The sequence below is a fragment of the Trachypithecus francoisi genome, unplaced genomic scaffold, assembly GCF_009764315.1.
Source record: "Trachypithecus francoisi isolate TF-2019V2 unplaced genomic scaffold, Tfra_2.0 Lachesis_group5, whole genome shotgun sequence".
Taxonomy (NCBI): Eukaryota; Metazoa; Chordata; class Mammalia; order Primates; family Cercopithecidae; genus Trachypithecus; species Trachypithecus francoisi.
Window position 1 is genome coordinate 149,435,200 of NW_022681470.1, and position 137,559 is coordinate 149,572,758.

The window sequence follows — 137,559 nt, forward strand, 5'->3', positions numbered from 1 at the left end:
CGGCCTCCCAAAGTGCTGGGATTACAGGCTTGAGCCACCGCACCCGGCGTGTTTTTATTTTTTATTTTATTTTTGAGATGGAGTCTTGCTCTGTCACCCGGGCTGGAGTGCAGTGGCTCCATCTCGGCTCACTGCATCCTTTGCTTCCCGGGTTCAAGCGATTCTCCTGCCTCAGCCTCCTGAGTAGCTGGGACTACAGGCGCCCGCCACCACGCCCGGCTAATTTTGTGTATTTTTTTTTTTTTTGAGACAGAGTCTCGCTCTGTCGCCTAGGCTGGGGTGCAGTGGCACGATCTCCGCTCACTGCAAGCTCCGCTGCCTCCCAGGTTCACGCCGTTCTCCTGCCTCAGCCTCCTGAGTAGCTGGGACTACAGGCGCCCACCACCACGCCCGGCTAATTTTTTGTATTTTTAGTGGAGATGGAGTTTCACTGTGTTAGCCAGGATGGTCTCAATCTCCTGACCTTGTGATCCGCCTGCCTCGGCCTCCCAAAGTGCTGGGATTATAGGCGTGAGCCACCGCGCCCGGCCAGTTTGTGTATTTTTACTAGAGATGTTAGCCAGGATGGTCTTGATCTCCTGACCTCATAATCTGCCAACCTCGGCCTCCCAAAGTGCTGGGATTACAGGCGTGAGCCACCGCGCCTGGCCTTATTTATTTTTGAGGCAGAGCTTTGCTCTGTTGCCCGGGCTGGAGTGCAGTGGTGTGATCTTGGCTCACCACAACCTCCGCCTCCCGGGTTCAAGCAATTCTCCTGCCTCAGCCTCCTGAGTAGCTGGGATTACAGGCACCCACCACCACACCCGGCTAATTTTTGCATTTTTAGTAGAGACAGGGTTTCACCACGTTGGCCAGGCTGGTCTCAAACTTCTGACCTCAGGTGATCCTCCCACCTCAGCCTCCAAAAGTGCTGGGAGTACAGGCGTGAGCCACTGCGCTGGGCCCGAGTTTCAGTTTTTTAATCCGAAAGTGGGTTAGATACCGTGGTTGTGTAAAGCTCTTCCTGTGGAGCCCAAGATGTCACCGAGACACTTACAGGATGGCGTCTTGCTGCTCTCATGCCTTGTTGGGAAGACAGACATGACTTCAGAAGGCAGAGGGCTGCGTGTGGGGGGATATGGTCCTCAGGAGAGAGGGACATGGAGCCAGGACGCGCGCGCACGCACACACACACACACACACACACACACAATGTTTCTTAAGCAGCCAGGTGTGATGGTGCACATCTGTGGTCCCAGCTACTTGGGAGGCTGAGGCAGGAGGATTGCCTGAGCCCAGGAGTTAGGGGCTGCAGTGAGCTATGATTTTGCCACTGCACTCCAGCCCGAGCAACAGAGCGAGACCCTGTCTGAAAAATAAATAAATAAATAAAGGAAAAACGCAAAAGGCTGTGGGGCCCGTGTGCTTCCAGATGCATCAGAACCGGCTTCCAGGTCAGCTTTCGCTGTGCAGTCCAGGGCCAGTTCCTCACTGTGGAAGAGCGAATAAGGCCCCCAAGATGTCCACATCCTGATCCCCAGAAGCTCACAAGGGACTCTGCAGGTGTGATAAGTACCCCGAGACGGCAAAGCATCCGGGGTGATCGGGGGCCGTGTCCTCACAGGGTCCTTTTAAGAGGGCGGTGGGGGGTGGGGGCTGAGAGTCAGAGACGGGAAGAGCTTGTGTTCCTGGAGGTGAAGGGGGAGGAAGGGCCTGGAGCTGAGGGATGCGGGCGCCTCTAGACACTGGGAAAGGAGGAAACAGGTTCTCCCTGGAGCCCCCAGGAGGCACCAGCCCTGCCCATGCCTTGATCTTAGAAGTTCTGCCTTCCAGAGCTGTGAGATGATAACGTTCATTATAGGTTACTAAATTTGTTACCGCAGTAACAGGGATTAACACACCCACCTCAACGACTTCCAGCTTCTTCCTCTGGAAAATTGCTTCCTTCTTTCCCTCCCTCCCTCCCTCCTTTCTCTCCCCTCCCCTCCCCCTCTTGTTCCCTTCCTTCCCTCCCCTCTCCCCTCCCCCTCTCCTCCCCCCTCCTCCTTTCCCCTCCCTTCCCCTCCCCTCCGCTCCCCTCTCCTGCCCCCTCCTCCTTTCCCCTCCCTTCCCCTCCCCTCCGCTCCCCTCTCCTGCCCCCTCCTCCTTTCCCCTCCCTTCCCCTCCCCTCCGCTCCCCTCTCCTCCGCTCCCCTCCTGTCCCCTTCCATTCCCTTCCCCTTCCCTTGCCATCCTTCCGTCTCTCCTTCTCTTCCTTCCCTTCCATGTGCAAATCTAGGTTCTGGGGATTCAGCAGTGAACAAAAGAAGCAAACTTCTTGCCCTTGGGTTCATAGGGAAAGAGGCCACCAACCAGCAGATAAAGACATAAATAAGCAGTTTCTAAAGAATACCAGGGCCTAGAGAGCCACTGGGATGGGGTAGGAGGGCATCTCGGACTCAGGAGGCGACATTTGAGCAGAGACCAGGTGGAGTGGGGAAGCAGCAGGCAGGGCTGCGGGAACGGTGCTGCAGGGAGCGGGAACAGCATGTCCAGCGCCCTGAGGTGGGGACAGCGTGACTGGCTAGAGGCCCAGGGTCTGGGTGGTGAGTGGGGGACAGAGGTGAGGAGAAGCTGGGGAGCCTCCTGCTCAGCTGTCCTGAGTGCCGACTTTATTCCCAGACATGGCAGCAGTGACGGCCAGAGAGTCCGGCCCATCCACCCAACCCAGCCGCCCAGCACTGCGCTCCCAGAAGCAGCTCCCGGGCTGCATCTGACTGGCCAGCTGGGTTTCTCTGAACCCATCGCTGAGGCCAGGGGAGGGAATGGTCTGACTGGCTAATGGGGGATGGGGGTCTGGGTGGGCGAGAGTGTTGGCTGGACCAGCCGGGAGCGGTGAACGGAGGGCAGGCAGGGTGCTCAGGATGCTGTCCACAGGTGCGGCGAGGGCCACTGTGGAGCCCGGGAAGGGTCTTGCCGTGGCCTCAGTGCTCAGATGGATCGGGTGAGGCGTCCACAGAGACCAGAATCTCTGAAGGAGCTCAGGGTCCAGGGAGCTGGCCAGAAGCTCCACCTTGGATGTGTCAGGCCTGGGATGTCCTCAAAGAGATGCCCAAGGGGCGGCTTTTGGGCTGGGGCAGATCAGCGCTGGGGACCCAGATGCGAATTTGAGAATCCTTGGCCACCAGGCCGGAACTGAAGCCTGGTGAGCCGGGGGGGAGGACCCTCGGGAGGAGGGGAGGCCATGGACGGAGCCACCAGAAGAGCTGGAGAGAGAGAGGAAGCCTCCAAGGGGGCTGCGGGGTGGGGCAGGAGCCTGTGGGTGCTGCCAGAGGGGGTTGCTGCGCTCTACGCTGCTGACAGGCCAGGGAGGACGGCTCAGCTTCCCGTCTGCGCTGGCGAGGGTCACGCCAGGATCAGGAAAGACCCGGCCCGCGGGCCCTGAGGGCAGGCGCAACAGGCGGCACAGGGCCAGGGATCAGGGAGGACCGGGGGAGCTGGGAAGGGCAGGGGAGGTGGGCTTTGGTTAGCCTTGGCCTGAAGGGACCGGGGTGGAGTGTGAGCTGCACCCTGGGGCCAGCTTTGGTGTCCTCTAATTGATTACTCCTGGAGGCCTCCGTGTCCTGCATCCCTGTCCCGGTATCCAGGATTTAAGCCGACCTCAGCCTGCCTGGCTGTGGGCTTCGGAGGACAGGAGCCTCTCCTGTGTTTTGTGTCCTGCTGCTCAGCCCCCAGCCCATGCTCACCCAAAATGCTCAGGCGTATGACCTGTAAGGGGCTCTTGTCACAGCCTAACAGCAGCTATGGATGGAGTGGGCACCTTTCATTAATATCTGTTGCCCATTGCTGCATAACATGTCACCCCGAGTTTAGTAGCCCTACAACCACAACTGTCATTTATTCGGCTCCTGAGTCTGCACAGCAGGAGCCTGTCAGCGCAGGCACCACAGCTGGTGCCCCGTCCAGAGGGTGAGCATCCTGCTGTGACCCAGCCTTGTAAGGAGCTCCAGTCCCAGAGGGGATGCGGGTTCCACCTCTCCATCTGCCTCTGGAGCGGGGAGTGGAAACATTACTGTGGGCTGGGCGCGGTGGCTCACGCCTGTAACCCCAGCACTTTGGGAGGCTGACGCAGGCGGATCACCCAAGGTTGGGAGCTTGAGACCAGCCTGGCTAACATGGTGAAACCCCATCTCTACTCAAAATACAAAGGTTAGCGGGTGTGATGGCAGGCGCCTGTAATCCCAGCTACTCGGGAGGCTTGAATCCGGGAGGCAGAGGTTGCAGTGAGCTGAGATCGTGCCACTGCACTCCAGCCTGGGCGGCAGAGCAAGACTCTCTCAAAAACAAACAAGCAAACAAACAAACAAAACCCCACAAAACCCTAGAGAAGTGGGTTCTCGGGAGCTTCCAAGAGCTGAACACGTGGAGATGCCTGGAAGCTCCGAGATGGCGCCGTACGCATACCTCCCTGTGTGTCCCTTCCTCTGTTATCTTTTGCCACATCCTTTATAGTAAACCACGAAACACAAGTGTTTCCGAATTCCGTGAGCTGCTCCAGCAAATCAAATCCAAAGGGGTGGTGGGAACCTGATTGAACCCGGTCAGCCAGAAGTCCTAGAAGCCCAGATGGGCAACGGGTGTCTGAGGAGGGAGCAGGCTTGGGGACTGAGCCCTCGACCTGTGGGATCTGACGCTATCTTTGGGTAGAAGGTGTTGGAGATGAATCAAGAGGACACCCAGCTGGCGTCCGTCACTCCCACGTGCGGTCACGTCTTTCCTGTGTGGACGACTGTGACGTGGTGGTGAGAGCAGGGGAGAAACACAGCTTGAGTGTTCCCTACGTCCGGTGGGACCCCCTCCCATTTAACAGGAGAGACTGAGGCCAAGGGAGCGAAGTCACCTGCCAGCAACCGTTCCGATTCCAGATTCACTTTTTTTTTTTTTTTTTTTGAGACAGAGTCTTGCTCTATCGCCCAGGCTGGAGTGCAGTGGCGGGATCTCCGCTCACTGCAAGCTCCGCCTCCCGGGTTCACGTCATTCTCCTGCCTCAGCCTCCTGAGTAGCTGGGACTACAGGCGCCGCCACCTCGCCTGGCTAATTGTTTTCTTTCTTTTTTTTTTTTTTTTAGTAGAGACGGGGTTTCACCGTGTTAGCCAAGATGGTCTCAATCTCCTGACCTCGTGATCCTCCCACCTCGGCCTCCCAAAGTGCCGGGACTAAAGGCGTGAGCCACTGTGCCTGGCCGGTTTTTCTTTTTTTAAGACAGGGTCTCATTCTGTTGCCCAGGTTGGACTGCAGCGGTTCAATCTTGGCTCACTGCAACTTCTGCCTCCTGGGTTCAAGTTATTCTCCTGCCTCAGCCTCCTGAGCAGCTGGGATTACAGGCGCCCACCACCACAGCCAGCCTTTTTTTTTTTTTTTTTTGTATTTTTAGTAGAGACGGGGTTTCACCATGTTGGCCAGGCTGGTCTCGAACTCCTGACCTCAAGTGATCCGCCGCCTTAGCCTCATAAAGTGCTGGGGTTACAGGCGTGAGCCACTGCGCCTGGCTGGATTCACTTTTTCAGTCTGAGAAGTGATTCTGGTTGTTGGTGGGGGTGGGGCACTGGGGGGCACCGGTGTCTAGTGGGAGGCCCTGTGCGTTCTGGAGCAGACCTGGGCGCAGATCCCAGCTGAGCCCTTGCTGAGGGTGGGCCTGGGAATCAATTCCATGAGGCATGTCAGTTGCTGGGAAGTGTTGGGGCTGTTACCTCACCAATGTCGCTACCATCTGCCCAGCTGGCCTCTTCGTTTGACATCTGGGGAGACTGAGGCCCAGGGAGGATACCTGGGGCAGGCGGGGCTGGAGGGCCTGGGCCCTGCGTTCCAGAAGAGCCACCTGCCCTCCGGCCTCAGGCTCCGCAGGGCCCCGTAGGGCATCTCCCCCCGCTGCTCCCACCAGGCCGGGTCCAGGGGTCCCGGCGTTTCCGGCCTCGAATCCAGCCTCCAGCCGCCGCGGTTCCGGAGCCGTGGGGGGCCCGCTGGGGAAAAGCGTCTTCTGCGGGCACCAGGGCTGGGAAGTGGGCACCGGGGCTGGGAGATGGGCACCGGGGCTGGCAGGTGGGCGCGCACACACCAGCGTCAGCCTCGCAAAGGATTTTATTAGCGCAGGGCAGGGGCTCCCGCAGGGGTGGAGGGGCGGCCGCGAAGGTGTTTGGGGAGGGGGCGTCCGCTTCCTGGGAGCCCCGGCCTCCTCCGCAGGGTTGGGCGCCTGGTTGCAGGCCCTCCGCCCTGCACGCGGAGACCCCCCAGTGCAGATCCCGGATCCGCGCGGCGCACGCGGCTCAGCCCACCGGCTTGACCTTGGCGATGAAGAGCGCGGCGGCCCTCTCCAGGAACTCCTCGCGGGTCATGGGCGCGCTGGGCCGCCGACCCCCGACGGCGCGGTCCAGCGCCAGCGCCAGGCTGTCGGGCCCCAGGCGCGAGCCGGCCTCCAGGAAGCGCGCGGGCGCGGCGGCGTCGCTGGCCTGCAGCGCGCCCTCCAGGGTGTCCAGCACGGCCTGGCCCACGCGGCGGTCGGCCACGGCGGCGACCGGGTCCTCCAGCAGCTGGAAGAGCGCGCCGGCGCGCGCCACGAACTCCAGCAGCACGAAGCAGGTGAGCGTGCCCGCGCGGAAGACGCTCAGCGGCACCGCCTCGTGGTCACGGCACTGCACCTTGCGCAGCAGCGGCGCCACCACCTCCTCCGGGGCCTGGCCGTCCCGGCAGATGCGCCTGAGCAGCTCGCTGTAGGTGCGTCCGTCCAGCCCTGGCCTCTTCCTGCGCCCGCCGGCGCTCAGGCACTCGTAGGCCACGCTCACGTTGTTGTTGAAGGCGGCCCTGCGGGGACGGGGACGTGGACGTTGGGGGTCTGGCAGAGCCCTCGTGCCCATCCAGACCCAGCCTCCCCTCCCAGCCAGGCCCATGCCCCAGCCTCCCCAAACCCCTAGCCAGCCCCAGACTCCCCTCCTCCTTACCCTCTGTCCCTGCAGCTCTCCTCTTGAGCCCCGGCCTCCCTCCTCCCAGCCCCTTCCCAACTTGGGCCTCTCCTCCCTTCGGCATCCCTAGCCCAGGCCTCCCTCCTCCCAGCCCCCACCCAGCCTGGCCTCCCTCCTCCCAGCCCCCACCCAGCCTGGCCTCCCTCCTCCCAGCACACCTCCCCGCCCCGCCCCGCCGAGGGCTCCCTCCTCCCAGCCCCCACCCAGCCCGGGCCTCCCCTCCCCACCAGCACCCCCAGCCTGGGCCTCCTCCCTCCTCCCACCACCTACCCAGCCTGGCCTCCCTCCTCCCAGCACCCCCAGCCCAGGGCTCCCTCCTCCAGCCCCTACCCAGCTTGGCCTCCCTCCTCCCAGCCTCCTCCCAGCCTCCACCCAGCTCAGGCCTCTCCTCCCCACAGCTCCCATCCAGCCTTGGCTTCCCAGCTCCAACCACGGACCGGCCTCAGGACCTCTGCAAGGGCAGTGACACTGCCTTCCCCCAGCTCTCCCTCACCTCCTCCCTGGTCTCCTCCAGGTCTCCCCTCAAACGTCACCTCCCCTGACCCTAACTCTGTTCTTCCTGTTTTCTTCCTCATGGTCATGCTGTGTCACTCCCTGCCCCACATCCCTGTGAGCTTCACATCTCCCACCAGAGCATGAGCACCTGCCCTCCAGGGCGGGAAGTTTGTCTTGGTTACAGCCCTGGTGCCTGGAACACTGCCCTGCACACAGTAGGCGCTCAGTAAATGTCTGTTCAATCAACCAAAAGGTGTCTGTCTGGGGCATGTGGCCCCTGTGAGGAAGGAATTAATGAAGTCAACTCTAACCTAATAGTAGTAGTAATAGAAATTTTAGCCGGGCGCAGTGGCTCACGCCTGTAATCCCAGCACTTTGGGAGGCCGAGGTGGGCGGATCACGAGGTCAGGAGATCGAGACCATCCTGGCTAACACGGTGAAACCCCATCTCTACCAAAAATACAAAAAATTAGCTGGGCGTGGTGGTGGGCGCCTGTAGTCCCAGCTCCTCGGAGGCTGAGGCAGGAGAATGGCGTGAACCCGGGAGGCGGAGCTTGCAGTGAGCCGAGATGGTGCCACTGTACTCCAGCCTGGGCGACAAAGCAAGACTCCGTCTCAAAAAAAAAAAAAAAGAAATTTTAAAATCCTCTTAAACTAGCTGCAAAGTGTGACCGCCCCTTACACTCAAGTTAAAAGAGAATATTAACAGTCTGTTTTCTCTCTGTAGTCAGTGGACCTTATCTATACTCTCCAACTCCACATTCCTCAAAGTTTATTACAGGCCCAGCGAGTTCCTGCTTACCTCCCTAGCACGGCTGCAGGGTCACAAGACTGATAAGTTTAGGTTGTAAGACATGTTTTTCTCAAGATGTAAGAAATGTTAGCCAGGCGTGATGGCTCACGCCTGTAATCCAGCACTTTGGGGGGCCGAGGTGGGCGGATCACGAGGTCAAGTGATTGAGACCATCCTGGCCAACATGGTGAAACCCTCTCTCTACTAAAAATATAAAAATTAGCTGGGCGTGGTGGTGCATGTCTGTAGTCCCAGCTACTCGGGAGTCTGAGGCAGGAGAATCGCTTGAACCCGGGAGGCAGAGGCTGCAGTGAGCCAGGATCGTGCCCCTGCACTGTAGCCTGGTGACAGAGCGAGACTCCATCTCAAAAAAAAAAAAAAAAAAAAAGAAATGCTGTAGTACTTGATGACCTGCTTTCGTTTCTCGCTTCTGTGACTTGCTTCCCACCTCACGTAGTTCCTGCCTTAAGCTGTTTTAAAAGTAGGAAAAGCCCCTTTGTTCGGGGCTCAGACTTTCTGGACGTCTGTCCGGCTGAGCCGGTGATCAGCTTCGTAAACTCTCCTGAACCTTCTTTGGTCTCTCCAGTCTTCGTCCAGCAACACCAGGACCCTCTGGTCTCCCTCCCTGCAGCAGCAGCGCCTGCTTACACTTGACCAAATACTGTGCTCAACATTTAACACAGCTAGCATTTTTCTTCTTTCCTTTTTTTTTTTTTTTGAGGCGGAGTCTCACTCTGTCATCAGGCTGGAGTGCAATGGCACGATCTCGGCTCACTGCAACCTCCACCTTCCGGGTTCAAGCGATTCTCCTGCCTCAGCCTCCTGAGTAGCTGTGATTACAGGCGCCCGCCACCACGCCCGGCTAATTTTTGTATTTTTAGTAGAGATGGGGTTTCACCATGTTGGCCGGGATGGTCCGGATCTCTTGACCTTGTGATCTGCCCGCCTCAGCCTCCCAAGGTGCGGGGATTCCAGGCGTGAGCCACCGCGCCCGGCCTGTGCTGAACATTTAACACAGCTGACATTTCATTTTTCCACTTTTTTTTTTTTTTTTTTGAGACAGGGTCTCACTGTGTTGTCCAGGCTGGAGTGCAGTGATGCAATCAGGGTTCACAGCAGCCTCCACCTCCTGGGCTCAAGCGATCCTCCTGCCTCAGCCTCCCAAACTGCTGGGATTACAAGTGAGAGCTGCTACACGGAGTCAACGGGTAGATATCTCGCTCCCCACAATCTCACAGGCAAGGCCCCACAGTCAGCCTGAGGGTCAAATCCGACCCGCTGCCTGCTTTTGTAAATAAACCTTTATCGGGCCGGGCGCGGTGGCTCACGCCTGTAATCCCAGCACTTTGGAAGGCTGAGGCGGGCGGATCACCTGAGGTCGGGAGTTCAAGACCAGCCTGACCAACATGGAGAAACCCCGTCTCTACTAAAAATACAAAATTAGGCCGGGCGCGGTGGCTCAAGCCTGTAATCCCAGCACTTTGGGAGGCCGAGGCGGGTGGATCACGAGGTCAGGAGATCGAGACCCTCCTGGCTAACACGGTGAAACCCCGTCTCTACTAAAAATACAAAAAAAAAAACTAGCCGGGCGAGGTGGCGGGCGCCTGTAGTCCCAGCTACTCGGAGGCTGAGGCGGGAGAATGGCGGAAACCCAGGAGGCGGAGCTTGCAGTGAGCCGAGATCGCGCCACTGCACTCCAGCCTGGGCGACACAGCGAAACTCCGTCTCAAAAAAAAAAAAAAAAAAAAAAAAAAAACAAAATTAGCCAGGCGTAGTGATGCATGCCTGTAATCCCAGCTACTCGGGAGGCTGAGGCAGGAGAATTGCTTGAACCTGGGAGGTGGAGGTTGCAGTGAGCCGAGATCGCACCATTGCACTCCAGCCTGGGCAAAAAGAGCAAAACTCCATCTCAAAAAAAACAAGAAATAAATAAATAAATAATAAACCTTTATCGAAACGTAACCACGTCAGTCCACTGACGTGTGGCCTGTGGCAGCTTCAGACCGGAACCATAGAGCTGAATGTCAGGATGGAGTCTGCCATGCAAAGCTGAATCACTATCTGACCCCTTATGGAAGAAGGCTGTCAGCCCTGCGGCCGCCTCTGGGGTGGGTTTGATTCCTTGCCTCAGGGAGGAACCCGAGGACTTACTGCAGGCCACTTGTGTGCCGCTAGTGTGACTCGGACGCTCCTGTGGAGGGCACCAGGGAATGGCCAGGGAGCACTGTGGCCAGCGTAGGGGCCACTGCAGGACCCTGGGTGGGCTGCGAACCCCTGGGCCTCACTCCCCCATCAGTCCCAGGCAGGCCTTATGCTAGTGGCCTGTTACTTCCTCTGGGACATATAGGGAAACTGAGGCTCAGGGCAGCCCCATGGTCTGGCCAAGGGTCCCAGAGAGGAAGTGGCCAACCTCAGGACTTATGCTTGTTCCTTCTGGGAGCTCAGCTTCATGGTGAGAAGGGCAGGTTTACATCAAGGCTCCAGCCTCCCTCTGGCGTGACCTGGGCACATGGTTTCACCTTTCTGTGGGCCACCTGTGGTAGATGCATGTGAGCCAGCATGCAGTAGGTGTTCAGTAAATGCAGGGTTGGTGTGCAGTAGGTGCTCAGTAATGCAGGGCTGGTGCACAATAGGTGCTCGGTGATGCTGGGCCAGCATGCAATAGGTGCTCAGTAAACGTGGGGTTGGTGTGCAGTGAGTGCTCAGTAATACAGGGCTGGTGTACAGTAGGTGCTCAGTGAATGCAGGGCCGGTACACAGTAGGTGCTCAGTAATGCTGGGGTGGTGTGCAGTGAGTGCTTAGTAAATGCTGGGCCAGCATGCAATAGGTGCTCAGTAAATGTGGGGCCGGTATGCAGTAGGTGCTCAGTAATGTAGGGCTAGTGCATAGTAGGTGCTCAGTAATGCTGAGGCGATGTGCAGTGGGTGCTCAGTAAATGCTGGGCCAGCATGCAATAGGTGCTCAGTAAATGTGGGGCCGGTATGCAGTAGGTGCTCAGTAATGCAGGGTTAGTGCACAGTAGGTAGTCAGTAATGCTGGGGTGGTATGTAGTGGGTGCCCAGTAAATGCAGGGCCAGCATGCAATAGGTGCTCAGTAAATCTGGGGCTGGTGTGCAGTAGATATTCAGTAATACAGGATCGGCGTGCAATAGGTGCTCAGTAATGCAGGACTGGTACACAGTAGGTGCTCAGTAATGCAGGGCCAGTACACAGTAGGTGCTCAGTAATGCCGGGCCGGCGTGCAATAGGTGCTCAGTAATGCAGGGCTGGTACACAGTAGGTGCTCAGTAATGCAGGGCCAGTACACAGTAGGTGCTCAGTAATGCTGGGCTGGTGTGCAGTAGGTGCTCAGTAATACAGGACCAGCATGCAATAGGTGCTCAGTAATGCAGGGCTGGTATACAGTAGGTGCTCAGTAATGCAGGGCTGGTACACAGTAGGTGCTCAGTAATGCAGGGCTGGTACACAGTAGGTGCTCAGTAATGCAGGGCCGGTACATGGTAGGTGCTCAGTAATGCAGGGCCGGTACTCCATAGGTGCTCAGTAATGCTGGGCCGGTGCATGGTGGGTGCTCAGTAATGCAGGGCCAGTACGCAGTAGGTGTTCAGTAATGCTAGGCTGGCGTGCAATAGGTGCTCAATAATGCTGGGCCGGTATACGGTAGGTGCTCAGTAATGCTGGGCTGGCGTGCAATAGGTGCTCAGTAATACTGGGCTGGTACACGGTAGGTGCTCAGTAATACAGGGCCGGTACACGGTAGGTGCTCAGTAATGCTGGGCTGGTGCATGGTGGGTGCTCAGGAATGTAGGGCCAGTACACAGTAGGTGCTCAGTAATGCTGGGCTGGTGTGAAATAGGTGCTCAGTAATACAGGGCTGCTCCACGATAGGTGCTCAGTAATGCAGGGCCAGTACACCGTAGGTGCTCAGTAATGCTGGGCTGGTGCATGGTGGGTGCTCAGTAATGCAGGGCCAGTACACAGTAGGTGCTCAGTAATGCCAGGCTGGCATGCAATAGGTGCTCAGTAATGCTGGGCCAGTACACAGTGGGTGCTCAGTAATGCAAGGCCGGTACACAGTGGGTGTTCGGGAATGCAGGGCCAGTACACGGTGGGTGCTCGGGAATGCTGGGCTGGTACACGGTGGGTGCTCGGGAATGCTGGGCTGGTACACGGTGGGTGCTCGGGAATGCTGGGCTGGTACACGGTGGGTGCTCAGTAATGCAAGGCCGGTACACAGTGGGTGCCCAGGAATGCTGGGCTGGTACACGGTGGGTGCTCAGTAATGCTGGGCCGGTACTCGGTGAGTGCTCCGGAATGCTGGGCCGGTACACGGTGGGTGCTCAGTAACGCCGGGCTGGCGTGCAATAGGTGCTCAGTAATGCAGGGCCAGTACACGGTGGGTGCTCGGGAATGCTGGGCCGGTACACGGTGGGTGCTCAGTAATGCAAGGCCTGTACACAGTGGGTGCCCAGGAATGCTGGGCCGGTACACGGTGGGTGCTCAGGAATGCTGGGCCGGTACACGGTGGGTGCTCAGTAATGCTGGGCCGGTACACGGTGAGTGCTCCGGAATGCTGGACCGGTACACGGTGGGTGCTCAGTAATGCCGGGCTGGCGTGCAATAGGTGCTCAGTAATGCTGGGCCGGTACACGGTGGGTGCTCGGGACTGCAGTGCTGGTACACAGTGGGTGCTCATTAATGCTAGGCTGGTGGATGGTGCGTGCTTGGTGAACACGAGCCTCCCTGGTCATCACTGCTGCTCAGTTCAGGGCTTAGGGATGGATGTGCCATGCCAGCGAGCTCGAGGGTCAAAGCCCTGCTATGGAGGAGGAAACTGAGGCCCAGAGTCTGGAGGGCAGCGACCTGCAATTCAACTCTAGGCGCCTCTGGCTATAGGCTCCTTTTCCCTCCCAAGTAGTAAAGGCCCCACTTGTTGGCCCTTAGAATCTGCTGAGTGCTTTTACCATCCATGAGGTCATCCCCAAAATGCAGCACAGCGGCCCGCGCTCCCATCACGCCTGACTGCACCACCGCGAGCCCGGCTGACACCTCCGCATGACACATCTCATCAGGACCCGCTGTGAGGTCGGGCAGGCTGCCGCCGCCTCCCAATCACACTCCAAACCTAGCGTCCTAAAAACAACAAGCATGTACTATTGTTACAGTGTCTCGGCGGTGGCCTTGCTGCGAGGCTCTGGCTTGGCGTCTCTCATGAGGTGGCCGTGGCCACAGTCCCCCCGGGCTGGACGCGAGGCGGCCCCCGCGCGGCTCTTGGCCGCAGCTGCAGGTGCTCCCTGGGAGCTGCGCGAGCGACCCCACTGCATGGCGGCTGCCCGGCCGAGCCAGCCACCCACCCAGGAGGGAGGGGGACACCACGATGTCCTTCGTGACCCGCCTCGGAAGGCCACACTCCGTCCGTTGCTTCAGCAGTCCCGTTCCGGCTGTGCAGGGGGAGGGGGCGGCACCAGGGCGTGAAACCTGGGAGCTGAGGCTCGCAGGGGCATCTCGAAGGGTTGCGAAGGTAGCGCTGCTCCGCGGATCCCTCTGCCACTTCTCCACCCCACCGAGGGTGAGCCTCTGGGACTGAAATGCGCAAGGGGCGTGTCCCACTTTCAGCGGGAATTTCAAGAGCCATCATGCTACTTCCCAGTCCACTTCTCTGTTGTCATGATTGCAGGTACATGTCAAGATCAGACAAGCCCTTGGTCGGGGGGTGCAGTGGCTCATGCTTGTGAGCCCAGCACTTTGGGAGGCCGAGGCGGGAGGACTGCTTGAGCCCAGGAGTTCGAAACCAGCCTGGGCAACATAGTGAGATCCCGTCTCTACACAAATTTAAAAATCAGCCAGGTGTGCGTCTGTCCCGGGTACGTGGGAGGCTGAGGTGGGAGGATCCCTTGAGCCCACGAGGTCGAGGCTGCAGTGAGCTGGGATTACACCAATGCACTGCAGCCTGGGTGACAGAGCAAGACCCCAGCTCATAAAACTGGGCCAGGCGCGGTGGCTCATGCCTGTAATCCCAGCACTTTCGGAGGCCAAGGTAGGTGGATCACTTGAGGTCAGGAGTTCAAGACCAGCCTGGCCAACATGGTGAAACCCCGTCTCTACTAAAAATACAAAAAAATTAGCCGGCATGGTGGCGGGCGCCTGCAATCCCAGCTACTCAGGAGGCTGAGGCAGGAGAATCGCTTGAACCCGGGAGGCGAAGGTTGCAGTGAGCCGAGATCACACCATTGCACTCCAGGCTGGGCGACAGAGCCAGACTCCATCTCAAAAAAATAAAAAACAAAAACCCAACCACTGGCCGTCCCCTGCAGAGGAAGCGAGAAGAGTTTTGGTTGTGTTGAAGCCACTGAGGTTTGGGGTTGTTGGTTCCTGTGGTGCCTGCAGCTTCTCCTGACTGACAGGTCTGTGGGCCAGGATTAGCCAGCTCCATCCACCACCACTTCTGCACGAATTCTCTCCTCTCTGGGGGCGGCAGCCCTTGTCCGGCTCCCCAGGCATCCACGCGGCCCCTCGGTGCGCAGGGCTCTGTGCCTGGCCCAGACCTGCCTCGGGTGTTCGTCTGCCCCTCCCAGCTGTGTGCGCTCTGCTTTTCTGCGCCTGACCTTGTGCATCTACGGAGTGGGGGTTCTTATGAGGACAGGAGAACAGGGCTGGAGCCAGGTGCTCAGGACGTGTGGGAGGCCCCACCTGCGCTTATTTCGGGCTGTAATTAGGGCTGCAGCTCTGCCACAGCTGCCTCCAGGAGCAGGAAGACACTCAAAAAGGTAATTACATCCTGGTGAGATCACAGCCATGATGACGGCAAGAGACAGGAAGGTGACAGCTGACTTCAAGGCAGCCGCACACCCGCCCCTCCTGGGCTCCCGGGCGGCTCCCAGCAGAATCACTGGGTGACGGAGGAGGAGGAGGAGGAGGAAGGCAGCAAGCTCTGGGCTGGGAGGAGGCCGGGGCTGGAATGTCAGCTCTGCCTGTGACAGTGGCCTCTGGGCCTTGGTTTCCCTGATTACAAAATGGAGAGTGGGAGCCCAGCCAGGGCTCTGTCTCTGTCGGCTCCTACACAGAGTGGTTTGTAAGGCATGTGAGCATTTGTTAATACAGGAAAGATCCTATTTATGGAAAGTCTCCAGAAAGCCACACAGGAGCCCCTCCGCACTTTCGACTTCTGCTTCCCACTCTTGCCCCCAGCAGACGCCGGGCGGTGACTGGGACATCTGTGGTTGTCACGACTCGGGGAGCTGCTGGCGAGGAGTGGGTGGAGGCCAGGGACGCTGCTCAGGGCCCTGCAGTGCCCAGGACGGGCCCCCAGAGAACCAGTCGGGGGAACCCTGGCCCAGATCCGCCGGGGCTGTTTTCGTGCACGTTTTCCCGGCCGTGACCTGCAGGGGGCAGTGCAGTCCTTGCTGCTACGATGAGCAACGTGGTGGCTCAGGAGGCCTCCGGGGCTGCACTCTGCGGCTTCTGACCCCAGCTCTGCCCGTGGTGGCCGTGTGGCCCTCAGCAAGTCATGTAACGTCTGTGTTTGTGCTCCAGGGGGCCTTGGAGACGACCGGGAAGGTGGCAGGAGGGGGGCGCTGTGGCCCCATCACCAGCCCTGGTGGCCGGAGCTGGCCATTTCTCACAAGAAGGTGGCAGAGAGGACGTGGGGTGACTTCTCCCCCAGTCTACCGTGGTGATGCTCTCAGGAGCCTTTGGGGGCCCACACGCTGGACTGAGGGAGACAAATCTGCCAAGCTCTGGGCTTCTCTTCCTGACCGGCCAGGTGACCTCAGGGGTTCCTGACAGTCCAAGGACGGAGGGGCAGCTCGGGGAGGACGGGAGCAGGCCTGGCTCTGCGAGCGCAGAATCAGATGCTGCCCAGGCCTGCGCACCTGTCTTCCACATTCACCACTGGCTGTGTCTCTGGGGAGCCCAGGCGAGCCCAGGGCCGGGATGCATCTGCACCACCCTTGCCCTGGGTCCCTGCTATGAGAACTCTTCCAGACAACGGCTCCACTCCTGTCCTGGGGTGACTGGTGCCCGCCAAGCTCACGCCCATCCAGAACCTCAGACCGAGAGCTTATTTGGGACAGCAGATGTAGATGGTCAAGGTCATACTGAAGTAGGGTGGGGCCTAGTGGTGACATTATGAGGGAATACAGGACAGAGACACGGAGGAGGCCACGTGACGACAGAGGTAGAGACTGCACCGATGCGGCCACAAGCCAAAGCCTGATGGCTGCCACTGGAAGCTGGGGAGGCAAGGAAAGCTCCTTCCCTGGAGCCTCCAGAGGGAGTGTGGGCCTCCTGACACCTCAATTTCAGACTTCTGCCTTCCAGAACTCTGAGAGAATAAACTTCTGTTGTTTTAAGCCACTAAATTGGAGGTAATTTGTTCCAGCAGCCCTCGGAAATTAATATAAATATCCTCATCTGCAGTGTCTATGGGGTGAGTGGTTTGTGCAGTAATCAACCTGAACAACCATATATGGTGGGCCTGCTGTTGACCCCTTTTCCTCCTTGGGAGATTCTCTTCCAGATGTCCGGGGAGGCCATCTTCCTCCTGCTCCCCCTTCACCTCTGGTCTCGCCTTCCCACCCTTTCTTGTGGGTTCTGTGGGCTGGGTGCCCTCAGAGTGTGGTTCTGAGCTCTTCTCATCTCTCCTGAAGTCTGCAGGACCCCTCCCAGTCCAGTCTCCTGTCCTGGCCCCATGTCTCAGTTGCAGACACTTCTGTCCACCTTCCCGTTTCTAGGCTCCTTCCAGCCTCTAACTTAATCCACAAGTGACTCTGGCAGCTTCTTCAAACCAGGGGCCTTCCATTGCAGTAAACGGCTCCACTGACCCTCTGGGCCTGCCGTTGCCTGCTCCCCTCCCACCTGGCCCCAGCAAATCCTCGGGCGGTGCCTTCAGAGCCACTGGGCCACTGGAGCAAGTCTGCTCCTTGTCCAGGTCCCCAACACCCTGCCACCCTTATCTGAGTATGATCTTGTACACCTGTGCACTGTGACCATGGTGGGAGGGGACCCTTCCCGTCTTTCTTCTCCCCACGAACTTCTCTGGGACTCTGGCGAGGGCTGCCATGGTGGGCGCTTATGCCCTGGTTATAAGGCTGAAAGGGCACCTTTGCTTGGCACCCTTCCTTGCCTGCTCTTCCCACCCCCTTCCTGGGTTCTCTTGGGTGCACTCCCTTATAAAATCACCAGTACACAAAATGCCTACCTCAGGCTCCGCTTCTGGGGACCCCCTCCAACAAAAAAGAAAGCAGCCCATCCATACCCAACGTTAACACATAGTCCTCAACCACCTTCCTGGGCTCAGAACTGGCCCCAGCCAGGGGACACCGCGCATAGGCACCTGCAGCCCCGCATGCTTCCGCCAGACTCCGCTGCCTTCCCGCCTCCCATGTGTCCCACACTCCGGCTCTAAATTTGCACCTGCTGGGCCTGTTCCCTGCAACCCCCCCCCGCCCTGCGCATCGCCAGGCTCTTCCAGGAATCCCCACTTGCCTGCTGGGAGCCTGTCCCCTAAGGTGGGGGCCCTGGGTGACTGGGCTGCTCTCTGTAAATAGCATGATTTTGAAAATCATGAACTGCAAGGTGAAACTCAGCACCTGCAAAAAGGCATCACAGACGCGAAGCCGGCCAGAAGGACTCGCGCCGCATGCAGCGCGCTGCCCAGCGCCGGACCCAAGCCCGGACCGTCCAGCCCACCTTGTCCGGTCCATCCCGCCCAAAAAGGCACCTCAGACTACAACTCCCAGCACGCCCCGGGCCCCGAGCCGGCGCTGCGGGTAAGGAGCCACGCGGGGCATGCTGGGAATTGAAGTCCGCCTCCGCCCCACCCGCCCAAGCCGGTCCGCTGCGCACCTCTGGGAGTGGTGGGCCAGGCGAAGGTGCCACAGTGCGCGGCCCAGGCGCTGCTGCTGCAGCAGGAGCTGGCCCGGGGGCTCCCCGGCGCCGCCATTTACAGGCGAGCGCAGGCCCATGTTCTCGAAGTAGTGGGCCAGGAAGGCGATCGGTTCCTCGGGCCGCGCCTCCAGCACCTTCAGCAGGGCCGCCCGTAGCATCTCCGTCACGCCGACCTGCCGCAGGAAGTCCTCCTCGCTCTCGGCCGCCCCCGCCGCCCGGGATACCGACTGGCGGCCGCTGTCCGTTAAACCAGCCGGTGGTGCTACCGCTGGCCGCCGCTTCTCCACTGCCGCCATCTTCGCTGAGGGCATCGGGACCGGAAGCGCCGCCATATTCCACCGTGCGCTAGAGCCCCCCCAAGGCGGCCATCTTGATTAAGGGCAGAGGGCACCGGGATCCCGCTGGGAGACTTTGGGAAATGACAAGGGCACGCTGCCCGTTTCCCTGTGTCCTTATCGGTATTCTCTTTTCTCTTCCCTGTTTGTGTATGTTGATTGGCTCTCCTGTCTTTGGTCTGGGTCCTTAATTTTGCCAGACTCCAAAATGGCTGCCTCGGAAGTGCTCCGTTTCTGGCACGAAGCCGGATTGCTTGCCATTTAGGTAGTGAGCGAGTCCTCTAGTAGCCCGGTCTCCTAGCAACCAGTCTCCCTGGTTACCAGAGGCCTGACGGAGCATGCGCGGGGATGGACCTGCCTAGGACTGCTGGACCCAGCTCCGCGCCCGGCCCCCAGACCCTTTTCTCATGTTCGTTTTTGAGCCTTGGGGCTGGGGGTCGAGCTCCACCGGGACTTCCGCCTGACCCAGTCTCCGTCTGAGTGCGCAGCTCCCCGCGTGGGAGAAGCCCCCTCCCCAGCTCCGCTGCAGCCGCGCTGAGCCCCTAGTGGCGGCCACCCGGGCGAGCATCCCAGGCTGTTACCCTCCTGACCGCCAGAGGGAGCGTTCTGACACCGCCGCCTCCAGAGCTCTAAACTCTCCCATGGCTCCCCAGTACTCCTAGGCTGTCACCTCCAGCCCTGGCTGACCCCGCTTCCAGCCGCCCTCCCGCCCCTCCCAACCCTCCTCAGCCCCCGGTCACCTCAAAACACAGCCTCCTGCATCAGCTGCCTTTCCGTGTGTTTCCCCAGGCGACCTCTATATATCTTCCCTCACTTCTCCCACTGCTTTCAGGGAGTCCTGGTTAAGCTTCTCGCCAGGGAGACCACTAAGCCCTCGCATTTTCCCACCCCCAGAGAGCTTGCTGGGTGCTGTCCCTGTCCCTCAGGGCCGTTGCCCTGGGCAGGGGGTAATGAGAGCTGTTTGGGGAGGGGGGAGCGTTCCACCATTCTCCGACCACAGGAGTCTCTGGCGGGCAGACCAAATGCCCTTTGTCAAACGTAAAGTAGAGGTTCCTCTTCATACTATACTTTCCTCCCCATCTAATTAGGAATAAATAGTAACTTCTCTTGGAAGCAAAATGTATTCAAAGATCTGTGCTAACATTCTTCACTATCTGCTGGCTGTACTAAATCAATGTATTTTATGTTCTCAGTTGCCACAATGTAGCCTAAATATCTGCCCTGGCATGCTTATCCTGGTCCGAGCGGGCATTAGGTCACAGCCTGTTCCTCTTCCTTATATGAAGGTGTTTTTACCTTTCTCAGCATTCCACAAGTGACTTCTTCCTTCCTTTGTTCTCCTCTGCCTTTGCCTCTTTTACAAAGTTCTTTTTTTTTTTTTTTGAGACGGAGTCTCGCTCTGTCGCCCAGGCTGGAGTGCAGTGGCCGGATCTCAGCTCACTACAAGCTCCGCCTCCCGGGTTTACGCCATTCTCCTGCCTCAGCCTCCCGAGTAGCTGGGACTACAGGCGCCCGCCATCTCGCCCGGCTAGTTTTTTGTATTTTTTAGTAGAGATGGGGTTTCACCGTCTTAGCCAGGGTGGTCTCGATCTCCTGACCTTGTGATCCGCCCGTCTCGGCTTCCCAAAGTGCTGGGATTACAGGCTTGAGCCACCGCGCCCGGCCTCTTTTACAAAGTTCTAAGTCGCTGGCCAATCGGAACAAATATGGAAGGTGAGGTTCTGTTCCAGCCAACAGAAACTGGACACAGAAGTAGGGTGGACGCGTCAGGTTAGAAATGACCCTGTCCCCTTTGTTCGGTGTACTCTCGTGGCAAAACTGCTGGTGAGTGCACCCTTTCTGCAGAAAGTAAAAGAATGGCCTTGCTGAGGAAATTAAATTTATGTTCAAGTGCTATTTCTTTACGGCACTGGGAACAAGCATTCCTGACACTTTATTCTCCAGCCCTGGACTGTGGGATGAGGGAGATGGAGCCGTCAGGGTGGGGCCCACAGTCAGCCCTCCTGCTGTCCGGAGCCCTCAGATCTCTCCTCTCCACGGAGTGGGTGTCAACTGAGAAAAATGACAAGTTTCTATCCTTTTAGGAGGTTTATTTGCCAAAGCCTCAGGAGGTCCTGATGACAGGGGCCCAGACAGGGGCCCAGGGTGGTCGGGGCACAGCTGGTTTTACGCATTTTAGGGAGACATGAGACATGAATCAATATATACAGGAAGTACGTTGGTTCCATCCAGAAAGTCGGGGGTCACTCAAGCCGGGGGGGGGGGGGGCTTCCAGGTCACGGGTAGGTGAGACAAACGGTCACCTTCTTTTGAGTTTCTGATGAGCCTTTCCAAAGGAGACGATCAGAATGTGCGTCCCTCTCTGCGAGCAGAGGGATGACTCTGAACAGAATGGGAGGCAGGTTGGCCCCGACCAGTTCTCAGCTTGAAGGGGTCCAAGCTGTTTTCCCTTCACAGGGGGAAGGGCCGGCCACTCAGGAGGGGCTACCCCCGACCTGGTCAGTCCCCCTTAATCCAGCCCAGGTCGACACCTGGGGCAGGAGCCTCAGAGAAGCTGGTGGGTGGGCGTCGTCCTCAGCCAGGTGCTGGCAGCGTTTCCAGAGGTGATAGGTGGACAAAGCCAGGAGCAGCAGTCCCAGCACCGCACTGCTGGCCCACAGAGCCGCGGGCAGCCGGTCACCCGCAGGTTTGGACGCTGGTGAGAGCAGGAGACGCCGGTCAGAGTCCTCCAGGGCTCTGCAGGCTTGGGAAGGGGAGTCCCTCAGAGGCTACAGGAGCTTCCAAAGTTACCACATTCCCTGAGATTTCACAAAGGACTTTACCGTGACCTTTTCAAAACGCGCATAGCACCTTAGAGTTCAGAAATGGGCAGTCCAGGCTGGGCGTGGTGGCTCAAGCCTGTAATCCCAGCACTTTGGGAGGCTGAGACGGGCGGATCACGAGGTCGGGAGATCAAGACCATCCTGGCTAACATGGTGAAACCCCGTCTCTACTAAAAAATACAAAAAACTAGCCGGGCGACGTGGTGGGTGCCTGTAGTCCCAGCTACTTGGGAGGCTGAGGCAGGAGAATGGCGTGAACCCGGGAGGCGGAGCTTGTAGTGAGCTGAGATCTGGCCACTGCACTCCAGCCTGGGCGACAGAGCGAGACTCCGTCTCAAAAAAAAAAAAAAAAAAAGAAATGGGCAGTCCAGGCCGGTGCAGAGGCTCATGCCTGAAATCCTAGCACTTTGGGAGGCCGAAGCGGGCGCATCATGAGGTCAGGAGTTCGAGACCAGCCTGACCATGGTGAAACCCTGCACCTCCTAAAAATATAAAAATTAGCCGGGCATGGTGACAGGTGCCTGTAATCCCCGCTACTCAGGAGGCCGAGGCAGGAGAATCACTTGAACCCGGGAAGCGGAGGTTGCAGTGAGCCGAGATCGCGCCACCGCACTCCAGCCTGGGCGACAGAGTGAGACTCTGTCACACACACACACACAAAAGGGCAGTCCAGAGAGAGGACGGCTCATCACCATGGAGGGTGCTGAGCCTGCAATCTGCACTTTGAAGACTTACTTCGGGGAAAAAGGAGGAGTGTAATATATCTCCTTCATACCATTTTATACTGATTACCTGTTGAAATGATATACTTGGCCGGGCGTGGTGGCTCAAGCCTGTAATCCCAGCGCTTTGGGAGGCTGAGACGGGTGGATCACGAGGTTAGGAGATCGAGACCATCCTGGCTAACACAGTGAAACCCCGTCTCTACTAAAAAAATACAAAAAAAAAACTAGCCGGGCGAGGTGGCGGACGCCTATAGTCCCAGCTATTCGGGAGGCTGAGGCAGGAGAATGGCGTGAACCCGGGAGGCGGAGCTTGCAGTGAGCTGAGATCTGGCCACTGCACTCCAGCCTGGGCGACAGAGCGAGACTCCGTCTCAAAAAAAAAAAAAAGAAATGATAATACTTGGGATATATTGGGCTCCATGAAATGTATGACCACACTTTTATTTTTTTGAAGTGGAATCTCGCTCTGTTCCCCAGGCTGGAGTGCAGTGGTGCGATCTTGGCTCACTGCAAGCTCCTCCTCTTTGGTTCAAGTGATTGTCCTGCCTCAGCCTCCTGAGTAGCTGGGACTACAGGCGCCCGTCACCACACCTGGCTAATTTTTGTATTTTTAGTAGAAATGAGGTTTCACCATGTTGGCCAGGCTGGTCTCGAACTCCTGACCTCAGGTGATCTTCCTCCTCAGTCTCCCGAAGTGCTGGGATTACAGGCGTGAGCCACCATGTCTGGCCAACACTTTTTTTTTTTTGCGACTGGGTCTTGCTCTGTCACCCAGGTGTGATCTCAGCTCACTGCAGCCTCAACCTCCTGGGCTCAAGTGATCCTCCAACCTCAGCCTCCCAAGTGGCTGGGACCACAAGTATACAGCACCATTCCTGGCTAATGTTTAAAGTTTTTGGTGTGGAAATGGGGGTCTCACTATGTTGCCCAGAATGGTCTTGAACTCCTGGGCTCAAGTGATCCTCCTGCCTCTGCCTCCCAAAGTGCTGGGATTACAGGCATGAGCCACTGTGCTTGGCCTGACCACACTTATTTTTACTTTTTTTTTTTGAGACGGAATCTCGCTCACCACCACCACGCCTGGCTAATTTCTAATTTTTTTTTTTTTTTTTTTTTTTTGAGACGGAGTCTCGCTCTGTCGCCCAGGCTAGAGTGCAGTGGCCAGATCTCAGCTCACTGCAAGCTCCACCTCCCAGGTTTACGCCATTCTCCGGCCTCAGCCTCCCGAGTAGCTGGGACTACAGGCGCCCACCACCTCGCCCGGCTAGTTTTTTGTATTTTTTAGTAGAGACGGGGTTTCACCGTGTTAGCCAGGATGGTCTCGATCTCCTGACCTCGTGATCCGCCCGTCTCGGCCTCCCAAAGTGCTGGGATTACAGGCTTGAGCCACCGCGCCCGGCCATTTTTTATATTTTTAGTAGAGACAGGGTTTCACCGTGTTAGCCAAGTTGGTCTCCATCTCCTGACCTCGCGATCTGCCCGCCTCGGCCTCCCAAAGTGCTGGGATTACAGGCGTGAGTCACCGCTCCTGGCCTTTACTTTTAAATTTGAAATTACCTGTAGAAGGTAGAAAAGTTCCTCTTCAAAGCTCGTCTTGGTTTAAAAATAAAATAATAGACACTAGAAATAATAGCTTCTTACTCTAAAGCCTCCTGTCAGCTATTATTTCTTACACTTTAGCCCAGTTAGTTGCTTGGGCTTACCCAGACGTGTCTGGACAGTCCCAGGCAAGTCTTAGCTCATAGCTTATGCCCCTTCCTTATTTGGAAATGTTATCGCTTCCTTAAATCTTTCGTAAGCAACTTCCTCTCCTTTGTCCTCCTTTGCACTTACCTATGTAGGAAAGTTTTAGGTTGTTAGCAAACGGGGTATCAGTTTAAGACTGTGATGTCCCACTCCAGCCAGTGGATACAGGACACAGCAGTAAGGAAGACCCAGCCGGGTGCGGTGGCTCACGCCTGTAATCTCAGCACTTTGGGTGGCCGAGGCGGGTGGATCACGAGGTCAGGAGATTGAGACTATGCTGGCTAACACGGTGAAACCCCGTCTCTACTAAAAACACAAAAAATTAGCCGGGCGTGGTGGTGGGTGCCTGTAGTCCCAGCTACTCGGGAGGCTGAGGCAGGAGAATGGCATGAACCCATGAGGTAGAGCTTGCAGTGAGCTGAGATCGCGCCACTGAACTCTAGCCTGGCAACGGAGCAAGACTCCATCTCAAAAAAAAAAAAAAAAAAAAGGACGACCAAATGCATAAGGATAAAATTGTCTGCTTTCCCTTTGTTCAGGTGTGTTCTCGCCATTGTTCCATCTGCAATGGGCACCCTTTCTGCAGAAAGTAAAAATGGCCTTACTGAGAGAATTACATTTGAGTGCTATTTATTTGTGGCACCGGGGAACAAGCATTTCTGACATTACCTATGTGGCCGGGCGCGGTGGCTCACGCCTGTCATCCCAGCACTTTGGGAGGCTGAGGCGGGTGGATCACCTCAGGTCAGCTCGAGAACAGCCTAGTCAGCATAGTGAAACCCTGTCTCTACCCAAAATACAAAAATTAGCCAGGCATGGTGATGGGTGCCTGTAATCCCAGCAACTCAGGAGAGTGAGGCAGGAGAATCGCTTGAACCCGGGACGCGGAGGTTGCAATGAGCTGAGATTGCACCACTGCACTCCAGCCTGGGGGACAAAGCGAGACTCTGTCTCAAAAAAAAAAAAAAAAAAAAAAAAAAGGAAAAAAATCACCTATGTGACCACATTCTCTTTCTGCTTCTGTTCCAAAGATTGTTCTAGTCTATGAGGCTGAGAATTTACAAAGTGCCTTGAATCTGCACAGTCTCTGACGTTTACAAAAAGGACCCACAAGAGAAGCCCACTGGACAGACGGGGAAACAGAGACTGGACGGATGGGGAAACTGAGGCTGGACAGATGGGGAAACCGAGGCAGAACGGACGGGGAAACCGAAGCTGGACAGACAGGGAAACTGAGGCTGGACAGATGGGGAAACCGAGGCAGAATGGAAACCAAGGCTGGATGGACAGGGAAACCGAGGCAGAACGGACGGGGAAACCAAAGCTGGACAGATGGGCAAACGGAAGCTGGACAGGGCAATTTCTTGTCTAAAGTCTTCATCCAAGGAACCTCTCGCTCTCAGCCCTTCCCACCCTCCCTGCCCCCAGGGACCAGCACTCACAACCTGTTGGGATCACTTCTCCCTGCGTGGGCCCAGCCTGGGAGATCTCAGGGCGGCAAGTCCTGGTGGAGCCCGGGCTCCTGGGGCTGTGTGTGGAGCCCTGCTGGGGGGTGGTCTCCGGGGAGGTCGTGGCCTGTGGTTCCGGGGACGTCGTGTCGGGGGGCTCCCGGGAGGTCGGGCTGTGCAGGACTAGAAACAGAGTGAGGGTTGTTTTTCTCTCTGCTGCCCCAGCCCTGCCTCTCCCACCTCAGTCTCTGCATGTGGACAAGGGCTGGGACCAGAACTTCTCCAAACCCCTTTCCTGGACCCCTCTGGTGGGCCCATTTCCATTTCTTCTTCTTCTTCTTCTTCTTCTTTTTTTTTTGAGGCAGAATTTCGCTCTTGTTGCCCAGGCTGGAGTGCAATGGCACGATCTCGGCTCACTGCAACCTCCGCCTCCCAGGTTCAAGCGATTCTCCTGCCTCAGCCTCCCAAGTAGCTGGGACTACAGGCACCTGCCACCACGCCTGGCTAATTTTGTATTTTTAGTAGAGACGGGGTTTCTCCATGTTGGTCAGGCTGGCCTTGAACTCCTGACCTGAGGTGATCCACCCGCCTCGGCCTCCCAGAGTGTTGGGATTACAGGCATGAGACACCATGCCTGGCCAATTTTTTTTTTTTTTTTTGAGACAGAGTCTCGCTCCGTCACCCAGGCTGGAGTGCAGTGGCGTGATCTCGGCTCACTGCAAGCTCTGCCTCCCGGGTTCCCGCCATTCTCCTGCCTCAGCCTCCCGAGTAGCTGGGACTACAGGCGCCCGCCACCTCCCCCGGCTAGTTTTTTGTATTTTTTAGTAGAGACAGGGTTTCACCGTGTTAGCCAGGATGGTCTCGATCTCCTGACCTCGTGATCCGCCCGTCTCGGCCTCCCAAAGTGCTGGGATTACAGGCTTGAGCCACCGTGCCCGGCCATTTTTTTTTTTTTTTTTTTTTAGAGATGGAGTCTCACTCTGTCATGCAGGCTGGAGTGCAGTGTTGCAATCATGGCACACTGCAGCCTTAACCTCCCAGACTCAAACCATCCTCCTCACTTAGCCTCCTGAGTAGCTGGGACCACAGGTGTGCAATACCATGCCCAGCTAATTTTTAAATTTATTTGTAGAGATGGGAGGTCTCGCTATGTGGCCCGGGCTGGTCTGGAACTCCTGCGCTCAAGTGATCCTCCCACCTTGGCCTCCCACACCCAGCCCATGTTTTTGTTTCTATTTGGCATGCTGTTCTAGTTGATAAAGCCTAGAATTTGTCATTGTTGTTGTTGAAACAGAGTCTCGCTCTGTCGCCCAGGCTGGAGTGCAATGGCGCCATCTCGGCTCACTGCAAGCTCGAACTCCCGGGTTCAAGAGATTCTCTGGCCTCAGCCTCCTGCGTAGCTGGGACTACAGGCGTGCACCACCACACCTGGCTAATTTTTGTATTTTTAGTAGAGATGGGGTTTCACTGTGTTGGTCAGGCTGGTCTTGAACTCCTGACCTCAGGTGATCCACCCACCTCAGCCTCCCAAAGTGCTGGGATTAGAGGCGTGAACCCAGCCTAAAACCTAGAATTTATAAAGTGCTTTGAAAGCTACATGGTCCCTGAAATTTACAAAGGACCCACAGTCAGGGAAGTCTACTGGACAGATGGGGAAACTGAGGCACCACCGTGGGCAGGGTGGGAGTCCGGGCATTCCAGGGTCCCCACTCACTGGCAACATCACCCCAGCAGACTCCTTAATCTCCACGTGCCTCAGTTTCCTCAACTGTCAAAGGGGTGAGAGTCACCTTTGGGTTGCCGTGATAGTGAGTGGGGTCCCGCGTTTATTATGATGGGCTGTGGACGGAGGAGAGTTGGGAGGAGGCTGGCGTGGAGAGAGGAGGTGCTTGGGGGCTTCCTGCTCTGGCTTTGTGCTCCATCCCCTGTGGGACTGATGAGGAGACTGAGGCCCGAGAGGACACATGTTCTGTGAAATATCCCTCAAATCCAGCCTCCTCTCTGCCCACTCCAGTCCCACCCCCACCACCAAGACCTCCCGGGTCTCCCAGCTTCTGCTCCATCCCCGGGAGCCCTTTGCTTGAAACTCATGACCCCACACGCATTAACATGGATATCAGGGTGCCCTGTGGGAGGACAGATCCCTCTCTTTTCAGTGGGAGAAGCCGGCAGCGGCTTCGGGACTGGACAGGGCATGAAGCCAGTACTCCCTGGGCACCGGCCCACGTTAAATGTCTTCATCCAAGCATTCAGCAAGGGTTTATTGAGCACCTGCCCTGTTCTAGCTTCTGTGGACACAGCCGTGCGCAAGACACAAGATTCCCACCTTGGGAGCCACAGTGGGAGAAGGTCGTGGAAAAGACAGAGAAGGTACGTGATTGGGGGATATCAGATATTATCCAAGGTGTCAAGAAACAAAACAGAAGGGAAAGAGGACTCACACGGACGCGCGTGTTTATACGCGCGTGTGTATGTGCGCCTGTTTGTACACGTGTGCGTCTGTGCTGTGTTTGTACACGTGTGTGCGTCTGCGCCTGTGTTTGTACACGTGTGCGCGTGCGCCTGTGTTTGTACACGTGTGCGCGTCTGCGCCTGTGTTTGTACACGTGTGCGCGTGCGCCTGTGTTTGTACACGTGTGCGCGTCTGCGCCTGTGTTTGTACACGTGTGCGCGTGCGCCTGTGTTTGTACACGTGTGTGCGTCTGTGCCTGTTTGTACACGTGTGTGCGTCTGTGCCTGTGTTTATACACGCGTGTGCGCGTGCGCTGTCTGTTTTGTACACGTGTGTCTGCGTCGTTGCGCTTCTGCGCCTGTGTTGGTACACCTGTGCGCGTGCTCCTGTGTTGGTACACGTGTGCGCGCTGCGCCTTGTTTGTACACGTTGCGCGGCCCTGTGTTTTGTACACGTGTGCGCGTCTGCGCTGTGTTGTATCACTGTGCTCCGTGTGTTTGTACACGGTGCTTCTGCGCCTGTGTTGTACACGTGTGCTGTGCGCCTGTTTGTACACTGTGCGCCTGTTTGTACACTGTGCGCTTCGCCTGTGTTTGTACCACGTGTGCGCTCTGGCGCCTGTGGTTGTACACGTGTGCGTGCCTGTGTTTGTACACTGCGTGTGTTTGTACACGTGTGTGCGTCTGTGCCTGTGTTGGTACACGTGTGCGCGTCTGCGCCTGTTGTACGGTGCGCGTGCCTGTGTTTGTACACGTGTGGCGTCTGTGGCTGTGTTTGTACACGTGTGGTGCGCGTCTCTGCGCCTTTTTGTACACTGTGGTCGTCTGTGCCTGTTTGTACACGTGTGCGCGTCTGTGCCTGTGTTTGTACACGTGTGCGCGTCTGCGCCTGTTTGTACACGTGTGCGTCTGTGCCTGTGTTTGTACACGTGTGCGCGTCTGTGCCTGTGTTTGTACACGTGTGCGCGTCTGCGCCTGTTTGTACACGTGTGTGCGTCTGCGCCTGTGTTTGTACACGTGTGTGCGTCTGCGCCTGTGTTTGTACACGTGTGCGTCTGTGCCTGTGTTTGTACACGTGTGTGCGTCTGTGCCTGTGTTTGTACACGTGTGCGCGTGCGCCTGTGTTTGTACACGTTGGGGGTCGAGGGTTGACCTTTTAAACGGGAATCCAGGGAAGCCTCATGGAGGAGGCAACACTCACGCAGAGGCCTGAGGGGGAGGAGGAGAGAGCCCTGGAAAGATCCAGAAGAAGCGTATTCCAGGCAGAGGGCACAGCCATGCAAAGGCCCCAGGACAGGATCATGCCCGGCGTGTTGGAGGAACAAGAAGGAGGCCTGTGTGGCTGGAGCAGAATGAGGAGGTGGAGAGAGGGTGGAGGGAGGGCAGGAAGGGGACAGGGCAGGTGGTGCAGGTTCCTGTGGGTCCCGGGGAGGACTTGGGCTTTGACCCCAAGGCAGGAGCCGTGGAGCGCTGTGGGCAGGGAAGCGGTGGGACCTGTGCTGGGGGCCGGGTGCTCAGTAAATACATGTTGAGTTAATGAATGTCGCTTTGGCCGCGTGGGGGAATCCAATCCTCCCAGCGCCCCACAGCACAGGTGCTGCCCCCGTTCCCCCCGTCCGAAGTGCTTGTCAAGGCTGGCGAGCGGTTGGGTCTCCAGGGGACCCTGCGGACTCACCCGGGATGGCCTGGCGGTGGCTGAGCTCCAAGCCAGGCAGCCTCATCGTGGCCTGGCAGTAGAGCGCGGGCAGGACAGGGGCTGCCAGGGTCGGCAGCCGCCAGCGCTCTGTCACCCTGAACAGCACGTCCTCCTCCTCCTGGGGCTCCTCCTCCTCCTCCACCTCCGGGCCCAGAGCCTGGGCCCCCTCCAGTTCCTGGTCCCCCAGGAGCAGGGAGAAGGAGAGCGCGTTGGGGTCCACAGGCGTGACCTTGTGGGCCGTACAGGCCACCTCCGGGTCACCAGGCACCAGGGCTGCCGGGGAGACGGTCAGCTGGTCCGGGAAGGCTGTCATGGAGGGTCAGGGGTCAGGGCTGAGCCCAGAGTCAGGGCTGGACGGGATGGAGGAGCTGGAGCCCGGAGGGGGCTTGGAGCTGGGGCCAAGGATGTGTGGGGGTTGCTGATGCACCGGCAGTGGGGACGGCCTGTGCGCAGGCCCCACCCTGGGATGCTGGAATAGACTGAAGGATGGGCCAGGGCCCGCCCTGGGAGGGTTGGGGTGAGCTGGGGGAAAGCGAAGGCTGGGGACCTGGGTTCGGGGAGCTGTGCATGGAGCTGGGACCGGGCCTGCAACCCGGGAGACTTCCAGGAAGAGGTGGCGTAGGGAAGGGGCCGTGAGTCCAAGGGTCAGAGAGAGGCAGGGCGCGGGGCGGGGGACGCCTCACCGTACACGAGGAGCCGCACGGTGTGCTGGAAGGTGCGGCCCCCGCAGGAGCCCACGCACACACGGGTCCCGGCCGCCGACAGCGAGGCGTTGCGCACGGTGAGGACGCTGCGGCCCGCGTCCGACTGCACCGCGCCCAGGCTGGTGTCCAGGCCCCGCCACTGCACCGTGGCCCCGCGGTCCGCGCAGGCCAGGAGGCAGGTGAGCTGGCGAGAGGCGCCCAGGGCCACGGCCACCACCGGCTCCGGGGGCTCCACCTGCAGGGACTGGCCTGAGGCGACCGCGGCTCTCGCTCAGCCCCGCGGAGTCTCGGACCCCGCCCCGAATCCCTGCCCTGCGCCCCGCCCCGCTCCCGGACCCCCACCCTGCCTCTGCCCGGTTCCCGGACCCTCCCCTGCACCCCCGGATCACCACCCCGTCCCCGCCCCGCTCCCGGACCCTCCGCCCCGCCTCTGCCGGGTTCCCTGACCCTCCGCCCCACTCCTGGTCCTTGCCTCCCCGCTACCCGGATTCCCAGGCTCGGTCCCTGAACCCCGCCCCGACCGCCGCCTCAGCCCCAGTCCCCCGAACCCCCTCTGCCTGGAGCTGGTTTCGCTGCGGGTCAGAGGACCGCGCGGAGCCCCCAACTTCCTCTCTCAGTCCCTGCCTCTTCCGAGCCCCCTCCTCTGGCAGGATCACCAATCACTTCGCACCCCTCCTCTCTCCTGCGCCCCCTCCCCTCTCTGCGCCCCCTCCCCTCTCCTGCACCCCTTCCTCTGTCCTGCGTCCCCTCCCCTCTCCTGCGCCCCTCCCCTGAGCGCCCTCCCCTCTCCTGCGCCCCCTCCCCTCTCCTGCCCCTCCCCTCTCTGCGCCCCCTCCCCTCTCCTGCACCCCTTCCTCTGTCTTGCGCCCCCTCCCCTCTCCTGCGCCCCTCCCTCTCCTGCGCCCCTTCCTGTCCTGCATCCCCTCCCCTCTCCTGCGCCCTCCCGAGCGCCCTCCCCTCTCCTGCGCCCCCTCCCCTCTCCTGCACCCCTTCCTCTGTCCTGCGTCCCCTCCCCTCTCTGCGCCCCTCCTTCTCCTGCGCCCCCTCCCCTCTCCTGCGCCCCCTCCCCTCTCCTGCGCCCCCTCTCCTCTTCTGAGCCCCCTCCTCTGTCCTGAGCCCCCTCCCCTCTCCTGAGCTCCCTCCCCTCCTGCGCCCCCTCCCCTCTCCTGCACCCCTCCTCTGTCCTGCGTCCCCTCCCCTCTCCTGCGCTCCTCCCTTGAGCGCCCTCCCCTCTCCTGCGCCCCCTCCCCTCTTCTGAGCCCCCTCCTCTGTCCTGAGTCCCCTCCCCTCTCCTGAGCTTCCTCCCCTCTCCTGCGCCCCCTCCCCTCTCCTGCACCCCTTCCTCTGTCCTGCGTCCCCCCCCTCTCCTGCGCCCCCTCCCCTCTCCTGCGCCCCCTCCCCTCTTCTGAGCCCCCTCCTCTGTCCTGAGCCCCCCCCCTCTCTGCGCCCCCTCCCCTCTCCTGCGCCCCTCCTCTGTCCTGCGCCCCTCCTCTACTGAGCCCCCTCCCCTCTCCTGAGCCCCCTCCTCTGTCCTGCTCCCCTCCTCTCTGAGCCCCTTCTCCTCCCCTGAGCCCCCTCCCCTCTCCTGCGCCCCCTCCCCTCCGCACCCCCTCCCCTCCGCACCCCCTCCTCGCTCCTGATCCCCTCTTCTCTCCCGCGCCCCCCCTCCCCTGCTCACCGCAGCCCGGCTGGAGGAGCCCCAGAAGCCCCGCCAGCAGGAGGGCCAGGCCCCAATCCATGCTCCGTCCCCTCTGTCCCCGAGGCCTCGGGGAAGCCGCTTAAATAGCGGCGCCCGCTCCTTCCCGCCGCCCGCGATCCCGCTCCAGCTGCTCCCCAGGGGCTTCCCAAGGGGCTTTCCCGGCCTGACCCCCGACCCTGGAGGCGGCAGAGAGGCAGGGGCTGGGGGCCAAAGATGGGGCGGGGGCCCCCGGGGCCAGTGAGGACGGGCGGGCAGGAAGGTCTGGGTCCGTTCCAGGCCTCATTTTCAGATACACGGGAAGATCGCAGACGGAGGCCGGAGGTTCGAGGTCAAGTGCATGGAAGTGGGACAGAGGCCGGGCAGCGCTGCCCCGCCCCGACGGCGGGTCCCCTGCGCTTTTTCTCTATTTATTTTTCTGAGACGGAGTTTCACTCTTGTTGCCCAGGCTGGAGTGCACGGGCATGATCTCAGCTCACCGCAACCTCTGCCTCCCGGGTTCAAGCGATTCTCCTGCCTCAGTTTCCCGAGTAGCTGGGAGTACAGGCATGCGTCACCACGCCCGGCTAATTTTGTATCTTTAGTAGAGACGGGGTTTCTCCATGTTGGTGAGGCTGGCCTCGAACTCACGACCTCAGGTGATCCGCCCACCTCCGACCACAGGCCTGAACCACCGCTCCCGGCCCGCCTGCACTTTCCCGGGCAGCCGCATAGGGGCGGTGGAGAGCAGCCTCACCCTGCTCGGGCGCTGCGGGCCACATCTTGTGGGCTGGGGTCCCCTGGGGGCAGGTGAAGGTCGCTGGGGATGGAAGCCCCCTGGGCTAGGGTCTCCTGGCCGTCGTGGAGCTGTGCGACCCTCCTGGACCTGGGACAAGTCACCCAATCCCTGAGCCTGGCTTCCTTCTATCACACAGGCAGAGGCCGCCTACCTAGCAGGCCTGGCTGGAGCCTGGGAACCCAAGTGGGAGCTACCTCTGTTCCTTGGTCTATACTGAGACCTGGATCTTGGTCCACAAGAGGGATCTGGAAGGAATGCTGGCTGGGCCCCCACTCACAGCTGCCGTCAGCGAGTCGTGGGAACCTCACCTTGCAAACGCGCTGGAATCCACCCATCTGTTCCTCCAAGCCCCCAACTCTGGTTCTGTTTCCCCTTGTGGTTTGTTTACCCCTCTGGGCACACTGACACCCCTTAGGCTCCCGGCCTGGGAAGCCCTGCACCACCGGGACCCTCCCACGGCCTCTGGGCCTCTGCACGGCTGCTCCTCACCTTAACCAGGTTCTGCCCATTCCTCCCCCTCCCCCTCCTCTGCTGTGGTTCCCAGAGCGCTCTCCTCCAAGCTCAATGAGGGCCTGTGGTGGCAGTCATGATGGCTGGCTCCCCTCCACCTGGGGGCCTGTCCCTGTGACCCTGGAACCCACATACTGCAGGCACGCAGGAATAAAATGATGGAAGATTCCTGCTGACTTCAGGGTCTGTGCCTCAGTTTCCCTGGCCATGGAATAAAAAGCAGCAGCCAGTCCATGGGGTTCCAAGCATTGCCAATCGGCTTGCCTGTCAGAGGAGGGAAACTGAGGCCCAGAGGAGGGGCTGGGATCAGAGGAGGGAAACTGAGGCCCGGGTGGGGAAACAGGTCCCTGGGAGGTGAGGGCCCAGGTGTGTTAGCTCACAGCCCTGTCTCCCTGGGTCCCATCCCCCTCCTGCCCAGGCTGGTGCCGGGAAAGGCCTCACCGGAAGGCAGACTCCAAGGAGAGGCCCTCCCCAGGCCGGAGGTGCAGGCCCTTCCCGGGAAGCTGGGCCCTTAACCCGGGCGGGGGGCAGCAGGCCTGGTGAATAGGCTGCTTCCCAGCCCCTGACCCCACTTCCTGCAGGTGGGGAGGGGCCGCTGGGCGCTAGGAGGGCTGAGGCCCCTTGCAGGGTGTGCCCAGCTCTCCAGGACCCTGTCCTGCGCCCGCCCGCTGGGTCACACGTGGTGGTCATGCTGCTCATACTCCCTGCGTGCCGAGCCCTCACATCCACAGGCTTGCGGGGCGGGGACAAGACAAAGCTGGGGTGCCCCCCAGGACAGGGCGGGTGGGATGGACACAGGAAGGAGGAGGAGGGATCCCAGAGGCGGAGGGACCCGCAGGTTTAAAGGGTCAGAGGTGGGGAAGGTGGGGGTGAGGGAGACACAGAGACAGAGAGAGAAACAGAGACAGAGAGACAGAGACCGAGTGAGGAAGAGAGACAAGGCAGAGAGACACTGGGAGACAGAGGCACAGAGAGGCAGAAGCAGAGGGATGGAGAGACCGAGGTGGGCCACAGGCCTGCGGCCGGGGAGGACCCCGAGACCCCTGTGTCTGAGTCCTAGTCCCACAGCAAGGCACTGCACGGTATCTTCTTCCACTGGCAATGAGGACCTCCCTTTTGTCCTCAGGAGACTCGACCCCACCTCCAACATCGATCCCCTTCCCAGCATTGTCCTCAGCAGCCTCCGGCAGGAAGCCCCCTTCCCATGGAGGGTCCCAGCTGTCCCACCAGTCCCAGACCCCACATCCTGGCCTCCCTGTCCACAGTCGCCGGGGGAGTGTTCCAGATGACTGTGTTGCTGAGGGGAAGGGGCTGTGGGCGTGCCAGTGTCCAGGAGCTGAGCACGCCTCCAGGCCCTGACAGACCCTTCTTGACCCAGCTGGGCCAGCTGTCCTGGCTCCCACCCACTGGTCAGTTTTGGGGTCCTCATGGCTTTTTCTCTGGAGTGAGGACCCCCATCAAGGCAGGGCCTCCTTGTTGGGCTTGAACCCAGTCCACGGACCCCAGGCCTGAGGGTCTCAAGGACAGTGGGGGCAGGATGAGATTGATGGAGGCTGCAGGAGGGGGTTGAATAAGTAGCCATGTGCATGCATGTGTGCGTGTGTACGTGTGGAGTTTTAGCCATGAAGCCCACACCAGGGGTGGGTCTGGCACCCACATCAGGTTTGAGGAGGAAGGATCTTTGTGGCCAACCTGGCACAGGTCCCTGAAGGAGTCGAGCCACTCCCTGCAGGCCGGTCGAGCTGACCATGTCACTGAGCCCACGCAGGGCCGCTGGGCCTCCCCGGGGTCAGTGACCACCTGGTGAGGGGCTGGGGCAGTGCTCAGTCCCAGCAGCTCCCGGGAAGTTGAACATGGAGCCTCAGGTGATGATGCTGGTGTGGTCTCCACGGCAGCCCCACCTGACCTGATCAGGAGGGGTCTGCGTGGATGGGGATCTATGGGGCAGGAGGCACACTATGGTGAGAGCTGGCTTGGGGCTGGCTCTGCCCAGGGGAGAGGCGGGGCTGGGGGCCCTCGTCAGCTGCTCTGACGCCTCGGTGCTCCCAAGGCCATCTCCAGGCTCACCCCAGCTTCCACGGCCCCGTCTCACGGATTAAAGGGCCACTCAAGAGCTGCTTTGAAGACGGGGGCCCAGCCAGGAGCCGCACAGGCCTCCCCCTTGGGGCTAGGAGGCCAGAAGGGCGCAAGCCACACGCACGTCAGTAGAGAGACACTGAAATTATCTATGAATTGCCCTCGCGGGGTTTGAGACTAGAGAGCTGGTGTTTGCACGATGTTGCAAACACCATAAAAGCCACTGAACTGTTTCTTTAAAAGCCCTCGGTTTTTTGAGACGGAGTCTCACTCTGTCGCCCAGGCTGGAGTGCAGTGGTGCGATCTTGGCTCACTGCAACCTCTGCCGCCTGGGTTCAAGCGATTCTCCCGCCTCAGCCTCCTGAGTAGCTGGGATTATAGGCACATGCCACTAAAAATTTTTGTATTTTTAGACCTTTTTTTTTTGGGGGGAGACGGAGTCTTGCTCTATCGCCCAGGCTGGAGTGCACTGGCACGATCTCATCTCACTGCAACCTCCGCCTCCTGGGTTTAAGCAATTCTCCTGTCTCAGCCTCCGGAGTAGCCCACATCCCGGGCGCGCTTTCCATCCATCCCTGGGGTTCCTTAGGGTCAGGACGGTGGTTCTTCCCGGCCGCAACCCCGCCCCCAGGAGGCACTAACCCTCGCCTGGCATCCGGGGCCATCTGTGGTTGTCACGACCGGGAAGGGGGAGATCCTGGCCTGAGGCTGGGGGGAGGCCAGGGACGCTGCCGGCTCCACCCCGAGGAGGGCCTGGGCCGGTGCCAGGCGTGTCGGGACCCGGGTTGTGGGAAACCGCGGGCGGAGGGGACGGGAGGACGGGCATGGCTGTAAGAGGGGAGCGCAGGGGCCGGGCACGGTCAGCCCCAGCCCCGACAGCCCCCGGGAGCCTGTTTCGGGCGCAGGACACCCGGGCTGGCTCGAGCCCGGTCGGGAGGATGCGGGGCTGGACCAAGGTCCTCGGCTCCGCAGGGAGGGCGGGGAGCGGGTCCGGGGGGTCCGGGCAGGAAGGGGGGGCCAGGGCTCTGCGTCCACGGCCGGGCCGATGGGCCGCGGGCTGCGAGAACGGGTCGGAGGTCGAGGGTCGGACTGCGACGGCGGGTCAGAGGTCGGGACCGCGGGCTGCGACGGCGGGTCGGGGGTCGAGGGTCGGGCTGCGACGGCGGGTCAGAGGTCGGGACCGCGGGCTGCAAGGGCGGGTCAGAGGTCGGGGCCGCGGGCTGCGATGGCGCGTCGGGGGTTCCGGTCGGGGCCGCGCTCAGCACTCAAAGCGCCGGCGTCTTGCTGACAACCTTCTCGACCCGCGGGGCGCAACAGACCTGCAGCTCCTCCTCCTTTTCGCGGGTGCAGCTCTCCGGCCCTGCCGCTACGCGCGCACCCGCCCCGCCCACAGCTCCCGGCAGCCCCTGCGTCGTTCCCGCAGCTGGACCACAACTTCCGCCATGCCGCGGGGCGCAGGGCCTCGGGGCGTGTGGCCCACAAGGCTTTGCGCGCCGGCGGGGCCGCTCTAGCCCGCGGTCCTCCGAGCTCGCGGCGGGTTGAGGCGGGCTCGGGGTGGGCGGCGGGGAGGCCTTGGCGGCTGTAGCGCCCCGTGGTCGGTGTCCTCGCGTTCCCACTGCGGGGCGCCCCGGCTGCCCTTGCCTGGGGCCGGGCATGGGGCGGCCGAGGGGGCGTCCCCGCCGCGAGTCCCCCGGCGCGCTGGTCCCTGGAGGCCTGGCGGTTCGCCGAGGGAACTGGGCGTGTCGCGCTCCCGGGCGGAGACTGGGAAGCGCTGGTCTCGCTGCGGGGGTCGGGGCCGCACGGCCAGGCCGGGGGATCCGGGTTCGGGGACGCGGATTCTGCATTAGGGGCTGCGGGGCTTCGGGCCAGGGCCGCCGGGAGGCCGTGGTCGTGTTGGGGGCGCCCGGACGTCAGTCCCAGCAGCGCGAGGGACGAGCGCGCTCGTTGGTTCCACATAGATTTACTTATTCTCGTTATTGATTTATTTGAGACGGAATCTGAGCCCTGTCGCCAGGCTGCAGTGCAGGGGCGCGACCTCCGCTCGCCGCAACCTCCGCCTCCCGGGTTCAAGCGCTTCTCCTGCCTCAGCCTCCCGAGTAGCTGGGATTGCAGGCGTGAGCCACCAAGCGCGGCCTTTTTTTGTATTTTCAGTAGAGGTAGAGTTTCACCATGTTGGCCAGCCTGGTCTCGAACCTGACTTCAGCTGATCCCCCTGCCTCATGCTTGTTGTTATTTTGACACAGGGTCTCACTGTGTGGGCCAGGCTGGACTGCGATGGCGCGATCTCCACTCACTGCAGTTTCTGCCTCCCGAGCTCAAGCGATTCTCCCTCCTCGGCCTCCCAAAGTGTTGGGACCACAGGCACACGTCATGCACCCGGCCAGCAAATCTTTATTGAGTGCCTGCCAAGGGTTGTTTTAAGTGCTGTGAAGACAGCAGAGTGCAAGGTGGGCTGACCTCGGCCGAAGGAGCTTGCATTCTCGTGAGCAGCGGGGAAGAGAGACCATGAGCTGGGACCCAGGCATCATACGGAGGCAGTGCTGTGCGGAGAAACGAACAACTGGCTCTCCAAGGCAAAAGGCCCTCACTTGCAGCGCACGCCGCCCCCGTGTTGTAAATACTCGCATGGTGGCTGCCAACGTGAGCCAACCAGCTCACAGATCCCTGCGAAGTTCACAGTGGGCTCAGGAACTGGCATGATCCTCTCCAGCTGCTGCTGCAATAGTTGAGACGTGGAAAGTGCTGCCGGGAAGAAGGAAAAGGCAGGGCAGGGGGCAGGCAGCATGACGGTGGGCAGGCTGTAGGATCAAATCTGTGGTCCTGATAGGCTGGGCACGGCGGCTCACGCCTGTAATCCCAGCACTTTGGGAGGCTGAGGCGGGCGGATCACTTGAGGTCAGGATTTCGAGACCAGCCTGGGCAACATGGTGAAACCCCCATCTCTAGTACAAATACAAAAGTTAGCCGGGCGTGGTGACGGGCGCCTGTAATCCCAGCTACTCGGGAGGCTGAGGCAGGAGAATCTCCTGAACCCGCGAGGCAGAGGTTGCAGTGAGCCAAGATCGCGCCGCTGCACTCCAGCCTGGGTGACAGAGCAAGACTCCATCTCAGAAAAACAAAAAACAAAAATCAATCATTCAGTGGTCCAAGGAAGACCCTGGAGATGGAGAGATTTGAGCAAGGCCTTCCAGGAGGGGAAGGGAGTTGGACCAGGTGTACCAGGCAGAAGGTACGATGAGTGCAGAGACTTGAGTCCGGAGGGACCTGGGTGTGTAGGACCTTGCAGGCTACAGCAGAGCCCACCAGAACCCCTTTCCAGGCCCCGGAATCCTCAGAATACAAGCCCTTCCTTCCTCTGAACTGTGGTGTCCTCGTCTGTAACATGGGGACTTGCCAGGCATGGGCTGGTGCCTGGCAGAGCCTGAGAGCTGGTCCTGTCCTCACCGTCCCATGGGGACAGCGGGCCCTCTCTGGATGAGGAGGGAGGGGAGCTGGCAGGTTCTCTGTGTCCTCTCGGGAAGAACAAGCCTTCCTTGTTAGAGTCTCCTGGGAACAAAGGGGCGGGCAGCGGCCGAGCGCATGAGTCTGAGTCAGGGGGCTGGCCGCTGGACAAGGGACAGCAGTGAGCGGCCTCAGGAAAGTGGGAGTGGCAGATGACGGAGGCCGGGAGCGTGAGCTGACCCTGGACGGGCTGGCGGCAGCACCTGCAAACACCCGGCCTCCCCCTCTCCTGCTGCACCGTGTGCCAGGGACACAGAAACAGCAGGTCGTCGGAGGAACCCGGCCTGGGAGCTGCCTCCCAGCTGCTGCGGCCTCACCTGCAGCCCCAGGATGGGTTTTAGGAAAGGATGGCGGGAACTTGGGGCTGGCACCGTGCCTCACACCTGCCTTCCCGGTGCTGTAGGGGCAGGAGGTTGAGGCTGCCTCATTCCCATCATCCTCTGAGCATCCTCCTCCATCGTCACTGAGCTGTGATCGCGCCACCGCACTCCAGCCTGGATGGCGGAGTGAGACCTCGTCTCTGGAGAAGAGAACGGTGGGACTTGCATCAGCAGCAGCCACAGCAGTGACGTCCGTCATCTGGACTGTTGTGGAGCTTCATTCCGCTCACTGGCTCGGCGGGTGCTCATTGTGCACCTGTTCAGTGCAGGCGGTGGTTGGGATGTCTAGGGCGCCACGGGGCGCGGGCACGCCCGGCTCCTGCCTCTTGGTGTTCCTGTGTGCGCACACGTGTGTGTGCTCACCTGCCGGTGTGCTGTGTGGGTGTGTGTGTGCCTCATCTGCGTGTGCACCCACGTGGCCTAAACGTGCACGTGTGTGGACGTGTGTTACATGGTAGAGCACAGCAGAGATCCCCCGTAAACAACTAAGCAGGTCAGCGGGTCCTTCTCTAGGTTGAGGTCGCATCTGCCCTTCCAGGACCCTCTGTGCGTCTCACTCCCCTTCACCCCACAGTGTCTGAGAAAATCTTGTGAGTTCTGCCTCCAAGACAGGCCCAGAACCCACCCGCCTCTGACCATCCCATGGCAGCCCCCAGCCCAGGCCCCGTGGTGCCCACCTGGGCCAGTGTGGGTTGCCTCCCCTGGGCTTCCCTACCCCCACCTTCCTACTCTCAGTTGATTCCTTCAAACCCAAGTCAGGCCCTGCCCTCGTCTGCTCCAGCAGAGGCCACCTCTGTGGCTCCCACCTTGCTCAGCGTAAAATCCTGTGTCCTCTCAACTCCTCGGGGCCCTGCACGACGTGCTGGGTCAGCCCCTCCCTCCCTCCTCCTGCTGTCCTCTTCTCACCCTGCGGCACCCACCCTGGCCTCCTTGCTGTTCCTCCACCTCGCCAGGTGCAGTCCTGCCCCACGGCCTTTGCGCAGCGGTGCCCTCCCCAGACATCCCGTAGATGTCTGCACAGCTGGGCATCCTTTAGAGGTCCTCACGTTCTTCAGGCCTTTGCTAACGTTTCGCCTCTTCAGGGGGCCTTCCTGGCCACCGTATGTGAAGTCCCAAGTCTGCCCTGAGGTTTCATTTCTGTGATCACGTCACTGCACTCCAACCTGAGCACAGAATGAGACCCTGTGTCAAAAATAAAACCAGGCCAGGTGCGGTGGCTTGCCTGTAATCCCAGCACTTTGGGAGGCCAAGGCGGGCAGATCACCTGAAGTCGGGAGATCGAGACCAGCCTGACCAACATGGAGAAACCCCATCTCTACTAAAAATACAAAAATTAGTTGGGCGTGATGGTGCCTGCCTGTAATCCCAGCTAATCAGGAGCCTGAGGCAGGAGAATCGCTTGAGCCTGGGAGGCAGAGATTGTGGTGAGCCGAGATCACGCCACTGCACTCCAGCCTGGGCAACAAGAATGAAACTGTCTCAAAAAAGAAAAAAGAAAAGAAAAAATAAATGAAACGAGAGATGTGTGTTCACAGCATTATCTGCAGGTATCCGAGCTGGAAGCAGCCTAGAAGCTCTGAGTCAATCGTGGCATCTTTATGGGATGGAACGTTGCCCAGCAACAGAAGTGAGTGATGGACAGCTGTCACCAACACCAGGACCAATCTCACAGGCAGGGTGGGGGGCCTCATGAGTGCACTGTCCCCTTCCTGTGCTGCACAAAAGAGGCAAAGCGGGGTCTGGCTTTAGAGGCAGGAGTGCGGTTGACGGGCGGAGGGAAGGAAGATGGCTGCAGGGGCTCCGAGGGCTTCCTGGGGGCTAGAGACACAGTGTTGATCCCAGAACCGGCCCACTGTGGGTGATTGATCCCAGAGCTTCCAGGAGCCGTGAGATGAAGAGCTGATGGCTGTCTACTGTAGGGTCTTCTGCAGGCCCTGTGGACATCCCGGGTGGGGCGGTCCTGGCCACTGCAGGGTGCCTAGCAGCATCCCTGCCCCAACTCACTCCATGCCAGGAGCTCCCCCAGTCATGACAACCACAGATGTCCTTGGACACTGCCCAGTGTCCCGGGGGGCCAGTCACCTGGGTTGGGAACCCCTGGTCTGTTGATTTCAACCCACCGTGATCTCATACTCCGTGTCACTGGAACGAGGGTGAGCCTGCGTGCCCGGGGGAGTGGCGAGGGGACTCAGGCAGGTGGAGGTCTGTTGGGGAGGAGCCTGTGCTAGACACAGTGGGAGCCGGGACGGGCGTCTGTGTAGGGCTCCCCAAAGAGCTGGCTCTGGCTCACATAGATCCCCAAGGAGGCGGGGGTGGGTGTGGAGGGAGGATGGGGTCCTGGACTGGACCGTGGCTGTGGGTTGGAGAGCAGCGGCTAGATGCTGGGTGGGCTTTGGATCCAGGAAGCTGACCCAGGGGTTTGGGTCCAAGTCAGCACGGGTCTGGAGGAGGTACCATTGGCTGGAGTGGGGGAAGGCTGGAAGAGGATGTTTGAATGATAAGGGGCCGGATGCCCTTGCCTTCAGAGCGACCCTGTAGAGTCAGGCTGACATATGCCTGTTTTTCAGAGGAGGAGACGGATGCACAGCGGTGCGGTGACTTTTCAGGGACCGCACAGCATCTAATCCAGAAACCCTGGTTCATGGGCGGAGGAGGTCTGCCTGGGAAATTCACTGCAGGAAATCGTAAAGGAGCAAAAGTGGGAACAGCCTCGGTGCCCGTCAAGGGGCGGGGCTGGGGCAGTCGTATGAAGGCGGCCAGGGTGGGTGACACAGATTGGCAGGCGTGAGTAGGCAGGACTGTGCATGGGCCAAGAACATTCTGGACTTGAGTCCTGGCTCCACCGCCTGCTGGCTTTGCAACCTCCGCCTCTGTCAATGGTGACAGTCATGGAACAGCTCGTGGGCTGGCGCCTGTGGGCACGACGCCAGCAGCAGAGCCGTTCTGCAGGAGTGTCATCTGCTGTATGCCAAGGACGCCCTGCCGATCTCACCCTGTACACAGCGGGCGATTAATCCGTGCCCATCCACTAAGGCAGCATTGCTCCATCTTGACACCATGGACATTTGGGGGTCTTCTCTTGGGAAGAACAGCATTGTAGGTCTCCAGCCACTAGATGCCATCAGCACCCCTGGTCCTGGCAGCCAAGAATGTCTCCAGACATAGCCAAGTGTCCCCCAGGGGCAGCAGCATCCATGGCTGAGCACTGCTGGCCCACGGGATCCATTCTAGGCTCCACTCCCTAGACCTGGGCAGCCCAACACGGCATCCACAGGGCCACAGGTGACGCTGGAGCCCTGGAACCGTGGACGCTCCACGCTGCGGGCAGCAAGCGCAAAACATGCCAGGCTGGGGAGACAGCATGAAAAAAAGAAGGTGAAATATCTCACCTGTAATATTTGTGTGCAGAAATGATATTATTTTAGATATGGGGTGAATAAGATATATTATTAAAATTAATTGCCAGGCGCAGTGGCTCACATCTGTAATCCCAGCACTTTGGGAGGCTGAGGCGGGTGGATCACCTGAGGTTGGGAGTTCAAGACCAGCCTGAGCAACATGGAGAAACCCTGTCTCTACTAAAAATACAAAATTAGCCAGGCGTGGTGGCACGCGCCTGTTGGCGCCTTCTCCCAGCTACTCGGGAGGCTGAGGCAGGAGAATCGCCTGAACCTGGGAGGCAGAAGTTGTGCTTAGCCGAGATCATGCCATTGCACTCCAGCCTGGGCAACAAGAGCAAAACTTCATCTCAAAAATGAAATAAAATAAATAAAATAAAAGTAATTTCACGTGTTTCTCTTTTTTTGATAGAACTACTAGAAAATTTAAAAATGGCCAAGCGTGGTGGTTCATGCCTGTAAACTCAGTGCTTTGGGAGGCTTGAGGCCAGGCGTTAAAGACCAGCCTGGGCAACATAGCAAGACCCCATCTCCACACACAATAAAGAAGAAATTAGCCAGGCGTGGTGGCACATGCGTACAGTCCTAGCTACTCTGAAGGCTGAGGTGGCAAGATCACTTCAGCCCAGAAGTTGGAGGCTACAGTGAGCTATGATTGCACCACTGCACTCCAGCCTGGGTGACAGCAACACACTGTCTCAAAAAAAAAAAAAAAGTGGGAAGTTCTCATTCTGTTTCTGGTGGGCAGTGCTGCTGTGGATGATCAACTTTCTGGCAGGACCATGAGCTTGAAGAAGATGAGTTTATCTTGGTTGCCATCATCCTTCCCATCATCCTCTGATCATCCTTCTCCATCATCCATTCCTTCATCCTTCCCATCATCTGTCATCATCCTTCCCCATCATTCTTCCCATCGTCCTTCTCCATCATCCTTCTCCATCATACTTCCTGTCATCCTTCCCGTCTTCTTTCCTGTCATCCTTCCCATCATCCTTCTCCATCATTCTTCCCATCGTCCTTCCCATCGTCCTTCTCCATCATCCTTCTCCATCATACTTCCTGTCATCCTTCCCGTCTTCCTTCCCGTCATCCTTCCCATCATCCTTCTCCATCATCCTTCCTGTCATCATTCTCTGTCATCCTTCCCACCATCCTTCTCCATCATCCTTCCCATCATCCTTCCCATCATACTTCTCCATCATTCTTCCCGTCGTCCTTCCCATCGTCCTTCTCCATCATCCTTCTCCATCATACTTCCTGTCATCCTTCCCGTCTTCCTTCCCGTCATCCTTCCCATCATTCTTCTCCATCATCCTTCTCCATCATCCTTCCTGTCGTCATTCTCCATCATCCTTCCCACCATCCTTCTCCATCATCCTTCCCACCATCCTTCCCATCATCCTTCCCGTCATCCTTGCCATCATTCTTCCCACCATCCTTCTCCATCATCCTTCTCCATCATCCTTCTCCATCATCCTTCCCATCATCCTTCTCCATCATCCTTTTCCATTATCCTTCCCATCATCCTTCCCATCATCCTTCTCCATTATCCTTCCCGTCATCCTTCCCATCATCCTTCCCGTCATCCTTCTCCATCATCCTTCCTGTCGTCATTCTTTGTCATCCTTCCCACCATCTGTCCTGTCATCCTTCCCACCATACTTCCCACTATCCTTCCCGTCATCCTTCTCCATCATCCTTCTCCATCATCCTTCCCATCATCCTTCCCACCATCCTTCCAACCATCCTTCTCCATCATCCTTCCTGTCACCTTTCCCATGACCCTTCCCACCATCCTTCTCCATCATCCTCCATCATCCTTCCCACCATCCTTTCCGTCATCCTTCCCATCATCCTTCTCCATCATCCTTCCCACCATCCTTCCCATCATCCTTCCCACCATCCTTCTCCATCATGCTTCCTGTCATCTTTCCCATCATCCTTCCCACCATCCTTCCCGTAATCCTTCCCATCATCCTTCTCCATCATCCTTCCTACCATCTGTCCCGTCATCCTTCCTGTCATCCTTCCCGTCATCCTTCCCACCATCCTCCTCCATCATCCTTCCCGTCATCCTTCTCCGTCATCCTTCTCCATCATCCTTCCCATCATCCTTCTCCACCATCCTTCTCCATCATCTTTCCTGTCATCATTCTCTGTCATCCTTCCCACCATCCTTCCCATCATCCTTCCCGTCATCCTTCTTGTCATCCTTCCCACCATCCTTCCCGTAATCCTTCCCATCATCCTTCTCCATCATCCTTCCTACCATCTGTCCCGTCATCCTTCCTGTCATCCTTCCCATCATCCTTCCCACCATCCTTCTCCATCATCCTTCCCACCATCCTTCTCCATCATCTTTCCCATCATCCTTCCCATCATCCTTCCCGTCATCCTTCCCCATCATCGTTCCCATCGTCCTTCCCATCATCCTTCCCTTCATCCTTCCCGTCATCCTTCCCCATTACCCTTCTCCATCATCCTTCCCATCATCCTTCCCACCATCTTTCCCACCATCCTTCCCTATCATCCTTCCTTCCAGTTATCCTTTCTGTCAACCATCCCCATCATCCTTCCCAGCATGTGACGCCCTCTCCCGGCACCGCCCACGTTTTGCTCTCCCGTATGTCACCAGAGGGCGCCTGTGAGCTCTGATTGGGACGCGTCCCTGCCCACAGCTTTCACGTGGCCCAAGTCCCAGCAGTTACTCCTGTTACTGCCCCAGACCACTGTTACTGCAGTTACTACTGTTACTGCTTGAGACAGTCATAAGACTGAAGGAAGGGATGAAGTTGAAAATGATAACAAGAAACAAAAGAAACTTTTAAATAGAAATGAAAACTTAAGACAAAAGAAACTTTTAAAGGAAGGGCAAGATGGGAAAGAAGAAAAGAGAAGAAAAGAGAGAAGGGGCCGGGTGCTATGGCTCACGCCTGTGATCCCACCACTTTGGGAGGCCGAGGCGGGAGGATCACGAGGTCGGGAGATCGAGACCAGTCTGAGAAACATGGAGAAACCCTGTCTCTACTAAAAATAGAAAATTCGCCAGGTGTGGTGGCACATGCCTCTAATCCCAGCTACTCGGGAGGCTGAGGCAGGAGGATCCCTTGAACCCGGGAGGCGGAGGTTGTGGTGAGCCGAGATCGCACCACTGCACTCCAGCCTGGGCGACAGGAGTGAAACTGCATCAAAAAAAAAAAAAAAGGAAGAAGAAGAGAAAAGGGTTGCCTGATCTTAACGAGCAAAGGCTGCTTCTTGAGCTTCTACAGCCCTTTGTATTTATTGGGTAGCAAGAGCAGGGAGGAGGAGGTAAGGATTGATCAGCTGTTTAACTGATCACAGGTTCATGTTGTTACTGGCAGGCTCAGTTATGTCTAATCATAAGAAATCTTGTGCCTGGGTGGTGACGCCCTTGGCAGCCCTTCTGTGCAGCAGACGCAGTTTGTCAGTTTGCCAACATTCTGCGTTTGTGAGAACAGTTTGCTGTTTACTCCTATAGCCCCCAGTGCTGTACTGAGTTGATCACGGCCCTCATTCTTTCGGCCTCTAACACGCCCCTTCTCCCACATTTTCTCCATAGTGACGTGCCCTCTGCACTCACCTAAGTTTCACTTACCTGCCTGCCTGTCTGTCTCAAGGGAAAGGGAGGACGAGGAACTTGTGTGTTCTGTCCCCTCCTGTTTTCCCAGCACCTGAGCAGGGCCTGGCCCCAAATAAACACTGGCTGAATTCCTAATTACAGCGAGAACTAGAGTGTCGGGAGCACCTACAGCGTCACCTCTCAGGACACCGAGGCCGGGCAGTGACGTCCCTCCCCTGCAGCCAGCAGCTGGGCAGGTGGACGTGGGACCGGCGCCCGGCCTCTCATCCAGTCCAGCCTCCCTTATTTTCACTGTTGGGATTTAGTGTCTTCTGTCGAACAGACAGGATTAAAATCAGGGCTCCTCTGCATGTGCATTGAATTCATTTGCATCTCATTTGCAAGCTCTTTGCTTGGCAGTTGAGACAAGCTCGGAGTGGAAGACAGAGGTGATAGAATCTGGTGCGATCGGATCAGAAGGGGACTGGAGGCTGGAGGGGTCCCAGCTCGGTCCAGTGAGGCTGCCGGCCCTCAGCGTCCTCACAGCAACACGCTGTTGGCTTGGCCGGATTCCTGTCCTGTCCTCCCTGTGCTAGCTTTTGGTTCCATCCCACGTAAAATGGGGAGACGGAGGCAGGTGGGGCCAGTCCTGGCTGGAACCTGGTTGTAGGGGTCTGACAGCCCATGTCACAGAGGGGAAACTGAGTCAATTGGGGCTGAGTCCCGGCTGGAACCAAGGTCTCTGGCTGTCTGCCCTTCGTGGCTGTCTGGTGTGGCCTGGACCTGGTGACACGGATGTGAGGAGGGATGGAGTTGGGGGAAGAACTTCTAGGCCCTCGTCTCCTCTGTCTCTCTAGCCCTGGGAGCCCTGACCCTGCACTTCTGGCTGAGCGGCGTTGACTGGCCGAGGGATTTGGGGTCTTACTCCTCTCTCCTTCCTCAGCACCCCTTCCTGCTGTGTCTCCGGAGTTTGTGCTGCCTCTGGAAACAAGCAAATGGTGTGTCCAGGGTTGGGCAGTGACAGGGCCTGTGGGCTGGGGGCCCTCGTGACTGAGGAAGGAGCCAGCGAGGGTTGGTTTGCTGGCAGAGGCATCTCAGGTAGAGAGAGCTCAGGCAGAGGCCAAGGTGGGGACCGTCTTAGGGGCTCGAGGGAGAGCCAGCAGGCCCGGATGGCCAGAGTAGAGCAGAAAAGGGGACAGGAACAGGATGAGATGACAGGGGGAGGTGGGGACAAAGCCACGGAGGGCCTGTGTGCCACGGTGAGCATTTGGGTCTTATACTGAGGGCTGCAGGGATCCACACAATAATTCTAAGTGTTTCCAGAAAGTTGCTCTGGGATGAGAACCCAGAAGCACTTAGCCCGAAGTTTTGATATTAAATCTGAGTTCGAGAACCCTGGGTTCAAGTCCTGGATCCCCTGATGAGTTACTGAGGGACTCAATGCATGTTACTGTCTCCCAGAGCCTCAGTTTCCCCATCTGTAACAACAGATTAGGGTTTGTGGCAGTGCCTTCCTCACCGAGATGCTGTGATAACGAGACAAGAAGATGCCTGCAGGGCGGGGGGTGCTGGTTCACGCCTGTAATCCCAGCACTCTGGGAGGCTGAGGCAGTGGATTATCTGAGGTCAGAAGTTCGAGACCAGCCCAGCCAACCAAACTGACTCTACTAAAAATACACAAATTAGCCTGGCGTGGTGGCACATGCCTGTAGTCCCAGCTATTCGGGGCAGGTTGAGGCACAAGAATTGCTTGAGCCCGGGAGGCACAGGTTGCAGTGAGCTGAGATCGTGCCACGGCACTCCAGCCTGGGCAACAGAGTGAGACTCCATCTCAAAAAAACAAAACAAAACAAAAACAAAAGCAAAAGATGCCCCAGAGTGCCTGAGAGCTGAGATGTGGTAACACGGAATAAGGAGAAACTTGGGAAACGATTCCTCATTCATGCAAGAGGGATGGGAACTTTCCTCTGTGGCTTCATGACAGTGAGTCGTCCTTCCACGTGTGTGGGTCCTGGAGCGATGTCCTTTCCTCGTGTGTGTGTGGGGTCTGGAGCGATGCCCCTTCCCCGTGTGCGGGGTCTGGAGCGATGCCCCTTCCCCGTGTGTGGGGCCTGGAGCGATGCCCCTTCCTCGTGTGTGGGGTCTGGAGCGATGTCCTTTTCACTCTGACACTGGTGATGTGTGTTCTTCCTCATTTCTTTCTTGATCAGTCTAAAGATTCATCACATTCATTTAAGCTTTTCAAGAACCAGCTTTTTTTGGGCTGGGAAGGGGCGTTCTTTTTTTCTTTTATCTTTTTTTTTTGTCTGAGACGGAGTCTCGCTCTGTCGCCCAGGCTGGAGTGCAGTGGTGCGATCTCGGCTCACTGCAAGCTCCGCCTCCCGGGTTCACGCAATTCTCCTGCCTCAGCCTCCCGAGTAGCTGGGACTACAGGCGTCCGCCACCTCGCCCGGCTAATTTTTTTGTATTTTTAGTAGAGACGGGGTTTCACCGTGTTAGCCAGGACGGTCTCCATCCCTGACCTCGTGATCCACCTGCCTCGGCCTCCCAAAGTGCTGGTATTACAGGCGTGAGCTACTGCGCTGGGCCTGTTCAGGCTTTAAAAACGTTTTAAAATATTGTGCAGTGCATTAAAATTACCATATTGTAGGGTATGTGAATTATATCAATAAAACTGTTAGAAAATTACACTGCAGGCCAGGCGTGGTGGCTCATGCCTGTAATCCCAGCACTTTGGGAGGCTGAGGCAGGTGGATCATCTGAGGTCAGGAGTTCGAGACCAGCCTGGCCAACATGGTGAAACGCTGTCTCTACTAAAAATACAAAAATTAGCCAGGCATGGTGGCGGGTGCCTGTAATCTCAGCTACTCAGGAGGCTGAGGCAGGAGAATCGCTTGAACCCGGGAGGCAGAGGTTGCAGTGAGCCAAGATCGCGCCACTGTACTCCAGCCTGTGCAACAGAGAGAAATTCTGTCTCAAAAAAAAATTACTTTGCCAGGTGCAGTGGCTCACGCCTGTAATCCCAGCACTTTGGGAGGCCGAGGCGGGCGGATCACGAGGTCAGGAGATCGAGACCATCCTGGCTAACACGGTGAAACCCCGTCTCTACTAAAAATACAAAAAATTGGCCGGGCGCGGTGGCTCAAGCCTGTAATCCCAGCACTTTGGGAGGCCGAGACGGGCGGATCACAAGGTCAGGAGATCGAGACCATCCTGGCTAACACGGTGAAACCCCGTCTCTACTAAAAATACAAAAAACTAGCCGGGCGAGGTGGCGGTGCCTGTAGTCCCAGCTACTCGGGAGGCTGAGGCAGGAGAATGGCGTGAACCCGGGAGGCGGAGCTTGCAGTGAGCTGAGATCTGGCCACTGCACTCCAGCCTGGGTGACAGAGCGAGACTCCGTCTCAAAGAAAAAAAAAAATACAAAAAATTAACCGGGCGTGGTGGCGGCACCTGTAGTCCCAGCTACTCGGGAGGCTGAGGGAGGAGACTGGCTTGAACCCGGGAAGCAGAAGTTGCAGCCAGCTGAGATCACACCACTACAATCCAGCCTGGGCAACAGCAGTCTCAATAAAAATAAATAGGCCAGGTGCGGTGGCTCACGCCTATAACGCCGGCACTGTGGAAGGCCGGGGCAGGTGGATCACGAGGTCAGGAGATCGAGACCATCCTGGCCAACATGGTGAAACAGAGCGAGACTCTATCTCAAAAAAAAAAAAAAAAAAATTACACTGCAAAAGGATCCAAAAAATACAGAAACGAACAAGGAAGAGACAGGAACGTGCCTCTCATTTGGCAGTTTTCTGAGCCTCTTCTTGGAGCCTCACGCAGTGGTCGCCTTCAGTGAATCAAAATCCATTGCGGTTTAAATCCCGCAGACTTCTGGAGGCAGTGAGGACGGCTCTCACCTGCCCTCTGTCCTCGCCGCTGCCCCAGGGCCTGTGCACAGGTGTCCCTCACGCTGACGTACGCTCCTCACAGGTCTCTGCATGCTGCCTCCTCACCTGCTTCGGGACTGTTCGGTTTTACCATCTCCGCGGGGCTCGCCTGCACCCACACTGCCACCCTGAACCCCAAACCCGTCTGCGTTTTCAATCACACTCAGTGTCTCCTCATAACCAGACTGTGTTCACTTATCACATTTACTGACGACTGTCTCTCTCCCATCCTGAGAACATCGTTCTCACCACCCCAAACAGAGACTGGTACACAGTCGGTGCCCAGTACGTGCTTATGGGAGGAATGAGTGACAGGATGGGGCAGCGAATGCTTCTTGGCTCCGAGTTGCAACTCCCAGAGTTGTGAACTTGCTGTATGACCTTGGGCTGTGCCTCAGTTTCCCCAGGTGTAGAAATGGGGGCACACCGCCCACGACCCCGCCAGTCTCTCCTGCTGTGAGGCTGTAGGTGTCATGTTTGCAGGTCTAGTTCCCTGGGGCCGGCCCTGGCCCCAGCTGCCCAGCTCTGCCGGCTCCCGGGAGGCACACTCTGCTGACACCGGACTCTTTCCTGGACCGTCCAGCTGCCTGGCCGACACTCGATCCCGGCCCCACTTCCAGGCCAGTGTCCGGCCGACCAGCCTGCCTCAGGCCAGGGCCCCATGACTCCCTGCTGTGGGACAAGGGGCTGTCTGTGCAGCTGTGGTCGTGGGAGGGTGTGGTGAGGCCGTGAAGGTGGGGACGGTGCCTGGGCCTGTGGCCGCCAGAGCTGCTGAGGCTCAGGAGGTAGCACCAGGCCCCGTGGGTGCTGCCGGGGCCATCGCCTGCCCACCATGGGGACCCTCAGCTGCGACCCCGCCCCACCGTTGGCCACAGCACGCCTTGGCCGGCATGTGATGGAGGGCCAGATTCCAGAGACCGGCCTGAGGAAGTCCTGTGGGACGGCCACCCTGGAGAACGGTGCGTGCCAGCCACGGGGGACAGGTGGGACCCTTTCCTGCTCCACTCCCCCTACTTCTGGGGCTTCTGGAATGTTCTGGGAGCCTAGCAGGAGGCAGGAGTTTCAGGCAAGTCCTTGCCTTTCCCCAAACCTCAGTTTTCCTTCCGGCAGGATGGGTGTGGACATGGGGTTGCCATGGCCCGAGTATGTTTCTGTCCAACGGAAGCTGAGTGTTTTGCCGGCCGGGCCCTTTCCAGGGGCTGTGGGTACAGCAGGGGGCAAGGCCACAGCCATCATGCGGGAGATGCGAGGAGAAGGGAATGTTTCCAGCGTGGCCCTCGGGGACAGGTGCCGTAGACAACGCGGGGCAGGGCAAGGGGCGCGTGTGTGGAGGCTGCTCTGCTGGGAACCACGTCAGCTGCTGGCCTCGGTGAGGGCCCGGGCAGGGCAGGGCCGCAGTTTCCTCAGCACAACAAGCAGCTGGAGTCAAGCCCCGAGCCAGGCCCTCGGGCTGGTTCTGTGGTCTCTCCTGACCCCTGTGGCAATGAGATTCCGCAGAAGCCACAACACGTGGTGTCTGTGACCGTGTAGCTCTAGGAGGCTCAGGCCTCAGTTTCCCCATCTGTGACTGTGTAGCTCTGGTGGGCCTCAGTTTCCTACCTCTGTGTATCTCTGTGCCTGGGCCTTAGTTTCCCCATTTGTGACGATGTATCTCTGGGAGGCTCAGGCCACAGTCTCCCCATCTGTGCCCCAGGGTGAGGGGCGCTGCTGTTCCCAGGCCCTTCCCTCCCCTGCACTTTCCTCCCCAGACCTTCCTTCCCCTGCTTTTCCCTCCCCAGCCCTTCCCTCCCCAGCCCTTCCCTCTCTAGACCTTCCTTCCCCAGCCCTTCCCTCCCCAGCCCTTCCTCCCCAGCCCTTCCTCCCCTGCCCTTCCCTCCCTAGCCCTTCCCTCCCCAGCCCTTCCCTCCCCTGACTTTCCCTCCCCTGCCCTTCCTCCCCTGCCTTTCCCTCCCCAACCCTTCCCTCCCCTGCCCTTCCCTCCCCAGCCCTTCCCTCCCCTGCCCTTCCCTCCCCTGCCTTTCCCTCCCCAGCCCTTCCCTCCCCAGCCCTTCCCTACCCTGACTTTCCCTCCCCAGCCCTTCCCTCCCCTGCCCTTCCCTCCCCAGCCCTTCCCTCCCCAGCCCTTCCCTCCCCAGCCCTTCCCTCCCCTGACTTTCCCTCCCCAGCCTTCCCTCCCCAGCCCTTCCCTCCCCAGCCCTTCCCTCTGTGATTCACGTCTGACTCACAATGCAGGCATCATATTTTGTCTCCAGAGGGGCAGCAGCCTCTTGGTCCCCGGGGCCCTCAATCTTCACCATGGAGGGAGAGGGGAACCCAGGCTAAGGCTCAGGAACTGGGTCCAGGGCTCCTTCCTTGGGGAATCTGGGCCCAGGTGGTGACCTGAGGGCTTTGGGCTGCAGGCTCAGGGCCAGGCTTGTACGTCCTGCCGTCCACCGTGGGCTTCATCAACCACGACTGCACCAGGGTGGCCAGTCCCGCCTACTCACTCGTCCGGAGGCACAGTGAGGGTAAGGTGGGCGGGAGGGCGGCTGGGGGCTTCCCTGATCCTCCAATGTCCCCCCAGGGGCACCGATGGGTCTCCTTACCCTTAGATCCAGGCCTCCAGTTAGCGCGGCAAGAAGCAGGCAGGGCTGGGCTCTACGACTTGCTCCACCTCCTACTCACTGTGACACCTCAGGCAAGCTGCTGTCCCTCTGTTTTTTCATTGATAAAGAGAATGGAAGGAGAAAGAGTGTTGTAGGGAGGTGAAGACCTGTACCTGCCTTCCCGCATTTGCAATTCCTTGCTGCTGGTCTTAGGCAAGTTGCTTAAGTGCTCTGCAACTCAGTTTCTGTTAAAAGTTAACAATACTAGGCTGGGCGCGGTGGCTCAAGCCTGTAATCCCAGCACTTTGGGAGGCCGAGACGGGCGGATCACAAGGTCAGGAGATCGAGACCATCCTGGCTAACCTGGTGAACCCCATCTCTACTAAAAATACAAAAACTATCCGGGCGAGGTGGCGGGCGCCTGTAGTCCCAGCTACTCGGGAGGCTGAGGCAGGAGAATGGTGTGAACCGGGAGGTGGAGCTTGCAGTGAGCTGAGATCCGGCCACTGCACTCCAGCCCGGGTGACAGAGCGAGACTCCGTCTCAAAAACAAAACAAAACAAAACAAAAAAATCCAGGAGGTCGAGGCTGCCGTGAGCTATGATCACACCACTGCACTCCAGCCTGGGTGACAGAGTGAGACCTCGTCTTAAAACAAATTAAAAAAAAAAAAAAAATAGTAGCCACAGTGTTGCATAGCGATTAGTAAAGGCGGGCTGTCGGGTGTGAGGCTAAGCCTGTTTTTCCATTATGAAGGTGGGGGCTCCCCAAGCCTGGCCCATCTCACAGGGCTGTCGTGTATCTCTGTGGACATTCCTGGCTGCTTGTGCAGGCAGCACGGTGGGAGGGCAGCACGGCGGGAGGGCAGCACGGCGGGAGGGCAGGCAAGGAACACACTGGCTCGCTGTGCCACGGGCTGGTGGCCTTGCCCTGTGGTGCTTGCTCCTGTCTAGAATGGGCGCAGTGGCTGCGACGGGCTCTGACGGAGTGAAGCAGCTCAGGCGTGGACCGCGCCTGGTGCACAGGGAGCTGCTGGTGTGCATTAGTGGTGCTGCTACCACGGGCCAGCGGATCTCAGTGCTCCCAAATTCCATCCCTCCCTTTTTTACCACTGCTCCAAGGTCCCAGCTGGGCTGGGAGCGTGGTCGGAAGGGTCTTGTGTGGGGCGTTTGGTTTGTATGGACAGAGGCCTGCTGGGAGGGTTGGCTGGAGGAGGGGGCAGGACAACAGCCTGTTCTCAGCCTTCCGAATGAGCAAAAATCCCAGACCACATTGGGACTCAGGAAGCTGCAAGGGGTCCCAGAAGGCCAGTGAAGGCGTCAGCATCCCCTGTCCCCAGGACCGGGTTAAGAACTTAGCCTGTGACCCAGACAGATCTGAGTTCCCAGGTTCAAATCCCAGTCTCGGGACACTTCCTGAGACAGAGACAGCGTGGGGAGCCTGGTGGGAATCGTGCACACTTTGCTAAAGGCCCAGAATAGGCTTCCTGGAAGTGGAGCATGGGATCTGGGTTTGTAGGATGAGTAGGAGTTCGGTGGAGCCCCCAGAATAACTGAACTCCAGGCAGAGTGTGCTTTGTAGGCCGAGGTCTAGAGATGAGCAGTGTCATGATGATCCGGGGTGTGTTCATTTCTCACGGGGCACTGAGCCTGGGGTTGGGGAGGGCAGAAGAAAAGGCTGGAAGGTTCCAGATGCAGGGCAGAGGCTAAGATCAGTACTTTAGCATGGGGAGTCCTGATGGCCAAGCCCTGCACAGTGAGCACTTTGAGGTGAGTCTATGGTCACGTGAGCGAGGCCCAGGCATCTGCAGAGGGGCGATGGGATTATAATCAGCGATTTTTCTTTTCTTTTCTTTTCTTTTCTTTTTTTTTTGAGACGGAGTCTCGCTCTGTCACCCAGGCTGGAGTGCATTGGTGCGATCTGGGCTCACTGGCGCCCACCACCACACTCTGTTAATTTTTTGTACATTTAGTAGAGACTGGGTTTTACCGTGTTATCCAGGATGGTCTCGATCTCCTGACCTTGTGATCCACGGCCTCAGCCTCCCAAAGCGCTGGGATTACAGGCGGGAGCCACTGTGCCCGGCCATGATCAAGGGTTTCTAATATAAAATTAGCAGGGCGTGGTGGTGGCGCCTGTGGTCCCAACTGTTCAGGAGGCTGAGGTGGGAGGATTGCTTGAGCCCAGGAGGTGGAGGCTGCAGTGAGCCACGAGCCACTGCACTCTCCAGCCTGGGCGATGGAGGGAGACGCTCTATCTCCCCAGCCTCTTGCAGTCCTGGGGGACTGTATTTGCCCTGGGCCTAGGGAAGGGGCTAAAAATAGACCCCCTCCCTCCTGCCAGTCTAAGAAAGGATGAGGCTGTGGCTAAGGGTCAGTGACCACCCTTGGAGTGTGGCCAGTGAGCCTACATTGGGGACCACAGCATGTGTGCAAGTACTTGTGCCTGTGGCAGGGAGGTCTGGAGCCGTGTCTGGGCCACACTGCGTGCCATGGACTCCTCAGGGGTGGGCGAAGGTTTGGATGACGTTTCTTTCCTCACCCGTGGCTCGCTGCCACGTGCACTGAGTGTGTGCACAGGCGGTCTGTGGGGCCGTGAACACTGGTCAGGCTGCTACACACAGGTGCCTGGCATCCGTCACTGGATGTGCTTTGGCGTGGCAATAATGGCGATCGCGGCAACCGGTCCCCATCACGAACTGCAAGGCCCCAGGATCGCTCCCTTCTGTAGATCCTCTCACATTTTGATTTCTGCAACATACTGATGAGGAAAATAAGGCTTAGGATAAATGACTTGGCCAAGGTCACCGGCTCACAAGAGGCCCTGCTGGATTTTAACGTGGTCCAATGCCAAGCGCCTCTCTTAAGCATGGGACTTGCCAACAAGCCCAAGCGCTGGTTCAGGGCCTAGTTGCTCTTGTTACTCTTACTTTATGTACAGTTTTTTTTTTTTGAGACTCCGTCTTGCTCCGTTGCCCAGGCTAGAGTGCAGCGGCACGATCACAGCTCACTGCAGCCTCAGCCTCCCAGGCTCAAGTGATCCTCCCCCTTCAGCCTGCCGAGGAGCTGGGACCCCAGGTGCATGCCAACATGCCTGGCTAAGTTTTAAATTTTTAGTAGAGACGAGATCTCACTGTGTTGTCCATGCTGGTCTCAAAGTCCTGAGCTCAAGTGGCCCTCCTGCCTCGGCCTCCGAAAACGCTGGGATCACGGTTGTGTCCCACCACACTCAGCCTAATTACGTCCAGTTCCAGCAAACCCATGAGCTGGTTCTCCAGCCCACACCTGCAGAGGTTAGAGGGGCAGAGGGGACTGCAAACAGCAGCAGAGCAGAGCACGCAGGAAGCACTTTGATTGTGAGGAGACGGAAGAGCTGGATGAGACAGTCAGAGCAGAGACCTGAGGCCACTCGGTTCAGGCAGCCACAACTCAGGGCCCCCGGGATGAGCACTCCGAGATGGGGCTGAGGTGGTCTCTGACCTGGTGGGAGTGTCTCGGGGCCAACAAGGGCACTGATGCCGGGAGGTGGGGCAGGCACTGTCTTCGGAGTCACTCCCAGCACTCTGGGTTCCTCTCCCCAGCACCACGTCAGGACACCAGCCCGGGCCCCATCTACTCCTTGGACCCCAAAGTCACACGCTTTGGCCGCAGCTGCACCCCTGCCTACTCCATGCAGGGCCGGGCCAAGTCTCGGGGTGAGTACTGGACCCATGCAGCCGCAGGAGGACCTGCTTTCCGGGGTCTCAGCGACTCTCCTGCCCTGTCCTCCCTCTCCCTCTTATCCTTGGAGTTCTTTGAATGCCAGTGTCTTTGGAGTGATCGCATCCCAGGGACACGGAGGAGGGGCTGCCATTCCAGTGCCCACAGGGGCTGGGGGAACTGAATGAGTGAAGTGGGTCAGGGTCACGGAGGCCCTGGGCCCACACGACCTTCACAGGCAATGACCTTCACAGGCACCCAACAGCCTGCACACCTGAGGCACCTGCCTGACTCCATTCTCCCATCCACCTGCCCACCCACCCACCCACCCACCCATCTATCCACGCATCCACCCACCCATCCATCTATCCATCCACCCACCCACCCACCCACCCATCTATCCACCCACCCACCCACCCATCTATCCACGCATCCACCCACCACCCATCTATCCACCCACCACCCACCCACCCACCCATCTATCCACGCATCTACCCACCCATCCATCTATCCATCCACCACCCACCCATCTATCCACCCATCCACCCACCCACCCATCCACTTATCTGTCCATCCTTCCTTCCACCTGTTCGTCCATCCATCCATCATCTATCCACCCATCTACTCACTCATCCATCCATCCATCATCCATCCATCCATCCACTCATCCACTCACCCATCCATCCACCCACTCATTCGGCCACCTACCTACCCACTCATTTATGAATCCTTACTTTTTTCCTTCTACCCATCAACCGTTCCATCCATCCATCCATCCATCCGTCCATCCATCCATCCATCCATCCATTCACAAATCCCTTCATGAACCATTCACTCCTCACTCAACCAGTCATCTCCTACCTATCCTGCTCACCCATTAACTCAAACAGTCAACTGCTGGAGAGTTGGAGTAGATTTGACATTCCTTCCTTCTATGAGATCTCAGTCTGGTTCCTTCCTCTCTATGAGATCGCAGTATGGTGGGGCGGTTAGATGCAGGTGCAGACCATCCCACCCCAGTGTGCTCATGTCTGGAGAGACGGGAAAACCCAGGCTGAGGGGCTCAAGAAGAGCTGTGAGGGCTTTACCCTGGATGGGGACGGCAGCAGGGAAGAGGGGTGGAAAATGAAGGCATGCCTGGCCTTGGGTCCAGCTTGGGCAAAGTCCTAGAGGCTTGGAAAACAGACTGTGTGCATGGAGGGTGGGGAAGGGAGAGAAATGCACCTGGGTTACTTGAGAAGCGTTGTGAGCCCCAGGGTGCATGCGGGCAATGGGGAGCCATGCCGGGTCTCTGAGCAGGTGAGGACATCAGTGCCACCCTTCCTTGCCCACTCTCTCAGGTCTGGAGGTCACACCAGGCCCTGGGGCCTACAGCCCAGAGAAGGTGCCGCCTGTGCGCCATCGGACACCGCCAGCTTTCACCCTGGGCTGCCGCCTCCCTCCTAAGCCCCTGGACACCTCAGCCCCTGCCCCTAACGCCTACACCATGCCCCCTTTGTGGGGCTCACAGATCTTCACCAAGCCCAGAAGCCCCAGCTACACAGTGGTGGGCCGCACACCCCCGGTGCGCCCCCCGCAGGATCCTGCTGAGATACCAGGCCCGGGCCAGTACGACAGCCCGGACGCCAACACCTACCGCCAGCGCCTGCCCGCCTTCACCATGCTGGGGCGGCCCCGGGCCCCGCGCCCCCTGGAGGAGACCCCCGGCCCAGGCGCCCACTGCCCAGAGCGGGTCACTGTGAACAAAGCCAGCGCTCCAGCGTTCTCTATGGGCATCCGCCACTCAAAACGGGCCAGCACCATGGCCGCCGCCACGACCTCCAGGCCTTCGGGGCACAGGCTGCCCAGGGGCTGCTGCTAGGCCAGGCTTGTTCCCCACACCGTGAACGGGGGCGTGGGCGGGCCTCTCCTGGAGCCTGGCTTTTGTTGGAGGGGCTAGGAGAAGCCGAGAGGGACTGGGAAAGGAGTCTTTCCTCCCCTTTCCTGAACTGTCTGGGTCCTTCTAGGACACCTGAGCCTTCCAGTCCCTGAGGGCTGTGACCCGTGGCCCTCTGCAGGGTGCAGGGTGAGTCTCCTTCCAGTGCCCCAGTTTCTTCCAGGTCACACCAGGCCAGGCCAGGCCAGGCGGGGAAAGGGACACCTTCCGGCCCTTCCCAGTCGCTGGCTGGAGACGGAGCTTCCTGTGTCCTAGAACTCGGTGTCCAGCCCCACTAGGGCCTGGGTCCTCATCACAGCTTGGGTTTCTGCCACATTCGGACTCTTGCCTGTCTCATGGAAATGTGGCCACCAGCCCCGGTCCCAGCCCAAACTCAGGCTGGAGGCAGCCCTGAGGCCTGTGCATTTCCCACTCCACCTTCTGCAGTTGCTTAGCCAATAAACCTCTCCTGGGCAGGAAAGCTGTCAGCGTCACACCGGCTGGCTCATTTAATGTGTCCATTGACGTCACAGAAAGGAGACACGAACGCTGCCCTACAGAGCCAGACCCATAGTCCTCCAGTGCTCAGGGGGTCTGAGAGACCAAAAGAGAGACCCAGGGCAAGGGGAGGCTGGAGGTGGAGCCAAGCTTTTGAGTAGGGAGCCAGGTAGGCTTCCTGGAAGAGGGAATATTGAAGCGGGGTTTTGAAGGATGTATGGGAGCTTGATGTATTCAGTAGCTCTTGCTATGTTTTGGATATTAATAAAGATCATCTATGCTTCATAGCAACTCAGGACCAGGTGGCATTTACTGAGAGGAAATGGTGATTTGGGGAGACCGAACATTTGTCCTGGGGCATGCTGCGAGCCCCCACCTCAGTCTGATGTCAGGATTTGAAACCTGGACGTTGGACTCAGTTCCTGCCACTGTCTCCTAGGAACAGGAAGGAAACACACTGGTAGTGCCCTGTGACTGAGCCCTCTGTGTGCCAGGGAAGGATGGCACCGGGACCACCCTACAAACCTCCCGTCCAAAAGGACCCTAATCCCGGAGCTTGGGAGGGTCGGACGCTGCCCCGGGACCTCTCTGAGGGATGCCGCCTGGGAGGCATGCGGGGCACAGAGCAGGGGTGGTGGGGCCGCCCTCTCTTCATCCTACAGCCCTCAGCCTGGGGCCGCCAAACCTGAGCCATCCTTCACCCACTAGGTGAACACACCCCAGGACCCTGAAGCCTGGATCCCCTGCACATGCCTGGACACGCACCCAGACACAGCGTCCCCCCGGCACGCCACACACACACCGCGCGCAGGTCCAGCCGCGGCTCGACCCCGACCAATCGCGCCCACGATCCGCTCCTCCCGCGGACGCGCAGGGGCGATCCGAGCCCGACGCGCGCCCGGGCAGACACGGCCAATCGCGGCCGCGCGCGCCTCCCTCCCCTCCCCCACCTCCCGGCCCCGCGGGCGGCGCCGGCTGTGACCTCATCCTCTGATTTATCGATCAGGCTCCGGCGGCCTCGCCCCCCCCGCCCCCCCCCCCCCCCCCCCCCCCCGCCACCTGCCGGCGCGTCCCGGCCCCTCCCTTTGTTCCGGCAATCAGCCCTGCTTGGGGCGGAGCAGAGGCTAGGGTGCTGCGGCCAAGTCGGGCCAGGAGGCTGGGTCCCGGGGTGACAGTGACACCCCGTTTTCTGGTGCAGAAGGAACCGACCCTTGAGGGAAGGTGCGGCCGGTCTCGGAGAGGCTGAGGCTGGGGACGGGGCGGCCGGCCTGGGAGGCTGGGGCCCAGAGCTCAGATGAGCTGGTGCAGGACTGGGCTCCCCAGAAGTGAGAGAGGAAGGGCCGGACCCTCCAGCCCGCTCCCCTGGGTTACAGCCGGAGAAACTGAGGTCGGGACAGGCCGCAGAGCAGGGGCCCAGCTCCGCTCCTGGCACCCCCGGCCCAGAGCCGGCACTCCTGGGTCTGAGCCTCCGCTGTGCGCCCTCGGCCGCGCCCCTTCCCCTCCCCGGACCTCAGTTTCCCCACTAGGAAATAGGGGTGACCCTGAGGTATCCTCTAGCTGGAACAGCGGAGAGGGAGGGGCCGACCTTTAGGTCTGGGGTTCTCTTTTCCCTGGCCACGCCTCCCCGGGCCTCAGTTTCCCCCTTAGTCAACGGGAAAGAAGGGAGGTGATTTCTAAGCCTCTCCAGCTCGGTCCTTCTGGGAACTTGGGCGGCGGGCGGGGGTGGGAGGCGCACTGGGGAGGGTCGCTGACGGGGTTCTGGGTTCAAAGCCCCGTCCCGCCTTGGCTGCGGGTTCCAGGCCAGCGCCCAGTGTTCTCAGAGGGCCTCAGTTTCCCCAGCCTCGCGGCCAGGCGCCGGGACGAGGAGGGCCGGGGTCCCAGGGGCGCAGCCCCCCGCGGCTGCGCGCTGGGCCGGGCGGATGACATCACCGGGCCGGGGGCGGGAGGGAGCGGGCGGAGCGGGAGGGCCTCCTCCGCGCCAGGCGCAGCGCCCGGTCGGGCTCCGTCGGGCGGCCGCGGCCATGACGCAGGGTCCGGGCGGGCGCGCGCCCCCGGCGCCCCCCGCGCCCCCCGAGCCCGAGGCGCCCACCACCTTCTGCGCGCTGCTGCCCCGAATGCCGCAGTGGAAGTTCGCGGCCCCGAGCGGCTTCCTGGGCCGCGGCCCGGCGGCGGCGCGGGCGGCTGGGACCTCGGGGGGCGCGGACCCCCAGTCCGAGCCGGCGGGCCCGGGGGGCGTCCCGGCGCTGGCGGCCGCTGTCCTGGGCGCCTGCGAGCCCCGCTGCGCGGCGCCCTGTCCCCTGCCCGCGCTCAGCCGCTGTCGGGGCGCGGGGGCGCGGGGGCCGCGGGGCGCGCGGGGGGCGGCCGGGTCCGGGGATGCCGCCGCCGCCGCCGAGTGGATCCGGAAGGGCAGCTTCATCCACAAGCCCGCGCACGGCTGGCTACACCCCGACGCCAGGGTCCTGGGGCCTGGGGTCTCCTACGTCGTGCGGGTGAGTCCCCTCCACCCCCCTGCCGGCAGCCCGTTCGCGGCGGCCTCCCCTCCCCCACCCTTTCCTCCGGGACCCCCCGGACCCTGCGAGCCAGGTGCCCCCTCCCCATCCTTCCTGCTCTCCCGCCACCCCGGACCCCCATCTCCAGCCGGCGCCCGGCGGCTGCCCCCACCCGGAGGCGCTGGGGTCCGGGTTCCCACGGCGTCACGTGGGGAGGGGCGGGGAGAGGGCGGCGGGGGAGGGGCGCGCATGCGCGGGTGCACCGCCCCCCACTCGGATTGGGCGGACAAGGCCGAGAGTGGCGAGCGGCTGGGGTGTCTCTGCCACCGGAGCCCCCTGGACAGCTGTTCACGGATGACAGACGGGGCCCCGAGACCCTGGCCTGCAGTGGGGGTGCGGGAAGGGGTGTTTGGAAGGGGGCTGGCGCCGGGACAGACCCCAGGATTCCAGATGGGAGGCTGCAGGGACTTCCAGGGTGGCCAAAGAAGCGGCCTTTGTTTATCCTGGATCTTATGATAAATGAACCTTTTCAAATACATGGGGAAGTCGGTCGCGTGGACACAGCGCGCCTCCACCTAAGACTGTAACCTTCACCTCTGCTGATGGGTCTGCCCCCTCTGTGGTTTTTGATAAACCGTGTGAAGTCACCTGCAGGGGTGGCAGGGCCTTGCATAGTCCCCCGTCTTTTGAGAGAGCGGCTGTCCTACAGCTGCAGTCATTATGGTGTCTGGGAAAATGAATGGCCATTCCCGCACGCCCCTGCTGGTGGGGCAGTGCTCCCCGCTCCCAGCTGGCCTCTGCAGCCAGAAACATGAGCCTGTGCTCCCATTGGGTTGTGTCTTTGCTTTTCTGGACACTGAGTTCAGTAGGGTCCCTCCCCCTACGCTGGGTTCAGTGGGGTCCCTCCCCCTGCGCTGGGTTCAGTGGGGTCCCTCCCCCTGTGCTGGGTTCAGTGGGGTCCCTCCCCCTGCGCTGGGTTCAGTGGGGTCCCTCCCCCTGCGCTGGGTTCATTGGGGTCCTTCCCTTACACTGAGTTCAGTGGGGTCCCTCCCCCTACGCTGGGTTCAGTGGGGTCCCTCTCCCTACGCTGGGTTCAGTGGGGTCCCTCCCCCTGCGCTGGGTTCAGTGGGGTCCCTCCCCCTACGCTGGGTTCAGTGGGGTCCCTCCCCCTGCGCTGGGTTCAGTGGGGTCCCTCCCCCTGTGCTGGGTTCAGTGGGGTCCCTCCCCCTGCGCTGGGTTCAGTGGGGTCCCTCCCCCTGCGCTGGGTTCATTGGGGTCCTTCCCTTACACTGAGTTTAGTGGGGTCCCTCCCCCTACGCTGGGTTCAGTGGGGTCCCTCCCCCTGCACTGGGTTCAGTGGGGTCCCTCCCCCTGCGCTGGGTTCAGTGGGGTCCCTCTCCCTACGCTGGGTTCAGTGGGGTCTCTCCTACGATTCATGTACCATAGGAGTCTGACCTTATTTGGAAATGGGGTCCTTGCGGATGTAATCTAGTTAAGATGAGGCCTGGCTGGATCAGGGTGGATCTTTGTAAGGAGAAGGAAATTTAGACTCAGACGTACAGAGGAGCTGGCCATGAGGAGACAGAGGCAGAGGTGGGGGCCACGGGGTCTCACGCCAGGGCCCACCAAAACCTGCGGGAGTCCCCAGAAGCTGGCTGCGAAACCTCCGTCCCCACATGTGGTCTGGGGGCCTGGGATTGTCAGCCTCAGGAGCCCTCGGCCTGCGGCGTACAACCCGCTTCTGCCTCCCCGGGACCCGCTTCCTCCTCCCCAGGACCCGTTTCCGCCTCCCCGGGGCCCGCTTCCGCCTCCTTGGGACCCGCTTCCTCCTCCCCGAACCTGCCTCCTCCTCCCCGGGACCCGCTTCCTCCTCCATGGGACCCGCTTCCGTCTCCCTGGAACCCGCTTCCTCCTCCCCGAACCTGCTTCCTCCTCCCCAGGACCCGCTTCCGCCTCTCCCGAACCCGCTTCTTCTTCCCCGGGACCCGCTTCCTCCTCCCCGGGACCCGCTTCCGCCTCCCCGGGACCCACTTCCTCCTCCATGGGACCCGCTTCCGTCTCCCCGGAACCCTCTTCCTCCTCCCCAAACCTGCTTCCTCCTCCCCGGGACCCGTTTCCGCCTCCCCGGGACCCGCTTCCTCCTCCCCGGGATCCGATTCCGCCTCCCCCGGACCTGCTTCCTCCTCCCCGGGACCCGTTTCCGCCTCCCCGGGATCCGATTCCGCCTCCCCCGGACCTGCTTCCGCCTCCCCGGGACCCGACTCCGCCTCCCCCGGGTCCGTGCAGATGCCAGGCCCAGACGGGTCTGTTCTCCCCGGTGGCATCTGGCCAGCCCCGCCCTCCCCCGGCAGTTGGTCCTGCGGGTTTAACGCCGCCGGCGAGTGTGTTCCACGGAGGACGCGGGTGCTCCCTTCACGCCACATCCCATCGGGCCAGTCACGTCGGGCCATGGGCCGTGGATGTGGGATTTAGAATGTTCGGGATTCAGACACCGGGGTTGTTGGGGCTCGGGGTGTTGGGTGGTCATTGTGCTGCTTCCCGTCAGTGCAGGAAATACGTAGCATCCGCTGCCCCTGCCGGGCACACGGGAGTGGACAATGAGAGACCTCGTTCTGCTCTCAAGGGGCTTAGATTCCAGTGGGAGACCCGGTCGGTAAATCAGAAGAGGACAAACAGATGAGGGAATAGGTTCTGGTAGCAGCTCTGCAGAGATAAAAAGTCGTGTGATGTTGGAGCGGGAGGCTGGGTGGCTGCCCCTCCCAGGAGGCGACGTTGAAGCTGAGACCTGAGCCATGGAAGCCGCGGCCGTTGGGATTGCAGACAGAGTTTCAGGCGGGGACACAGCAGGTGCAAAGGCCCAAAGCCATGGGGATTGCAGACAGAGTTCTAGGCGGGACACAGCAGGTGCAAAGGCCGGAAGCTGTGGGGATTGCAGACAGAGTTGTAGGTGGGGCACAGCAGGTGCAAAGGCACAGTAGGAGCAGACCTGGCGCGTGCACATCACTGCAAGGAGAGCCGCAAGGCTGGAGCTGGAGAGGGAGGAGGGCTCTCTCTGTGGGCTGTGGTGAGGACTGGGGGTGGTTTTAAGTAGGGGGGCAGTGCAGAGTGTGCAGTTTTGAAGGCCCCTGGGGGACCTTGTGGAAGTGGTGCTGAGGGAGGAGGGTCTGGAAGGGCAGCAGAGACCTGGGAGGAGGCTGTGACAGACGGCAGTGGCCCAGGTCAGGGGACCTAGGCCAGGGGAGAAGTGGACAATGAACCTGTGTTGGAACCCAGAGGAGTTGCTCATGGACGAGGGGCCCCAACCCTAGGGAGCTTGACAGGCCTCAGCCCCCAGTGCTGTCCCCTGGGAGCCCTGTCCCCCGTCACCTACGTCATGGCAGGCACAGGGACAGCCAGTCCCTCCTGGTCCCAAGGAAACCTGAGTTGAGGACAGCCAAGCCCCGTCACCCAGGGGCTGCGGCCCATAGCTCAGGCCTTCAGGGCTCTTCCATGCTGGAGGGGCCCCTGTGCGCGGAGGGAAACTGAGGCACAGAGAGGCGGAGCTGTGTCTGAGGTTATGCAGTGAAAAGTAGGACCAGAACCCAGGGCTGAGGGTCCTCCTGTGGGAGCCAGACAGAACATTCTGAGAGCACACATCATGTACGCACCTGTGTGAGGCACAGCAACAGCCCCCAGTGTCCGCATCCAGCCCTCGGATTCTGCAAAGGTGCCCCTCACACAGCGACAGGGGACCTGCCAGTGGGATTGAGTGAAGGACCCTGAGACGGGATGATGTGGGGGCCCAGTGTCCTCGCAGCGGGGGATGAGAGTCGGAGAGAGACCGGAAGAGGCTGCGCTGTGGCTGCAGACGGGGAGGAAGGAGCCCCCAGCGGAGGGATGTGGGTGCCTCGGTCGCTGGGAAAGGCAGAGCAGATTAGGGACCAACTCCGCCCACACCTTGATTTTAGACTTCTGATCTCTAACCTAAGCGGATTAGCTTGTGTTGTTTTGAGCCACTTAATTTGTGGTAATTGGTGACAGCAGCAAGAGGGAGTGGGTGGACTGGGCCACTCACCGGGCATCACAGAACCCCCACAGAACCCTGCAGCGATCCCGGTGTGCGGGCGAGAAGTTGGACGCTGGGCCGGCAGCGGCGTGGGCTCCGTGTCCGAGTGCCGTGGGCTGCATTGTTGCAAATGCAGGACCTCGGGCGCTGAGGCTCACGCAGAGTCCTGCGCGGTGTTCAGAGTTCCGTGGAGCCCTGGTTCCATTCTCCCCACAACCCTGGAGCGTCCAACCATTTTATAGTTGAGGCGGCTGAGGCACAGCAGGTCGAAGAGCTGCCTGAGAGCCCGAGAGCCTCCCCTGGGTCACAGCACTTGTGATACCTTCGGGGCCGTCACCACAGACCTTACTTGGAGCCGCTGGGCACCGAAGGGATCACGTGAGCCCGAGAATTCGAGGCTGCAGTCAGCCAAGGTCGTACCACTGCCCTCCAGCCTGGGTGACAGAGCAAGACCCTGCCTCAGAAACAAAACTCAGGTTTTGTTTCTGAAAACAAAGAACCCATATCTGGATTCTTTCTGTCCTTCTCCCATCCAAGTACCAGCCAGGCCCGACCCTGCTCAGTTTCCAAGGCCGGACGGCATCGGGTGTTTTCAGGGTGGTGCGACCACAGCCTCTCCAGGCTTTCTGTGCTGCCGTCCTCAGCATGCTGGCTTGGCAAACTTCGGGGTCAGAAGATAGTGGCCACGGCTCCTGGCATCGCCGGGACCCGGCCACGTCCCCTGGGAGCAGAGGTCGTCCCTTCCTGGGCTCTTTGTGAGAGACTCCGGCCGTTCTCCCTCCCCCCATTGGCTGGAAATGGCAAACCCTTCGTTCATGGAGGGGAATGGGGCCACCAAATTGGCTTAAAGACCAGCGGCATCTGGGAACCTGTTGCAAATGCTGATTCTCGGGCCTCACCCCAGACCTGCTGGGTCAGAGACTCTGGGGGGCGGCCCGGGTATCTGCATTTTGCGAGTCCTCCAGGTGACTCACACTCAGGTCTGAGATCCACCAGCTGAAGCTGCGTGTGGCCGTCCTGCTGATCAACTGCCATTGTTTACAGCAAGTATTTTGTGACCCTTCACTCCTGAAATGAAACCCAAGTGTGCCTGTGGCACCCACCCGCACACGGATTCCCCCCAAGTCAGTACGATGCTTCAACGGCAACGAAACGGAGAAACACAATGGCGACCATTCCTAGTAACTTGAAATATGTTTCAGCCTGTAAATGTGTAGGGTCCGCCGCGCTTCCTGGAGCAGCCACAGACGGGGCAGGTGCTGTGGTTCTGCAGCTCCGACACCACGGCCAGAGTCAGGCGGATGATGTGGCTTCTAACGTTGCCAACGGCTGTTTCAGTCCCACGTGTATGAAAGTCCGTGACGTCCAACGTGTATTGAAACGATGCTGCCAGGCACGGAGGCTCACGCCCGGAACCCCAGCACTTTGGGAGGCCGAGGCGGGTGGATCACCTGAGGTCAGGAGCTTGAGACCAGCCTGGCCAACATGGTGAAACCCCGTCTCTACTGAAAATACAAACATTAGCCGGGTGTGATGGGCAGGCAGCTGTCATCACAGCTACTCGGGAGGCTGAGGCAGGAGAATTGCTTGAACCCAGGAGGCAGAGGTTTCAGTGAGCTGAGATCACATCACTGCACTCTAGCCTGGGCGACCAAATGAGACTGTGTCTCAAAACAAACAAACAAACAAATGCCAAAAAGTTAAACAGAATTACCATATGATGCAGCAATTTCACTTCTTGGATATATGCCCCCCAGAAATGGAGAGCGGGGACTTGAAGGGGTCTTTGTGCACTCACGGCCACAGCAGCACAACTCTCAACAGCCCAAAGGTGGAAACAGCTCGGGCGTCTGTTGATGGATGAGTGGATCAACACGGCGTGGCTGGATCAGCACGGCGTGGCCATCCACACGCTGAGATACGACCAGGCCACGGCGTGGCCATCCACACGCTGAGATACGACCAGGCCACGGCGTGGCCATCCACACGCTGAGATACGACCAGGCCACGGTGTGGCCATCCACACGCTGAGATACGACCAGGCCACGGCGTGGCCATCCACACGCTGAGATACGACCAGGCCACGGCGTGGCCATCCACACGCTGAGATACGACCAGGCCACGGCGTGGCCATCCACACACTGAGATACGACCAGGCCACGGCGTGGCTAGCCACACGCTGAAATATGACATGACATGGCCAAGGAAAGAAATAGGGCTGTGAACCAGGCATGAGTGGATCAACACGGCGTGGCCATCCACACGCTGAAATACAACACGGCCAAGAAAAGGAATGAGGCTCTGACCCAGGCCACGGCACGGACGGACCCTGAGGACGCCTCACTCAGTGAGACTCCAGACACAGAAGGACAAGCTCTGTGCAATTCCACCCATCGGAGGTCCCCAGAGCCATCAGATTCACAGAGACAGAAAGTAGGATGGGGCTGGGGAGGGGACGGGGAGTGAATGACGGGGTTGGAGTTGGAGTCTGGGAAGATATGGACGTTCTAGAGAGACGGTGGTGGCTGCACAGCTACGGGAATGTGCCGAGTGCCACTGAACCCTGCACTCCAAGATGGTTAAAACCCTAAATTGTATATTACGTGTGTTTTACCACCATAAAAAAAGCAAGCACACAGAAGCGCGCCAGTCTCTGGCGTTACAGGTCACGTGGAGTTAGGTTGGAGGCGTGGCAGTCATGGAAGGCTTTCCCCACACACTGCCTGGAGGACGCTCCGAGGCGCTGGGGACAGTTTGGTGTCATTGTGAGGTTCCGCCCCCCCCGTCCTGTAGCGCTGGCTGCCCCGCCTGGCGACGACGGCCCACAGTGCCCCAGGTTTCTGCGGCACCCCCAGGGCAGCACTCACCCCTCACCCCTGTGGAAAGCCACAGCCGGGGGCACTGATGTGGGCTGTGGCCGGGCCGGAGGGCGGCACTGGTCAGCGTGGTGCAGGGCATCAAAGAAATTTACCTTTAAATGGTTTCAACCATAGATAAAAGAAATAAGAACAGTAGGATCCATACAGGTTTTGTAAGTTGGAAATTCTAGCAAGATGAAAAGTTACAGACTCCCTGTGTGTCATTCACCTAGATCCGCCGATTATTAACGTCTTGCCTCATTCATTCTGTCTGTATAAATTACTATTATCATTACTGTAGACGCAGTTTCACTCTTGTTGCCCAGGCTGGAGCGCAGCGGCGCGATCTCGGCTCATCGCAACCTCCGCCTCCAGGGTCCAGGCGATTCTCCTGCCTCAGCCTCCCGCTGTATAAACCATGATTATTACTGTCATCATTACTGATGAACAATTGAGAAAGTTTGCAGCCGTGATACCCCTCTACCGTCAAACACACTAGGGTGTATGCTCTAAGGACAAGGATGTTCTCTAACGTAGCTATGGTACGATGAACAAAGTCAGGAAATGCACCCTTACAATCCTGAGATCGCATGTTCAGTGTGGATGCCAATGTGACCGATTTTCCCAACAGTGCCAGAGCGACCTGTATTTTCCCATCCCACGTGGCATTTAGCCATCCTGCCTTTTTTTTTTTTTTCTGTTTTTGCGACAGGACCTCACTCAGGATCACCCAGGCTGGAGTGCACTGGTCCCATCTCAGCTCACTGCAGCCTCCGCCTCCTGGGTCCAAGCGATCCTCCCACCTCAGCCTCCCAAGCTGCGGGGATTACAGGTGTGCCACCACGCCCGGCTAATTTTTATTTATTTTTATTTATTTTTTAAAGATGGAGTCTTGCTCTGTCACCCAGGCTGGAGGACAATGGCTCCACCTCGGCTCACTGCAACCTCCGCCTCCTGGGGTCAAGCGATTCTCCTGCCTCAGCCTCCTGAGTAGGCGAGATTACAGGCGTGCACCACCACGCCCGGCTCATTTTTGTGTTTTTTTTTGTGGAGACGGAGTTTCGCCATGTTGCCCAGGCTGCTCTTGAACTCCTGAGCTCAAGCTGTCTGTCCACCTCGGCCTCCCACAGTTCTGGGATTAGAGGCGTGAGCCACCGTGCCCCGTCCGTCCTGTCTCTTTAACCGCCTCTGGCCTCGCAGTTGTTCGGTCCCGGGGAGCCGGGAGTGTTGAAGAGTGCACGCCGGCCGTCCCTGTTTGTATCTGCCTGGTGTCTGCCTGCGATCCGGTTGAGGTTGTTTTTGGCAGGAAGCACGGGGGGCTGTGTCTTCCAGCCCATGATGTCAGGAGGACGCCCGGTGCTGGTTTGTCCTGATACTGGTGCTGGAGACTTTGACGACCTGGTGTCCTGGGTCCACCTCCAACCTCAGAATGGAACCTGATTTGGAAAAGGGCCTTTGCAGACGTTAAGATGAGGGCACACTGGAGTTACTGGAGTAGGGTGGGGCCTAAATGCCATGGCTTGTGTCCTCTGAGAGGAGGGAAATTTGCACAGAAACACACAAGGAGACAGCTGTGTGGAGAAGGAGGCAGAGACTGGAGTAACACAGCCACAAGCCAAGGACGCCGGGAGCCCCCAGAAGCTGAAAGAGGCAGGAAGGACCCTCCCCCGGGGCTTCGGAGGGAGCGAGGCCCTGCCCACACCTTGACCTCAGACTCCCGGCTGGATCAGCTCCTGTGGCCCCTGTGTGTGGCCCTCGCTCACGGCAGCCCTGGGAAATTAATGTACTTGGTGAACGTGACGTTTCTCCCCAGTGAAGCTGCTGTTTGTTTCCCTTATAATTAGGAAGATCTGTGGGGACCGGTGGAGTTGGGGGACAGGTGCATGGGGACGCCGCAGCACACGCCCCGGGAGCCACTCGCAGGCCAGGCCGTGCACGTTTTCGGCGGAGGGCTGCCTGCGGCCTCCCCAGCCCTCGCCCCGGCATCTGGTCTTTCTGCCCTGGAACGTGATCTGGGGAGACAGACATGGAGACCGTGCGGACATCCTGGTTCCCAGCGCCCAGCAAACCTTCACGTACTTGTTTTAGCAAAACCTTAAGGTTCTTGTGTGAACGGAGACTTTTCATCTTATTAGTACGTTTATTTTTTTTAATATTTATTTATTTATTTATTTTTGTTGAGACGGAGTCTCGCTCTGTCGCCCAGGCTGGAGTGCAGTGGCCGGATCTCAGCTCACTGCAAGCTCCGCCTCCCGGGTTTACGCCATTCTCCTGCCTCAGCCTCCCAAGTAGCTGGGACTACAGGCGCCCGCCACCTCGCCCGGATAGTTTTTTGTATTTTTAGTAGAGATGGGGTTTCACCATGTTCACCAGGATGGTCTCGATCTCCTGACCTCGTGATCCGCCCGTCTCGGCCTCCCAAAGTGCTGGGATTACAGGCTTGAGCCACCACGCCCGGCCTACTACGTTTATTTTAATGGAAAACCAGGGAGTTACGGTTTCAGTGTGGTTTCCTCTTTTCCTCATATGATTTTTTAATTTGTTTTGAGATGGAGTTTTGTTCTCGTTGCCCAGGCCGGAGTGCAATGGTGTGATCTTGGCTCACTGCAAATTCTGCCTCCCAGATTCAAGTGATTCTCCTGCCTCAGCCTCCGGAGTAGCTGGGATTACAGGCATAAGCCAACATGCCCAGCTAATTTTGTATTTTTAGTAGAGACAGGATTTCACCATGTTGGTCAGTCTGGTTTTAGAACTCCTGACCTCAGGTGATCTGCCTGCCTCGGCCTCCCAAAGTGCTGGGATGACAGACGTGAGCTATCGTGCCTGGTTCTCATGCAAATTTTAAAAAATGCAGATATAGGCCGGGCTCGGTGGCTCAAGCCTGTAATCCCAGCACTTTGGGAGGCCGAGACGGGCGGATCACGAGGTCAGGAGATCGAGACCATCCTGGCTAACACGGTGAAACCCCGTCTCTACTAAAATACAAAAAACTAGCCGGGCGAGGTGGCGGGCGCCTGTAGTCCCAGCTACTCCGGAGGCTGAGGCAGGAGAATGGCGTGAACCCTGGAGGCGGAGCTTGCAGTGAGCTGAGATCTGGCCACTGCACTCCAGCCTGGGCGACAGAGCGAGACTCCGTCTCAAAAAAATAAAAAAAAAATGCAGATATAATTCACATATCCTAATCCTTACCCGTTTAAACTGTGCAGTTCAGTGGATTGAGTGCAGCCCACAGGGTTGTGCAACCCTCACCAGTGTCTAGTTCCAGGACGCTCCCATCACGCAAAATGGAAACTTATTGCCCGCCCTTGGCCATCCCTCCCCTCCGCCCCCTGCCCAGCCCCGGCGCCCACGCGTCCCCTCCCTGCCCCTGTGGATCGGCCTGTCCTGGACATGTCATAGAAATGGGATCACACGCTGTGTGGCCTTTCGCGTCTGGCGTCTCTCACGGAGAGTGGCGTCCTCCCAGTGTGTGCTGTGGCCCCTACCGGAGCCTCGCTCCTTTCACGTCTGGGTCGCGTTCCCGCGTGTGGATGGACCCCACGGGATTTATCCTTTCATCTGCTGATACATGTTTTGTTTCCTGCAATTTCCCTTAAAAAGTAAACGCGGTTATGTTTGTAAGTGGAGTTTATTTAAAAGGAAAATATCAAGTAAATGACATCCATACGGACCATGGCAAAGCCTATGAGGTGGGTCCCGACGGTGACGTGGGCCGCGGTGGGGGGTCCTGGAGGGTGACGTGGGCCGCGGTGGGGGGTCCCGGCGGTGACGTGGGCCGCGGTGGGGGGTCCCGGCGGTGACGTGGGCCGCGGTGGGGGGTCCTGGAGGGTGACGTGGGCGTGGTGGGGGTCCCGACGGTGACGTGGGCCGTGGTGGGGGGTCCTGGAGGGTGACGTGGGCCGCGGTGGGGGGTCCCGGCGGTGACGTGGGCCGTGGTGGGGGGCCTGGAGGGTGACGTGGGCCGCGGTGGGGGGTCCTGGAGGGTGACGTGGGCCGCGGTGGGGGGTCCCGGCGGTGACGTGGGCCGCGGTGGGGGGTCCCGGTGGTGACGTGGGCCGCGGTGGGGGGTCGTGGTGGAGACTCGGACGGTCTCCCAGGCTGGGAATGCAGACACGGGGACCTTGGCTTGCATCTGCCCTGGCCTGCTGCGTGCGTGAGGCCGGCCAGGTCCCTTCCCCTCTCCGGGTCTCAGTTTACTGACTTGTACAGTGGCGCCTTCCTTTAACTTCCTAGGGTGGGTTCTGGGTCATGCTTTCTCTCTGGGCCTCAGTTTCTGAATTTGCAAAGGGGAAGGTTGGATGTGAAGCCGCCAGGGCTCCCCCCAGCCTTCTGTGGGAGGGTCCCAGGGCTGCCACCACAAACCACCACAAACCACAACAAACCACCACAAACTGTGGGGCTTAAAACACAGAGGCCGGGCCCGGGCACGGTGGCTCAAGCCTGTAATCCCAGCACTTTGGGAGGCCGAGACGGGCGGATCACGAGGTCAGGAGATCGAGACCATCCTGTCTGACATGGTGAAACCCCGTCTCTACTAAAAAATACAAAAAACTAGCCGGGCGAGGTGGCTGGCGCCTGTATCCCAGCTACTCGGGAGGCTGAGGCAGGAGAATGGCGTGAACCCGGGAGGTGGAGGTTGCAGTGAGCTGAGATCCGGCCACTGCACTCCAGCCTGGGCGACAGAGCGAGACTCCATCTCAAAAAACAAACAAAACCAAAACCAAACCAAAAACAAAATACACACACACAAAAACAGAATTGTTCTATCACAGTTCTGGGCCCACAGTCCGAGCCAAGATTGGGCAGGGCTGGTTTCTGCAGGAGACGCTGAGGGAGGCTCTGTCCCAGGCCCTCCGGCGTCTGGTGCCTGCAGGCCGGCGCTGGGGTCCTCGGCTGCACACGGCCCCTCCGCTGTCTGCCTCTGTCTTCACACGGCCCCTCCTTTCTGTGTCTCTGTCTTTTCAAATCTCCCTCAGTGCTTGTCTTTGTTTTTTTTTTTTGAGACAGTGTCTCCCTCTGTCACCCAGGCTGGAGTGTGGTGGTGCGATCTCTGCTGTCTGCAGCCTCCGCCTCCCAGGTCCAAATGATTCTCCTGCCTCAGCCTCCCAAGTAGCTGGGATTGCACACTCCCACCACCACACCCAGCTAATTTTTGTATTTTTATTTTTATTTTTGTATTTTTAGTAGAGTCAGGGTTTCGCCACGTTGGCTAGGCTGGTCTCAAACTCCTGACCTCGTGATCCACCTGCCTTGGCCTCCCAAAGTGCTGAGATTACAGGTATGAGCCACCGCACCCGGCCTAAACATTTTTGTTTTTTGAGACATGGTCTTGGTCTGTCGCCCAGGCTGGAGTGCAGTGGTGCCCTCACAGCTCACTGCAGCCTTGACCTCCTGGGCTCAGGCCATCCTCCCACCTCAGCCTCCTGAGTAGCTGGGACCACAGGCCCACCCTCACCATGCCCAGCTAATTTAAAATTATTTTTTTGTAGAGATGAGGTCTCATTATATTGCCCAGGCTGGTCTTGAACTCCTGGCTTCGAGAGAGCCTCGCACCTTGGTCTCCTGAGGTGCTGGGATTACCGGCATGAGCTGCTGTCCCAGGTCTAGAAATTTATTTCTCACGGTTCTGGAGGCTGGGAGGGCCATGATCGAGGCACCGGAAGATTCCGAGTCTGGTGAGGGCCTCTTCACAGAGGGCCGTGTTCTCCTGTGTCCTCACGTGGTGGAGGGCCGGGCTCTGTCTGCCGTCTCTTGTGTAAGGACGCTGATCCCAGTCCTGAGGGTGGAGCCCCCATAACCTCCTCGCCTCCCAAAGACCCCGCTGTAAATACCCTCACCGTGGAGCTTTGGTTTCCACAGAGGGATTTGAGGGGGGCACAGACATTCAGACCTAGCATCGATATTTACGAACTGGGGGAATTTCACAGAAAAGCCCTGAATTTCCCGTCTCTTTTAAAAAAAGCACATGGCCGGGCACGGTGGCTCACGCCTGTCATCCCAGCACTATGGGAGGCCGAGGCGGGCGGATCACGAGGTCAGGAGATCGAGACCATCCTGGCTAACATGGTGAAACCCCGTTTCTACTAAAAAATACAAAAAACTAGCCGGGCGAGGTGGCTGGCGCCTGTAGTCCCAGCTACTCGGGAGGCTGAGGCAGGAGAATGGCTTGAACCCAGGAGGCAGAGCTTGCAGTGAGCTGAGATCCGGCCACTGCACTCCAGCCTGGGCGACAGAGTGAAACTCTCTGAAAAAAAAAAAAAAAAAAGCACGTGGCCGTCAGCACGAGGGCCCCGGAGCATGGAACATGCCGTTTGCCGAGGCCCCCACCTCTTCCCATCATGCAGGGGGAACAGTGCAGATCCTGGAGCCCAGAGATGTGGGTTCAGGACCCAGCTCTGCAGGGCGTGTGGCCCAGCCGGTCAGTCACCCTCCCGCCTGGGCCTCTGTTTCCCAGGGGTCATTGCTGTCCACAGCAGAGCCTCCCACGTGACGAGCATCCTGAATTAACGAGGTGTGGGTATTGTTACCGCACTGCATCCTACCTCGTGTGTTTACCCGGCTAATCCTGCAGGCTGTGGGCATCTGAGTTTGCAGTCCCTATTCTCAGCCCAACAGGATAGCGCATTTCCCCTCATGAGCTGCCGTGGGCCACAGAGGGTTTCTCCCCTGCCTCCTCCGCGTACTAGGCTGTGTCCCCACAACAGGGCCCACGCACCGCACAGCTCAGGGTTTCAGCCACACAACCGGAGTGGGCTGTGTGTTGAGGGGGCAGGTAAGCGAATGAGAATCCCTCACCCTACGGCCCTGGAGCACCAGACACCGAGGCAGACACCACCCCAGAGGCACACGCTCTGCCTCAGAGAAGACAGCCATTGACCAGCCAGCATCCCACCAAAGCTGCCTCCTCAGTGGGGGAATCTTGTGTTAGGGACAGGGACCGTGGCTAATTTCTTTAGGGTCTGACCTGTCTATTACATGCCTAGAATCCATTCATCTGTTCATCCATCCATCCATCCATCACCCATCCATCCATCCATCCACCCACCCACCCACCCATCCATCCATCCACCCAACCACCCATCCATCCACCCACCCATCCACCCATCCACCCACTCATCCACCCACCCACTCATCCACCCACCCATCCATTCACCCACCCATCCATCCATCCACCCATCCACCCACCCATCCACCCACCCACCATCCATCCATCCACCCACCATCCACCCACCATCCACCACCCACCCATCCATCCATCCACCCACCCATCCACCCACCCATCCACCCATCCACCCACCCACCCATCCACCCACTCATCCACCCACGCACTCATCCACCCACCCATTCATCCACCCACCCATTCATCCACTCATCCACCCACCCATCCACCCACCCACTCATCCACCCACCCACCCACCCATCCATCCACCTGTCCACCCAACCATCCATCCACCCATCCATTCATGGTCCATATTCCTGTCCATCCATCTACCCATCTATCCATCCACTCACCCATCATCCATCCATCCATTCACCCACCCAGCCATCTGTTCATCCTCCATCCATTCTTTCATTCATCCATCCATCCTCTGTCTGTCAGTCCATCCACCCATCATCCATCCATTCAACAGGAGGTGAGGCCTCTCAGTCCATGCCCTGCTGAAGTGCTCCCAGGCTCCCCAGCTGGCCCAGGATGAACCCCTGTCCCTCATCACGGCCCAGGTGTGGGGTGTGGCCTCTGCTTCCTGTCCGCATTCTCGCATCTGTCTCTGCTCCTTGCTCGCCCTGCGCCAGGCACATGGAGCCGTGGAGACGGGCAGCGCCTGGACCAACCCACACAGTGACCTGTACACACCTCAGAGGCCCTCAGGCTGAGGTATCTGTGGGGTAAAGTCCTAAAAATGGAGTTTCAGGGTCAAAGTGTTTGTGTGTTGATCACTTAAAAAAACTGAGGTGAACTTCACGTAACATTATTAATCATTTTGCTTGTTGCATTTTTCACAATTCAGTAGTAGCATCTAGTACATTCATAATATTGTGCAACCACCCCTTTTGTCTAATTCCAGAATTGCTCATGACCCCAGTAGGAAGCGTGTTCCCATCAGCCTTCACTCCCTGACCCCTGGCACCCACACATCCTCTTGCTGCCTCTGTAGGACATTTCGTAGAGATGACGTGGGCTGTGCCCCTTCCCCTCCCACCGGCAAGGGCCAGGGATGGAAGGACGCTGTGGCCTTCGCCTCCTGGCCCTGCTCCCCGACCCTTCACGGCACTGAAGCAGGCCAGGGACTCGGCGGGACGCCTCTGCGCCTCTCGTCCCTCAGTATCATCAGAGTCGTTGAGACGGTGAATTCCCTTTTCACGGAAACGGCTGTCTTGGCCGGGAGCCCGCAAACTTCCTGTGGAGGGCGAGGCCAGCAGTGTGTGCATCTGTGGCTGCCAGGACGTCCGCCCCACTGTTGGCCAGACCCTGAGCTGGGCGCTGGAGATAGGGAAGTGCTCAGGATCGCAGTGTCCTCACACTCCTTGGCTTAGGCGCTGGCTGAACAGAAAGAGACTGACAAGGGCAAGACAGTTAAGGGAACAAGCGCCGTAGAGCCTCGGGGGGAGCCGCCAGGCCCCTGAGAAACAGCAACCTGGAGTTCGAGGGGGCGGCTCTCGGGACAGTGTCCAGGCCTTGAGGTGGGGGAGGCAGGAAGGCCCCGGAGCCACCAGGGGCAGAGGAAAGGGCTCGACCCCAGGGGTGGCCGAGGAGGCGAAGGGCTGCTGGGAAAAGGGACGTGGCTCCACCGCGGGGGTTCCGATGGCGTCTGACACCTGTTCTCTCCCCTCAGTACATGGGCTGCATCGAGGTCCTCCGCTCCATGCGCTCCCTGGACTTTAACACACGCACGCAGGTGACCAGGTGAGCCTCCAACCCTGCCCTGGCCGCGTAGGGCTGTGTGAGGCGCTGCAGGGCGGCAGCGATGGGCTCCACGACAGCCGTGCTGGGGCCCCAGGACGCAGCCTCGGTGCCCTGCTTCCTCCCTCCCACTTCACGCCACGTGTCCGCCCTGTCCCCACGCCAGGCATCAATCACTGAGCCCTGCAGGCCTCGGTCTTCCTCTAAGATAGAAAGAATGCCGGTCGCTCGCAGGGTGCTGGGCAAGTCTGCGCACGGCGGGGGGTGCAGGGCCTGGCGGGTTCCCTCTGGGACCAGGGCCCAACAGCGTCTCTGTGTCCCTGTTTTCCGCACGGTGACCTCAGGATGCTGTGCGGTGTCTGGAAAGGAATCTCAGGGGTTGTGGATATGACCCGGGCTTAAGCAGGGAGGAGAGCGACACCCTTTTTTTCTCTGAAAACTGGTTGATTCCATTCATATAGACTTAAAAAAACCTACGTGGGATAGTTTACACGTGCGCATGTGAGACGTAATTCCCGCATCAAACGATTCACCCACTTACAGTGGGCTTTGCAGGGGCTTCACAGAGTCACACGACCACCACCACTGTCTGGTTCCGAACATCCTCATCACCCCCGAAATACCCCGTCCCCTCCCCAGCCCCGGCACCACCACCCACCCCTCCCTGTCTCTGGGGATCGGCCTGTCCTGGACATTTCATAGCAATAGGATCACGCGCTGCGTGGCCTCCTGTGTCTGGCGTCTCTCACTGAACGTGACTTTCCCAAGCTGCATCCGCGCTGTGGCCTGGGTCAGAGCCTCGCTCCTTTTCTTTCTTTTTTTCTTTTCTATTTTTTTTTTTTTTTTTTTTGAGACGGAGTCTCGCTCTGCCGCCCAGGCTGGAGTGCAGTGGCCGGATCTCAGCTCACTGCAAGCTCCGCCTCCCGGGTTGACGCCATTCTCCTGCCTCAGCCTCCCGAGTAACTGGGACTACAGGCGCCCGCCACCTCGCCCAGCTAGTTTTTGTATTTTTAGTAGAGACGGGGTTTCACCGTGTTAGCCAGGATGGTCTCGATCTCCTGACCTCGTGATCTTCCCGTCTCAGCCTCCCAAAGTGCTGGGATTACAGGCTTGAGCCACTGCGCCCGGCCTATTTTTTTTTTTTTTTTTTTTTTTCGAGACGGAGTCTCACTCTGTCACCCAGGCTGGAGTGTGCGGTGGTGAGATCTTGGCTCACTGCGACCTCTGTCTCCAGGTTCAAGCAATTGTCTTGCCTCAGCCTTCCTGAGTAGCTGGGATTACAGGCACGTGCCACCACGCCCAGCTAGTTGTTATATTTTTAGTAGAGACGGGGTTTCTCCATGTTGGTCAGTCTGGTCTCGAACTCCTGACCTCAGGTGATCCATCCGCCTCGGCCTCCCAAAGTGCTGGGATGCCAGGTGGGAGCCGCCGCGCCCGGACAATTTTTAAGCTTTTGAGGAGTCCGCAGGCTGTTTTCCACAGCGGCTGCGCCGTGGAAATTCCTGTGCGCCCTGGGTCGGGGGGGCTGGTTTCTCCACATGACGCCGACATTTCCGAGGCCCCTGCAGGACACCGGAGACTTCTGACCTGTCCTGGGGACCAGTGGTTTGAGGTGCTCTCGTGGGTCAGCTTCTGCCACCACTCAGGGGCCCTCCAGAGCAGAGGTCACTCCTCCGGCACTGCAGAAGGGATCAGGACACGGGACTGGGCTCAGGCTCAGGGCCTCCTGCTCGCTGGTCCAACCCTCAGATCTGACCTCCGCCTTCCTATTGGGCCGAGGCCAGGGACACACTGGTCCCCTGGAAAGAGACAGTGGTAGAGGGGCTGGAGCTGGGGGCCGGGCATCTGCCGGATGCAAGGATGCAGACGGGGTGGGCTGCACCTGTCCTGCTGGGCACTCCTCCCCCAGGTTCCCCAGCCCCCACCCTCTCCCATCCCCTGCCTCTCTGCCTTCCTCTCCCCTCTCTGACTCTGCCCTTCTCTGAGCTCCTGCCCCCTCCCCAGACCCCCGCCCTCTCTGACTCCTTCCCCCTCCAGCTCTCCCCCTGACCGCCCCCACCACACTCTCTAAGCCGCCTCCTCCCGTCCCCAGGGAAGCCATCAACCGGCTGCACGAGGCTGTGCCTGGCGTCCGGGGATCCTGGAAGAAAAAGGTGAGTGAGGCTAGCGGCCTCTCGTGGGGCCGGTGGGGCAGTCAGGAGCCGCGGGGACGCTGCGGCCATCCTGGGAGACCCTCGGCGGCCCCCACCCATGGCCACCCTCGCTGTGCTCCGTCCCCAACTCAGGCCCCCAACAAGGCCCTGGCGTCCGTCCTGGGCAAGAGCAACCTTCGCTTCGCCGGCATGAGCATCTCCATCCACATCTCCACCGATGGCCTCAGCCTCTCTGTGCCCGCCACGCGCCAGGTGGGTCTGCCCTCCTCCCCTGGCGTCCCCAGAGCCCCAGAGGGGCCAGGAGTCCTAGGACCCACCGAGGCAAAGCCAGGCTGGGCGCTGGGGGCGGGCAGCAGGTGGCGTTTATCCGGAAAGATGAGCCGAGGCCCTGCTGAGCGGGAGCTGGGGGTGCAGCCGCTGCCTTCAGGGGCTCAGCTCAGGGGCTCCTGCCTGGGCAAGCTGTCCCGACACCGGGGTGCTCCTGGCATGGAGTGGGTAGGGGCAGGGACGCTGCTTAGCACCCCGCAGTGGCCAGGACGCCCCACCCCAGAGAGTAGTCCACCCCAACGACCACAGTGCCTGGGGGAGGGGGATAAACCCGGCTACCAGTCCTCAGGGGGAAACAAACAGCAGAAGTATCATTGCTGCAGGCTGGGCTCAGCGGCCCACACCTGTCATCCCAGCACTGGGAGGCCGAGGCGGGCGGATCACTTGAGGTCAGGAGTTCGAGACCAGCCTGGGCAACATGGAGAAACCCCGACTCTACCAAAAATACAAAGATTATCCGGGCGACGTGGCGCCTGTAGTCCCCGCTACTCGGGAGGCTGAGGCAGGAGAATCGCGTGAACCCGGGAGGCGGAGGTTGCAGTGAGCCGAGATTGCACCACTGCACTCCAGCCTGGGTGACAGAGCATCTCAAAACACCAGGAAAACAAAAAAACATAATTGCAGAAATGAAGGAAATAATAGATTCTGGGAGGCATTGCGAGGCCAGGCGAGGGGTGTCCTGAGCGTGTGCTGGGCTCTGTGTGCTGGAAGAGACTTCCTGGAGGGCTCTGGGAGGTGGTGAGGAGGGGGTCTCAAGGTCTGGCTGAGAGAGGAGGCATCTCCCTGTCAGAGAAGTTAGCATGGGTCATCGTGAGGGGTTCAGGGCAAGGCAGCGCCCTGGGCTGGCGTTGGGGCAGCAGGTGGCGGCGAGGGTCAGCTGGGGCTCCAGGGAGGAGGCTAGAGAAGGATGGAGCTGGCCAGGGGTGGCTGAGGGCTGTTTCCATGCAGTTTCCATCTCTGCCCTGACCCTGCGAGGCATGGACCCCTGACCACCTACGGACAGGACACTGAGGCTCCAAGCGGACCCTCCTGGCTGGGCCGGGGTTGGCCAGGGGAGAGCCTCGAGGGTTCCTATGGGGGCTGAGGAGTGGCTGTTCTGTAGGGAGGACTCAGGACGTGGCTGGTAGTAGGGGTTCACTGGGTCCTAGAGGGATCTGAGTGACGGGAAGCAAATGAAGCAGGACCATGCAAATGAGCATGCAAATGAGCACACAAACAAGCATGCAGATGAGCGCGCAAATGAGCATGCAAAGAAGCATGCAAATGAGCACACAAGCACGCAAATGAGCATGCAGATGAACACGCAAACGAGCGTGCAAATAAGCACACAAACAAGCATGCAAATGAGCATGCAGACGAGCATGCAAATACACTCACAGGTGCCCTTGCACGTGGACAAGGGAGTCAGGAGTGTGGGTGCAGCCCTCCCACGGCTGCTTCGGTGTGTGGGGGGGTGTGTGTGTGTGCACGTGCGTGGGGCATGGGATGTGTGTGCGTGAGCGTCTGGGCAGGTGCATGTGTGGTGTTGCAGTGGGGGTGATTTGTCCTGTCACACACATTCCCCTGTGACCTCCTGCGGGCCCCACACATCCCTTAGGGCCCTAGTCCCATCCTTGCTGGGGCCTCCACATCCCAGCCTCGGTCGTCTAGGCTGACCCAGCACCCGGCTGCAGTGGGTGCCTGTCCAGGGGACGTCTCCATCCCCACATCCCTGCCCCTGCCCCCTTCCTCGCTGTGGCCCCGGTACAGTTGCCGGGCCCCCTACTCTCAAAGTGGGGCCCCCATGACCACGTGTGCCTCCTGCCCCCACAGGTCATCGCCAACCACCACATGCCGTCCATCTCCTTCGCGTCGGGCGGAGACACGGTGAGGCCAGGGATGGGGGTGGACCTGCAGCCCCGCTGCCCCCTCCAGCCGCGAGACCCTCTCGCCCTTCCCCAGAGCCCACCTAACGTACCCTGTGCCCACATCCACTGCCCCATCTGTCTGCATTGCTGGGGTGGGTGGCTGGGAATCCCGGTGGGGGGCCCAAGCAAGTCCAGCTGGCCCCTCCCCATCCCCAGGACATGACGGATTACGTGGCCTACGTCGCCAAGGACCCCATCAACCAGAGAGGTGAGGCTCCCGGGAGGCCGGTGGGGGTCCTGTGGCCGGGGGCACGGCCGTGTGGCTTGGAGGCCGCATGACCAACGCCCCCGCAGCCTGCCACATCCTGGAGTGCTGTGAGGGCCTGGCCCAGAGCGTCATCAGCACCGTCGGCCAAGCCTTCGAGCTGCGCTTCAAGCAGTACCTGCACAGCCCACCCAAGGTGGCACTGCCCCCCGAAAGGTAACAGACCCACCTCCCCCATGCCCTGGGGATGCCCCCAGTGATCGGCCGGGTCCGGGTGCAGAGCCGGCTCCACCTCCTGCAGGCCTCAGCCTCCGTCCTGCCCTTGTCCCTCCCTCCCTGTCCCCTGAGAATGTGGCTCGGCCAGAGGATCCTGTTTCCTCGGCTGTAACACCCGGGTAAACGCATCCCCGCCCCCAGGACTGGGGAGGACTGAGCGAGCTGACTCCCCCGTGTGCCTGAGGCTGTCGGCCCTGCTGCCGTAACCAACATCCCTCCTCCAGACGCACGGCCGGCTCCTGCAAAGGGCAGCGAACGGCCTCTGTCTCACCGCGGAAGATGTGTAAAGGGGGGGAACGTGTCTGTGTGCTGGTAACACGTTATTTATAGACATTGAAGTGTGAATGTCACGTGTCGCAAAATATGATTCTCTGGATGTTTTCTCAAACACTTAACTTTGATGATTTAAAGACTGAACACCCATTCTTAGCTCGAGGGACACACAGATCTAGGCAGTGAGCTGGATTTGGCCCTGGGCTGGGGTTTGCCATCCGGCCTTGGAGCAGGAGGTAGTTAAGTCTCTATTCATCATCAGAAAGTCACGTTCCTCCCACGGCGGGAGGGCAGGTGCAGGCCCGTGAGCTCCCAGCCCTGCCGGTCACGTGTGCTCACACTCACCCCTTTGTGCACAGGGACAGCGTGCTTGACGCACATTCCTCGGCGCGCTCTGAAGCTGGGACGGGCTCCTCGCCTGCCTCTGGAGCTGCCCCTGCCTTCCGTAGGCTGCCCCGTGATTTATCCCAGCAGCGATTGTGGGCCAGGCAGGGTGCGCCCCTCTGGCTCTCGGGCCGTGCTTGCTGAGGAGCCAGTGCCATCGGGGCCGCAGGGCGGGGCGCTCTGATCCCAGAGAGTTGCCACCCTGACCGGCGGTGTCCTGGTTCTGAGTATAAACTCTGCCGCCGGGCAGCGCCGGAGGTGGGCGGAAAGGAGTGGAGACTGGGTTGCCAACGTCCTGCCTTTTGTGCTACAGCTTGGAAATGTGTGCAACACTCCATTTTAGAGATGAGGAAGTAATGGGCCTGGTCACTCGCTGTAGAAGCGTTTCCCGGTGGGAACCCTCAGTGACAGGCGGGGGGCTGGGATTCAAACTCAGGTCTTTCCTGCTCCCCCAGAAGCTCGAGCTGTAAGGGTTTAGCCCCCTTCGGCCCTGCCTGTGCCATGGCCATTGCTGTCTGTCCCCCAGGCTGGCGGGGCCAGAGGAGTCGGCCTGGGGGGACGAGGAGGAGGCTGTGGAGCACAGCTACTACAACAGCGTCCCGGGGAAGGAGCCGCCGCCGGGCGGGCTGGTGGACTCCAGGCTGGCCCTGACACAGCCCTGCGCCCTCACGGCCCTCGGCCAGGTCAGCCTCTGCCCTCATGGGGACGGGGGCAGGGATGCCCAAGCTGCTGGTCTCCTGGGCCTTCCTCCAGCTCTTCTTTCTGCTCCTGTTCTCCTTGATCCTAGAGGACGGTCTCTCTCTCACTCAGACTCACTCACTCATTCACTCCCTCACAGACTTGTGATCTCACTCACTCACGATCTCACTCACTCACGATCTCACTCACGATCTCACTCATGATCTCACTCACTCACTCATTCACAATCTCACGATCTCACTCACGATCTCACTCATGATCTCACTATGATCTCACTCACGATCTCAAAATCTCATGATCTCACTCACGATCTTGCTCACGATCTCACTCATGATCTCACTACGATCTCACTCACAATCTCATGATCTCACGATCTCACAATCTCACTCACAATCTCACTGACTCACTCACTCACTCACAACTTCACAGTCTCACAGACTCACTCAGACTCACAGACTCACTCACGATCTCACTCGCACACTCACGATCTCACTCACTCACGATCTCACTCATGATCTCACTCACTGACTCATTCACAATCTCACGATCTCACTCAGACTCATTCACTCACGATCTCACTCACGATCTCATGATCTCACTCACTGACTCACTCACAACTTCACGGTCTCACTCACAGACTCACTCACGATCTCACTCACCATCTCACGATCTCACAATCTCACTCACGATCTCACTCACTCACTATCTCTCTTACTCACGATCTCACTCACTAACTCATTTACAATCTCATGATCTCACTCAGACTCACTCACAGTCTCACAGACTCAGACTAACAGACTCACTCACGATCTCACTCATGATCTCATGATCTCACTCACGATCTCGCTCACTCATTCACTTATGATCTCACTCAGACTCACAGACTCACAGACTCACGATCTCATGATTTCATTCATGATCTCACAATCTCACGATCTCACAATCTCACTCACGATCTCACTCGCTCACGATCTCGCTCACTCACGATCTCGCTCACTCATTCACTTACGATCTCACTCAGACTCACTCAGACTTACTCAGACTCACAGACTCACTCACTCACAGACTCACAATCTCACTCACTCACGATTTCACTCATGATCTCACGATCTCACCATCTCACTCATTCACTCACTCACAATCTCACGATCTCACTCAGACTCCCAGTCTCACTCACAGACTCACTCAGATTCACTCACAGACTCACTCACAGACTCGCAATCTCACAGACTCACAATGGGGCGCCATGTAGCTGCTGCGCCTACTCTCCCACTCACTCACTCACTCACTCACCAACTCACTGTCTCACTCACGATCTCACTCACTCACAGACTCATTCACAGACTGTCTCTCTCTCTCACTCACCATCTCACCCACGATGAGGTGCCGTCTATCTGCCCGGCCTACTCTGGACACATTAGACGAGGTGGCATTTCAGACATGACTTCTACCCTCAGACACTGAATAAATACGCTAATGATTTAATCACAGCGTTGATAAGGCCACCAGGGATGCACTGAGGATGTCCACAGGGACCTGGACTCTGTAGGGAGGTCGGAGGGCTTCCCTGAGGAAGCGGCGTTTGGGCGGGGCCCTGACTGGTAAATAGGAGCTGCCTGGGACAGCAGTGCGGGGAAGGGCATCCAGGCAGGGGGAACAGCCATTGCAAAGTGGCAGGATGTGCTGACCACCTTCTGAGGTGGAGAGACGGCGGGGAAGGCCACGGCAGAGGTGAGCGGCAGGCCCAGGGGGCTCAGTCACAGAGCGAGGGAGCCAGGGGAGGGCCAGGGCTGGACTTCCCACCCCTAAGTCTCCAGCTGTCTGGGAGGGCCGGGTGGGGAGACGAGGGGTCCTGAACCAGGAAGAGGGGCTTGCACACACTGGGGAACCTCTCGCTGCTCTGTTTCCAGGGTCCATCTGCTTCTCTAAGAGATGCCCGCAGCCTGCCATGGGACGTGGGATCCACGGGCACAGGTAGGATGGGCTTGGGCTGCAAGGGGTGCCCACGAGGATTCTGGGGCGCCTCAGCCCTGTCCCGCGCTGCCTCCCCCTCAGTCTTTCTCCTCTCTGCTTATTTCACATTCACCTACGATGTCATCTTGCTCCTCACAGTCTGCTGAGATTGTCATCATCAGTGTCTGTTTCTCCTGCACAGACTGGATTCCGTGTGTGTTGGACGTAGGTGCTGCGTCATCCACACGGTATTAGGTTTCTGTCCGTGTTGGACGTAGGTGCTGCGTCATCCACACGGTATTAGGTTTCTGTCCGTGTTGGACGTAGGTGCTGCGTCATCCACACGGTATTAGGTTTCTGTCCGTGTTGGACGTAGGTGCTGCGTCATCCACACGGTATTAGGTTTCTGTCCGTGTTGGACGTAGGTGCTGCGTCATCCACATGGTATTAGGTTTCTGTCCGTGTTGGACGTAGGTGCTGCGTCATCCACACGGTATTAGGTTTCTGTCCATGTGGCTCCTGAGTTGTTTTCCTAGCTTTTGCCCGGATACTCAAGCTGGTTCAAACGCGCATCACGGCCCCCAATTTTGCAGATGGGGTGTGCTACCCATGTGCCTTCCGCCTTGCTGTGTCCACGGGGCAAACATCGCGGGTTCTTCCCACACCCTGCTCCTGGACATCTGCGTCAATTCCAGGCCTTTGCCATGACAGACAGTGGTGCGGTGACCTTATACGGTCCGCTTGTGTGCCAGGACTCAACAAATATATCCCACGGAGGGGCATCCATGCCATTTCAGTAGGAATCAGTAATTGCCCGCTCAACCGACATTCCCACCGGGCACTTCGAGCTTTGGCTTTTTGTTTTTGAGACAGCATCTTGCTCTGCCGCCCAGGTTGGAGTACAGTGGCGTGATCACAGCTCACGGAAGCCTCCACCTCTCAGGCTCCAGCAGTTCTTCCTGCTAACCCTCCAGAGTAGCTGGAACCACAGACCTGTGCCACTGCACCCAGCAAATTCTTAAATTTTGTGGAGGTGAGGTCTCACTGTGTTGCCCAGGCTGGTTTCGAAGCCCTGGGCTCAAGAGAGCCTCCCTTCCCTGTGCCGTGTGCAATTCCCCTTCCCTGTGCAATTCCCTCTTCTCTGTGAAATTCCCCCCTCCCTGTGCCGCATGCAATTCCCCTTCCCTGTGCCGTGTGCAATTCCCTCTTCCCTGTGCCGTGTGCAATTCCCCCTTCCCTGTGCCGCGTGCAATTCCCCTTCCCTGTGCCGCGTGCAATTCCCCCTTCCCTGTGCCGCGTGCAATTCCCTCTACCCTGTGCAATTCCCTCTTCCCTGTGCCGCGTGCAATTCCCTCTTAGCGAGGCCATTCCTGATGGGCATTGAGTGACCCTCCCGCTCCCTCAGGTAGCTCCACGGCAGGCGCCCCTGGTTCCCACGAGCCCTTTTCTCCGGTGCATGCTGAGCTGGGAACTGCCCGGTCACGGAGCGCTGACCTTACATTACCCGCGGTGCCCATCACCCTCGAGGCGGCTGTGCAGTCGGCTGACCCAGCGGCCCTGCCTGTGGCTACCTGGGTCCTAACAGCCTTGCTAACATCTGTGTTGAGCTTTTTTTAGATCTTCCTAAACAATCTGGCATTTTGCTGCCAAGCGTCAGAGCCCTTGAGCAGCTTGGAGAAGCTTGAGCCATTGGGAACCACCCGGTGCCCAGCTGTGAGCTGGTCCTGGCCCACGTTCCTCTGCGAGGCTGGCAGCTCACCCCTGCCGAGGGGCTCGACAGGGTTCCCGGCCCCCGTGCCCACACCCAGGCTATTCTCACTGCTTGTCGTGCCTTTCGGGATTCTCTGCCCAAGAACTCCTACAAACATGCCACACTGCAGTTCTAGGGTGCACGGATTCCTCCACCCATCTGCCTCCCGAGGTGTCGTCCTCCCCTCACCAGACTCTCCCTCCCTCCCGAGGTGCCGTCCTCCCCTTCCCGGACTCTCCCTCCCGCAGGGTCGTCCTCCCCTCGCCAGACTCTCCCTCCTCCCGAGGTGCCGTCCTCCCCTCCCCGGACTCTCCCTCCGCAGGGTCGTCCTCCCCTCGCCAGACTCTCCCTCCCGAGGTGCCGTCCTCCCCTCCCCGGACTCTCCCTCCCGCAGGGTCGTCCTCCCCTCGCCAGACTCTCCCTCCCTCCCCGGACTCTCCCTCCCTCCGAGGTGCCGTCCTCCCCTCCCCGGACTCTCCCTCCTGCAGGGTCGTCCTCCCCTCGCCAGACTCTCCCTCCCTCCCGAGGTGCCGTCCTCCCCTCCCCGGACTCTCCCTCCCGCAGGGTCGTCCTCCCCTCGCCAGACTCTCCCTCCCTCCTGTGGTGTCGTCCTCCCCTCCCTGGACTCTCCCTCCCTCCCGCGGTGTCGTCCTCCCCTCCCCGGACTCTCCCTCCCTCCCGAGGTGCCGTCCTCCCCTCCCCGGACTCTCCCTCCCGCAGGGTCGTCCTCCCCTCGCCAGACTCTCCCTCCCTCCTGTGGTGTCGTCCTCCCCTCCCTGGACTCTCCCTCCCTCCCGAGGTGTCGTCCTCCCCTCCCCGGACTCTCCCTCCCTCCCACAGGGTCGTCCTCCCCTCCCCGGACTCTCCCTCCCACAGGGTCGTCCTCCCCTCCCCGGACTCTCCCTCCCGCGGTGTCGTCCTCCCCTCCCCGGACTCTCCCTCCCACAGTGCTGTCCTCCCCTCTCTGGACTCTTGCCACTGTGTTTCTTCCTTCTTGTCCACCCTGACCCTAAGAAGCTGAGAGAATCTGTGCCCCGTCCTGGTAGACTGGGAAGGCCAGAGACAAGCCCCTGCTCTCGTCACCCAGCAAGGGCTAGTGTGGCCTCTCGTTCACGTGGCGTCACAGCCAGACCCTGTTCCGAGGCAGAGGCAGCCCAGTCAGGGCCCGGCGGAATGATGCAGGCGGGGTCCAGGCAGGTCCGGAGGGAATGCCCCGAGGACACCTGCGATGCCGGTCCGGCTTTTGAACCATGTAGATACTTTTTTTTTTTTTTTGAGACTGAGTCTCATTCTGTTGTCCAGGCTGGAGGGCAATGGCACAATCTCAGCTCACTGCAATCTCTGCCTCCCAGTTTCAAGTGATTCTCACACCTCTGCCTCCCGACTAGTTGGGATTATGGGCGCCCACCACCAGGCCCGGCTAATTTTTGTATTTTTAGTAGAGACGGGGTTTCGCCACGTTGGCCAGGCTGGTCTCGAACTCCTGACCTCAAATGATTCACCTGCCTCTGCCTCCAAAAGTGCTGGGATTACAGGCGTGAGCCACCACGCCCGGCCCCATGTAAATACTTTACGTGTTCAAAATACAATTAAAAAACGAAAGGAAGGAAAATCTCAAAATAGAACCGAGTCAGAACAAGTGACCCACGTGTGCCATGTTGATAGCATAATTACAGGGAAGCAGAGTCATTGTGATTATTTTTAAACGTGGAGACTGATCATACACACTGGGAAGCTCTGGTCCCTGAGCCGGGAAGGGGGCCGCGGCGGGGCTGGGTAGGGCAGTGGCTGTCCTCTCCCTGGGCGTGGATGTCTGGTGCCCACAGCCCCTGCCGCACGCTGTCCCACTCGTGTCCCTTGTTGGAGCCCCGACAGGGCTTTACTGCTGCTGTAAGACACTCCTGGTGATGCCTGCAGACGGGCGGGTTACCATGGGGAGGCCAGAGCAGCATCTGCCCTGCAGCCAGCAGCACACGTGGTGGGGGAGGCTCCTGGTGGGACCCTGCCCAGTGTCCGGGGCCTTGCTCCCTGCGAGCCCCTCGCCTGGCTCCCAGCCGACCCCCTGCCCCTCCTCACACTCCCCAGCTCCGCCAGGGGACGGCTATGTGCAGGCGGACGCCCGGGGCCCCCCGGACCTGGAGGAACACCTCTATGTCAACACCCAGGGTCTGGACGCCCCCGAGCCGGAGGTAGCGGTACTGCTGCAGCCCAAGGACAGTCCCAAGAAGGATCTGTTTGACATGCGTATGTGGGCAGCCTGGGGGGCGGCCATCACCGCGCGGCCTGTTGTCTGATGGGGGAGGCTCAACCCCCCCACCCCCACTCACTAGGGGGTCCCTGGTTTGATTTGGGCGGCTCCCTTCTCCCCCTGAGATGCTTTACGTCCACAGGTGTGGGGCGGGGAGGCCCAGTCTGTCTCCTGTCGGAGGCCTTGTCTGATGGGGGTGGCCTGGACTCTGCCTTAAAAGGGGCCAGTCTGACAGGGGAGGCCCATTCCCCTCCAGTGAGTGCGGCCCAGCAGTGTGATGGGTGAGGCCCAGACCCTCCCACCGGACCCCGTCTCCCGGGGCCTCCCTGCTGAACTCCCCGTCTCATGGGGAAGGCTGCTGGCCCCACTCTGCGAGAAGCTCCGCGCTCTCGGGGGTGACCCACCTGCCCCTGTCGGAACCCCCAGTCTGAAGGGAGGGGCTTCATCATGCCTTGAAAGAATGACCAGTGTGGGGGGAGGCTGCGGCCCCGTCTGTGGGACCCTTGGGTCAACAGAGGAAGCCAGACCCTTGCCCCGTGGGACTCCTCGGTCTGAGAGGGGAGGCCTCGTCTTTTCTCTGTGGGACTCCCGGCCTCTGCAACTGCCTGGCCCGCTGGTCTCCACGCTGCCTCTGGGTCTCCCTGGTCGGATGAGGGAATTTAAATTTCCTCTTCACGTGACCCTGGGCTCTGAGGATTCTTCCTACGGAAATCCCAGCCTGATGGGGGAGGCACAGCTTCCTGCTTGAAGGAACGCCCAGTCCAATGAGGGAGGCTTAGTCCACCCCTGGACAAAGTGGCTAGTCTGATGGTGAACCCATTCCTTCCTTCCGCATGGGATGACCTAGCCCAAGGGAGCCCTCAGCCTGAGGGAGGAGGCTTGCCGCTTGTCCTTCCTTGCCTGAGGTGTCCAGAATTCTCCTGATTTCCTGCAGCCCCGGCTCTGCCCTCCTCGAGCTCGGAGGGGTGTTGGCTCTGAGCTGCCAGAGAGGGTCCTCGCCCGAGCTCAGGACGCATCCCAAGCTAGCTGCAAATTTCTTCCTTCCCTCCACCAGCTGACAATGCAGCGTCTCCTTAACATCACAATAATGACACTGTCTAGCACCTAGTGGGCGCCTGCTGGGTACCAAGCACTACCCTTGGCCCTCTTCCCTCCCAACCCTCAGCTGGGAAAGGAGGGGCTTGGGACCGTGAGCTTCCTTCTGAGGCAGGCTGTCCCTCAGGGTGACCGGACTGCCAGACAGCCCTGGTTGAGGAAAGGTGATGAAAAGTCCTGGGGCTGCCTCTGGTTCACCACGTGCTCATCCCCGAACCAGTCGCTGGCTGGGAGGGTGAGGTGAACATGCTGACTGGCCAGGCTCGGAGCTGGAGCTGGTTCAGCCCCAGGGTCAGGGTGGGAGGACCCCCCAGGACCAGGAGCTGGAGGGGTGCGGGGCTGGCCCAGCCATAGGGAGACCAGGGAGTGAGGGTCAGGGTGGGAGGACCCCCCAAGACCAGGAGCTGGAGGGGTGCGGGGCTGGCCCAGCTACAGGTACACTAGGGAGTGAGGGTCAGGGTGGGAGGACCCCCCAAGACCAGGAGCTGGAGGAGTGCGGGGCTGGCCCAGCTACAGGTACACTAGGGAGTGAGGGTCAGGGTGGGAGGACCCCCCAGGACCAGGAGCTGGAGGGGTGCGGGGCTGGCCCAGCCATAGGGAGACCAGGGAGTGAGGGTCAGGGTGGGAGGACCCCCCAGGACCAGGAGCTGGAGGAGTGCGGGGCTGGCCCAGCTACAGGTACACTAGGGAGTGAGGGTCAGGGTGGGAGGACCCCCCAGGACCAGGAGCTGGAGGGGTGCGGGGCTGGCCCAGCCATAGGGAGACCAGGGAGTCAGGGTCAGGGTGGAAGGACCCCCAGGGCCAGGAGCTGGAGGGGTGCGGGGCTGGCCCAGCCATAGGGAGACCAGGGAGTCAGGGTCAGGGTGGAAGGACCCCCAGGGCCAGGAGCTGGAGGGGTGCGGGGCTGGCCCAGCCATAGGGAGACCAGGGAGTGAGGGTCAGGGTGGGAGGACCCCCCAGGACCAGGAGCTGGAGGGGGCGGGGCTGGCCCAGCCATAGGGAGACCAGGGAGTGAGGGTCAGGGTGGGAGGACCCCCCAGGACCAGGAGCTGGAGGGGTGCGGGGCTGCCCAGCCATAGGGAGACCAGGGAGTGAGGGTCAGGGTGGGAGGACTCCCCAGGACCAGGAGCTGGAGGGGTGCGGGGCTGGCCCAGCCATAGGGAGACCAGGGAGTGAGGGTCAGGGTGGGAGGACCCCCCAGGACCAGGAGCTGGAGGGGTGCGGGGCTGGCCCAGCCATAGGGAGACCAGGGAGTGAGGTTCAGGGTGGGAGGACCCCCCAGGACCAGGAGCTGGAGGGGTGCGGGGCTGGCCCAGCCATAGGGAGACCAGGGAGTGAGGGTCAGGGTGGGAGGACCCCCCAGGACCAGGAGCTGGAGGAATTTGAGGCTGCTCAAGCCACAGGTAGATGCGTCTCCGTCAGGGCTGGGGCCCCAGTGTTGTGGTGTCTGAACCATGCTGCTTTCTGCCTGGGGACAAGCCCACACCTGTTTGACAATGAGGGGACTGAGACTCAGAGGAGAGCCTTTGAGCGGCCTGTCGGATGTCGGCCCTGTTGGAAGCCGTTAGAAAACCCAGGGGCAGAACATTTTAACACTAGAGGCAGCAGAGGGAAGCCAGTTTTCATCGTGAGTATTTAGGGTACATTGGAGACCCCGGCCAATGCGGTAAGACCAGATGAGGAAAGAAGAGGCGTGTACTATGGGAAGGAGACCCACCTAACAAGGCAAGAAAAAGAAATAGGAGTTAACCTCTGAAAGAAAGAGCTGCTGTCGGGGTCCAGGTTGCCGCACGTGAGCCCACGCACGCACGGGGCTGGGCGGAGCGTGAGTCTCATACACTGGGTGCTCGGTCAGTGCAGGCCGACCAGTTCACGGAGGACTCCCCGGGGAACCCGTTTCTCCCAGCTCTGGTCCCGGCGGGAGCAGCTGCCTGCCCCTGCCTGCCCAGCGCTGCTGTCCCCGGCCTGCAGGACCCTTCGAGGATGCCCTGAAGTTGCATGAGTGCTCAGTGGCCGCAGGTATGACAGCAGCCCCCCTTCCCTTGGAGGACCAGTGGCCCAGCCCCCCTACCCGCCGGGCTCCTGTGGCCCCCACGGAGGAACAGCTGCGCCAGGAGCCCTGGTACCACGGCCGGATGAGCCGTCGGGCGGCAGAGAGGATGCTCCGAGCTGATGGGGACTTCCTCGTGCGAGACAGCATCACCAACCCCGGGCAGTATGTCCTCACCGGCATGCACGCCGGGCAGCCCAAGCACCTGCTGCTGGTGGACCCCGAGGGCGTGGTAAGCTGGGCGCAGGTGGGAGGGTCTTGGGGCATCCGGAGGCTTAGCTGGGCACAGTTGGGAGGGTCTCGGGCCCGAGGGCATCCAGGGGCTTTCCGTGTTTATGAAGCTTTTCCAGATTGTTCCAGATGTTGCGTTTGACCAGCTACTATAGAATTGCAAAGTATCTTCCAGTTTATTTTTGAGACAGAGTCTGGCTCTGTCACCCAGGCTTGTGTGTAGTGGCAGAATCATGGCTCTCTGCAGCCTCGAACTCCTGGGCTCAAGCGGTCCCCCTGGCTCAGCCTCCTGAGTAGCCAGGACTACAGGTGGGAGCCACCGTCCCCAGCTAAGTTTTTGTAGAGATGGGGCCTTGCCGTGTTGCCCAGGTTGGTCCTGAACTCCTGGCCTCAAGTGATCCTCCTGACTTGGCCTACCAATCGTAATCCCAGTTGTATGATTTCATGCATCATAAGATGCTCCCCCACCATTTATCATGACTTACGCACCTTACAAATGGTGATGTATTTGAGGGATAAATAGGGTATTTTCAGGTTCTAATTTATTTGAGGGTGTACAAAGCACGTCTCAATTTACAACGAATTTTGGGATCAAGTTACTGAATTAGTTCAACTCTTCCTTCCCTTTCTTTCTCTCTCTTTTTCTTTTTTTTTGACGGAGTCTCACACTGTTGCCCAGGCTGGAGTCCAGTGGCACAATCTCAGCTCACTGCAAGCTCCACCTCCCCGGTTCAAGCAATTCTCCCGCCTCAGTCTCCTGAGTAGCTGGGATTACAGGCTCCCACCACCACACCTGGCTAATTTTTCGTATTTTTTTAGTAGAGATGGGATTTCACGATGTTGGCCAGGCTGGTCTCGAACTCCTGACCTCGTGATCCGCCCGCCTCGGCCTCCCAAAGTGCTGGGATTACAGGCATGAGCCGCTGCACCCGGCCTAATTGCTTCCATTCTGAGATAGACAGTCTCCCCGCCCCAATTTTGACGTCTCTGGAGTCTGGATTTTGTTTTAAAACCATCGACTGCATACTTGAACTGCATCATTATTTAACAGGGAGGTTTTTCTCCTCTCTCTCCTCCTGGTACCTAAAATCGTGGTGCATCTTACAGTTGCTCTGGGCCAATGGGATTTAGTAATCTCCAGCTTCTAAAGCGTTTTAGGGTTTACAAAGCATTTTCCAATTTACAAGGAGTTCTAGGGTTTATGAAGCATTTTGAGCGTCTGAGGGCTACGTGGGTGATTTCTCAGGTGAGGAGGTGCTGGAGGGTTCGGAGGCCTCTCAGAGTGTAGGAGGCGTTTTCAGCCGTCCAGCCGAACCCTCAGAGTGGCTCTTGGGCTGGTGTGAGCCTGGTCTCTGCGTGAAGCACACAGGGGTGGCAGGGGTGGCACTTGTGCGCCCCGGCCTGGGACAAAGCTGGAGAGGGGCAGGGCTTGGGCGAGGGGCGCCTGCTCTCCCAGTTCCTGAGCCCCCTCCAGACTGTTTCCGGTCCCCCCGCCGCCGCCTAGCCTCTAGCCTGGTGGGTGACGCCTCCGTTCTTTCCCAGGCCAGATTCCCTCTGTTAAACGGATCCCTGGGGTCAGACTGGCAGCCCCTAGACCTGGGGAAGCTTCAGAACATCTACCGGTACCTTGTCGAAAGGCAGATTCCCAGCTCCCATTCCCAGTGCCATGGAAGGAGATGATTTTGCCGCAGGCCTAGGAATGTGCATTTGCCCCTGTTCCCCACGTGAAATGTGCACAGGGCCCCCAGCCTCACCCACAAACTGCTCAGCAGCTGGGGACACGTCACCCAGGAACTCAGAGCAGCTGGGGACACGTCGCCTCCCGGGTGCTGCTCGGTCCAAGGCCCCTCCCGGCGCCCGCTGGTGGCCGCCTCCCGGGTGCTGCTCGGTCCGAGGCCCCTCCCGGCGCCCGCTGGTGGCCGCCTCCCGGGTGCTGCTCGGTCCGAGGCCCCTCCCGGCACCCGCTGGTGGCCGCCTCCCGGGTGCTGCGGGTTTGTGGACACACGGCTCCAGTCTCTGCCTTCTCCTGTGTGTCTGCTTGTTTTCTTCCTGTCAGGACAGCAGTCATTGGACTTAGGGCCCACCTGGCTCATCCTGGACGCATTCGTCCCAGGACCCTTGACCAGGACCCTTGACCTGTGGACCTTTTTCCAAATGAGGTCACATCCACAGGCTCTGGGGGCCATATCTTCATGGGTCACCCTTCAGCCACCAACAGGAAGCGTGGCCCCAGAACCCTGGGGCTTTCAGAGCCCGTGCCCATGTGTGGTTCTGGAATTCTGAGGCCGATCCTGTGGCTGGCGTCCCGGAATTCCCTGGTCCGGCCACTCATCCACGCAGGCATCCTGGGAGCTCCCTGGCAGGACCCCAGATCGCCGATCTCCGACTCCACGGGTCCAGGCCGGCTCCCGGGAGCTGATGCCGGGTCTCTGTCCTGCAGGTGCGGACGAAGGACGTGCTGTTTGAGAGCATCAGCCACCTGATCGACCACCACCTGCAGAACGGGCAGCCCATCGTGGCCGCCGAGAGCGAGCTGCACCTGCGCGGCGTGGTCTCACGGGAGCCCTGAGCCAGGTGTGTGGCTGCCGCCGTGGGCCGCCGGCCTGGTCCCCTTTGCCCGTCTAATTTGAAGATTGAGACCCGGTTCACACGCCATGCCTTTCCCTCTAGAGGGCACGACTCAGGGGTGTTCAGCATCCAAGCTGTGCAATCATCTCTGTCGAGTTCCAGAACATTCTGTCAGCCCCGAAAGATGCCCTGTCCCCACCAGCCATCACTCCCTGTGCCCTCCCCTCCCCACCCCCCACCCCCATACATCCGCCTCCTGTCTCCGTGGATGGGCCTGTCCTGGTCATTTCCTAGAAATGGGATCACACTGTGTGGCCTTCTGTGTCTGGCGTCTCTCACGGAGCGTGACGTCCTCAAGGTGCCTCGTGCTGTGGCCTGGGTCAGAGCCTGGCTCCTGTTCACGGCTGGATAACGTCCCACTGTGTGACGGGGCCACATTTTGTTTATTCATCCACTGACGGACGTTGGGGCTGCTTCCACGTTTTGGCCACCGTGAGCCTTTGTGTGCAGGTTGTGTGTGGACACGCGTCACTGGCCGTGGTGGGCACGTGCCCGAGAGTGGCCCTGTGCAGCCATGATGGTATCGCTGTGATTGGCTGGGATGGACGTCACCTGGTCTTTATGGACCCCTGCTGCGTGCTGGGTGTCCAGGCCTCCTTCCCGGAGGAGGGGCGGACACTGCCGGAGAGGACGGTGGGCTGGGACAGGCAGGGGCTGGCGGGTGAACCCAGGCAGTGAGAAGCGTACACCTCAGGCCGGGCCGCGGAGCCCTGGGCCTCCACTTTGGCTGCGGGGCTGGCGGGGACCCATGGTAGGGCATCGACGGGGGAGGGACAGGCAGGTCTGGGTGATTTCAGGGTCTCTCCTCTGGGGTGCGGTTGGGGCAGGAGAGGTGCAGCTGTGGGGCTGGAGGGAGTGGAGGCTGAGAGCGGCGGGGGAGGAGGGAGGGCCAGCAGGGGGAGGGGGCCATGGAATTTCCCCAAGGGCTGTGCTTCTGGGCCAGGTCGGGCTGCTCTCCTGTCCCCATGACAACAGTCTCCTTCCTGCCTCCTCTTTCCTGGGTGGCACCTCCCCCACGCGGCCGCGGCCTCCACCCCGCCCCCAGCCAGGCCTCGGGCTGCAGGCAGAGGGGGTTCCGGGTCTGGGAGGGGCTTTGGGGGCCGAGAAGGGGCTCCCGTGAGGCACCGGAATGGCCTGCGGGCTCCTGTGCTCCGTTCGCACCGGTCCCTGCCTGCGTCCTCTCCAAAAGGCGCTGGTGACCCCAGAAATAACCCCGAAGGCGTGATGAGTCCTGCTCAGGAGGCGGTTGGCCTGTCCCAGGAATGTGCTCAACCCTTCGGTTCTGAGACAGGCACCGGGGTTGGCATTCTCGCTTGCATGCGAGTAAACAGCAGAGAGGTTAAGGCCCTCCCTAGGTCCACAGCAAGGACCCGGGTCACCTGCACGGGCGCCCCAGCCGTGCGAGCTGAGGAGCTCTGGGCTGGCCCTGAGGTGTGACACTCGTGGAGATGATGGCCAGGCAGAAGAGCCGTGTGGCTGACACCGGAGCCCAGGTCTGCAGCCACTGTCTCAGCCCTGATCTCGTCTTCTCTTTCTGCCCGCAGGTGACCGTGCTCAGCCCCGGCTCCTGCCTGTCGTGGCCTTGGGGCTCTCAGCCTCCTCCTGGATCCTGGTCAGGCCGAACCGCCGCTGCCTCTCCTTCCTTCGCATGAGCCTCTGGCATGGTCCTCCCTCCAGCCGGCCCGGGCTGGGCAGAGCCTCCTCCTGCCGGGGCCCCTGCCCACCCCCTCCTTTGCCTGGAGTGAGGATGTTCATACCAAAGACAGAACCATTTCTCGCCTTTAAAGAAAATATATCCAGAAGCAGCCGCTGCCTGGGAGCCCTGGCCTGTGGGTCCCCCTCTCGCCCGGCTGGTTCGGTCTCACATCTGGGAGAGTCAGGGCTCCCAGGACCCTGGGGAGGAGGCGGATTCTGGGCCTGGCTGGGCTTACTTTTCCCACCTGAGGAACTGGGTGCACAGTTATCTTTGATGGGGGACAGTTAAGGTGCTTTGGGGTTCTCAGGCCCGGACACATGCTGGCGTTGGAAGTGAAGGCAGCCTTGAGGTTACCTGGGATTCCAGGGTAGCCAGGCCGCTCCAAGACAGTTGATATTATGAGGCCCCTACACTTGGGAGCAGGGGGAAGGACGTGGCTGCCCGGCCTGGGCTGTGCCCATCAGCTTCCGCCCAACCCCGCCCTCCCAGCTGTGGATCTAGACCAGATGTTCGGATCAGTTTGTAATTAAACCGGGGAACGACCACAAGAGCACGAGCCCGCCTGCATATCTGGGGACCCTTGCGGGGCTGGGGCTGGGACGAGTCACCCAGGTGGACAGCTGAGGGAGCCTCCCTGAGGGCCCGGACTTGGAGAGAAGGGAGGCGGGGCTACACGTGTGCCCATAGCTGGCAGACTGTGGGGTGATCCTGTGCCCAGCAGACCCCGCATCTCTCTCGGTGACCTCTATTTTATCCAGGATAAAACACACTTCAGCTTCTCCATTAGACACTTCTCTCACCGCCTTGGAGACACCCTAGTTTATCACCCGAATGCCAAACCTGTCTTTCAACACAGCCCAGGACATCAGACAAGAGCTGTTTATTTTCTTCTCCAAGATGCCCCCAGCGTAGCCCCAGATGGCTGGGCTCTTCCGTTGTCCTGGCTTCTCTCCAAGACACCCCATCCATGCCCCTGCTCTTCGCCGACACCCAGCATCATGCTCAAGCACCCCCAACTCCAATCCTTAGACCTGCTGTCATATCTGAGCCTCTGGCTCCAAGAGACCCCCCCCAACTCCTCCTCCCACCAACACAGCATCTTCCCAGGAGAGAGGTTCCCAGCCTCGCCACATCCCTGCAGACCCACGTCTGTCACGGGCCGAGGATCTCTGGCTGCTTTCTCTGCAGGCGGCAGGCCCTACCCCTGCCCTGGGGGACAGGTCTAGTAAGGGTGTGTGTGGGGAGAAAAAGCCATTCTGGCTTGTCCTTAACTAGGACTGGAGCTCTCCAAAGGCAGGCCCAAAAGGGGCTTCGATGACACATCTCTTATTTCAGAGATGTGGAGACAGAGCCATGCATCCATCCTCCCATCTACATGTCTATCAGTAACCCACTCATCTACCATCCATCCATCCATCCATCGTATATCATCCATCTATAAATCCATCAGTAACCCATCCATCCATCCATCCATCCATCCATCCATCCATCCATCGTATGTCATCCATCTATAAATCCATCAGTAACCCATCCATCCATCCATCCATCCATCCATCATATATCATCCATCAATAAATCCATCAGTAACTCATCCATCCATCCACCATCCATCCATCCATCCATCCATCGTATATCATCCATCAATAAATCCATCAGTAACTCATCCATCCATCCATCCATCCATCCATCCATCGTATATCATCCATCTATAAATCCATCAGTAACCCATCCATCCATCCATCGTATATCATCCATCAATAAATCCATCAGTAACTCATCCATCCATCCATTCATCCATCCATCCATCGTATATCCATCAATAAATCCATCAGTAACTCATCCATCCATCCATCCATCCATCATCCATCCATCGTATATCATCCATCTATAAATCCATCAGTAACCCATTCATCCGTCCCCCATCTACACATCCATCAGTAACCCATTCATCCTCAATCTACACATCTATCAGTAATCCACGCATCCATCCCCCATCTGCACATCCATCAGTAACCCACTCATCCATCCATCCATTCATCATACATCATCCATCTGTAAATCTGTAATCTGTCCATCCATCCATCCATCTACACATCCATCAGTAATCCACTCATCCATCCATCCATCTACACATCCATCAGTAATCCACTCATCCCGCATCTACACATCCATCAGTAATCCACCCACCCATCCATCCATCCATCTACACATGCATCATTAACCCACTCATCCATCCCTCATCTACACATCCATCAGTAATCCACTTATCCCCCATCTACACATCCATCAGTAATCCACTCATCCATCCACCATGTATACATCCATCAGTAATCCACCCATCCATCCACCATCTACACATCCATCAGTAATCCACTCATCCATCCACCATCTACACATCCATCAGTAATCCACTCATCCATCCACCATCTACACATCCATCAGTAACCCACTCATCCATCCAACCATCCATCTACATATCCAACCAGCCATCCAGTCACCCATTCATCCCCCCATCTACACCCATCAGTAACCCAGCCATCCATCTATCCATTCACCCACCTGGTCCCCCATCCATCTGCCTAAGCCTCCATCATTATTCCATCCATCCATTTTCCATATGTCCATCCATTCATCATCCATCCATCCACCTGTCTCTCTATCGCTCATCCATCATCTATTCATTGTTCATTCCCTTCACTGCTCCATCCATCCACCTACCCACCATCTTTCAGCATGCTTGCATTGAGTATCTTTTCTCTGCCAGGAATTCTGGTAGGCAAACAGGATGCAATAGTAACCAAGACAGATCTGCCCTCATGGAGTTAATGGCCAAGTGACATTAATCAGCAAATCAACACTCAACATACAATAGCAACTGTGGAATGGGCATGGTGGCTCACGTCTGTAATCCCAGCACTTTGGGAGGCTGAGGCAGGTGGATCACCTGAGGTCAGGAGTTCGAGACCAGCCTGGCCAACATGTCAAAACCCCATGTCTACTGGAAATACAAAAATTAGCTGGATGTGGTGGCAGGCGCCTATAGTCCCAGCTACTCGGGGGGTTGAGGCAGGAAAATCACTTGCATGTGGGAGGCGGAGGTTGCAGTGAGTTGAGATCGCACCACTGCACTCCAGCTTGGAGGACAGAGCAAGACTCCATCTCAAAACAAACAAGCAAACAACTGTGGAAAGGAGTGCGTCCTGGAGCTTAGAGATCCCAGGAAATCCAGGAGGATATCTTTGTGGGAACAACACAAGGACGGTGATTGGAGGGTGAATAAGGTAGAGCTCTGGGCAGAGGAGACGGCATGTGCAAAGGCCCTGTGGTGTGTTCAGTCAGCACGTTCAGGGAGCAGAAGGGTGGCCAGTGTGGCCGAGGCGAGGTCAGAAGCAGGGTGAGGACACAGAGCTTGGGGGAGGCCTGGTGCCAGGAAGAGCTGCCAGGGGTCTTTGAAGCACAGGGACGATAACAGTCCCCATGAGATTTCCCAGCAGGAAGTACACTGTTGGGAACAGGACAGGAATGGACGGGGGAGGGCAAGGAGGAGGCACTGGACCAGGGGAGTGTTGGGGACTAAGGAGTGTCCAATTCCTGAGATGCATAAGACAGAGAGGGTCTAAATGCACTTCATTCGTTCATTCATTCATTCATCGCCCTGGGGCCCGGGCCTAGGTTGCCCATCCACGCCCCACCTCCGTCTGTCCTCTTCCAAGTCCCTGAGTAAATAGAAACTGGCACCTGCTGGGACATGAGCCAAGAGCAGCATGAACTCTGGGTGCTGAAACTCTCCCCGCTTTACAGATGAGGAAGCGGAGGCTTGGAGAGGTGAGGTGACCTCTGAGACCATCCCACCGGGAGGTGGTGAAGCTGGTTTTGGGGAGCCCCCATTTCTCAATCCTGTTCTCTGGGCTGGAAGAGTCTGGGTGCCCAGACGCCTGGCTCCAGCTGGGTCCCCACACCTGTCTGCTACCCCTTCCTACCTTTGTACTTCCAATAATTGGAATAATTAAGTCAATCATCCACTCCTGGGGAGGCTGAGCCTGGAGGGGGAAGCAGGAGAACCCTGGGTCACATTTGACCTCTGAATAGTGCGAGCCTGGATGAGTCGTTTCCTTCCCCAGGTCGCACTCAATCCCCTGCACGAGGAGACAGGAGGACTTGCCGTGGAGGGGCCAGGATGCCCCGGGTATCAGCTGGTGCCGCGGAGGGGCCAGGATGCCCCGGGTATCAGCTAGTATTAACTGAGCACCCCCCTGCTTGTGGCAGGCCTGGAGGTCAGCCAGTTCCATGTGCTCCCCGAGGCATCGGGCTACTCCGCTGTGCCTCGGTGCCCCTATCTGGAAACTGGCGATGATGGCCTCCAGGGCCCCTTGACTGGGCTAACCTGTGATGCACGGACCAGCCGGGTCCCTCCTGGGAGCTCACAGATAGTCTTGCTCCTGGGATTGCTTTATTATTACGCCGTCCCCTCCCTTTCCTGATGCTCCCAGGGTAAGTCTTCAAGCTGCACAGGTACCCAGTGGCCTCCTCAGCATTGGAGCTCGGATCGTAGATCCCCCCACTTTTTTTTAAACCATCCCCCTGTACATCCTCCAAGCCTGTTATCCTGGAGGCCACTGTGAGACAGCCTTGGATTGAGGCCTGGCTCTGGGAAGCCCCAGGTCCCTGCTGGGGCCCCCACCTGTGGGGGTGGAGGGCCAAAGTCATCCAGCATGAGGTGCCACGACTCAGGACCGAGAGGGGCAGGTCGATACCACCTGGGCCTCCTCCTCCAGCTTGAGCCTCCTGGTCTCCGATTCCTGGAGGGCTGCAGCGAGGCTGCTGCAGATGGAGGCAGAAGGTTCTGTTGACCAGGAGAGGCTCCTGTTTACTCACCGATTGCGCAGAGCTAAGCAGCCGGAAGGCCCCGGCCTGCCTGCCCCTGCCCCACCCAGGGTGGGGCCTGCATCTGTCCACAGGGCAGGTGTCAGGACCCATCCCAGGTACTTTTCAGGCCTCTGTTTCTGCAGTCCCCAAATGGGATGAGGTGGGGATGGGGTGGGCTTCTGGCCGAGCCAGGCTGTGGGGGAGTCAGAGCTCTGGGGTGCACTTTGAGGTCTGGGCTAGCTCCCCCCTGGCTGAGACCCTTTCCTCACCTGCAGAAGCGTCTGAGGAAGATGGTGACTGACACCTGCCTCGCACACTTGGTGGGGCGGCTGTAGGCACATCGTGATCTGTTGAACCCTCCCTCCAATGCTGTGATGCCCTGGGCTGCCGAAGAGGCGGAGGTCTGGATGCTTGTCCAGCGTCACACAGTGGGAAGTGCTGGCGCCAGGATTCAAGCCCTGATTGACCAGCTCTGGATTTGTGTCCTTCACACAGAAACAGGCGTAGTGTAAACTCAGTGCCTCATCCCTCAACCCAGCTGGGAGGAGAGAGTCTGCCCCCACCTGGGCTGGGCAGCGGTGCTGGAGAGTGAACCCCTAATACTTGGGGCTGGCCTGATGTCAGGAGACCGGTCACTGCCACTTCCTCGGGCCCACGCTGTCCCCTTCCCTCCCCGGGCCCTGCTGTCTTTGTCTGCAATTGAGGAGGGTGACTCTGTGGCTCCTGAGGCCCCCTCCCCAGGGCCTGCCGAAGCAGCACTGTTCCCGGGCCATTGTGGTGATGCTGTTCACCCATTTGTTTGGCAAATGTTTACTGGAGACGTGGCTGGCCTGGGCTTTGGGGACACCACAGGGATAGGACCCCCAGGACCCTCCTCCCGGCTCGGGCACAGCAGGGGCGGTGGACAGACCCCCAGGACCCTCCTCCTGGCTCGGGCCCACCGGGGGCAGTGGACAGACCCCCAGGACCCTCCTCCCGGCTCGGGCCCAGCAGGGGCAATGGACAGACCTCCAGGATTGGGGCCCAGCAGGGGCAGTGGACAGACCCCCTCCTGGCTCGGGCCCAGCAGGGGCAATGGACAGACCCCCAGGACCCTCCTCCCGGCTCAGGCCCAGCAGGGGCAGTGGACAGACCCCCAGGACCCTCCTCCCGGCTCGGGCCCAGCAGGGGCGGTGGACAGACCCCCAGGACCCTCCTCCCGGCTCGGGCCCAGCAGGGGCGGTGGACAGACCCCCAGGACCCTCCTCCTGGCTCGGGCCCAGCAGGGGCGGTGGACAGACCCCCAGGACCCTCCTCCCGGCCCGGGCCCAGCAGGGGCGGTGGACAGCAGCTCAAGAGTGTTCCTCATGGCCGGAGCTGGGGTTCAGGGGCCCTGCCAGGCTACGAAGAAGGGGAGAATTTCTCGGTGTCTGCCTCCCTGTCAGACTTTAGGGCTGTGTTGTGGTTGCCCCAGCACAAAGTGGGGGCTCATCAACGCTTGCTGGGTGAACAAAAGTGGGGGCTCATCAACGCTTGCTGGGTGAACAAAGTTGAGATGGGGTCACAGCTCCCCTGGGTTTCACTTTACTCCTCTGGATGGCAGGACTCTAACACCTCACTTCAAGTCTACGTGGAGAGTGGGGAGGCCTCAGCCCAGCTCCCTCACCCCCCAGGACCCCTCTTGTACCACTGTGGCAGCCACCGCTCCTCCCAGCTTGGGCCACGTCCAGACTTGGGGACATTCCCAGAATGCAGGAGGCTCCTGGACAATCAATAATCCAATAAAGCGCCAGGCGTCCGCCGGCTCCCGGTTGGTCCTGGTGATATGTTATCTTGCTGGCTCCATACACATGGAGGCTGGGAACTGCTCAGGTCGGTTCCAGAAGAGGAAACTGAGGTGGGGAGGGAGAGAAAGAAGGAAGCAGTGAAGGCCGGGACTGGCAGATCACATCAGCAACTGGCAGGAGGGGGGTCAGGGCCTCAGGAAGGGGGACCCTGTGGTCTCAGGAACCGCCAGGAAACCTGGGACCTGGTCTCGCCCCCTCTGGGTTTTTCCATCCGTGAATCACATGGATGTGCCTTTCCCCTTCGCCCCATGCCTCACACTTTCCTGCTGTATTCTGATCCAGGAGTCACCACCCCTACAGTTCTGAGCTGCAGCTGTGTGCTCTGTGGGCATCCTGCCCCTGCATCACCAGGGCTGGGGCCACCTCCCTCCGTCCCGGCTGTGTCCCCGGGGTGCCGGGTCACTGTCCAGCATCAAGCGGGTGCTCAGTAAACCTGTGTCCATGAAATGAAGGAGCAGCTGCCTCCCAGGCTTCTTGGGGGGCTGCTGAGAGGTTGCCCGTTTATTGAGACCAGCTGTCCCAGCTGCTCGGTCTTTGTTTCTGGAAGGAACCCCCCCCCCCACCTTCTTCATCTACAAATTGGGAATTGCAGGAGGACCTGCGTACTGGGTTGTGTGAGAGTCAGAGACCCGCCAGGGAGGAAACGCTCCATCATAAAGCCAGCTGCATTTAATACTGTTGCCGTCATTTAGTACGTCGTCGTTGGTCGGGAAAGCTCCTTGCCGGCAGCTAGTGGGGGTCTGGGGTCCTCTTCAGATGTAGGGAGGCAGGGGCTTGGGGTTGGGAGTCCGGCTTCCCGGAATCTGCGGGCGTGAGCGCCAGGAGTGGCCATCAGCCAACCGTGACCACCTGCTTGTCGCCCACCGGCCCCCATTCAGCCCCCGGGTCCTGGCGAGGCTCCTCCCTGCCACCGGCCTCCAGGGGCTGCGCGGAGACGGCCCCCCACCCCGTCCCTGGAGGGCTGAGCGAGGCGGGGGCGCGGGCGGCCGTACTAGGAGGAATACGGCGGCGGCGGCGGCGGGGCTGGGCGGTTTCCCGCCGCGGGTGAATGAGTCCGACTGCGCTGCCGCCGCCGCCCGCATCGAAGCTCCGGCCGCGTCCCCCGCGCCAGCCCCGGGAGCCTGCGCGCCGAGACCCCTGCGTGTCTGCGACCAGACCTGCAGCCTCGGGCCGTCACCCCGGGCAGGTGAGTCCGGCGACCCCGCCCGGCCTGCGGGCACGGCCAGGACCCCACCCCCACCCCAGGCTGAGTCGCGGGAGGGTGGGGGGACACCGGGGAGTCACTCGCTGCGCTCTCGGCCCCAGCCCTGCGGCCCCTCCCGCCCCCCACCCGAACGCCCTCCGGTCCAGGGAGAAGCCACAGGTGGGAGGGCGCTGGGGGGGCGGAGCTGGGACACCCCGGGGGCCCACCCACATCCGTGTCTTCCCTTAGGACCGAGCGCGGAACCCCTTAGAACGAGCGCTGAGATGCTCAAAACCAGAGCAGGGGCGGGAGAGAGGCCGGTCTCCTCTGGGAGCTCCCCAGAGTCAGAGCGCGGCCCCCCGCCCCGGCTTGGGTGCTTGGGAGTTAAGGGGATCCCTCCGGAGAAGGGAGGGGGAACCCGCCTCTCTCCTGCCTTGGGCCGCAGCGCCTGGGCGGGACGCCCCCAGAGGACCCCTCCGTCCCCACCCCACTGACAGGGCCCTGCCAGGTGGCCCCACAGGGAACAGGTGCCCAGGGCCCTCTGCCAGCCGCCCCCCGCTGCTCCTGATCCCTGCTTCTCTTCCCAGACGCTGCAGCCCCTGTCCTGGCCTCTTGCCTGCCGCCCCCATGAGAAAAACCAACATGTGGTTCTTGGAGCGGCTTCGGGGGTCTGGGGAAAACGGCGCTGCCCGGGGCGCGGGGAGTGAGGCGGGGGACAAGGCCTCCAAGGGGCCCCTGTACAGCAATGTGCTGACGCCCGACAAGATCCCCGACTTTTTCATCCCCCCCAAGCTGCCCTCGGGCCCCGTGGAGGGCGAGGGACAGGCCACGCTGGGCCCGTCCACGTCGGAGCAGAACCTGGCCTCCGCGGCCCCCCGCCAGACCCCACGGAGCCCCCGGCTGCCTGCCAAGCTGGCGGCCGAGAGCAAGAGCCTGCTGAAGGCAGCCACCCGGCACGTGATCCAGATCGAGAGTGCTGAGGAGTGGCCGCCTGAGGAGGCCACTGACACCGACCCCCAGGCCCAGGGCGCCATGTCCCTGCCCTCGGTCCCCAAGGCCCAGACGTCCTACGGCTTCACCACGCTGGCCGAGAGCCCCCACACTAGACGCAAGGAGTCTCTGTTCCACAGTGAGCACGGGGCCCTGGCCCAGGTGGGCTCCCTGGGTGCCGGGCGCCGCCGGGCAGCTGCCAAGGCCAACGGGGGTGATGGGGGCCCCAGGGAGGCTGGCGGGGCCCTCATGAGCCCCGGCCGCTACTTCAGTGGCGGGGAGAGCGACACGGGGTCCTCGGCCGAGTCGTCTCCCTTCGGGTCCCCTCTGCTCTCCCGCTCGGTGTCACTGCTCAAAGGCTTCGCCCAGGACAGCCAGGCCAAGGTGAGCCAGCTCCGGCACTCCGTGGGCCGCCACGGCTCCCTGTCGGCTGATGACAGCACTCCAGACACCAGCCCCGGGAGCCGGCGCCGCCTGACCCGCCGGGCCCCCCCGGAACCCGGCCCCGAGTCCGGCCAGGCGCGTGGAGAGCACACGGTCCACATGGGCCCTCGGGGCAGCGTGCGGCTGCTGGCAGAGTACGAGGCAGGCCAGGCCCGCCTGCGGGTGCGCCTGCTGGCTGCCGAGGGCCTCTACGACCGCCTGTACGATGCCCGCAGCATCAACTGCTGCGTGGGCCTGTGCCTGGTGCCCGGGAAGCTGCAGAAGCAGCGCAGCACCATCATCAAGAACAGCCGCCACCCCGTCTTCAATGAGGATTTCTTCTTCGACGGCCTGGGGCCGGCCAGCGTCCGGAAGCTGGCCCTCAGGATCAAGGTGGTGAACAAGGGCAGCAGCCTCAAGCGGGACACGCTGCTCGGGGAGAAGGAGCTGCCCCTGACCTCCCTGCTCCCCTTCCTGTAGAGCGGGGACCTGCTCGCTGCCCGCTCGGGTGCAGAGGGCAGACCCCTGTCTCTCCTCCGCACCGGGTCCTGGCGGGCAGGTCCGCTGGCTTGGGCTGGGGCTGGCCGGGGAGGGGCTCACACTCAGGCTGGGCTGGGCCCTGATGCTGCAGCTGACGTGGGTTTCCTGGTCACCCGATGCTGACTGGAGTATTATTTTTCATGAATTCATTTCTTTGGAGGATGAGGAGGAGAGGGGGCCTCAGGGGAAGAGAAAGGGCCACTTCGTGAAGCCCCTCCACATTGCCTCGCCCCTTTCACACAGAGTTCTAGCAGGAGGTTCTCAGGGGTCCAGGAATCCGTGCAAGTGACAAGGCAGGGCCGTGGACGGGGAGGTCACAAGTCCCGGCGCCCACATTCTCCTTCACTGCACGCGTGTCTTCCTCCCCCGCAGCCTGCCGCCCTCCAGTTCCCACCCTGCAGAGAGCAGGGCCTCACAGCAACACCAGGCTCAGGTCCAGGCCCAGACTCTGCCTGAGACGCTCCCTCAGGGGTCAGGCTGTCTCTGGGAGACCCCTGGTTCCCAGGTTCCGGTGGTGAGCGGGACCAGGCCAGGGTGCCTTGCCGAGGGTGGGCGCGGAGGGAGCAGCTGCTGCCACAATCAGAGCAGAGGAGGTCTTGGCAGAGGTCCGCTGGGAGGAAACTCCTGTCCTGCTTTCCTCCGACACAGTTGACACTTGCTTTTTGGGTGCAGGCCTGTCTGGCCATTTCTGCTGTGACGCTGGAGGGTCTTGCTCAGAGATGCCCAGAGAGCAGCCCTGTGGCCCATCCCTCCTCGCTGGGGGCTGCCACCTGTCGCCCTTCTGTCCAGCGTCTGCAGCTGGGAGCGACACGCGGTGACTGACGGCCATGGCTTTGATGCCGTGTGTAAATAGGCTGTGACGACGGTGGGTGGGTCAGAGCCCAGGAGGCAGCTGGGGGGACCCGGCTGTGGAGTTTCATGCTGCTCGGTGGCTGCAAGGCTCCCATTGTGTGGTTATGTGGGTCCTTGAAAGATTTTGGGGGGTGGTTTCCAGCTCAGAATGATGCAGAAAAGACTCAAAGTAGGGGCCAGGCCAGGACAGTGGCTTTGCCTCTCCTGGCTGCTGGTGGGCACGGGGAACCAGGGCACATCTGTGGCATCCCAGGACATCCCTCATCAGCCCGTTTGCTACACATTGTCCCTCTTGACCAGGGAAGGGTGGAGGAGCTGCTGCTTCCCAGGACTGGAGGAGCAGCTGGGCCCCTGCTGCACGTTCGGTGGGACACACCTGTGAGCCCTCCAGAGCGAGCGTTCAGGGCCCTTGGGGCTGGGCCCCTTCTGAGCCTGGTGTTGCAGGCGCTCTGCTCTCTCCGGAAGCCAGGGCACCTGGGCGGAGGCTCCTCAGGCCGGGGAGGCGGGGAGGGTGCCCTGCATGGAGAGAGACGCTCCCTGCCTTCTCTGATGCTCACCCCTCCCAGGCCCTGTTCTCTCTGGGGTCCCCCGTTTAATAGCCCCTGCACTGTTTGATATCTTAGTGTCTGAGGTTGACTGTGGGTAAATCTGTAAGACACTCCCTAAGTGTGTTTGTTTATAAAAGCTGTTTATAGTGCAATAAAGGTGTTTCGGGAATACGGGGGTGGAGGTTGGCTTGCCTGGCTGTTTAATAACGAGAGAGCTCTGCCGTGAACTCCAGTGGGGGCAGTGGAGAGGGTTCCAGATCAGTGAGGTCCTTTCCACCGACTTTCAGAATGCCCTCCACATTCTCCTGCCCTGGGTGGAGGCAGGCAGGGGGCAGGAGCCCAGTCCCTGATAAACCACCGCTCCCTTGGAGCAGCAGGTCTGGGTGCTGCTCCACGATTCCAGCTCTGTGACTGCACCCATGTGAGGAAACAGGACTCTGACTCTACACGGTGCCTACAGGGTAGGTCCCAGCTCCACCCAGAACCTTCAGACAGGACCCCATCTCCACATGCCCCCACCAGACACCGACCCGTCTCCCCTGACACTCCTCAGGACAGGACCCTGTCTGCACAGACCCCTCAGGACGGGGCCCCGTCCTCCCTCGGACGCCTCAGGATGGGACCACGTTCCCCCCCAGACCCCTCAGGACAGGGCCCCTCCCCCACTCTGACCCCTCAGGACAGGGCCCCATTACCCCCCCAGACCTCTCAGGACGGGACCCCATCCCCCCCCAAGACCCCTCAGGATGGGGCCCCGTCCCCCCTCAGACCCCTCAGGACAGGGCCGGTCTCCGTGCTCTGAGCCCAGGCTGAGCTTTGTCTCTGCTGCTGCCTGCGGGGCCCAGAGGTCTAGGCCGTCTCAAATCCACCAGGAGCTTTTGGGATTTTGGGGGTTCGGTGCAGCCTCCTGACAGCGGCCTGAGGAGCTGCACTAAGGAGTCCCGGTCAGGGCCTGGGATGGGTTGACAGGGCTACGGGCACCTGGTACCCTCTTCAGCCCCAGCCACTCATCCCTAGGCTGCGTGTGCATGCGTGCCAGGTAGGTGCACATACATAGCCATGTGCTTCTGCACGTGTGTGCAATGTGACTGCATGTGTGCCCATGTTACTGTGTCATCTGTTTGGCATAATAGTGCCCCTGTGACCAGGTGAGTGCCTGCAAGCACTCAAGGGTAGCTGCCTGTGTGCTGGCGTGTGCACGTGTAAGCACGTGAGCTGTGTATGCATGTGTGTAACTGCGTGCACTTGTGTGTGCCTGTGTCAGCACGTGTGTGCTGGCGTGTGCACGTGTAAGCACGTGAGCTGTGTATGCATGTGTAACTGTGTGCACTTGTGTGTGCCTGCATCACCGTGTGCCTGCTGGCGTGTGCATGTGCAAGCATGTGATCTGTGTATGCATGTGTAACCCTGTGTGCGCTTGTGTGTGCCTGCGTCACTGCAGGTGTGCACTTGTGTGTGCGTCTGTGTGTGCTGGTGTCTGGGAGCTGCGGCTGCCCATGCCCTCCCCGCTCCACTTCTAAGTGGGCACCATCCAGGGATGCTGTGCCTGCATGGTGTCTCGCCCTGCCTCAGGTCTTGGCTCACTGCCCTTCAGGTCAGCCCCCACCCCAGAGGAGTCAGATGCTCTCGTTCACTCCTGGCTGTGGTCGTTTGCTGCCTTGTGATATTGATCCTGAGCAGAGTGAATCCACTGTTAGGGCCTCCAGCGTCCCTGGCGCCACAGAGCGCTCGATCCCAGTGGGTGCTGTGTGGTGAAGGAGGCAGGCACACCTGCCAGCAGTCTCTCCCTCCAGCGTGGCGGCCATCCTGAGTCTCCCGACCCTCAGGAAGGCCATGGGCACCACAGGCAGGGGGCAGCCTGTTTGGTGCAAATTACACAAAGATGCCCCTTCTTCAGCGTGCAGCCATCATAGGGAACGACAGAGCCAAGAGATGAGCAGTCATACGCTTGGAGACATTGTGGACACCTGGATCCAGCTATGCCTGAAGTCCATAACGGCACACCACTTCAGCTCAGAGGGTGGGCCAGTCAAGTCCCTTCTTTGCTCAAGCCGGCTTGATTCAGGTTGTTTTGTTTTGTTTTGTTTTGTTTGTTTGTTTTTTGGAGATGGAGTTTTGCTCTGTTTTCTGGGCTGGAGTACAGTGGTGCAATGTGGGCTCTCTGCAGCCTCTGCCTTCTGGGTTCAAGCAATTCTCCTGCCTCAGCCTCCCAAGTAGCTGAGATGACAGGCGCCCGCCACCATGCCCGGCTAGTTTTTTGTATTTTTAGTAGAGACAGGGTTTCGCCAAGTTGGCCAGGCTCGTCTCAAACTCCTGACCTCAGGTGATCCACCCACCTCGGCCTCCCCAAGTGCTGGGATCACAGGCGTCAGCTAGCACATCCGGCTGATTCGTTTTTTAAGCTGACAGCCAGAGACCACTGGTCCAGTGGGTGTCTGATCCGAGGAGGAGGAGTAACACCTTCCCAGGGTCCCTGCCTTGTGGCATCTCCTCTCTGGGGCCTTGAAACCCTGACGTGTGGGGAGCTAGCAGGGCGAATTTCAAGCCCCACCTTCCACTTGGGGCGCGGCCAGGGCCAGCCGCGTGGCTTCTCTGGGTCTCAGGCTCCCCAGGCCAAAGGCTCTGTCTGTGATGAGCCCTGGCGGCTTGTGTGCGGTAGAGCTGAATCCACAGGCTCACTGGGCGGAAGCTGGCACAAAATAGTGACGATAATTAATATAATCACATCAGAGCCATAATTACTGGCGGCCTCAGACCCACCCAGGCGGGGGCTCCCTTGGCCTCTCTCTGCTGCACCCCCTGCCCCAGTGCCGGATTCAATTAAGCTTCTGTTTTCTTCTCGGCTCCTGGGGGTAGGAGGGAGGGCTGCCCACGGCCAGTTCCGCCGACAGGAGGAGAAAAATGACTTCAATAAAAAGGAGGAGGTGTGAGCGACCCGCGCACATGCCCCTCCCCACGAGGGCGGCGATTCCCGCGGGCCGGCACTGAGCCCTGGCTCCATGGGCGACCACAGGCAGGCGACCTGGTGCCCGCGCCTCAGTTTACTCTACTGTAGAGTGACGTGGTCCCAGAGCCTCCCTCCACGGTCACACGCAGGGCATGGCCTGTTGATAAAGCCCGTCATGGTGGGTGGGCGGGAGGACCCGCCGAATCCTCACCAAGATGCTGCCAACTGCCATCCACAGATGGAGACATCGAGGCACAGAAGGCAAAGGGGCCTGCGCACACCTCCCAGCTGGCAGGACAGGAATTCGGACCAGGGCTGGACCCACGCGGCCCTTCCCGGGTGGGACTGGACACCCACTAGCATGGCCAGCCCCTACCCACCGGCTGAGAGGGTGACCAAGGCCTGAGGAGGCCCCAGGGCCGCGTGGCCCCACATGGGGTGTGGAGCTGTGCTCTGCCAGCCGTGGGTCAGAATTCTGACAAGTCCCTCCATTCTCTGTGACTCAGTTTCCCCTCTGCAGCACCCTGTACCCTCCCTGCCTGCTGGTGGGGCTGGGGTAAGCACTGGCCCAGCACCCGTGGCACTCAGTCCTGGTCACCAGGCAAGCCCGGCTGCAGGGCCATGCTTGGTGGAACACACGGGGCAGCCCAGGCGGGAGGAATTCAGGAGCGGCCAACGTGGGCCCATCTGCTGGCAGCCATGGAAGTCAGGATGGGGCCCCCGGGGCAGGGACCAGGAGGGATGAGGGGCCTCTGGGGGCTGTCATGGTTGGTGTTTTCATCGGGGCGGGGGTTGCTATGGTGAGTTTATTTATAAATGTTCACTGAGCTCATCAGGACCCAGTATTCAGAACACACAAACTATTCATACAACTCAGCAACAAAATGACAAACAACCCCATTAAAAAATGGGCAAAAGGCCGGGTGCGGTGGCTCACACCTGTAATCCCAGCACTTTGGGAGGCCAAGATGGGCAGATCACAAGGTCAGGAGATCGAGACCATCCTGGCTAACATGGTGAAACCCCGTCTCTACTAAAAAAAATACAAAAAAACTAGCCGGGCGAGGTGGCGGCGCCTGTAGTCCCAGCTACTCGGGAGGCTGAGGCAGGAGAATGGCGTAAACCCGGGAAGCGGAGCTTGCAGTGAGCTGAGATCCGGCCACTGCACTCCAGCCTGGGGGACAGAGCGAGACTCCGTCTCAAAAAAAAAAAAAGGGCAAAAGACTTCAATGGGCATTTATTGGAAGAAGATATACAAATGGCCAACAAGCACACGAAAACATGCTAGGCATCCTTTGCCATTACCGAGATGCAAATCGAAACTAAAATGAGATACCACTCCCCACCCACTGGGAGAGCTGTCGTCAAGAATATGGAAAATACTGAGTGTTGGTGAGGCTGTGGAGAAACGGGACCTCTACACACTCCTGACGGGGCTGTAACGTGGTGTAGCCGCCGTGGCAAACCGTCTGCCAGTAGCTCAAAAAGGTAAACGCAGAAGTTCCACACGGCCCAGCGATTCCACTCCTGAGTGCGCCCAAAAGAATTGAAAACTGTCACTCAAACAAACACGGGTGTGCTAATGTTTGTAACAGCTCCATCTCCATCACTCAACACATGGAAACAGCCCAAACGTCCATCGACAGAGAGATGCGCCACCACGTGGCATATCCGCACACTGGAATAGTGCTCACGCGGCGTGTCCGCGCGCTGGAATAGTGCCCAGGCAGCGTGTCCGCGCGCTGGAATAGTGCCCACGCGGCATGTCCGTGTGCTGGAATAGTGCTCAATCACACAAAAAGTGGAGCACGGCCTTGAAACATGACGTTCAGTGAAAAAACTCAGGCACAAAAGGACGCATATTGTCTGCTTATATTTATAGGAGATGTCAAATACAGGTAAATCCAGAGGATTTCTTTTTGAGATAAGAAGAATGTTTTGGGGAGCTAGACAAAGTGGCTTGCACCTACAATCCTGGCAACGTTGAGAGGCTGAGGCAGGAGGATCCTTTGAGCCCAGGAATTGGAGGCTGCAGTGAGCTGTGAATATGCCACTGCACTCCAGCCTGGACCAAAAAGCAAGACCCCAACAATTTATTTTAAAAAAATGTTTTGGAGCTTAATAGAAGTTACAGTTGCACAACATTGTGAAGGTGCTAAAAGACACTGAACTGATCGTGTCAAAGTGGTTAATGTGCAGTGGCTCCCGCCTGTCATCCCAGCACTTCGGGAAGCCGAGGTGGGTGGATCATCTGAGGTCAGGAGTTTGAGACCAGCCTGGCCAACATGGTGAAACCCTGTCTCTACTGAAAACACACAAAAAATTAGCCAGATGTGGTGGCGGGTGACTGTAATCTTGGCTACTCGGGAGGCTGAGGCAGGAGAATCGCTTGAACCCAGGAGGCAGAGGTTGCAGTGAGCCGAGATTGTGCCACTGCACTCCAGCCTGGGTGACAGAGCAAGACTCCATCTCAAAAAGAAAAAAAAAAAAAAGGCATCACAGAATCCTCTCACTTGGTGCCCAATCATCCACCCTATGATCCCTTTCATAACCCATTCCGTTCATCCTTCTCCATTCCATTCATCCTTCCCATCATCCTTCCCATCATCCTTCCCATCACCCTTCCCACCATCCTTCCCATCATCCTTCTCCACTATCCTTCTGCATCATCCTTCCCATCATCCTTCCCATCATCTTTCTCCATCATCCTTCCCATCATCCTTCACATCATCTTTCTCCATCATCCTTCCCATCATCCTCCCGTCATCCTTCCCGTCATCCTCCCATCATCCTTCTCCATCATCCTTCTCCATTATCCTTCCCATCATTCTTCCTATCATCCTTCCCATCATCCTTCTCCATCATCCTTCCCATCATCCTCCCATCATCCTTCCCGTCATCCTCCCATCATCCTTCTCCATCATCCTTCTCCATTATCCTTCCCATCATTCTTCCTATCATCCTTCCCATCATCCTTCTCCATCATCCTTCCCATAATCCTCCCATCATCCTTCCCGTCATCCTCCCATCATCCTTCTCCATCATCTTTCCCCATCATCTTTCTCCATCACCCTTCCCACCATCCTTCCCATCATCCTTCTCCACTATCCTTCTGCATCATCCTTCCCATCATCCTTCCCATCATCCTTCTCCATCATCCTTCCCATAATCCTCCCATCATCCTTCCCGTCATCCTCCCATCATCCTTCTCCATCATCTTTCCCCATCATCTTTCTCCATCATCCTTCCCACCATCCTTCCCTATCGTCCTTCTCCATTACCCTTCTCCATCATCTTCCACCATCCTTCTCCATCACCCTTCCCGTCATCCTTTTCATCATCCTTCACATCATCCTTCTCCATAATCCTTCCCATCATCCTTCCCACCATCCTTCCCTATCATCCTTCCCCATTACCCTTCTCCATCATTCTCCATTATCCTTCTCCATCATCCTTCCCATCATCCTTCTCCATCATCCTTCCCATCATCTTTCTCCATCATCCTTCCCATCATCCTTCTCCATCATCCTTCCCATCATCCTCCCATCATCCTTCCCGTCATCCTCCCATCATCCTTCTCCATCATCCTTCCCATCATCTTTCTCCATCATCCTTCCCACCATCCTTCCCTATCATCCTTCTCCATTACCCTTCTCCATCATCTTCCACCATCCTTCTCCATCATCCTTCCCGTCATCCTTTTCATCATCCTTCACATCATCCTTCTCCATAATCCTTCCCATCATCCTTCCCATCATTCTTCCCTATCATCCTTCCCCATTACCCTTCTCCATCATTCTCCATCATCCTTCCCATCATCCTTCCCGTCATCCTTCCCATCATCCTTCCCATCATCCTTCTCCATCATCCTTCTCGTCATCCTTCCCATCATCCTTCTCATCATCCTTTTCCATCATCCTTCTCCATCATACTTCTCCGTCATCACCCTCCGCTATCATCCTTCCCCATCATCACCCTCCCCCATCATCCTTCCCCATCATCCTTTTCATCACCTATCCCCACCATCCTTCTCCATCATCCTTTTCTATCATCCTTCACCATCATCCTTCCCCATCATCACCCTCCCCCACCATCCTTCTCCATCATCCTTTTCTATCATCCTTCACCATCATCCTTCCCCATCATCACCCATCCCCACCATCCTTCCTTATCATCTGTTCCATTGTTTGTCCCTAGACCAGCTCTGTTGCCTCTGCCCTGGTCCTCACGGTAAAAACCCAAGTCCTTCCCATTCCCACCAGGCCCTGCATGACCTGCCTGGCCACCTCCTTGTTCTCAACTCCTCCCTTTCTCTCCCTTTCTCAGTCTGCTGCAGCTGCATGGGCCCCCTTTTGGTTCCATCTGCACAGCAGGCACATTGGTCTCAAGAGTCTTTACTCGTGCTGTACTCTTCCTAGATACCCTCGTGGCCTTCACCTCAATGGCCTTCCCTGCCTTCCACCGTCCCCCAACTCTTCTTTACTTTCTTCTCGGCTCTCTGTGGGGGCCAGGACCACCTCCCAGGCTCTTCCCAGGCCCAGAACCGTGCTTGGCACATAGCAAGTGTTCAAGTTTTAGCTGAATAAATGTGTGTGATGGCCAAGGTGCTAAGATTTTTTCTGAGAAATCTGAGAAATCAGTAGGATGGGGGTCTGGGGCCTCTTCCCACCTTCACAGGCAGCTGCAGACACCATCCCCACTGGCCCCCAGGACCTCCTCACACCCACTCACACTCACGGGCTGTCTCTGGCTGAAAGGAAGAGCTATTTCTAACCACGTCATCCTCCACCTCAGGTGTTGTACAATAATAAGGGTGGGCGATGAGTGAGCAAACCTCAGACTACACCAGCACATGCGGCAGGGCCGCCAGCACTGCCTACCCAGGTGGTCCTTCACCTGGAGACCCTCACGTAGCCTGCCCTGAAGGCCAGGGAAGCCCTTCAAGGCGTGCGTGTTCCCAGGAGCCTGCAGGCCCAGAGAGAGCTGCTGCAGAGAGGGGTGCCTGCCAAGCACAGGGCTGCATAGACGTCTATCCAAACTCAGGGATGGCTGGTCTTGTAGAGCCATGGGCCCCACAGAATGGGGTCCATGCCATGCCCTCCTCCCCAGCCACACTCACCCCACTGTGCGTTGGTATCTCCCTGCCGTTCCTGCAGGCTCCGGCCCCATCCCACCTCCAAGCCTTTCCTCCTGGTGCACTCTCCCCTGATCACCTCCCAGTCCCTTCCTCACCTCCTTCACTTCTGTCTTTGCCCAAAGTCCCCTTCCTGGGAAGGCCTCCCCGACCTCCCTACCTTCCCCAAGACTCTGCCATCTCCTCCCTGCTGCGTTCTCCTGGCTAACAGACTCTGATTCACCAGTTGTGTTTCTTGCCTGTCTTCCCCACTAAGACGCCAGCTCCAGGAGGGCAGGGATTTTGCCAATTTTGTTCACAGCTGGGTCCCCAGGGCCTCTGCCGGGGTGGGCGTGGCACACAGTCGGTGCCCAGTGTATGGTTGATGTACTCGCCAATGAACGAACGGCTGTGCAGGACCTTGGCAGCTCTTCCGGAAGCGTTTGGATGGGGCCGGCACTGCCCCTCCCTGTGGGCTGAGCAGCTGCCACCTGGGGAAGCCATAGCGAAGGTACATGGCCCATGAGTGTTCCCACAGCAGAGATGTGTCCTCACGGTTCTGGAGGTCAGAGTTTTGCCATCCGGGTGTCGGCAGGACTGGCTCCTTCCAGAGGCTCAGAGGGAGACTGCGTCTGCGCCCTTCTCCAGCTGGTGGTGGTGGCCAGCGGCCCTCAGCCTGTAGATGCCTCAGTCCAGTCTCTGCCTCTGTCCTTGCACGGCTGCTGCCCCTGAGTGTGTTGTGAGCCCACTCCTCATCTTAGAGGGACGCCGGTCATTGAACTGAGGGTCCACCTGACTCCAGGGTTACCTCATCGTAACTCATGATATCTGCAAAGACCTTATTTCCAAATAAGGTCCCACTCGTGGGTTCCAGGGACGGGCTGTATTTTGAGGGGAGACACAACGGAACCCGTCACGCGTTCCTTGATGCTGATTAAATCCAAGTCTGAGCCCATCTAGACCTGCAGAGTTGGGGTCTCTGTAGGAGGCAGGGAGGAGGGCTGGCCCAAGGCTCTACGCTTTGGATATTGTTTTCACATCTTTTAGTTTTGATATCATTTTGACCTTATGGGAAAATGGCAAGATTACTTGCCATACAGCAGGAGTTCCCCCGACTCTACCCAGAGTCACCAGCAGGCTGGATTTTCCCCATTTGCTGTGTCATCTTCGGTGTCTGTACCTCTATCTGTAACTACAGCCACCTGCTGTCTACGTACTGCACAATATTCATATTTATACGCATTTTCAGAACCATTTAAGACTATGCTGGAGGTGCGATGCCCACTTCCTCCTAAACATACCACCGTATCTTTTCTAAAAACCAAGATTCTCTTTTATAACTCTGGGGCTGTTGTCAACGTCGGGAAATTCCACATCCACACAATGCTCAGATCTAATCCGCTGCCTGCATTTAAATCTCGCCGGCTGCTGCGGTGATGTCCCACTGGGGGGGGGCTTGCTACCCCAGCAGGTACCATGGCAACAGATGCTGCTGGCCGGGCCTGCAGTGGAGCAGCCTGGACTGGGAGCCAGCCGGGGCGGGGGCTAGGGGGCTGGGGGGCTAGGCCTGGAGGTGCTGCTGGCCGTGGGGTCGGGTTCATGGCACCCTGAGGACCACACAGAGTAAAGCTCCTGGGCCTCTCAGACCACTTGGCCTTGGCTAAGGGTTGAGAAGGGTTCTGAGGCCTTGCCAGAGCTCAGAGGGAAACTGTGTGGCCCTCGGCAATCGGCTGCTGATGCCTGCCTCAGGCCGGCCGTGGTGTGGGCGCAGCGTGCGGTGTGTTTGTGTCCAGCCCTCGTGTTCACAGGTGAGGAAGGGCCTCCTGCCGAGGCTCTTGGCAAGCGTGGAGGAAGCAGAGCCAGGTTGCCTGGTCCACGGGCTGGACCGCATCCAGATGCTGGGGAGCGGGGGCTGCCGCGTCAGAGCTGCTCACAGCCGGGCCCTGGGGAGCCACTGATGTCACTGCGCCTCCGTGTTCCCATCTGTGACGGGGGGCAGTGGCGGCCGTCTCGGTGTTCCCGTCTGTGACGGGGGGCAGTGGCGGCCGTCTCGGTGTTCCCGTCTGTGACGGGGGGCAGTGGCGGCCGTCTCGGTGTTCCCGTCTGTGACGGGAAACAGTGGTGGCTGTGCCTTCGGGGCTGCTCGAGGACTGAGTGGGAGGGCGTTGCTACATGCAGTTTTGTTGATGTGTCTGTGGTTTTACAGGGACCCTACTCTCGGGCTATATGGGCTGCTTCCGTTACAGCCTTCTGTCTCCCGTTACCATGGGGTCTTGGCCTACACTGCTCCCGAACCCCAACCCCAGCTCAGGCCCCAGGAGAGAAATGGATGAGTCCCAACACGCCAGTGCTCATGGGGGATATGGGAGCGAGTAGAGATGCAGGAGCAGGAGCCACGGGCAGGGCACGTGCAACAGGTCAGTGGTGGACTCAGAAGACAGGCAGACACACGGAGGAGAGAAAGCGGGAGGACAGAGAGAGAGAGAGACGGAGAGGGGCATCGCCCGTGTCTGGAGGGAGGGGGCTTGTCAAGGGCTGGGTTGGGGTTGGGGCTGCAGAGGGATTGGGGGACGCATCCCGGCCTCTCCTCCAAGTGCATCTTGGGCTATTCTCCAGAAGCCGGCTCTTTGCACTGAAACACTGGAAACAGACCTCACAGCTCAGACACTGTCTCTGCAGCCACCCCTCACGTGCCCCCAGCTTCCCCCAGAATGCTGAGTGTGGTGGTGCATTTTTTGTGTGAACTCGACTGGGCCACAGGATCCCCAGAAGTTTTGTCAAACACTGTTCTGGGCATGTCTGTGAGGATGTTTTTGGATGAGAGGAACATTTGCAAAACACCCGCTCTTAGGAACATGTCCCCACTCTATTGCCGTGTTTGGCGTTTCCTTACTATAAGTAAATCTGAGATGAATATTCACATGTGAACGTCACTGACTGCGTGCTCTGTGATACGTTTGGACGTGTGTCCCGCCGAATCTGATGCTGAACTGTGATCCCGAGTTGGTGTGGGGCCTGGAGGGAGGTGCTGGCTCACAGGGCAGACCCCGCCTGCAGGGCTTGGCCCATACCCTTGGTGACATGCGAGTTCGTTCTTGCTCACCTGAGAGCCCTTTAGGAGTGTGGCACCTTCCCCCTTGCTCCCTCTCACCCGTGACACACCGGCTCCCTCTTCACCTTCCTCCGTCCAGGAGTAAAGCTCCCTGGCCCCACAGAAGCAGCCGGGAGGCTGGTGTCACACTTACTGTGCAGCCCGCAGAAGCGCGAGCAAATGAACCCTCTTCGTCATGAACGCCCCAGCCTCAGGTACCTCTTTATGTGACACAAAACGGGCTGACACATTGTGTAAGACAGATGACTGAGGATGAACATCCTGGGCCCAAGGATGAGGCATCTGTGGCGCAGGCACCTGCTGCCCAGTTCCCTTCTAAGCGGCGCCGTGCAGGGCTGAGGGTGTGGGGCCCGCCCCCATGCCGGCCCATCCTTGCCAACCCGGCACGTCTCTCTCTTTTTATCAGTTTTCAAGGAGAGGATGGCATCTCAACAGTTTAACTTGAACTTTTTTTTTTTTTTGAGACAGAGTCTCGTTGTGTCACCCAGGCTGGAGTGCAGTGGCACAATCTCGGCTCACTGCAAGCTCCGCCTCCCGGGTTCAAGTGATTCTCCTGCCTCAGCCTCCCGAGTAGCTGGGATTACAGGCACCCACCACGCCCAGCTGATTTTTGTATTTTTAGTGGAGACGGAGTTTCACCATGTTGGCCAGGCTGGTCTTGAACTGCTGACCTCAGGTGATCCATCCACCTTGGCCTCCCAAAGTGCTGGAATTACAGGCATGAGCCACCACGCCTGGCCCTTAACTTGAATTTCTTTTGGCTGGATGTGTGTTCCTAAGATCTTGGCCACAGTATTTCTTCCATTTGTAACTTGCTCATCCAAGTTCTCACTCACCCTCCTGTTGGGGTTTTAACCTGTTACTTATTGATGTGAGCGTATTGTATAACAAGTATACACGATTAAGGCCGAGGCGGAGACCCTGCTGTGTACTCACAGATACACACGGCCGAGGCTGAGACTCAGGGCCCCTATGGTCCCAGCTACTCGGGAGTCTGAGGTGGGAGGATCACTTGAACTCAGGAAGTCGAGGCAGCAGTGAGTGGAGATTGCACTCTTGCACTCCAGCCTGGGTGACAGAGCAAGACACTGCCTCAAAAAATGAATAATAAATACATACATAACTGAAATTTTTAGGGGTGGAGGGGCATGACGTCTACACCTTAGCTTCAAATGTTCAGGAAAAAACCGACAGGACAATAACACAGTGTGGAAGGTCATGCACAGCTGGTGACCAGGTGAAGGGCACACAGAGTTCTTAGTGGGATCCTGAAGTCAGTTTGACTTGGGGGCTGCCGAAAAGACACGAAGATGCCTTCTGCCCCCACCTCCCTCCCAGTCAGAGCTCACCAGACGCCTTCCCACCTCCCTCCCAGTCAGAGCTCACCAGACGCCTTCCCACCTCCCTCCCAGTCAGAGCTCACCAGCTCCCAAAACTTCACCAGTTCCAGCGAGTTTTCTTTCAAAATGATACAACTTTTCTTGAAAGTTTGCAATTATTTCAAAACAAGGACAACAAAAACAAAGCCAGAAAAGGTGTGCACACAAACAACAGTGAGAACAAAACAAGGTGACTAACCAGCTTCTATGCTCCGCCCCAGGCTTGGGCCTGCTCTCTCTTTGTTGGAAACCAGTGACAAAGGTGGGGACAGTTGAACTTTTATTAGCACCAAGCTGGGACTTTCCTCTTGAGGGAGCCGGGACTGGCCTTGAAGGAAAAGGGAAGTAATTTCTCATCACAGCATGTGGTGTTCTGTGGTCTGGGCCTTGTGTGGCTGAAAGGCACCTCGAGGACCTCGCTCTGAGTCCCTCCTTTGGGAAACATGCTGTGAATTGCGGGCGGCACCGCGGGTCACTGTGTGAGGGACGAGACAGTTGTGCCTGCACCCAGGGGAAAGCCCGACCCCCTCCGTCACCCTCGTCCAGTGGCATCTGTGGGATTTCTCCCCAGCCATGAGCAAGGCTGTTCTCGTTCCTCACCACCGAACTACCCACAGGGAGGAGGCAGCCAATGCTTTGGGTTCTGCAGGAGCTGACCTGGGTTCACGCCCGGTTTAGTCCCGGGCCAAAGCACTGCCTCTCTGAGCTCATTTTCTCCTTGGTGAAGTGAGAGCGGTAATAGGGAAGGCCGCCTTGCAGGACAGACTGCGGGTGATGATTGGATTCCGGAGCTGCTGTTCAGCCCACGGTCCGGTGCTAATCCCGGCGAGGAGAGACCAACTGCCCTTGACTGGGATGGCATCTGGTGGTCACACGTGGTATTGCTGCCTCCTCCCCGGGTACCGCCGGCGTCACTCACTCACGAGGCTTATTGAAATTCTGTTTTAATCCCAGCACTTTGGGAGGCCGAGACGGGCGGATCACGAGGTCAGGAGATCGAGACCATCCTGGCTAACACAGTGAAACCCCATCTCTACTAAAAAAAAAAAAAAAAAAAAAAACTAGCCGGGGTGAGGTGGCGGCGCCTGTAGTCCCAGCTACTCGGGAGGCTGAGGCAGGAGAATGGCGTAAACCTGGGAGGCGGAGCTTGCAGTGAGCTGAGATCCGGCCACTGCACTCCAGCCTGGGCGACAGATGGAGACTCCATTTCAAAAAAAAAAAAAAAAAGAAAAGAAATTCTGTTTTACACTTTGGGAGGCCGAGGCGGGTGGATCACCTGAGGACGGGAGTTCAAGACTAGCCTGACCAACATGGATAAACCCCATCTCTACTGAAAATACAAAATTAGCCAGGCGTGGTGGTGCATGCCTGTGATCCCAGCTACTCCGGAGGCTGAGGCAGGAGAAATGCTTGAACCTGGGAGGCTGAGGCTGCAGCGAGCCGAGATCGCACCACTGCACTCCAGCCTGGGCAACAAGAGCGAAACTCCATCTCAAAAATAAAAATAAAAAAAGAAATAAGTTCTGTTCTGGATGCTTTGCTGGAAGTTCAGGCATGAGCAAGGTAATCACAGTCTCCACCCTACTGGAGCACATATGCTAATGAGATAAAAAAGACAATAAATATGTAAAAAGGCAACACAGAGCAAGATGATGATAAATGCGACTAAGCAAATAAACTCCCCGTAGATTGAGGTAGAAAAATGAGGAAGCCCTGCTGGAGACGAGGTGACTGGGGAAGGCTTTTTGGAGGAGATGATATTTACGGTGAATCTGGAAGGAGTCATGCCCCTGAACTGGGAGGGGGTTACTGAGCCCGACACTGAGCTGGTGTGGCTCTGAGAGTGGGCATGAGAGAGGGACAGGGGAGGGGACCAGCCTGGCGGGCCTGGGGAGGGAGCCAGGCAGCAGGGGGTCTCCATTCTGATGTAGAAGCACTGGCGGCCACAGCCACACCTGGGTGGCTCTGACCACGGGGTGGTCGCTGGGAACAGGAGATGGGTGCGCTTCCGTTGTGTGTTGCTGTGTGACAGGCAGCCCAGCCAGCAGCCGACGGCGGGCATTCGTCATTCCCCGTGATTCTGCGTTCTGCGCTAGGGCATGACCTCACTAGGCAATAGGACTTTGTCAGCCCCGTCACAATCCTACACAACTGTTGGGGACCGAAACGTGCTGTCCTGCCATAGGTGTGATAGGAGCTCAGCAGAATCAGCCATGCCTTCCCTCTGTAGGCTTAATTTGGAGTAGTTTCAAAATGAATCGCCGTTTTAGAGACTGGCAAGACTGAATTTGACTGCAACTTCTTTCCCTTTCTCCTCTCTCTCCTCCCTCCGTTTTCTTTTGCAAGGACCTTAGGGGCATAAAATTAGGTGAACAATAATTATTTCCATCCATCCATTCATTACCCATTCAGACACAACTATGAGCTCATTCCCCAGCCGGAGAATAAGAATGGGATTAACGACTTCCTGCCACAGCCCCAGCAACAGCAACACCTCCCACGTCAGCTCATTGTCTGCTCAGCACTAGGGTTCGGCTCCACCTCCTACATTTGCTTGTCAATAGAGTTCTACTCCACCTCCTACATCTGCTTATCACCACTGTTCTCCTGCACCTCCTACATCTGCTCATCACCACGGTTCTCCTCCACCTCCTACATCTGCTTATCAATCACCAGGGTTCTGCTCCACCTCCTACATCTGCTCATCGCTGGGGTTCTGCTCCACCTCCTACATCTGCTTATCAATCACCATGGTTCTGCTCCACCTCCTACATTTGCTTGTCAGTAGAGTTCTACTCCACCTCTTACATCTGCTCATCACCACGGTTCTCCTCCACCTCCTACATCTGCTCATCAATCACCGCAGTTCTCCTCCACCTCCTCCATCTGTTCATCACTGCGGTTCTCCTCCACCTCCTACATCTGCTCATCACTGTGGTTCTCCTCCACCTCCTACATCTGTTCATTACCGCGGTTCTGCTCCACCTCCTACATCTGCTTATCAATCACCACGGTTTTGCTCCACCTCCTACATCTGCTCATCACCGCGGTTTTGCTCCACCTCCTACATCTGCTCATCACCGCGGTTCTCCTCCACCTCCTACATCTGCTCATCACCACGGTTCTGCTCCACCTCCTACATCTGCTCATCACCGCGGTTCTCCTCCACCTCCTACATCTGCTCATCACCGCGGTTCTGCTCCACCTCCTACATCTGCTCATCACCGTGGTTCTCCTCCACCTCCTACATCTGCTCATCACCGCGGTTCTGCTCCACCTCCTACATCTGCTCATCACCGCGGTTCTCCTCCACCTCCTACATCTGCTCATCACCGTGGTTCTCCTCCACCTCCACATCTGCTCATCACCGCGGTTCTCCTCCACCTCCTACATCTGCTCATCACCGTGGTTCTCCTCCACCTCCTACATCTGCTCATCACCGTGGTTCTCCTCCACCTCCTACATCTGCTCATCACCGCGGTTCTGCTCTACCTCCTACATCTGCTCCACCTCCTCGATGCTCATCATCGAGGTTCTCCTCCACCTCCTACATCTGCTCATCACTGCAGTTCTGCTCCACCTCCTACATCTGCTCATCTCGCTGCGGTTCTGATCTTTCTTTCTTTCTTTTTTTTTTTTTTTTGAGAGGAGTCTCACTCTGTCACCCAGGCTAGAGTACAGTGGTGTGATCTCGGCTCACTGCAAACTCCGCCTCCTGGGTTCAAGTGATTCTCCTACCTCAGCCTCCTAAGTAGCTGAGATTACAGGTGTGCACCACCACACCCAGCTAACTTTTTGTATTTTTAGTAGAGATAGGGTTCACTGTGTTGGCTAGGATAGTCTCGATCTCTTGGCCTTGTGATCTGCCCGCCTTGGCCTCCCAAAGTGCTGGAATTACAGGCCTGAGCCACCTCGCCCAGCACCCATCTATTTTCTTATTGATTTATAAGAGCTATTTATGTATGCTGGGTACTAATCAGATATAGACACGACAAATGCTGCCCTCCCATTCGTGGCTTCTGTTTCCACATTTTTGAGGAGTCCTGAACATCAGGCTTAAGTTTTATACGGCTGACTTACTGGTCATGGGTGATTAGTGCTCTACATGTCTTGTTAAAAAAATCCTTCCCTACCTGGAGGGCAAAAGCATGGTCACATTCACTTTTTTCTGTAAGTTTTAAAGTTTTGTTTCAGCATTCACATCCCACACCCACTGAGGACTGATTTTGTGTGTGGCATGAGGTAGGTGTGACAGAAGGAATAGTGACCCTCAACGGTGTCCATATCCTCATCCCTGGGACCTGGTGTGAAAGTGATGATGTGGATGGGAGTTACCCAACACACCGACAGTTGGGAGACCAGGGAAAAAGCACTCGGACGCATGTGCCTGCCCAGGATTGCATCACAGGCCAGCGCCCAAAATGGCCTGCTGTGACCTGAAAGCCAGTTTGACCTGGGAGCTGCCGAAGTGACCTCAGTGACATGAAGATGCCTTCTGCCCCCACCTCCCTCCCAGTCAGAGCTCACCAGCTCCCAAAACTTCACCAGTTCCAGCGAGCTTTCTTTCGAAATGATACATAACATTCCTCCTTCTAGTAAAAGCCCCAACCTCCTGTTCACGCTGCAGATATACCAAAGACCGCCCGTTCTGTGTGCATGCCCCAAATTGCGATTGTTTTTATGTATTTTTCCAAACAAAACGTTTTACGTAAAAATGCTTCTCTATCTGCTTGACTTTGACACTGGGAGCACGTTATTTCATGTGGCAAAACGGACTTTGCTGGTGGGACTGGGGTTCCAGACCTTGTCAGACTTGGAGGGTCAGAGCACCCCGCTTATCCAGGCAGACCTCCTTCAATCACCTGTTTCCGTAATAACCAAGCGGGTTTCCCAGCCCTGCTCAGAGATGAGTGCCAGTGGAGCATCCACGTGTGAGGGGTTTGACTGGCCATTGCTGGCTTTGAAAATGGAGCAAGGGGCCAGGACCGAGAAGAGCAGTGGCCTCTGGGTGCTGGGAAAGGCCCTCAGCTCACACACACGGCAAGAACACAGATCTCAGTCCTATGACCACAAGGCACTGACTTCTGTAGCCACCAAATGAGCAGGAGACGAGCCCTCCCCCTGGAGGCTCCAGGAGCCAGCCCTGCCCACACCTTGGCTTGAGTCCAGTGAGATCCCTGTTGAGCTTCTGAGCCCAGGACGGCCAGGTAATCGCTCAGTGTTGCTGGAGCCTCTGCTTGTGATATGTGTTAAGGTGGCCGCAGCAGAAAGGAACACAGTAGGGACCTGGTTTATTTTCTGCCAGGCGGACGCCCCAGGTCCGGGCAGTCAGATCCCCACACTCCCCACAGCCTGGTCCCCGTCCCCCTCTATTTTCTGCTCAAAGCAACATCACACGACATTCAGAAATCAAGCACTGTGGCTGTGAACATCTTGCTTTTCCACAGGACATCGGAGCAGACAGGGACCCTCCAACCCTCCCCTGAGGGCGGGCAGAGTTCTGCTGTCCCCACCCACTCCTGGGCTCCTCTGTACAGACATCAGCCCCGACTCTACCGAGAAGGTGCCGGGTGCAGCTCCTCCAGCCGTGTGGTCCTGGGAGTTTCCCATGACCCTGGAGCGCTCACCTGCGTCTCCTGTCCACCACGGGCTGCCGTGAGGACCAAACGCGCAGCAGCCTGGGGGCTTGGGGTGTGCTGCGAGCTGGAGGTTGCCAGATCCTTAACCACCTGTCACTGGTGTAGGTTTAGGGAGCAGCCTTGGGTGTGGCGCTCTGAACAAGGTCTCCTGGGAACACTGCAGTGGCCACAGGCCCTCCAGCGGCAACAGTGCTGAACCCATCTCTTTGTGAAAGGCACCCACAGATCTTGATCAGGTTTAACTTAAGAGAGAAAAGTAAATCACTGAGTGCAAGGTGAGGGTTTAGGAAACTTCAGGCCAAGAAAGAGGGTTTTCCCATGGCCTCCTGGATGGGACCAGACCCTGCCAGGGGCCTTTCTGCCTGGAGTCCTCCGAGAGACCCCTTTCCCGACAGCGGTGATGGCGCGGCTGCGTCTGGGAGCAGAGCATCCGGGAGATGGGACAGGGAGCTGGAGAGGGCTTTGCGTGTGTTGATGAACTGGGTCTCTTGTGTGCCAAGTGGTCACCATGCCCGGACGGCTGGCCCCACATTGGTGGCAGGGGGGAGGGACACAGCAGGATTCTGGGGTGGGCTAGCACTGGGTGGGGGTGGGGGTCTTAGGCCTGGGAGCCCAGAAAGGGGAGGGATGGTCAGGGACTCTCCCTGCATGGGGGACCGACAGTCTTGAGTCCTCAATGATGAGTAAAAAACCACCAAGCACACAAGGGGGAAGTGCTGGGCACAGCACAGAGAGAGAATGCCTGGGTGGGGCACAGCACAGAGGGGGAAAGGGTAGGGGAGCACGGAGGGGGAAGGCTGGGTGGGGGCACGGAGGGGAAAGGCTGGGTGGGGGCACGGAGGGGGAAGGCTGGGTGGGGCACGAAGGGGGAAAGGCTGGGTGGGGCACGGAGGGGGAAGGCTGGGTGGGGGCACGGAGGGGGAAGGCTGGGTGGGGCACGGAGAGGGAAGGCTGGGTGGGGGCACGGAGGGGGAAGGCTGGGTGGGGCACGGAGGGGGAAGGCTGGGTGGGGGCACGGAGGGGGAAGGCTGGGTGGGGCACGGAGAGGGAAGGCTGGGTGGGGCACGGAGGGGGAAGGCTGGGTGGGGCACGGAGGGGGAAGGCTGGGTGGGGCACGGAGGGGGAAGGCTGGGTGGGGGCACGGAGGGGGAAAGGCTGGGTGGGGCACGATGTGGCAGAGGCAGGAAATTCAGCTCCTTTGACGAGCTGCGAGGAGGTCCGGAAGGCTGCAGCCTGGGGAATACTCCAGTTAGAGCCATGACTTTGTTGTGAGAATCGCAACAGCCTAGTTTGAAGTTATTTCTCACGAGAGGTTGGAGCTGGAAGGGTCTGTATCCCTGAGGGTGCAGTTCTAGCTGCTGGGGACTGGAAACTTCGCCAAAACCACTTAGTACTAAGGACACTTATTGTTTCAAGCAACGAGAATCCTGGACACAGGGTAGATTCCAGGGCTGCTAAGTTCAGAGGCTTGACAAGGGCATCGACGACCCGCTTTTCAGTTCATCTGCCCTCAGGCTGGCAGGCCTCATGGTCACAAGGAGGCTGCCTGGGCTCTGGACATTACAGACGGGCCCAGCAGTGACAGGAACGGGAGACGCGGTCTCTTCCTTGTGGCTGCTTTTGAGAGAGGGAAGCCATATCTAGATAACCCCTGCAGGTTCCCCTCAGGCCTCCTTCCTAAACCAATCCTGGGAGGTCCCTGTGAGCCGTGACTGCCAGGACTGAGTCCTGATGCCAGCGCAAGCCCAGGTGATCGGCATTGTAGCCAGCGCAGGGGTTAGAATGTGGACTGTGGGGAACGTGGGGGACACTCTCTTGTTGCCGCGGCCACCACAGACACATTTGGGTGCTGAGGGAGTGAGGCCTCGGGAGCTGGGAAGGGACCTGTACATGGGGGACAGCAGGCGAAGGTCGCTCGGGAACCAGCCCAGCTCTGAGGCTGCAGGCAAGTCGGAAAGGGAGCTTGGCGGTGACCCCCGGGGCCTCCAGAGCTCTGTGTACAACAGCCGGTGGGTCACAGACCCGGAACACCGGGACCTGGACAATGCAGAGCTGGGACCAGAGGACCCGGAAGAGGAGCTTCCCCGTGAGGAGGTGGCCGGGGAGGAGTTCTCGGAGGCCCTGGATCCCAAAGAGGCACTTTCTGAGTTGGAGAGAGTTCTGGACAAGGACTTAGAGGAGGACATTCCTGAAATCAGGTGGGCACCGCGGAGCGGCCCTGCCCGGGCGCGGTGGGGTAGGGCTCAGCCCCTGGCAGCTGGGGGAGGGCAGCAGCCCCCTGGGTGCAGGCTCCTGGGCATGCGAAAGGGTTGTTCCCGCCACTGGCCTGGCTCGCCGAGGGGCCCAGGCTGCCGCGTCAGCCTAGGTGTGGGCCTGGTCAGCGGGCGGCCAGCACCCCTCACTGGGTCCTGAGGCAAACACCAGCACACGCTCCCCTGTCCAGTGGCAGGAGGTGGAGTAAACAGCGCTGAGTTTGGAGTCAGGCAGACTGAGTTCGGGTGCCCAGAGTTCAGAGTTTCACAAGTGATGACCTCAAGTCAGACAGCGAGAAAAAGAAATGGGAAAAAAAAGCCTCCCCACTCAAAAGATAAAACAACTCTAAGCAGCACACGTGGCTAACATGTTTTAAATGGTTGGGAGGAACACGTGCTGGGTGAACGAACGCTTCGGCCGTCGGCACTGGGGGCAGTGATTTTGGGCAGGTTGCCGAGTGTCCCCAGCAAGGCGCGCACGCTACATACCTCTGGAACTCGGCTCCCGCCCTCCCTGCGGAGCGTGGTCCCGGCCCACGCCCACGCCCAGCCTGCGCCCTTCTCACCGTGGTCTCCGTGCTGCCTAGGGACTTGTGCTGCCCAAGAACAAAGCAGCGGCCCTGTCCTCACGGGGCTGTGCCAGCCGGCAGAGAAAACGGCGGAGTGTGAGGGGCTCCCGGGGAGGACACGGGAGCCAAGAGCTGCGACGGGGCAGATGTCCTGACATTTAGCACCTTCGCCTGCTGCCTATTTCCCTCCCACACTCTGTGAGCTTTCTGGGAGGCAGGCGCTGCTCTCTTTAGACGTTGGTGGCCCCTCTGGGGCCTGGCATACAGTAGGTACTTGATAAATGTTTGTGAGATGAGCAAACATTACCTTAGAACTCACTGAAACAGCCCCACCAGGTGGGAGCTGGTCTCATCTCCAATTCACAGAGGAGGCGGCTGAGGGCCTGGGGAGCCCGGTGACCTGGCCAGGGTCTTCCATCCATCCAGCAGTGGAGCTGCGGTTTGGTCCAGGCCTTCGTGGTGCCAAAGTCCTCCCCCAGAGACCTCTCTCGGGAAAGGAGAGGCGGGTGGGCAGGGCGCTCGAGCAAGACCCACGCTTCTCTGGGCCCCCAAACGCGTCGGGGCGAGAAAGCAGCTCCAACTTCAACATGGAACTCTCCCAAAGCCGGCTGTCTATCAGCCAGAAGCTCCCCAGCACCACCATGGCCAAAGCCAGGAGGAAGAGGAGGCGGAGGAGGCTTGTGGAGCTGGCAGAGCCCAAGATAAACTGGCAAGTCCTGAAAGACAGGTGAGGACGGGCCAGACCAACCCCGGCCTCGTGGGCGCAGTGCTGGGGCTCCCTCCGCGCCCTTCCCGGGCTCCTCCTGTCCCCACGGCTCAGCTCCCCTCCCCCAGCCGCCACCACATCCAACAAACTTAGGGTAGATGGGGTTGGCCAGTTAAGGAGGTGGCCAGACGCCGGGACTGGCTAGGGAACTGCGGCCCTCGGTGGCCCTCTGGGCGGTGGCCAAAGGAGAGTGAGGAGTTTGGGAGCAAACGGGAGACCCAGGGAAAAAGGCAGTGGGGGCTCGGACCCTGTCTCCTCGCAGGAAGGGATGCTGTGGTAAGGGGTATGCCTGGATTTTCCCATGCAAGATGAGCTTACGGTTCTGTCTCTACTGGTAAGTCCAGGGCTGTCTCCTGCATCTGCCTATGCTGGGGGACACGTGTCAGGTTCCAAGGAGCCCCTCCACTCGAGCCACCCTCTTCTCTGGGGAGGAGGATGGGGAGGGCTCCTCAGATGTGGGGCTCTCCACCCTTGTGCTTTGGACTCAGGTGATCGATCGGCTGTGACCTGGGTCTGCTCCCAGGAGATGGCCCTGGGCCGTCTTCTTAGCTCTGCTTTCCCCCAGCTTCCTCCCCCTCTGGACATCAGCCTTGCTCACAGCAATCCACGCGTCCCAGTGGCCGCCTCCCTGTCCTTCTCTGGCCTACCCCCTCTTCCAGCAACTCCACACCCCCGTGTGGCCACCTTCCCGGCAGAGACCCAGGCTTGTTTCTGGGCAGGGCCAGGGCTCTCTGCCTCCCTTGCCCTGAGCTGCTCACTTATTCCAGGCCCTCTGTGTACTGGACCGAGCGGTTCCTTGAGGACACCACCCGCACCATCACAGTGCCCGGTAGGTGGAGCCCGTGCCTGCTGGGACCCCTGCCTCCGGCTGCTGGCCTCCAGGGAACCTGCCCCGCCCCATCCAGAAACTTCTGGCCTCCCCTGCCCCATATCCTCGGAGCCTCTGTCCTCTCCACTGGAGTCTGTCCCCTGAGGAGCCTGAGCTGAGACTGGTCCTGGGGGTGAGGGTTGTGGGGAACATTCTCTAGGACAGGGCCAAATCGGGGAAAGAATTTACAAGAAGACCCTCTGCTTTCCCTTCCACAATGATTTCCATGCTTTTCTTGAGAGGAATTTGGTATTGAGGTATCATAGATACCTTCAAATGAGACACGTCGAGAGTTCCCCATAGAAGAGAATAACAGTCCAGTTCTCTCCTGCGCTGTTCCTCACTTTAGACCCACAGGCATCACTAGGCCCCTGGAAACCCCAGGTTTGTACTAACTTCAGCACAAAACCCATTTTCCGGCCGGGCGCGGTGGCTCAAGCCTGTAATCCCAGCACTTTGGGAGGCCGAGACGGGCAGATCACGAGGTCAGGAGATCGAGACCATCCTGGCTAACACGGTGAAACCCCGTCTCTACTAAAAAATACAAAAAACTAGCCGGGCGAGGTGGCGGGCGTCTGCAGTCCCAGCTACTCGGGAGGCTGAGGCAGGAGAATGGCGTGAACCCGGGAGGCGGAGCTTGCAGTGAGCTGAGATCCGGCCACTGCACTCCAGCCCCGGCGACAGAGCAAGACTCCGTCTCAAAAAAAAAAAAAAACCCATTTTCCCAGATCTGTACTGAGCCCCGTCGGGGAGCCATGGGGCTGAGCTGCCATTCCAGCCCTGCCACTCCCACCCCGTGTCCGAGCAAGGACCTTCAGGCCTCTGAGCCCACTGTCCCTATATCAGGGACAGCAAGTCTTCTCTCTGCAGGGTGTCTGGTCCCCAGCTGTCTCTGCCCACAGGTTTTCCAATTCAGCCTCCTGCCCAAGCTCACGAAAAGCTGAATTCCACATGCAGAAGCCCCTGGGAACGGCAGGGCGTTTACGCTGGGGTTCACCGACTCCGTTTCCCGTTTTGCATAGCAGTGTCCCGCCGAGTGGAGGAGCTGTCCCGGCCCAGGAGATTCTACCTGGAATATTACAACAACAACAGGTGGGGGAAGGAGGGAAGGAGGACTGGGTGCCTACTCTGAGGGCAGAGTTGGGCAGAAATGCCTTATTCTCCCCTGACAGGATGCGGCGTGGGGAAGGGTCCAGGTCCTAGCTCTAGACAGCCTGTGTTCGGGTGCGGCTGGCCCGCTTCCCAGCCCATGTCCCCAGCAGGCTGCTGGGCCCCTTGCAACCGTTGGCATTGCCAGCTGTGGAAGGCTGGTGGTGGAGGTCACCCGTGAAAGGGGCTGTGCACAGTGCCTGACACAGTGCGTGCTCAGATGTTGTTATCACCGTTGTGACTGTATTTTGTTCACTCGAAAAAGGTAGAAATTGTAAGACATTTTATGTCCAAAATTCTTTATCACTTAGAGCCCCTGTGCTTGTTAAAAGTGATACCGAGTGATTTCGACACATCATTACCCACCTTTATGCAGGGGATGAAGGAAAGCACAGCTGAAGGAGACAGCAGAAGTGTGTCCAACTGTTTTGAACCACTTCTGACACAGAGACGATGATGTGGGTGTTGCACACACTGTTCCACACCGGTATCTGTGCACTTTTTAACGCCAAATCATGTTGTAACCTGAAGACAATTTAAATTGCAATTACACTTAACTCCTGTAGAAGCAGCAGTGCACAACACGTGCACAGCCACGTCTGGGCACACACAGAGGCAGCCAGATGTGGTCATGACACTTCCGCCATCTGGCTGGCAGCCCTTGTCAGCTGCATCCCAACCTCAGACCTGTTCCAGTGTGGAGACCCTACCTTAGAATCAATGAAATGTGGCTTTATTTCTGGGCAGAGGCATAGCTGAGACCTGATTTTAGCAGGCGCAGCCCCGCGAGCTCGGCTGTACTTCGCTTTCCCCGGCTTTGCATGACAACCTCAGGACAAACACTTTCATCCCTGGGGTCCAAGTCCTCACCCCAGGCTCTTGATGATGGGGGTGTGTGGACAAGGCCTGGGAGGAGCTGCCATCCCAGAAGGGAATGGGGGAAGGCCTGGGCCTGAGGGTGGATGTTGCACACTGAGCAGAGACAACCCTGGGAGATGGTAGCTCTGTGCTTGAGAACTCTTGAGGAATCCCTCCTTGGATACGCTTTCAAAACCCACCACTACCCCAGAAACAGAGGAGCTGGGAAAGACAGACAGACAGACACACACACACACACCGCTCCCCGGGCGGAGCTGCTGGTCTCAAATGGGGACCTCCCCCAGGACTACTCCTGTCTGGCCCATTCCTCGGTCCTGCTTGGAATACCGAGCGACGAGTCGCCTGAAGGAACTGGCCGCCCGGAAGATTCGTAACGACATCTGGAGCGTGCCCATGTCTGAGGTGGGTGCCCCGGGACCCCGCAACTCACCCACGCAGGGTGGGAGGGACCCGGCAGAGGGAAAGAGGCTTTGCCTCTGGGAGTCGGGGGACGAGGGGAAGCAGCACGGGGAGGCGGCCTTGGTTTGGGAGCAGCTTTGTTTATTTAGTTACTTATTTATTTATTAATTTTTTTTTTTTTTTGAGACGGAGTGTCGCTCTGCCGCCCAGGCTGGAGTGCAGTGGTGGATCTCGGCTCACTGCAAGCGCCGCCTCCCGGGTTCCCGCCATTCTCCTGCCCCAGCCTCCCGAGTAGCTGGGACTACAGGCGCCGCCACCTCGCCCGGCTAGTTTTTTGTATTTTTTTAGTAGAGACGGGGTTTCACCGGGTTAGCCAGGATGGTCTCGATCTCCTGACCTCGTGATCCGCCTGTCTCGGCCTCCCAAAGTGCTGGGATTACAGGCTTGAGCCACCGCGCCCGGCCAATTTTTGTATTTTTAGTAGAGATGGAGGACCATGTTGGCCAGGCTGGTTTTGAACTGCTGACCTCAGGTGATCCGCCCGCCTCGGCCTCCCACAGTGCTGGGATGACAGGCTGAGCCCCGCGCCCGGGAGCAGCTTTGTTTTGAGGGCTCCGTGTCTTCAGCCTTCCCCGGGTCATCCTTCCCCGCGTTTCAGCCCGGGGTGGATCCCGGCGCCTCCAGCTCACACTCAGGAACCAGAACCATCTTCGGTGTTGGGAAGCGCGGGGTCCACTGCGCATGGAGACGAGTCTCTCCCCCGGCTCAGGCCCGGCCGCGGCACCCACCGCCCTGCGCCACCTGCAGCTTTTGCTTTTCCGAAAAGTGGCAGAAAAGGAACCCGGTGGGCCCGACCCGGCTCCTGCCGCCCCCGCCGTGCGTCGGCCTCTTGGTGGGTCGGTGGTTTGTTCCTTGGCATCAGTCGGCCCATCGGGCGCCCCTGAAGGGAACTTGGGTGTGAGGCTGCCGTGGACACCTGTGTACAGCTCTCTGTGGAGGTGTAAGAATCGGGGTTTCGCAGTGACTGCGCATATCTCACTTTCAAAAACCTGACCAAGGGTGGTCCAAAGTGGCGGCGCCATCCTGCCTTCTCCGGGATGGGCGTGGGAGCTCGGGCGCGCCCGTCCTGGCCGCCGTCTTGCATTCTGCAGGCGAGGATGGAGCCCAGGTGCGGCTCGACCTGGCCGCCCTCTTGCATTTTCCAGACAGGGAGTGAGCTCGGGCGCTCCCCATCTCGGTCGTCATGTTGCCTTCCCCGGGTGGGGAGTGAGCTCCGGCGCCCTCCGTCCTGGCCGCCATCCTGCCTTCTCTGGGATGGGAGTGGAAGCTCCGGCGCGCCCCATCCTGGCGGCCATCTTGCATTCTGTGGGAGGGGATTGCGCTCAGGCGCGCCCCATCCTGGCCGCCATCTTGCATTCTCCGGGAGAGGATTGGCTCAGGTGCGCCCCATCGTGGTCCATCTTGCCTTCTCCAGGCGGGGAGTGAGCTCAGGTGCTGCCCCTCCGGGCCGCCATCTTGCATTCTGTGGGAGGGGATTGCGCTCAGGCGCGCCCCATCCTGGCGGCCATCTTGCATTCTGTGGGAGGGGATTGCGCTCAGGCGCGCCCCATCCTGGCCGCCATCTTGCCTTCGGCGGGGAGTGAGCTCAGCTCAGGCGCTCCCGTCCTGCCCGCGTCTTCCATTCTCCAGGCGGGGAGTGAGCTCAGGCGCTGCCCATCCGGGCCGCCATCTTGCCTTTTACCGGTGGTTAGTGAGCTCTGGTGCCCCCTCCGGGCCGCCATCTTGCCTTCTCCAGGCGGGGAGTGAGCTCAGCTCAGGCGCTCCCGTCCGGGCCAGCACCTGTGCTGCCGGCTGGCTTGCTGGTGTGTCCATCTGATTCTTCCTAAACATGTTGTCCGTGTCTCGCGTGGCATCAACGTCCATTTCCCTCACTGTGTGGGGTCGCCTCTTTGCTGGTTTCTCAGACCCCACTTGGAAAATGTTTCCAGTCGCACCATCTCTCCCACAAAACCTCAGCGGGGATTTCTAACAGACAAGGACGTTCTAAATCGCGATCCTGGCAACACGGATCACACTGGAAAGTGAGCAGCGCTTCCTTGACACCACCATGGCGGTTCCTGCTCCCTCTCCCACGATCTCAAGGACGGCTTTCTGCGGGGGTGCGGACGGATGGGGGCGGCCCCTGCAGCCCTGGGGCTCCCTGAAGGCAGGACTGGAGTCTCCACCTCGGCAGCCGGTCCGGAGCTGTGCGCGGAGGCCTGGGGCGGGCGGGAAGAGAGGAGGGAGGGAGCAGGGAGAGGAGCATGGCGTGGGAGCTTGCATTGGAAACACCACGATACCTCTGCTGATAGGTGTGTCTGTGACTTTTATGGGGGAGCAATTTCAAGAAGAAAGGGACTGAACTTTCACAGTGACCTTTGGGGGTGGTTTCATTTCATCCTCTGCCTCCACGCAGGCTCCAGTGAGGACGAGCCAACCATCACAGACTCGCAGGTAGCGCGCCAGGAACGGACAGACAGGAGCATCCAGGCAGGCGTGGGTCGGACGCCTCCGCTTCCCTTTTAAAGAAGAAAACATTTCAGCAGCTGCCCTCCTTCCTTACCTCCCTCCCAGAGGCGTCAGGAATGGCCAGTTCCTCTTCCAGCCAAGCATAAGTGGGAGACGTGTGAAGTGGTCCTTTGCCTACGCCATAGTTATTTTGCAGGCGGCATCCTACACCCGTGGACGGCAGCCAGCTGGTGAAGGGCAACAATGCGTAGGAGGAGAGGGGAGGAAACCAGCTCCCGTTTAAGGGTGTCCAAGCGCTGCCCAGTACTCAGTCTCTGCCTAGGCCGGTGCAAATTATCAAAGAACACACTTTCAGTGAACTGTGGGTTTTCTGGAAAATGCCAAGAATGTGTGTGGAGATGGAGTCTTGCTATGTTGTCCAGGCTGGTCTTGAACTCACGCGATCCTTCCACCTCCCAAAGCGCTGCCACTGCGCCGGCCACTGTTGAGAATTGATCTGCCGAGCGAGCGTGCCAGGTTTCTGGGTGAAACGTCTGCAAGGTCTCCCACCTCGGCCAGCGCTGCCCCACTGCCCACACTATCCCCAGGTCGTGTTTCGTGGCTTTGTGAACGTAAATGACTTCTGTCTTGCCTTCCCTCATGACTGTTTTCTAGAGCAATTCGTGCCGATTTATGGAGAAAAAAATGGTCTAACTGTTGGGTTGCCTTCTCTTGAGAACATGTCAGCTTGTGCAGCCCCCAGCGGCCGGGCGCCCGGCTCCTTCTGGGGTGTGTGCGTGGTAACTAAGCTGCAGGGATCATCCCTGCACCCACTTCTTCAGGTCAGGTGCAGGAGTCCCTCTATGTGGCAGTCACCAAGCCCTGCGCGTGTTCGGCTGAACCGAGTAGACGAATTGCTCCCTGAGTTGCCTGTACTAATTTACTCTCCCTCCAGCAATGCATGAGAGTCTCTCACCAGGGCTTGATAATGTCAGACTTTTTCATTGTTGCCAAATTTGTGAGCATGGAGTGATATTTTGTTGTTTTAATTTACATTTGTCAACAATTGTTGACATTACATTGATCAAAAGACAGGATTATTGACCATTTAGGGTTCATCTCCTGTATCATTTGCTCAGCCCTTTTGGGTTTTTTTTGGTTGATTTGAAGGAGCTCTTTATACATGATAGTTTGTATACATGATAATCCTTTGATGAATACATTCAAAACCAACTTCGTCCCAGGCTGTCTTGTGTCTTTTAATGTTGCTCCTGGGGTCTTTTTGCTCCAGGGCCCACGAGGACTCATGGACTGTTTTATGTAATCCTTCTATTTCTCTTTCCAGGTGTCCCAGGTATCCAGGGCAGCCCAAATGGCAGTCCCCAGCTCACGGATCCTCCAGTTGTCAAAGCCAAAGGCCCCAGCCACCCTGTTGGAAGAGTGGGACCCCATGCCGAAACCCAAGCCCCATGTGTCAGACTATAACCGCCTCCTTCACTTGGCCAGTAAGTGGGTGCCTCAGGCTAGGCGCCTCCAGATGTCCTGTCCAAATCCCAGGGGACACCTTATAGCTCTGCCTAGAGCGGGCAGAGGGAAGCTCTCCCCCAGGAAAGAGAAGCAGAAATCACAGGGATGTGTGGTCTGGAAGCAGAGGGTGTTGTCTGAGAGGGTTTTCTAGCAGGCAAAGAAGGTGTACAAGAGAAAATCAAGGTGCAGAGCAGGGGCCAGAGAGCCACGCTAAGGAACAAAGGCAGCTTTAAAATGGGTGTTGGCCTGACTCCCTTCCTGTCCTTTAAAACAAATTGAATAACCATTTTCCTCAATGACAAGGGCAATGTGTGTGAATTGCCAGAGAAATTGCTTGGCCATTTATGTTTACTCTTCTATATCGTTTTCCCAGGTTCCTGTTGCCTGGTGTTTTGAGGTTGTAGATTGGGAACAGCTCTTTATATAAAATGGTTACTAATCCTTTA

General features: G+C 58.9%; 6 protein-coding genes and 1 long non-coding RNA gene across 14 annotated transcripts in view; 4 read left to right on the plus strand and 3 right to left on the minus strand.

Annotated features, from left to right (window-relative positions):
- Window positions 1-6,077: 6,077 nt before the first annotated feature.
- Window positions 6,078-18,649, minus strand: TPGS1 (tubulin polyglutamylase complex subunit 1). Its single transcript, XM_033199907.1, has 2 exons — window positions 18,109-18,649; window positions 6,078-6,815 (listed from the first exon to the last, which is right to left on the minus strand). The coding sequence occupies exons 1-2, from the start codon at window positions 18,480-18,482 to the stop codon at window positions 6,281-6,283; spliced, it is 909 nt and encodes a 302-aa protein (XP_033055798.1). The 5' UTR covers window positions 18,483-18,649; the 3' UTR covers window positions 6,078-6,280.
- A 1,916-nt stretch (window positions 18,650-20,565) lies between these two features.
- MADCAM1 (mucosal vascular addressin cell adhesion molecule 1) lies at window positions 20,566-32,246 on the minus strand. 2 transcript variants are annotated; one of them, XM_033199904.1, is made up of 6 exons: window positions 31,756-32,246; window positions 30,057-30,326; window positions 29,353-29,679; window positions 28,879-29,019; window positions 25,221-25,409; window positions 20,566-21,180 (listed from the first exon to the last, which is right to left on the minus strand). In XM_033199904.1, exons 1-6 carry the CDS (start codon window positions 31,814-31,816, stop codon window positions 20,960-20,962), a joined length of 1,209 nt encoding a protein of 402 aa, XP_033055795.1. In that variant the 5' UTR covers window positions 31,817-32,246; the 3' UTR covers window positions 20,566-20,959. The 2 variants fall into 2 exon arrangements, with proteins under 2 accessions (XP_033055795.1, XP_033055796.1); XM_033199905.1 differs by lacking the exon at window positions 28,879-29,019.
- A 5,040-nt stretch (window positions 32,247-37,286) lies between these two features.
- On the minus strand, window positions 37,287-48,569 carry LOC117076434. Its single transcript, XR_004434367.1, has 2 exons — window positions 48,531-48,569; window positions 37,287-37,349 (listed from the first exon to the last, which is right to left on the minus strand). It is a non-coding gene; the product is annotated as an uncharacterized LOC117076434 (long non-coding RNA).
- Window positions 48,570-50,743: 2,174 nt separating this feature from the next.
- Window positions 50,744-58,916, plus strand: ODF3L2 (outer dense fiber of sperm tails 3 like 2). The gene is made up of 4 exons (XM_033198215.1): window positions 50,744-50,893; window positions 52,334-52,441; window positions 56,100-56,213; window positions 57,558-58,916. The coding sequence occupies exons 1-4, from the start codon at window positions 50,767-50,769 to the stop codon at window positions 58,076-58,078; spliced, it is 870 nt and encodes a 289-aa protein (XP_033054106.1). The 5' UTR covers window positions 50,744-50,766; the 3' UTR covers window positions 58,079-58,916.
- Window positions 58,917-60,579: 1,663 nt separating this feature from the next.
- Window positions 60,580-97,349, plus strand: SHC2 (SHC adaptor protein 2). 2 transcript variants are annotated; one of them, XM_033196839.1, is made up of 13 exons: window positions 60,580-61,119; window positions 76,857-76,927; window positions 79,017-79,077; window positions 79,210-79,329; window positions 81,217-81,270; window positions 81,468-81,519; window positions 81,606-81,732; window positions 82,976-83,132; window positions 85,059-85,122; window positions 88,937-89,095; window positions 92,166-92,476; window positions 94,916-95,049; window positions 96,648-97,349. In XM_033196839.1, the coding sequence occupies exons 1-12, from the start codon at window positions 60,652-60,654 to the stop codon at window positions 95,042-95,044; spliced, it is 1,773 nt and encodes a 590-aa protein (XP_033052730.1). In that variant the 5' UTR covers window positions 60,580-60,651; the 3' UTR covers window positions 95,045-95,049; window positions 96,648-97,349. The 2 variants fall into 2 exon arrangements, with proteins under 2 accessions (XP_033052730.1, XP_033052731.1); XM_033196840.1 differs by lacking the exon at window positions 88,937-89,095.
- Window positions 97,350-105,267: 7,918 nt separating this feature from the next.
- Window positions 105,268-108,198, plus strand: C2CD4C (C2 calcium dependent domain containing 4C). The gene has a single exon (XM_033196201.1). It carries the CDS (start codon window positions 105,302-105,304, stop codon window positions 106,565-106,567), a length of 1,266 nt encoding a protein of 421 aa, XP_033052092.1. The 5' UTR covers window positions 105,268-105,301; the 3' UTR covers window positions 106,568-108,198.
- Window positions 108,199-128,056: 19,858 nt separating this feature from the next.
- Window positions 128,057-137,559, plus strand: part of THEG (theg spermatid protein) — a 15,098-nt gene continuing 5,595 nt past the window's right edge. For 2 of the 6 annotated variants that reach the window (XM_033198162.1, XM_033198167.1), the window contains exons 1-7: window positions 128,057-128,415; window positions 129,643-129,765; window positions 130,067-130,138; window positions 130,572-130,633; window positions 131,695-131,764; window positions 132,985-133,102; window positions 136,932-137,091. In XM_033198162.1, the coding sequence (XP_033054053.1) occupies window positions 128,108-128,415; window positions 129,643-129,765; window positions 130,067-130,138; window positions 130,572-130,633; window positions 131,695-131,764; window positions 132,985-133,102; window positions 136,932-137,091 (913 nt within the window). In that variant the 5' untranslated portion in view covers window positions 128,057-128,107. The remainder of the gene's footprint in view (window positions 128,416-129,642; window positions 129,766-130,066; window positions 130,139-130,571; window positions 130,634-131,694; window positions 131,765-132,984; window positions 133,103-136,931; window positions 137,092-137,559) is intronic. The other 4 variants (XM_033198165.1, XM_033198168.1, XM_033198164.1 and 1 more) reach the window with 3 other exon arrangements.

Coding starts and splice junctions, on each gene's coding strand:
- TPGS1 (XM_033199907.1), bottom strand. CDS start 18,482: ATGGCGGCGCTTCCGGTCCCGATGCCCTCAGCGAAGATGGCGGCAGTG. Junction 6,816..18,108: donor CTGGCCCACCACTCCCAGAG/GTGCGCAGCGGA, acceptor CCGTCCCCGCAG/GGCCGCCTTCAACAACAACG.
- ODF3L2 (XM_033198215.1), top strand. CDS start 50,767: ATGGGGACCCTCAGCTGCGACCCCGCCCCACCGTTGGCCACAGCACGC. Junction 50,894..52,333: donor GACGGCCACCCTGGAGAACG/GTGCGTGCCAGC, acceptor TTTGGGCTGCAG/GCTCAGGGCCAGGCTTGTAC. Junction 56,214..57,557: donor GGGCCGGGCCAAGTCTCGGG/GTGAGTACTGGA, acceptor CCACTCTCTCAG/GTCTGGAGGTCACACCAGGC.
- MADCAM1 (XM_033199904.1), bottom strand. CDS start 31,816: ATGGATTGGGGCCTGGCCCTCCTGCTGGCGGGGCTTCTGGGGCTCCTC. Junction 30,327..31,755: donor GCTCCTCCAGCCGGGCTGCG/GTGAGCAGGGGA, acceptor CGGTCGCCTCAG/GCCAGTCCCTGCAGGTGGAG. Junction 29,020..29,352: donor CCACCGCCAGGCCATCCCGG/GTGAGTCCGCAG, acceptor ATTCTGCTCCAG/CCACACAGGCCTCCTTCTTG.
- SHC2 (XM_033196839.1), top strand. CDS start 60,652: ATGACGCAGGGTCCGGGCGGGCGCGCGCCCCCGGCGCCCCCCGCGCCC. Junction 81,271..81,467: donor TCGCGTCGGGCGGAGACACG/GTGAGGCCAGGG, acceptor CCCCATCCCCAG/GACATGACGGATTACGTGGC. Junction 89,096..92,165: donor GAAGGATCTGTTTGACATGC/GTATGTGGGCAG, acceptor CCCGGCCTGCAG/GACCCTTCGAGGATGCCCTG.
- C2CD4C (XM_033196201.1), top strand. CDS start 105,302: ATGAGAAAAACCAACATGTGGTTCTTGGAGCGGCTTCGGGGGTCTGGG.